Source organism: Neovison vison, chromosome 2 (assembly GCF_020171115.1).
Source record: "Neovison vison isolate M4711 chromosome 2, ASM_NN_V1, whole genome shotgun sequence".
Classification (NCBI taxonomy): domain Eukaryota; kingdom Metazoa; phylum Chordata; class Mammalia; order Carnivora; family Mustelidae; genus Neogale; species Neogale vison.
Window position 1 is genome coordinate 5,550,994 of NC_058092.1, and position 143,271 is coordinate 5,694,264.

At 45.2% G+C, this 143,271-nt stretch overlaps 2 protein-coding genes, 1 long non-coding RNA gene and 2 pseudogenes across 10 annotated transcripts; 3 read left to right on the forward strand and 2 right to left on the reverse strand.

Annotated features, from left to right (window-relative positions):
- The first annotated feature begins 9,257 nt into the window (after positions 1 to 9,257).
- PARK7 (Parkinsonism associated deglycase) lies at positions 9,258 to 25,401 on the forward strand. Of its 4 annotated transcripts, none has more exons than XM_044237086.1 (7): positions 9,258 to 9,359; positions 10,396 to 10,509; positions 11,915 to 12,016; positions 13,928 to 13,987; positions 14,811 to 14,880; positions 18,237 to 18,323; positions 24,815 to 25,401. In XM_044237086.1, the coding sequence occupies exons 2-7, from the start codon at positions 10,420 to 10,422 to the stop codon at positions 24,973 to 24,975; spliced, it is 570 nt and encodes a 189-aa protein (XP_044093021.1). In that variant the 5' UTR covers positions 9,258 to 9,359; positions 10,396 to 10,419; the 3' UTR covers positions 24,976 to 25,401. The 4 variants fall into 4 exon arrangements, with proteins under 4 accessions (XP_044093021.1, XP_044093022.1, XP_044093020.1 ...); XM_044237087.1 differs by having other exon boundaries at positions 9,259 to 9,347; XM_044237085.1 differs by having other exon boundaries at positions 9,272 to 9,453.
- Positions 25,402 to 37,695: 12,294 nt separating this feature from the next.
- Positions 37,696 to 37,796, forward strand: LOC122901562 (annotated as a pseudogene).
- Positions 37,797 to 50,934: 13,138 nt separating this feature from the next.
- ERRFI1 (ERBB receptor feedback inhibitor 1) lies at positions 50,935 to 65,919 on the reverse strand. 4 transcript variants are annotated; one of them, XM_044237089.1, is made up of 4 exons: positions 65,857 to 65,919; positions 54,720 to 54,911; positions 54,534 to 54,610; positions 50,935 to 53,628 (listed from the first exon to the last, which is right to left on the reverse strand). In XM_044237089.1, the coding sequence occupies exons 2-4, from the start codon at positions 54,839 to 54,841 to the stop codon at positions 52,469 to 52,471; spliced, it is 1,359 nt and encodes a 452-aa protein (XP_044093024.1). In that variant the 5' UTR covers positions 54,842 to 54,911; positions 65,857 to 65,919; the 3' UTR covers positions 50,935 to 52,468. The 4 variants fall into 4 exon arrangements, with proteins under 4 accessions (XP_044093024.1, XP_044093023.1, XP_044093025.1 ...); XM_044237088.1 differs by lacking the exon at positions 65,857 to 65,919 and adding an exon at positions 64,883 to 65,003; XM_044237090.1 differs by lacking the exon at positions 65,857 to 65,919 and adding an exon at positions 62,383 to 64,341.
- A 1,993-nt stretch (positions 65,920 to 67,912) lies between these two features.
- LOC122899415 lies at positions 67,913 to 112,757 on the forward strand. 2 transcript variants are annotated; one of them, XR_006383108.1, is made up of 3 exons: positions 67,913 to 68,028; positions 111,642 to 111,725; positions 112,670 to 112,757. It is a non-coding gene; the product is annotated as an uncharacterized LOC122899415 (long non-coding RNA). The 2 variants fall into 2 exon arrangements; XR_006383107.1 differs by lacking the exon at positions 67,913 to 68,028 and adding an exon at positions 72,268 to 72,424.
- Positions 68,812 to 68,983, reverse strand: LOC122901419 (annotated as a pseudogene).
- Positions 112,758 to 143,271: the final 30,514 nt, after the last annotated feature.

Consider the following 143,271-nt stretch of genomic DNA (forward strand, 5'->3'; position numbering starts at 1 on the left):
TCGTCATTAACACATACCTGTCACAATTTCAGATTAACCATGAGTCATAATTTCAAAATTAATCATGAGTGTAAATGATATTTTGGATATCTGCAATAACTGTAACGTGATATGAAAATAACTGATTTCCACTGGTGTGATATCATAGATACCATGCCTCTGGCTATGCTCTGTTGATTTTTAAATTCAAGATTGAAGGAAATGCTAGATTTCTGCTAGAAGTTAGTGAAAATAAAAGACATAATTTTTCCCATCCAAGTTCACAGACCCCTGAGTTTTATCAGTGCCCCTTGGTCTTCCGCAGACCCCAGGATCACACGCCCCTACCTAGCCTCCTTGCAGCCTTTCATATCTTGTGTTGAGAGGGATATACTCAATGCTTAGTTCTAGATCTGGGAACCTGCTAGTCTTCAGTTAATTCTTCTTTTGAATCCTTACGTGGATCTTGTCACCGCAACTTAAGGCAAGAGCTCATTGATCTATGCAACTTGTATCCCTCATCATCCCCATCAAGATTGCATGTTTTTACGGTCTATCGCTTTCTCTGTTCCTCTCCTATGGGCCCTTCCCCAATGAATTTAAACAGATTGTGATCATGACAAATGTTTTCTAGTACTTGATAATAGCCAACATTTACGGTTGCTTCCTGCATTTCAGACGTTGCACTTGGCATACTATTCAGCCTCTTAGCAATTCTACAAGGCAAGAACTACTATTACTCTTCCAGTGTTGAAGCTGGAAGAAATTCAGGTGACCAAGCCAAGTGTCAATGGAAGCCTTAGAGTGTCCACTACGGGCCACTGTTCTAACTTCATCTCTGTTAATGCCTTTCACCCTCAGAATAACCCTGTGAAGTAATCCCCATTGTATAGGTGGGGGACGAGGCATGAGGGTCCGTGGATCTGTTCAGGATCATCCAGCTAGCACGGGGCAGAGCTGGGCTTAGACACTGACAGGCTGGAATCAGGACAGCGTATCTACTCGGCACACCAACAGCCGCAGTTAGGCAAGGAAGCCAGGGCCGGAACCCCAGCTGTTCTCACTCCGACATTGGAGTCATGACTAACTCAGGAGCTACTCATTCCTGTGAATGAATAAAAAAGCTCTGTTGACTCAGCAGCGGAGCCTGAGACTGCCGATGTCGTGGTTTGAGAGCTGAGTCGGAAACCACCTTTGAGCTCATCTATGTGAATGATTGCCAATAAACTGACAGTCGATTTCAACTTTGAGAAAGGTGATGAAGAATGCAATCAGTAGTAGCCACTTTCTGGAGGAAGCTAGATTGACTTCTAAAAATCTAAGAGCATGTAACCAAAAATTATTAAGTACACAAGTGTTCTATATTTAAAATCCCACTGAAGATCCCTGCCACAGGCCACTTAGGGGGAAATGTTCTTTGGGCTGCAAGTGACAACTGTGATCAAAGAAAAATCATCCCAACAAGCAAAGTTATCTTGAAGCTTATGACATTCTGCTGAAAACCAGCTTCTGCCTGTGGCCACTCTCCCTAGCATTCACCTTAGCCCTGGGGAAGGATAGAGGGTTTTTTTGTTTGTTTGTTTTGTTCTGTTTTTTAAAGGATAGTGTTTTTATAATGAACAAATACACAAATATATCCAATTATTTCACAAACTCAACTAACATATAAGTTTTCTTTTTCTTCCAAATCAAAAGCAAGACATCAGAAGACAGATTTTGTTTCCTGAACCTTTTTTCTTTTAAGATTTTATTTATTTATTTATTGGACAGAGAGAGAGCGCACAAGTAGGCAGAATAGCAGGCAGAAGTAGAGGGAGAAGCAGGCTCCCCGATGAGCAGAGAGCCTGACCCCAGGACCCTGGGATCATAATACAAGCCGAAGGCAGACACTCAACCAACTGAGGCACCCAGGCATCCCCTCCATCTGAACTTTTCAATGGTGATTGCTATTCTCTACCAAGTAACTCCAGTCACATGTCAATCCATTTCATCCTTTAAAATCTGTATCCTTTTCTTCCAGATTTCCATTACAGTGGCAGAATGCTGCATAAACCATCGGTTTTCATTGAGATATTATTTCAGTTAAATGCCACCGCACTAAGAGTTCTAACGGACACACATGTAAGTTGCGAACACCAGTATGTGCCTAGGAGGTCTATTCCACTCTAGCAATTTCCAAGTCTTGATGTTACTAACATTACATTATTCTCTACCCCTTATCAAATCAATAAATTCGATTCATGAGCATTTACTGAATGTCTGATGCAAGCGTACACAGGATTTGACCTGTCACTTCTCCCACTTTGCGTCCTTCCACTCCCCTCAAGGGTGCCTGCCCTGCTGTTCTTTGATGGAGGGAACACACACCGGCTTCAGGGCCCTTCTCTGCTGCTCTCTCTCCTAAAATCTCTTCTCACTTTCTAGATGACTTGTCCCCTCGTCTCACTCAGGTTTCCTCCTCTCCCTGTACCTCTCCATCTCCTTTCATCCCTCTACTTTCCTTGATTGTACATATCACCACATGACACACAGTTATCGCCACATTCGCTTATTGTTTTCTCCTACTCTCAGGGAGGTGAGCTCGGTCGGAGAGGACGGGGTTTTTCACTGTTTCCCCAGCTCCCTGGGCCACGCTGGGCACATGACAGGCACTCAAAGCTTCTTGAATGAGTTCTGCTGTCTTGTGAGGTGTAGCTAGGTAAGGCCCTATGCCAACACCCTTCACACCCTAGAGAGGGAGGAAGTTCGCACAAATAACTATGATAAGGCTGCCCAGCCTTACAGGTACTGTAACAGAACAAAGTACTACAGGAATACTTTATATGGTCTCCTGGATCGCTCTGCACTGCAACTGGGTTTTGCAAAATGGAAAATACCCTGAAAGGCTTGTAGGGACGCAGATGCGTTCCAGTTAGAGGGAACTGCTTTGTGCCAGAGCACGGAGGAGACAAAGCACAGGGTACCTTCTGTACCAGGAACAAAAAGAAAATGAGTGAGGGAGAGTAAGAGATTAAGAATGTGGAAGATAGGGGCGCCTGGGTGGCTCAGTGGTTTAAGCCGCTGCCTTCGGCTTGGGTCATGATCTCAGGGTCCTGGGATCGAGCCCCACATCGGGCTCTCTGCTCAGCGGGGAGCCTGCTTCCCCCTCTCTCTCTCTGCCTGCCTCTCTGCCTACTTGTGATCTCTATCGAATTAAAAAAAAAAAAAAAAAGAATGTGCAAGATAAGGAACCCCAGTGTGGAGGGAGAGGGACTGGAACATCGCTGCATACCTTGACTACAATCCCTTGCTTAGGCAGGCGCTGCCAAAGCGGGCAGGTCCACAGCAGCCACGCCAAAGGTTGCCGGGAACAGTTTTCACCGTGGGTGCAGCTCCAGCTTAACACTACGTGCGGTAAGGGGGATACAGGCTACAGTCAAAGGGCAGCAGCAAGGACTCAGAAAGTTCTGCTAGATTAGGACGTCACGACGACCTCACCAAACTGCGGGCATTACTATTCACACTTCACAAATGAAAGGTGTTTTTTAACGCTTCTGACAACCCTATATCGAAATCCCTATCAGATCCTAATCCGTCAGGATGGCAGTGAACAGCAGAGCAGGCCGCGGTGCTCCACAAAGAGCCAGGGAGAGAAGAGAGCGGACGGGACCCACGGCACGGCCGCGTTTCCGACGCGGGGCTCCGCAGGCTCTCCAGAAAGCCGCCGTTGGGCGACCGGCCACCCGCACGCAGCAGCGCTCCCGGGCGCCGGAACCTCCGCGCAAGTCAGCGCCAGCCACCGAACCCAATCTGGGATGCGGGGGAGGGAAGGGCCGACTTCCTGCCCCGCCTACGCTAGCCGCAACCTCGCCCGGAAGTTCGGGGGGTCGCCGAGGAGTGACGGCGACCTCGCCGCGGCCGGGAGGCCGTTGGGATACTTCCGGCCGGCAGGGCCGACCGAGGCGGGCCGCCACAGGCTCGAGCGCGCCGCACGGGTGGCTGGGAACGCGCGCTGCCCCGCCCCCTGCGGCGCGGCTCGGCCAATCCCGGGCGCCGCCGGCGACCGCCGGCCCCGGCCGCCGGAAGCGGGCCTGACGTCACTGCGGGTCGGCCGCCGGCTTCTGGCCCTCGGCCGGCCATGGGAGTGGTGCCGGCTGGTCCACGCTCGGGGAGCTTTCACACAGTTTGGGTGCAGAGGCGAAGCCACTCCCCCGGGCCCCTCACACACCTCGGTGTCAGAATTTCCCCCTTGCGCCAGCGCTGCCTCAAATGTCAGGGCTCGCCCACTCTTCTCCTGTCTCGCCGACCTAACCTTTTGGGGGCTCGGAGGGGAAATTCGCCGTTTCTGCCGGACCTCTCCGAGGCTTGCCCGCGCCAGCTTTAGTGACAGTCGAAAAGTACCCTCTCTCACTGCGGCAGAGGCCTAACAGAAACTGCAGTTCAGCCTCTCGCCCTTTTCAGTGAGCCTGGGAAAGGATGAAAATAGAGGAACCCTATTCGCTGCACATAAAATTTCCCACTCGGTGTCCGGAGAAATGAATTTAATGTGGAAAAGAAGATAAAGTAGGAATGAGAAATTGGTTGGAGCCCCATTGTAAACTGTAGTGTTCTACAAATGTAAACCGTTGATGCATAGCGATAGTCAAAGGAAGGAACATCTTTAGGGTGAAACTAAGACACGGCTTAGCAAGTATTTACTGAGCACCTGCTATGTGCCAGGGGCTGTAGCAGATGACAGGGATTCAGCAGTGACCAAGACAGGAAGGTCCTACTGAATTCACAGGATTAGAGGGAAACAGATAAGTAAACAGAAGACAAAATGCTAAATAAGTACTATCAATGAGGAAAAAGATACATTTCACATTCATAGAAAATGAGTATTTCGTGAGATGAGATGTGAAATGTTAAGTGATGAGCAGGAAAGTAATAAGTAACCCGGCAGCAGTTTCTTTGCTATTAATTGTGATCAGGCTACTTTGGGGGAGGGTTGTTTTTGGAAGCAGGATCAGAATGGCCAGGGGTGGCTGTTGTTAATGTAGGGCAGGCAAAAACTGTACTTCTATTTCCTTAGGGTCTCTGGCAAAGTCTGAGAATTAAATGAATATAAAAAGGTTAACAGAACAAAAGCATACAAGTTATTTAAGTTTTAGGAGACCCAGGAGCCTTCATAAGAAAATGAAGACCCAAAGAGGTGGCGAAAGGTAAACGTTTACATACAGAGTTGAGCAAAGAGTGGCAACTATGGAAAAGTAGCTAAAGTAAAACGGAGACTGAAGGAAGATAAGGGTTATTGTAACATGGTCTCCATGTGCAAATTCTTCCAGACTCAAGTGCTTCTCTGGTGGTGGTTCTTTCCTCTTGGCACTGAGAGGGCAGCTATCACCTGAGAGTTTCCTCTTCTGCTTTCAGGATGAAAAAAAAGGGGGGGGGGAATCTGAGTGCCTTTCTTGCACCTCTTGTTTTAAAAAATGCCTTTAACTAAAAATAATACGGCAAGGTGACATTTGGAGGTAGCATGTCCTGAACTCCTTCACTCACATTATCAGTATCATTTCTCCGTTGCTGGATGAGGAGCTCATCAAGGCAGAACAGTATCTTTAAATGTTTCAAGCCCTTCAATAAAAAGATTTTAGGCTATCTGAGACCAGCCAGAGACTTTTAGTTTGCATGTCCTGCAATGCATAAAGACTTACCAAATGTAGAATTGAATAGTGAATAGGATAAGGTTTTCCTGCCTGGAAATCAGGAACTGAATTAGAAGGTGTCTTCACTGACAGTAATAAAGCTACATTTTTTGGTGAATGGTTGAATTTTTTGTTTCATTCTGCAAATGTGTGATGAGAAATAACTATGAGCTAGAAAGTTAAGATGGGTGTCATGGGTGTTATGGACTTATTAAGAAATACTGACAGAGTTTATGGTGGCTAGAGTGTGAATTTGGGTATCAGAATATCTGAATTTGACCAAGACTCTGTAGGTCCTTTTAGTCATTTCACCCCTCCAGACCCCAGCCTCTGCAGCTGTGAAATGAAATGTATGTTTTCCAGGAAGTTAATATACAATGTCTAAAACCAATAAGGAAAAATTACAGTATAGAATATTGTTTAAAAATACACTTGACTCTTGAACAATGTAGGGCCAGCAAACACTCCCCCACCCCGCAGCCTGTGCAGTCATAAATTTGCATATAACTTTGACTCCCCCCACAATTATTTAAAAAAGTAATAGTTCACTGCTGACCGGAAAGCATTTCAATAAGTCAATTAACACACACTTTGTTATATTTTATATATACTGTTCTTATAATAAAATAACCCAGGGAATAGAAAATGTTAAGAAAATCATAAGGGACACCTGGGTGACTCGGTTGGTTGGGTGTCTGCCTTTGGAGCAGGTCACAATCCCAGAGTCCCAGGATTGAGCCCCATGTTGGATTTCCTACTCAGTGGGAAGTCTGCTTCTCCCTCTGCCTCTCTGCCCGCTCATGCTCACTCTCTCTTTCTCAAATAAATAAAATCCTAAAAAAAAAAAAATCCCAAGTAAGAGAAAATACATTGAGAGTACTGAACTGTGTTCATTGAAAAATATGTGCGGACCCATGTAGTTCAAGCCTATGCTGTTCAAGGGTCAACTATTGAGACAATTACAAGAACTAATTTTAAAGAGCTGAAAATATTTGCCTCTGGAAAGCAGGGTTGACACGTAGGAAGGACTGAGTCAGAAGACTGCTGTTTTTCATTATGAGCCTTTTAATGCCGTATCACTGAGCTGTTATGTCATATCAAAATCTGAGTACTAAAGTCTGCCATTTGGCTGTGGTGACTGCCTTGGGCACAGATACAGGTTGGCCGAGGGAGCACGTGTTCATTCTGAAACCCAGGTTGAATGGGCAGCAGTAGCAGCCCTGAAGGACAGTCCTTTATATGACAGTGCAAATGTACAACAAAGCAAGCCTGGTCATCAGGTCAATGCTTCTCAAGCCTTCAATCAGGTCTCATCTGTTAACATTCTTAGCTAAAACAAGGCCAGACCGGGGGCGCCTGGGTGGCTCAGTTGGCTAAGTGACAGGCTTCAGCTGAGATCATGATCCCGGAGTCCTGGGATTGAGCCCCACATCAGGCTCCCTGCTTAGTGGGGAGTCTGCTCTTCCCTCTGCCCCTCCTCCATCTCAAGTAAATAAAATAAAAATCTTTTAAAAAAATAAATAAAACAAGGTCAAACCCAAAGTCAAGGGGCAGGAAATATCCTCCACTCATGCAGATGAAAGAGGAAAGAGTGGATATTTCTAAAAGATAATCTACCATAAGCAATACTTGAGTTGTAAACACTATGTGCAATGTATTCATTTGATAAAAATCGATGCTGACCCAGGTCCATTTCAGATCTTGATGGTGATGTAGATGTCTCAGGAGTGTTAAGTCAGGTTCATTCTCTCTATCCCTTTCACCACCAAGACCAGCTGTCTTGCCATTGTTGTTCTATGCTGGCTACCTCATGCTGCAGCAAGTCACCAGCACGGCTGTCTCCTTTTACAAGAGTTTACTGTGGGGCACTGGAACACAACAGCCCATCTTTGCTTGGTCTTCCTTCATCTACCTAAATTCCTCCTTGGTTTCTGAAACACATGTCTGACCACTTGCCTATTTCCCACCATACTTCAAAACTGAAAGGGGGTGGCTTTTTCCTGCTTCCTCTGTAAACAGCTGAAGATAAAGTCATTCCAGAACTCCCAAAATGCTTTCTTAAAATGCCAAATGATTATTTAAAGATACTTGGGAATTTTGCATAGTGCAGTGTTGCAATTTATAAATCTATGTACAATTCTTAGCAAAAACCACTCTCACCACCATTGTAAGGATCTCATGAAATATATTAAAGCACTTTGTAAACCAACAAAGGCATGCAAGTTATTTCTTGAAAATACATGTTTTTAATAGCTAAACTGAAACTTCAAAAACACCCAGTGTATTTAAAATACTATTTGAGCTCACATATTACTGGCGAGTGATAAGTGACTTAACTTGTATGGAGTTGATGGATGTATCCACCACTCCTGGGAATTTACTCCCCAGTTTTGCCTATACAAGTAGGACACATGAATAAGGTGATTCAGCGGTTGAGCATCTGACTGTTGATAGCATCTCAGGTGTTCTTCATCTCAGGGTCGAGAGTTCAAGCTGCAGGGGCTTGGCTCCATGCCGGGCAGGGAGCCTACTTTAGGGAAAAAAAAAAAAAAAGTTGGAAATAACCTAAATGTTTATCAGTAGGGCACTGATAAACTCTGAGACATGTCACAGTGGCATATTATCTGAAAAGAAGGAAGTTCCTTTTGAGAAGGAAAGGTCTCCAACCTAATGTGGTGGTGGCAGGGAGAGAAGGGCCGAACAATACAGTCTGCTACATTTCTGTAAGAAAGAAGTAAAACTGGATTTGTTTGTGATTGCACAAGGAAATCCTGGAAAGATGCTCAGGAAACTAATACAACGTTACCCGCAGGGAGCCTGCGAGCGGGGACGAACTGCATGGGGACAAGGATAGGAGTCCATCTGTTCAATGTAACGCTTATCACCTTGGTTTCTGAAATAGGTCCAAGTATCAATATTCAGTTCAAACTTTTAACAAAATTTGAGTTTCTAACTTAAGTAAGTGTCACCGATCAGGTCCATGTACTCAGCAGGGCTCGAATCCTGAGGCTGCAGCAGCAGCACCGGGATCTTGGGGGAAAAAACAACTCTGAGAACTAACACACGCGAAATGCTAAGAGTCGCCCAGGACCGGGGGACGGGTGGCCCACCGTGGGGACACGAGCGGGAACAGGTCGGAGGGGACATGGAAGGCGCTCCAGGAAAGGGACCTCGAGCGCGCAGAAGAAGCGTGAAGACTCCACTCCGCTCCATGAAAACGCCTCTCCACGGCAAACTGCCAGAGCTCCCGAAGGGAGCGCGCGCCTCAGGGCTGCGGCGCCCAGCTAAGGGTTAACTTCGTGAGGACGCAGGAACCAGCGGGATTCTCGTGATGCTGGCGGTGCCATATGGAAACATCCCTGGACTCACAGGAACGACTCGGAAAGGCCGGCGATGCCCCGCGCCTGCTCTAGGCGGGTCCTACCGGATGTGACGGAAGCAAGCGAGCGGCGCCGACCTGTGCCCCGCAGGAGGTGAGGCCTGGGCGGCGTGCGTCTGCGCAGTACTGGGGAGGACGGGCCGAATGAGAAGCCGAGGGGGCGAGCGTCTGCGCAGTGCAGGGCCGGGGCGGGGTGGCGAGAGGAGACCACGGAGGGGTCAGCGCGGCACACGTCTGCGCAGTACCGAGGGGCGGGGCAGAACGAGAAGCCTGGCGGCGTGCGTCTGCGCAGTTTGCGTCTGAGGGTTCGAGTTCGGTCGACGTGCGTACGTGCTCGTGTGCGTGCGCGTTTAGTCCGCTTGTGGTTTGGTCGTCCCCGGCGGGGAACTGCTGCGGAAGGGGTCGAGGTTCGGGAGTGTGGGCCGGGTCGAGGTTCGGGTTGGGGGTTGGGGAGCGCTGCGGGCGGCGAGGGGGCCGCGGGCGGCGAGGGGGCCGCGGGCAGCCCGGCGCGGGCTTCGGAAGGGGGCGGCGGAGAACGGGGTTCCGCCGCGCGTGCAGGGCGGGCGGCCTTCGGGCAGGAGCAGACGGGACCCCGGCCTCGTATTCTCCGGTCGTGTGCGTGGCCTCCCGGCAGCTGCTGGTCGACGCTGTGTTGGCTGCAGTGCTTTCGTGAGCGCCCGTGTTGCGTGGACCGCAGACTCCACAGAAAGCACAGGCTAAAAACGGCTCCGACCCCCGCTTGGCAGCTGCCGTTTCCAACAAAAGAGCCAAGTGCGAAGAGCGGGTCCAGTTAGGTTGAGTCTAGTGGGGGGAAATTCCCATCTTTCTACATCATTTTTAAAAAATGTGAAATATTTAGCACTGTTAACTTTCCAGAAATTCTTAGTGCACTTATTGGAACTTAAAAGAAAATCCCCTCCAAAAATCTCACCGGCTAATTGCTGAAGACTGTGTCTGTAGCTTTTTGCCCGTGAAATTAAGTTTAGTCGTTTCTCTGAAATAGTATTTCCCAAAAATAAAGCTTTCTCCCCGCATTGTGTGAAATGCAAGACCCATGTATTTGTGTTTTAGAAAATTTTGGTTGCAATAAGTCATTGTATACTGGGTTTTTAAAAAGTGGTAAAAGAGAATCCGAACAGTGCTAACATGTGTTAGCAACCTTACTGTGTTTGCATCTCCAAAAGTACAGCCGTTGAAGTTCTGTGTAAACCAGTATTACCCTAAAGTGCTTCTTTACGTTCTGTTTATTAGCGCCTTTTCCCTAGGAGGCACTTAGTCACTTTGCTTAAAAAATGTTCCAAAATCTGAACTTTTGGACTATTTTAGGGTTGCACTGCCAAGATTTTTGAAATTCTTCTTCTTCTTTTAATTAAGTCTTTTTAAAAATACAACGTAAGAATGGCTTCGAAAAGAGCTCTGGTCATCCTGGCCAAAGGAGCAGAGGAGATGGAGACAGTCATCCCTGTAGATGTCATGAGGCGAGCTGGAGTAAGTCCCCCAGCGTTTTCCACCCTCCCCCTTTTTCAACTTTCTGGGTTTTGAAGTCATTCTTAATAAATAATACTCAGTGTGCTTCATAAGATATTTCAAACACACAAAAATAGAGTGTGTAGTAATTACGTGCTTATTCTCTGTCCACATTTAATGCTTGTTAACATTTTGCCGTATTTCTCATAGACCCACTTCTTGAGGAACAGGTGCATTCAAGAAATAAAGCGTTGCCCAGCCCTCTTTGTATATTTCCCTGGTATTATTCCCCTTCTGGCCCCAGAGATAACTAACTGCTCAGTGATGTGTATCCATCCCATGCATGTCTTCAAAATAGCGTTAGACTGCACTTGCATTTTGCGTGTGTCTGTCTGTCTCTTTCTATATATATATCCATAATGAGCACTTAAATAGCATTTACTGATGCTAGGTGTCATTCTAAGCACTTAATAAACTTGATTAAGCCCTGTAACAACCCTGTGAGTTACTGCCATCCTCTTCATACAGTTGAAGAAACCGAGGCACAGAGAGACTAGCTAAGGTGTCCATGTTGTAGACTTAGTGAGGATAAGAGCCAGTACTTCGATCCTACCAGTCTGACCCCAAAGTCTGTTAACCCTTCATTTCTCTGGTTCTCATGAATGAAGACACAACCAGATCCGGTTTGTTTATTGAAAATTGCTGCTTATTTTTATGTTCTAGGAATATGCGCCGGTCTACCCATTCTTCTGTTACGCTGCTTCAGGACATTATAATACTTTAATAGTCTTGTACAGGTTTCCTTATGCAAACGTGTGGAAGTTTTTCCTGATTTTATTCCTGAAAGTGGAATTGCTTGGCCAAAGAACAGCCCACAAGTGGCATTACCAGATTTTGGCACATGGTTCCCCAAAGTACCAACATGTGGGCCCACCAGCAGTATAGGGAAATTCCCATTTTCCCCAGTACCAGCTCTTGGTTTTATTAGCTTCGTAAATTTTTGCAAGCTAAAGTAATATTTCATTATTTTAACTTGTCTATCTTTAGGAAACACCGTGATACTTAAATAGCAACAATATCTTTGTAATTGTTTTTTTTGTAATTTTAATCTTTGTAATTGTAATTTTTGTAATCTTTGTAACAACATCTTTGTAAGATGGATTATTAACATGATGATCGCCCAAATCAGAACAGTTGTGGGAGAAAGGACACTAACCAGGCAGGGTACCAGGACAGCATCTGTAAATCAAGACTGTCCCAGGCAAATGGGGAGAAACCTAGTTATTATAGTTAGCTAACTTACTAGCTTAAAGTCAGCATGGTTTTGTTGCCGTATTTCCTGCCAAGTTATTTTAAAACAGCAGCTATGAAAATGTTACTCTGAATTTATGTTTGAGTGTTTTATCTGATGACCTCTTTCTCTTAGATTAAAGTCACCATCGCGGGTCTGTCTGGGACAGACCCAGTACAGTGTAGCCGAGACGTCGTCATTTGTCCTGATGCCAGCCTGGAAGATGCAAAAAAAGAGGTTTGTTCTCCATACCTGGTGTTACTCCTCCTGTGCCTTCCTTATCAGGTTCTTCATATGTCTTTTGATTACATCTCAGGCTGTTAGTACTGGCTTATTTTTAAAAAGTTACTTTGGTTGGATGTCTTCCCCACTGTGATAAGCCCTGGGAAGTTGAGGACTCTGCCATATTTCGCTCTGTATCCGTGGAAGTTGGCAGTTCCGTGCTGCCTGTGCTCAGTGAGTGGTACACTGTCATCAGTGTTCCTCTGGCCTTGAAGGCCGCTTTGCCTCCTGATACATCCGATTCATCACCTGATACAAGGAGTCACCTGCCACATTTCCTGTTTCTTATTTATTCAAAAGCTGCTTTTTGCCTTTCCATTTTCAGTGATACGGACATAATTGTGTGATTCATTTTACGTGGGACAGCTCATAGTTGATTAGTGGTGGGATTAAGGGAGGAGTAAGAATTCTAGTTAAATTGTGAAACTTTATCGACACCTAACACTTGGGAATCTTTGAAGAGCTAAGGTCCCTTTTCTCAAAAGCAAGGTCACCCAAACATGCACAGGCGCTTTGGCCCACCCTTCCTTGTGGTTCACTGCTTAATGGCCATGTGATAGGGCTGTGGGCCATATGCTAATGGAGCATCTACATGGCAGGAAAACCGGCAGAGGCAGCTCGTCGATGGCCATTCATGCCCTGCCGAGGAGCCCAGAGTGTGATTCCTGTGCTTGGCTCTCCTCAGAGAATGGTTTATTCCTATCTGATAAGTTCACATATTTCAATGCCAGATTGTAGAGGATGGGAATATTGGTATATATATAGAAGGTGTTGAGAGGTTTTAAAGAGCATGTTCAAAGTGGCTGACTAGAGGTAGGTACTCCCTGTTAACTGTTCTGTTTCATCTTGTGTCTGGGTGTCTTAGAATAGTGGTCACCTTTTGTATCTGTTTATTCAGATTCTAAAAGGAGTGAAAGAAGTTCTGTACTGAACACACTTTCTGTTTAGTTTGTAGTTTTGCTTGGTTTTAAAGCAACAGTAGAATGTTCTCTGTCTTCAAGAGCAATTCTAAGCAATATGTGTTACCCTAAGGATGTACTAAGTTGTCACTTGGTGATCTGCTGAATGACTACATTTTTAAAAGTCTTTTCACATCTTTAAAGTATATTAAACCAATTTCCGTATCATAAATTCAGCAAGTGTGGACTCAGTAGATTTCTGGGATGTTGGGTGCTTGGACCACGAAAACACTGCCATTGTCTCCGCCCCCCGCCCCAAGTATCACTTTTCATAGTGGTGGAAGCTTTTTTCTGTGCCTTTCACTTAAAATTTGTTTTCTTTTCATTATTTTTATGACTGTGTACATTCTTATTAAAAAAGTAACTCTTATACAGCATAGACCTACAAAAAGTCCCAAGTGTTGAAATGTCCCTTTCTCACTGTCGCCTCGCCACCATCCCGCTCCACACCCCAGTAGCAGCTGGGCTGCCTCTTTGGTCTGTGGGTATCTGCAGACCATACATGTGTATCCCATGTATGTTGGGACTACATACTTAAAAAAAAATGTTTTAAAGTAAGCTCTGCATCCAGTATGGCACCCAAACTCACAGCCGCAGAGAATAGGAGTCACGTGCTCCACAGACTGAGCCAGCCAGACACCCCTTTTTTTTTTCTTTTACAAGAATGAGATCATGTTACACCTGTAATTCTGCAACACGGACATCCTTTTGTGTTAACTGTGTTTAGAGTTCTCACTAGTTAACGACAACACCGCACTGTGGAGAGAGGCCTTCCTTTATATAACTGCTCTTCTGGGAACAGTGTTGTGCTCAGACCCACATTTACAACCGGGCAGTGTTGGTGAGCTACCACTATAGTGCGCATTTCAGATGAAATGTTTTACCATTTTTTTTTTCTTAACTACAGGGACCTTATGACGTGGTGGTTCTGCCAGGAGGCAATCTGGGTGCGCAGAATTTATCTGAGGTAAAAACCACATAGAGGAATTATTTCAGCATCTGCCTGGATTCTGTTGGTTTTGTTGCTAAAGTATTTCAGGAGGGAGACTGGGAATAAAGTAGGAGCAGGTGAAATGAACAGAATGGTGTTCTCGCTTAATTAAGGGAACATCTCTACTAACATTTATCACATGAGTAAACGAAATTGGTGGAACAGTTATCTGTGAACAGATTCTGTGTCTGCGGTAGAAGAATGAATCTAATTTTGTGTTTCATGAAGGTTTAAGCATAAAGGGGCTGGGGCCTGGGAGCTGCAGGGGAGTGAACTGCCAGTGTGGGGTGAAAAATGGCTTCAGAACAGGCCCCTGCTTCTTCACCGAGGTCCTCTGCGCGGAGTCCGCCTGCAGGAATAGCGGGAGAGAAGGGAGGGGCACGGCAGACAGAAGCTTACAAAGCAGGTCGAATCAGACATGTTGACTCTGCTGGACCCTATTCCTTACTCAGCCATCTGGAAACACCCAAAACACCACATACCCTTCCTTTTCCTCCTTTGTCCCAGGAGCACAAAATGGCAAGTGTCCGTTTGCCCAAGGGAAGTTACTTTTCTCATCTCATCTTTAAACATCTTTTTAAAAAGGATGCCCTTCTCTTCTACCAAATGCATTGCTTAGGTCTAGCAATGTAGAGATGGCATGAATTTGGTAATTTTTCTATTAATGATTTAGAAATGTTAGAAGATAGATTGAAGATCTTGCAGTTTAAACTAAAAGCAGATTCTCCCAGGGTTTCCAGCTGGAGATTGAACTTGTGGCTTCATGATAACTTGATGTTTTTGGGCTTTCCTTGAACAGTCTCCTGCTGTGAAGGAGATCCTGAAGGAACAAGAAAAAAGGAAGGGCCTCATCGCTGCCATCTGTGCAGGTAACGTGCAGACCCGTCCTGTGTTAAAATGAGTTGTTGGGTTTTCTTCAAAAATACGTGACGGGTAGTCTTGAATCAGAAGATTTTGTTCCACATACTCGCCCTTCACAAAGCATGAAGGGCATCCGTATTGGCCTATTTAGTTTGGGTGGCATGAAGTTGGTGTCACTTCAGAAATGAGTACAGTTGTTCTGTTTTCTGCCTCTCTGTGCTTTTGGTCTATGTTCCATGAAACTTAATGGTTTCCGTGTTTGGTTGACCTCTGAGGAAAATAATGCCCTCTGGAATTCAGTAAACATCTTGTTACAACAGATCTCTGTGCCAGGAAGTATGTCTGCCAGCACCCAGTCAGCAAGAATTGGTCAGACATAAACGTAACAGCGCTGTCCTGTGCTTGCCCTGTGGATACAAGGCCTCAGGGTGCTTTCTGCCTTATCCTCTGTGTTAAAGTTTAGATCTTAGGCACCGTGTTATCTGTCACGTAGTTTAGAAGGAGGATGTTGGTCCTTCATAGATGTCCCCACATCTTAGAAACTTGGTAATATTTGGTTTTCTGATTCCACTGTAAAATCCAGTCTCAGTGCTTCAGTGTCCTGGCATTCTGCCATCTGCATTTTTTCCATATAACTTTGGCCAGTGCCGCCTTCGTTATTGGTCTTTATGAGGTCTTTGTCAAAAGAATAAATAAATGAATGGATAGTTAGATAAAACGACACGATGTTTTGTTCAATACGAGGGACTTGTTAAAGAAGTTCCAAGCCAGGAATCCTGGGGACTTTGCGTAATTCCAGGAGAGATTCTCGGGAGTTCTTTCAGGGGGGTCATAAGGTGGAAGCAGATATTAAGACATTATTTGCCCTTTCCCTTCCCATTCTCAGAGGAGTGACAGGAGAGTGGGGCGATGCCATCATTTGGGCGTGGCATGGATGCTCAAGTATTGTTGTGTTGTAAACGTTTCCCAGTTTTAATTTCTAACACATGGCAGTTACTGGTTGACGTAACCCATGTAAAAGCTCAGGGTTCCAAAGACCCGTGTGTTTAAGGACCTCAGAGATGACCACCCTAGCAGGGCCTGTCCTTGGGTTCCAGTCAGCGCCAGCCCCTTGACGTGCTTTCGGGCACAGAGCTTTCTCCTCCCTGAAGGACGCTGCAGTCCCTGAGGCCACAGCCTCGTTCTTAGGTTCTCTAACCAAAGGGAGAAAGGAAGTCTGGGGCTATTTATTGCTGAAAGTAAATAGCACATGTCAGTGTGTCCTTCTGTGTCACTGAGGTGGCAGAGTCATTAGCCAAATCTGGCTCACTGTCGGGGGCTCAGGCAGCCTGAGTGCCGTGCTGAGGAGCTCAGGCCGTGTAATCACTTAAATCGACGTTAGCCCTAAGCAGCGCTCTCGCCTTGTGTGTGTGTTGCTGAACACTCTGTACTGCTCCTCTGGGTGCGGCCCAAAATAGGAAGAGTGGTGAAAAATAAGAAGATTCGGAAGTGTTGCAGTTGGGAACTGCCCACTGTACTGGGACAAGGTTCGCTTTGCCCCTGGTATTGAGGGATAATACGGAGTCACTGAGACAAACTGGGAGGGAAACTGTCTTGATGCAAAGACAGGGAAAGGAGCCTGGAGGTGACGGGCCCAGGAGTCCTCAGATGCCTGGTTCTGGGTACCAACTCTGGGACATGGGGGTTGGGTGGGGGGGTGGGCTGACCTGTTCTCTGCACGTCACCACACGGTGGCGCTGTTGGCTTCTGTGTTGTGGTGGCGCAAGGGGCTTCTGCCTGCCCTGCTCTCTGCTCTCCGCTGGCTTGGTCCCTGCTGCAGACTCAGCAACATTTCATTCGCCAGAGTCTCAAGTAATGGCAGGTAAATATCTCTTCTCGAATTCTCCAAATAGGATTTTTAAACCCCCAAAGCAGTAATTTTGGGCTCACCATGATGAGAGAGGCATCACAGAATTCCTACATCCAACCGAAACATGAGTTTATTAACGTTACCAGAGGCAGCGATTTTATCAGCTGAAGGGAGCAGCTGAAAACCCCTGACTCACTGTACGGTCATCTCTCAGGGTCTGCTTTCAAGTACAAGGTCATATAGGGAGTTATTTCTTATCTCTTAAAATCTTAGAAAGAATTCAGGGTAATTGATGAGTCCATTCAAGTAAAATTTGAATGGCAATTATTTAGACTTTACAGACTTAAAATTTGCCACCATACATGGCTGTCCTGTGTGTAGCATAAAAGTAAGGTGGAGAGAGACAGCAAATCTATTTGACGCTTTTGATGTAGGAGATAGAAGTTGGGACTTGGCTTGATGTCAGGCGGAAGGCTTATGTAATTAAGTATTATTTGTTGATCTTCCTGGGAACAGCAGCTGTGATCTAGCCGGTAGGTAGAGTCTATAACTCCCTTTTCCTTGGAACTGTGTTGATAAATGAAAGGTCAGTGAGAGCAGGTGCGTGCATTGGCTGAAGCTGAAGCTCGTGCGCTCAGTCCTCCAGGCTTAGCCACGGCACCTCAGCCCCTTCTGAAGGTTACGTTGCTGTCCCCAAGCATGTCTTTCTAGGTGTGGCATGAGGCTTGGAGAAAAAAAGTTAGAATAACTACTTTTTTTAAAGTTTGAAGGTAACATAAAGTTATAAGATACTTCTGGTTTTGGTCCTTATTTGAGGACCGTTACTTACGAAATATGCTTGTGGTTTTCAATGAAATTGATCGCTTTCAAAAGTGAATACATTTGGATAAAAGTCTCAATTAGCAACTGCATGTTTCAGAGGATCAGAAATGGACATTTGTGCAGGATCTTAAGTGGTTTTTAATAAAGAAATGCTGGTGTCCTTCTGTCTCAGACTTCAGGCGTTTCGCAGGGCTGGACAATGTCCTGTTCCTTGTAATAATCCTGCCACCTGGGATGTTCGGGTGGGTAGATGGAGGAATGAGTGCTCATCTTTCATTTTCAAGTAGAAAAAATTAGTCTGTGAGGTCGCAGTCAAGCCCAGGAGTTGGGAGAGCACCAGCTGCCTTTTATGTGCTCAGAGGAAGCCTTGGTGGTCTCCCCTCCGACCCCTGGGAGCCCTGCCTACAGTTCCTTGAAGGGGGCCACACGCCGTTTATCTGGATGCTTCTCGGTGTGATTGCATTAGATGGGTATTGAAGTATCTTGGGTTCATACTCTTGCCAGATGTGCTCAGCAGATGGTTTCTTACAAACATACTTTACCTCTCATATGAAAAAGTGTTTAACTTCAGAATCATAAGTATATTTGAGGTAAGAGCCTCCTGGTTTTGAAGACTACTTCTGCTGCTGCAGTTTTTAAACCGTTGGTTTTCCTGTGTCCACCCTTAAGTCTTTCTGTTAATCTTCTTTTTAGGTCCTACGGCTCTTTTGGCTCATGAAATAGGTTTTGGAAGCAAAGTTACAACACACCCACTTGCTAAAGACAAAATGATGAAAGGAAGTAAGTATATCCTTCTATTTTAATATCTAGAAAGACCTTCCAGAAAGCTGCCATTTAGCGTTGTTTCCTGCCCGGGTTAGCCCTGTGCAGAGAGGCTGGGGGTTGAGGTGCGGGCTGTTCCTAGCTTGCTTCTCAAGCATTCCAGCTAGAGAGAGGGTAGAGAGAGGGAGCAAGGAGGGGGGCGGAGATGGTGTGTGCCTGTCTCTGTGTGCGCCCTGACGGGGACGCGGGCTACGCAAAGGCCAGCCAGACGCCTGATTGTCCTAGATGGGAATGGTTATGAAATGCCAGGCTTACTAGGATTTTTTACTAAACACTTTGCCAGATGCCTGAGGGTAAACTTTAAACCTTGACAGCAATTTCAGAAAGTGCCCTTTCGCCTGCAGTCCAGAGTAAAGTGAATATCGCTGTCTTCCTGGGTGGTGGGTCTGTTTCCTTGGGTGACTTTTTTTTTTTTTTTGTTCGTTCTCTTAGATTTGTTTGTTTATTTTTAGAGACAGAGAGCATGAGGGGAAGGAGGAGGGACAGAAGGAGGGGAACAAGCAGACTGCCCGCTGAGCAGGGGCCCAATGGAGGGGTCGATCCCAGGACCCTGAGGTCATGACCTGAGCCGAAACCAAGAGTCAGTAAGCTGACTCGGCCACCGAGGTGCTCCCTTGGGTGGCATGTTTCTTTTATAAATAACAGCTAGACAGCTAACTTTTATTAATTTATTTTTATAAAATACAATTTATATTCGTGGTGCAGAGTGTAAACAGTACAAAAGGGTGATGAAGTCAGAACATAGAGATGCCTTTTCTTACTTCCTTGCCCCCTTTCTGCTTTTCAGCAGTAGCTTCTGTTAGAAAGTTCCCTGTGCAACTCTAGAACTTCTCTGCACATATTATCCTTTGTATTTTAATGGTTTGGTGTTTTTTTGGTTCTTTTTTGTTTTGTTTTGTTTAGATTTTTATTTATTTATTTATTTGACAGAGAGAGAGAGAGAGATCACAAGTAGGCAGAGAGGCCTAGAGAGGCAGAGAGAGAGCAGAGAGCCCAATTCAGGGTTCGATCCCAGGACCCTGAGATCATGACCTGAGCCAAAGGCAGCAGCTTAATCCATTGAGCCACCCAAGTGCCCCTGTATTTTAATGCTTTTACTCAAATGAGATCTAGATACATTGTTTTGCTGCTTGCTTTTTAAACCTAAGATTGTATCCTTTGGGCGCTGGGGGGTGGGGGTCATCTCTCAAGCATTTCTTTAACTAGAAGGTGGTGTGTAACTCCCAGCAAAGCAGGGAGACCAAGCACCTGAGGTACGGGTCCGTACTGACGGAGCCTTCCCCGTGACCGCCGCCCTCCCAGCACGAGCTTCAGAACACCAGCCCCGTACTGTGTTCTGTCAGGTGGCATCTTCCTCTGCCATCTGTCCCTGGAGTGCCTGTAGCAGAGACGCAGAGACCTGGGAACTTGCAAAGAGAGAGAAAACTCACACTCGTGTGGGTAATCGCAAGAGCATCTGAAATTTCCAGTTAGAAGCTAGCAGTGGCTTGGCTGGCGCTCAGCCCGCAGGGAGGCGAAGCGGCTGGCTCTGGGTAAAACATCAACCAACCTCATTTCACTGAGCAAACAGCAAGACAACACGGTAACGTTAGCAGCTGATTTCGGGGTTACCTTGTTTCCCCTGCCTCAGGCCTGCTGGAGGCTGATACTGAATTAAGACAAAAAGGAGGGCGGGTAGCATTGCTTTTGTGGTCTTTACAGCCAAGTGGAGCTGTGCATTTTCACGGTATCTTTTCTAATCAGTAGCAGACCTTGCTTTTCAGAGCAGTGTTAGGCGCACAACAAAATGAAGCAGGATGTGCGGCGTTCGCGCGCGCTTCCTGCCTGGGCGCGTGCACCGTCTTCCTAGCCTTCCTCTCCCGCACCGCAGCCGTCTCTGAGTTACGGTCTGTGAACCTGCCCTGACACGGCATTATCGGCCCAAATCCATCATTTATGTTAGGGTTCACTCTTGCTGTTGGACATTCTGAATATTCTTTTTTTTTTTTTTTTTTTTTTAAGATTTTATTTATTTGACAGAGTTCACAAGAAGGCAGAGAGGCCGGCAGAGAGAGAGGAAAGGAAGCAGGGTCACTGCTGAGCAGAGAGCCCGATGCAGGGCTCGATCCCAGGACCCTGAGATCATGACCTGAGCTGAAGGCAGAGGCTTTTTAATCCACTGAGCCACCCAGGTGCCTCTGTTCTGAATATTCTTAAATCTGATCCAAGGTAGTATATTCTTAAAAACTTACAATTTTATTCTAGTTGCTAGAAAGATACTTAGTTGTTGATAAAACCATCCGTGTGGAAAGTGTTTTTTTTTTTTTTAAGGGTCTTGCTGCTGAGCATTTTTAAATGTAGGAATAGAATTTACTTAGGGTGCCTGGGGGGCTCAGTTAAGCGTCTGCCTTTGGCTCAGGTCTTGCTCCCAGGGTCTGGGGATCAAGTTCCACGTTGGGCTCCCTGGTCAGTGGGGAGTCTGCTGCTCACTCTCCCTCTGGCCCAACCCCCTGCTCATGCTTGAGCGCATACTCGCGCTCTCTCTCACTGTTAAATACATAAAATCCTTAAATCTAAAATCTTTAAAAAAAAAAGGATTTCCATGGAGCTACAGGAGAGGTTGGGAGAGTTGGGAAGATCGGGATATCAGGCTTCCTTTAGTCCTTACGACATATTGGGGGAAGGGTCGAGTAGTACGCCACGTTCTTCCTTTATCTGAAGGTGATCTGTTGTGTCTGTCCTCTTGTAATGCCTCAAGAACTCTGAGGTTGCTTAGGAATAGAAGCAGATTAGATTGTTAACTCTTGGAGATTATAAAGTGCATTCATAGACATTATCTCCATGGAGCCTCGCAGGCCCTGGTGCCCAGCGAGGCAGGTACTGACTTCACAAATGAGGAGGCCGGCTCGGAGAGGCCCGGCGACTTGCCCAGAGTCAGGCTGGAACTCAGGCCCGGCCTCTGTCCCAGTGAGGCTCCCACACACGTTTAAGTTACGAGGTATTGAGTTCATCCAGTAAGTCCTACGGTGAAGAGAAAAATGCTGGAAGCATCTGCCCCTTCAGAGGCTCCGAGAGGTGGAGCGCTCATCAGCTCCTGGGTGTCTCCTCTGGTGTGCTCTAGATACGAGTGAAATTTTTGCTCAGATAAGCAATCCAGTGAGAAGACTGACACAGTCTTCCCATTTCTCCGTTTTTAAATGAAGAAATTGTGACTTCAGTAGCCTTTCCAGTTCCTCCCTATGGGTGGAGCTAGCAGGCCCTGTCTGGAAGCTGAGCCCCGAGGAGCTGGGCCCCGGCCAGGCGGTGTGGGCGCGGCTCCCTGCTGGGGCCGGTCTCCTTCCCCCGCCGAGCCTTGGTTTCTCACCTGTCCTCTGGGGATACCGGTGGCCCCTGCTTTGCAGGACTGTTGACAGGGCCCGTGAGTGAGTTACTGTGTGTAACGCCTGCAGAATGTTGCCTGCCACGAGCCCGCGCGGGGGAGGGGAGAGCTGGTAAGTGCCCAGCTCTGGGCCGGGCGCTGGGAGGCCGGCAGCGAACAGGCTGTCCTCACCGGGCCGCCGTGTGTCGTAATGACATCACCCCCTGGTCCTGCACCTCCGCGGGACTGGACTCCCACAGCAGGTCTGGGCGGCTGGTATCCTCCCCATTGTACAGAAGGAAAAGGTGAGGCTCGGAGCAGTCAGCTGACTGCTGAGTGCCAGCCCTGGGATTTGAATCCAGAGCTGCTGCGCTCAGAGGTCAGTGATTTTTTTCCTTCAAGGGCCAGAGCGTAAGTATTTCGGGCTTTCGGGACGTTGGGTGTGGATGGCAACCACTCTGCTGTCCCAGAGCCACTGACCAAGCGAGTGAGACGTGTGCGGGTAAGAGCTGCGGTTCGGTGCCGACCCCTCACGTCCAGCTGCCTTTCCTCTGAAGAGACTTCGGGATTGGGGATGCTTGCTTAAAGTTAAAAAGAAGTTCATAATTAATGCTTCGTGGCGCGGGGGTGGCCATTTGCAGAGTTCCCAAATCCGCATCAGCTGGACTGCGCGCACCACCGGCTCGGGCTTGCGGGTCCTGGCGTGTGCGTGTTGTCCTTGTCCGTCATGGCCGCTAGGTGGAGGTAGTTGGCCAGTGTGGACCGTTGGTTCGTCCTGGTGGAGACTGGGGAAAGAGCTCTGGAGCCTTGGAAGGTCTAGAACCTGTCGAAGCTGTGTTTGTAATAGTTGCCCACGAAGGGGTTGTTCGGTGAGCCGTTCAGAAATCACCTGCCAGCGGTTCATCTGTGAGCTCCGGAAGGTTCGACCCAGCCAATGTTCTGGTTTAGCATCTGACATTGCCTTGGCCCGGTGTGACCGTCAGTAAGTGAGGTTAGAGATGAAAACCTTTTCTCTTCAAACTGGAGATGATCTTTTCTTCTCTGGTAGGATAACTAGGAAACTTGTGCTGTGCTGTAGGCAGTTATTTTCGTGAGTGACTTGATTTCTAATAAGGATGATGGGACATCAACTGCGCCAGGTGTTCTCGATCACTCGCAAAGGACGTGAACATGAGTGTGTGGTTTCTAAAGCCCGAGAATGCAGCGGAAGCTGAGTGGCGTCTGTGTGGCGCCACCAGCAGCCCCGTCGCCCAGGACAGGCAGCGGGGAGTCCTCCTCACTGCCACCCCACGTTCGGTCCTGCGTGTCATCTCTGAGGTTTCTCAGACTTTCATTTCTTTTCTGTCCTCACTGTCCCCACCCAGGTCACCATAAGCTCCCACCAGGATGGCAAGTTCTTCCCCTTTGGTTCCTTTCAGTGCACTCTCGGCGTGGGTCTGACCCAGAGGTGTGCCCACCAAGACGGGGAGTACAGTCACCTTTAGGTGCTGGAGGAAGTTGGCAAAGGCTTCTCCTGGGGGCAGAACCAGATATGCTCTGATGTGCACTTTGGAAGGGTGACCTTTTGTGGTGCTGAGCAGCGAGTGGCGAGAAGGGCGGCCGAAGGGGAGGGCTGGGATGCGCAGATTGTGTGTGAAGGGGCAGATGCGGCGAGGAGGGAACAGGCGTGTTCGTAGGTTCCCCTGACACGTGGGGGCACCCCGGGGTACCATCAGTGTTCTAGGCCACGTGAGGCCGATGGCGGCCCAGCCTTTTGAAGAGCAGGCAGTAAACAAGGAGACTGTTTGTACCAGGTCAGTCCTGGGGGGTGCTGGTGTAGTGACCCGAGCGAGCCGATCTGGGGAGGGATCACGTATACCTCCTCTGAGGGGTGGTGGGAGGAGGTGGGAAGAGCTTTCTGTGCAGTGGAGGCAGGGGCCCGGGGAATGCCCGTGGGAGCCCGGTGGGGACAGGTTGGCGGGGGGCAGGTTGCGGGGGGCACTGCGGCTCCTGAGGAGTTCGGGCCTGGTTAGTCTGTGCACAGGGATGTTTGGTGACTGCTTGTGCGGACGGTGTGGCCTTGGGGAGCTGATGCTGAGGAAGCCCAGCTTTGTGGCTGTGATATGCCCAGATGTCACATTCCCTGAATTCAGATACAGGAGAAGCACATTCTTGGTCTATTGTATTTGCCTCCAAAAAGCTAGTTGGGGAACACAGAAGGGGCCCCGAGAAATGAGTATGGTTTCTCCCACCACTCATCTCCCTCATCCCGCCCCTGGGTGTCATGTCTAGTTTTTGCTTGTTTTTGAGACAGCGCAGTGTGTGTGTGTGTGTGTGTGTGTGTGTGTGTGATACAGGCCGTCTGAGGGGGACTCTGAGTGACAGGGGTCTGCGTGACAGGAGTCAGTAGCCTGTGACACGGCGTCGGCGGGATAGGCAGTGCGCGCGGCAGGCGGTCCCCGACGTGGAGTCTGGCGTGGCGTGTGCGGGGCCGGCAGTCTGTAGAGAAGGGAAGGGAAGGTGGGCCTCTCCGGAGAGAAGAACTGATTTTCAGGAAAGACGACGGGGCCCTTGGGAGAACACATGGGAGGGGTGATGGTTTGGGACAGTCCGGGCGTGGTGTGGGCTTCCGGCCCCCTCTCCTGCGACGCGAGTCCGTCCTCCCGGTTGATGGACTCCCGAGGGGACAGGGCAGCCGAGGAGGACCGGGCTTCAGGCGGGAGCGGGGGGGCCAGAGGAAGCCCCTCCCAGCGCCGGCCGTTCTGCCGGTGGTCGGTGCCCGGGCGGACCCTCGAGCCCCGCGGACGTGCCTGGCCTCCCGCCCCGCCGCCCCACGCTGCCTCACGCGCGAGGGCTTTCGCAGGCGCGCGTGCCCTGCGGGGATTGTGGTGTGTCCCTCCGCGGCCGGTGTCCTCGCCTCCCGGCCGTGGGCAGCCGCCGTGGTGGGTCCGCGTGGTGCGCACCGGAGCCCGGCCCGCCTGCCCGCACCGTCCCGGGACTGGCTCGGTTGGGTTGACGGAGACCGGTCCTGCGCTGCTGGGCGCGGGCTCGCGGAGCGGGGCTCACGGCGCGGGGCTCACGGCTGTCCCGCAGAGCCCGCTGCAGGGTAACCGCTTCCCGTTCGGCTTCGCAGGTCATTACAGCTACTCCGAGAACCGCGTGGAGAGGGACGGCCTGATCCTCACGAGCCGCGGGCCCGGAACCAGCTTCGAGTTCGCGCTCGCCATCGTCGAGGCGCTGAACGGCAAGGACGTGGCTGACCAAGTGAAGGCCCCACTCGTTCTTAAAGATTAGAGCAGAAATCTTTGATCGCGAAGTAGGGAAACGGGCCATTGGTAATCGTTGTCAGCGTGTTCACTCGAAGCAAAATGGGCAATTCCTGCGCAGGGCGGCCTGGTCGCTGCCCCTGAGCGGACCTTCCCCGCCTGCGCCCGGTCCCCACGGTCCTGAACCTCGATGACGGAGTACATGGCATTTAGCAAACTACCGATAGTGACCTTGTCTCTGCTTTCCCCTCGGTTGTGTGTGTGAAACCAAAGTCCCGGTCAGCCTCCCTTGCGTCCGTCCGCTGTCGGTGGAGCTGCGGGCTACGTGAGCGCGGAGCTCACTGGACACAGCGAGGAGGAAAAGTTGAAAAGCCAAGATCTAAGAAGCTTGTGATTTTCTCCCATTTGTCAACTGTGTATTGTTAATGTGCTATTAAAAACACTGATGAAGTCAGCTGTCCTAGCGAATTTTTGTTGACCAGTTTCTTTTTCAGTTGCAGAAAGGGTCCTCAGATGGAAGTGAAAACGTCTCGAGGCTGGCCCAGCCTGTTTTCACTTCTTCGGGTAACAGACATGAGGGGCTGATGTGCACGCAGCCCGGGCCCACCAGCCAGGTACCCCCCCCCCCCCATCCCTGCCCACGTGACCCGGGTGAGACCCACCAGTGCACGCGACTCCAGTCTGGGCCCTTTGCTGTGCGTGCAGCTGCCGTTCTGTCTGCTGAGTGGCCAAGAGGACAGGCAGGGGGCCTGGAGCCGCTGGCAGCCGACCTGTCACTGAGGAGAGCCTGGCCAGGAATGCTGGGAACTGTGCTTGGCCTGGGATCCCGTGGGACTGAACAAGAGCGACTCCTGGTTGTTCACAGAAGCCCGCAGATCCCTGCACTTTTTGACCTCCTGAAGTGACTGCTGCATCTCCAAAGGCATGGGACAGGGTTAAGTCTTCTGAGCACGGCGCTGAGCTACTGAGGAAAACCCTTAGCTGAACGACCTCATCGCGTGATCCCGTTTCTTCCTTGCTCCCATTCCTTTGCCCTTGCCCTCCTCTACCTTTGTAGAAAGGCCAGCTGGTAACTTTTAAACAAGTGGGCCATAAGGTCTCTGGCACAGCTACTCGGGGGGCCTTGTAGCACCAAAGTGGCAGACTAGGCACACGTTAGGCAGTAATCATGGTTGTGTCCCAACAAAATTTGCAAAACCAGGCAGCTGTGGGCATTTGGCCCTTAGGCTGCACTTTGCTGACCCCAGAACTGGGAGGCAAGGCGGATCATTTTTTTTTTTTTTTAAATGCAGACATGTAACCACGTTCTAATAAACTGTGGTGCTATAAAGAGACCGCTAAGGGAGACAGGACGGTTGAGACTATTCTGAGAGGAGAGTAGGGTAAGGACCAGTGATGGGCTCACTGTACCTGATTAGAGAAGGCCTCTCTGGAAAGGGATCTTGGAAACCTGGGACTTGGGTGTGAATGAGGCAGGTCTGGTAGCATTCCAGGAAGGAAAAGCCGGAAGTGCAAAGGGCCTGAGGCAGGAGCACCCAGGGTGTGGAGGGACAGCAAGGGGGCTGGTTGTGGGGGAACTCAGGGAGGTGAAGGTAGGGAGGCAGCTGGAGCCAAGGCTTGGAACTTGAGAGAAGGAGCCATCGGGGGGAACCCAGTCTTACTTGGCTCAAAGACCCTAATGAGAAGGGCCGCTGCAGGCCCCGGGGTGGGAGTTCTGCGGCATCGGGGCGGAAGGCAGTGGTCGGGTGCCTGTGCACGGGTGGCAGAAGCGGCGCTCGGGCGCTTGGCCGCAGCTCTGACTTGAATACAAGGTCAGATGGAGCTTCTGTGTCTGGAGCCGGAGGAAGTGGTTGAGGGTGGGCGGGGTGACTGTGGAGATGAGATAGACAAACGGGGTGTCTGTAAAACACACTTTCACTGAGGAACGAGGAACCAGAAAGTCCCAAATTACTGACCGGAGAACAGTGAGCATTTGTAAACTCTCTGAAGTTCCCTGGGTTTTACCAGCCGCCCCTGGCTCTGACTAGGCTCCCTGGAATTTCAGAGGATCCACAGAAAGGGAACCATCGAGGATGGGGGATCATTTGAATTTTTGTGCCCTTAGGGCAGCCAGAAAAGGTGGTTCCAGAGTGGCCGACAATGCAAGAGCATTTCTGGGAGGATCCTGAATCCGAGCTCAGGAGTTATTGGGGAGGGCGGCCACCTTGCCTGCACCTTGGGCCCCTCTGGCTGGCTCAGGAACCACTGGCTTTAGACACGTCGACAGGCAACAGCTTCCACCCTCTTTAGCTGCAGCTTTTGGTGCTAAGCACACCTGCTGCCCTCTGAGGGAGCTGGGGGGCGGGGAGCAAGCCACACGTGGGAGCATTGGAAAGCACCTGGGGTTGGAGGTTAGGGCTGTGGCCTGTCCAGCTTGACTGGCTGAACCCTCCTAGGCCTGGGGGTCACCGAAGGTCAAAGTTGGAGGGACTTTGGCCCCACTTTGTCCACTCAACCTTGGGGACACTAGCCACAGCTTTGGGAGCTCCCTCGGGCTGCCCACGTGGCCCAGATGGTGAGGGAGGAGAGCGGGTCCAGAAATCCAGCTCCAGCCCAGAGCTCAGTCCTGAGAAAGGAGAAAATGACCTGGAGGGACACAGCCCAGCGCTGGGCAGGAATGGCAACTCTCGAGGGAAGTGATGGCCAGACTGCTCTTCGGGAGGGGAAGTCGGGGACTGTGTTTCTGGTGTGATTTAGGACACTAATGTGAAAGGTTTCATCGGGCGCCCAGGGGCTGGAGACAGGACTGCTTTTGAGCGCCTGCTGTGGACCGGGTGACCCACTTCTTTCACATGCAACCCCATTCTGCCCCTTGTGGGGGCACCGGTTCTGCCGGAGGGATTCGCTGTGCCCCCTTCAACCCAATCCTCTGTGCCCACAGCCTTACAACGAGGCTGGAGTTGCCATCCATCGTGAAAAAGAAAAAAACCCCGTCTCTTGAGAGGTCGAGAACTTGTCTGTCCTGTGCAGTGTAGGATTGCTGCAAGGCTCCAAGGCCACAATAAAAGCGAAGTACCTTCTCTTAAGCTACGAAACATGAAATGTAAAGTACTATTTTCAGTGCGGCCAACTGTCTCATCTCAGAGTCTGCATATGTGTTCTCTGTTCTAGGGTGTTGGTTCCCTAAGGAATAAGGAGAACATTAAATTTTCCTGCAGAATAATCTCAGCTTTTTTTTTTTTCCTTTTAAGGAAATTCCCTATCTTTGCCCTTAGGGGACCTTCCTAAGTCACACCTGCCTGCCGAGTCATCAGGCGGCAGTGAGGTGTGCAGGAAGGGGCCGCAGGAAATCCTGTTTGCTTCGGGCCCGGACACACCCTGTTTGCTCCTAGCTGGGGTCCTTCTGGAGCTGGCCCTTCGCCCTGTGCCAGCTCTGGCCTGAGGCGCCAGGCCCGGGGCTCCTGGAGAAAGGAGAAAGGCTTCACCTGCTCACCGTTCCCACCATCGCTATCGTCTTCATCACCACCGTCCTCTCTGCTTCCTGCAGCCTGAAGGGGCTGTTCCGGGTTCTCGAACCAGTCCTGGGCCAGTGGCCCCGATCAAACCTGATGAGCTCTGCCCACAGGGCCTCATGGCTCTCTGGCTTTATTTTTGCTTTTTCAGTTCTGTGTGTGACCATGTCCTCGAGGCCTCTCTTTCTTGAAAAGTATTCTGTTTTTGAGTTCAGCCTACCCTTGGAAATTCTCGCTTGGCTTAAAAATAGCACAAGAGGAGCGCGCGGCCGGTGCAGTCAGTGCAGTGCGAGAGTCTGATCTTGGGGTCGTGAGTTTGACCCCCACGTCGGGGATACAGATTACTTTAAAAAAAAAAATTCAAATAGAAGTCTTTAAAAAAAATTCGAATGAAAAGTTCTTTGTCTTCAGAAACAAAGACAAGAACAAAACTGCAGGTAATGCCGAAACCACACACAGACGCAGCTCTTGGGTTGGGGACAACAGACTCTGGGAAGCCACCTGGTAAGAGAGCCACAGGATCAGGGCGCTGGGCCTCACTGGACCCACATCTCTGAGTATTTTTTTTAAAAGCTAAACAAAGGTGAGTATGCCATAAAAAGTACGCTTGGCTGAGGTTTCTTCTTTCAAAGGGAGGATAATTTCACCAAGCTGACTGAAGAGAAAGTGGTGCTTTGTTTTTACAACCAAATGGAATGTAGCCAGTGTCAGCCCTGAATTCCTGTGTTCGGAGGATCTGTCCTTCCAGCCCGGATTGGGGGGAGGCCTTGGGCCCTGCCTGCCCTGAGCCCCGGGGCCCCAGCACGGTGTGTGGTCAGTTTCACAAACAGCACAATTCTCTCCAGTCCTGTCGCTGAATGACCAGCCCTGGGGATAGGGGTGGGGGTGGCAGGGGCTGTAAGCCGGCAGCCTTGCGAAGGATGACTTCACCCGCTGAGAGGCAGGTGGAAGATGGTGCGGAAGCTGAGAGCCAGAGACCATCCCTTCGGATTTACTTTACGGGGCGAATCAATGCAGGAATAAAACGTGCCTGTTCACCAGCAGGAATGAGATCACCCTCTTTTCTAATACTTGGTTATGCGTCTACGTCCCTTATCCGAGAATGACAGCCACTCGGCATGCTTAGGGCAGAGCAAATTACCTCCGGACTGTGGATAATACTATGTCATTATTCCGTGAGGCATCTAGCTCAGTGCCACCTGGGTCTTAAAACACTAAAAAAAATTTTAATTACACAATGGTATGGATACGTCAATACCTGCTCCTTGGAAAAGACTCAGATGAAAGGTGAGCACACAAAGTAGGGCTCAGAAGTGTACCTTCCCTCCCTCGCTCCCCCAGCCTTGGCCCGAAGCCCCACGTTGGGGTCTCTCTTCCAGTCCAGTTTCTATGAACTTCCCAACGTCTAATAATACAAACCCACACCCACATACATTCTAATAGGTTGCACATACACATGGATAGGCACATTAGAGTTTTAAAAATTTTTCTGGAATAAATAAAATGGGATCCTATTGTGTACATTGTTTCGCAGATACGATTTTTTTCTAACTTCAGATGTCTTAGAGATCTGCCCCTGCCCTGTCAACCTTGTCTATGTGCCGGTTGAACGGCACAGATGTATGGTAACCAATTCTCTACTGATGGATTTTTCCCCCCAATTTTTAAAATCATCAAAATTTAAAATCATCACATAAACTTTGTCATCTTAGCCATCTTTTAAATGATTGTTTAAACACCAAAGGAAGTCCTGCATCTCGTGTTTCCTCGCCGCCCCCTCTTTTTTTTTGAAGATTTTTTTTTAAGATTTTATTTATTTATTTGACAGAGAGAGATCACAAGTAGGCAGAGAGAGAGAGGAGGAAGCAGGCTCCCTGCTGAGCAGAGAGCCTGATGCGGGACTCGATCCCAGGACCCTGAGATCATGACCTGAGCCGAAGGCAGCGGCTTAACCCACTGAGCCACCCAGGCGCCCAAGGATTTTATTTTTTTAAGTAATCTCCACACCCAACATGGGTCTTGAACCAACTACCCTGAGATTAAGAGTTGTATGTTCCACTGACTGAACCAGCCAGGATCCCCTCACCTTAGCCTTTAAAACTATACTGTTGAGTAGCATTAAGCACATTCATTATTGTGCAAAATTCTGTCTCCAGAACTTATCTTGCCACACTGAAACTCTGTCCCTCTTAAACTTGAACTCCCCACTTCCCTCCCTCTCCCAGCCCCTGGCGACCTTCATTCCATTTTCTCTTTCTATGAATTTGACTATTTTTGGTAACTCATAGGGGTTTAGGAATGATAAAGTGTTTGTCTTTTTTGTGACTGTCTTATGTCATTCAGCATGCAAGGTCCTCAAGTTTCATCCATGTTGTAGCATGTGGCAGAGTTTCCTTCTTTTTTTAAGGTTAGTAATGTTCCATTGTGTGGACGGACTGTTTTATTCATCTATGCGTCTGTGGATGCACGGGCTGCTTCCACATCTTGGCTACTGTGAATAGTGCCACTGTAAACACGGGTGTACAAGGTCTCTTGGAGAGGCTGCTTTCAATTCTTCTGGGTACACACCTGGAAATGGAATTGGTGGATCACATGGTAATTCCATTCCTGATCTTTTGAGAGAGCACTAAGTTGCTTTCCACAGTGTCTGTTCTATTTTTACATTTCCACCAACGATGCACAAGGGTCACAGTGTCTCTGAGTCCTCCCCAACACGTATGCTTTTAGAGAAAATGACAGCAGCCATCCTAACGTGTGTGAGGTGATAGCTCTCTGTGGTTTTGACTCGCACTTCCCTAACGATGTGTTTGTTGAGCACCTGTTCATGTGCTTCTTGGACATATGTATGTCTGCTTTGGAGAAATGTCTAGTCTCTTGCCCATTTTTGAATCCGGTTCTTTAGGTTTTTTTGTTGGTGATATTAAAGGGTTTTTAAGTTGGCTGTTTTGTTTTTTTTTTTTACAGTTATTCAATATTTAAGAAAACATTTTAGGGGACAAATTTTTGGTACATCTTTGTACAAGTGTGACTACTTTTAGAGAGTTTTTAATATCAAAAAGCAGGCATGCTAATTTTGATGGATATGACCAAGTTGTTCTCCAATTTGCTGCTTCCCCCTGTCCTCAACCATGCTTGTTATTAACTACCTTTTTTTCTAAATTATAATTCCAATATATTAACATACAGTGTTATATTACTTCCAGGTGCACAATATAACAAGCCAACAATTCTGTACATTACTCAGTGCTCATCACGACAAGTGTACTCCTTAATACCCTTCATGTGTTTCCCCCCTCCCCCACCCACTTCCCCACCTTTCCTTTGGTGACCATCAGTTTGTTCCTCATAGTCAAGAATCTCTTTTTTGGTTTGTCTCTTTTTTTCTTTGTTTGTTTGTTTTCTTTCTTTCTTTCCTTTTTAATTAAGTAGGTTCCATGCCCAGTGCAAGACTTGAACTCACAATCCCAAGATCAAGAGTCACATGTTCTATTGACTGAGCCAGCCAGATGCCCCTGTTTGTTTTATTTCTTAAATTCCTCTTATCAGTGAAATCATATGGTATTTGTCTTTCTCTGACTGACTCAGCACCATACCCTCTGGATCCATCCGTGTTGTTGTAAATGGCAAGATTCCATTCTTTTTTACAGCTGAATAATAATTCCACTGTATATACATACTACCTCTTCTTTATCCATTCATCTACCAACGGACACATGGGTTGCTTCCATAGCTGTCTTTCTATTTAAAAATATTCATTGTCACCTAGCTTATATACAAAGATTGAATGAAAATGCAGATGTGCATGGGACATCTGGGTGGCTTAGACATTTGGGCTTGATTTCGGCCCAGGTCATGATCTCAGGATCTTGGGATCAAGCCCCATGTTGGGCTCTGCACTGGGCATGGAGCCTGCTTGGGATTCTCTCTCTCTCTCTCTCTCTCTCTCTTTCTCTCTCTTCCTCACCCTCTCAACCCTGCCACTGCTGGCACAGTGGGATCCTGGGATGGAGCCCCACATCAGGCTCTCTGCTCAGCAGGGAGCCTGCTTCCTCCTCTCTCTGCCTACTTGTGATCTCTGTCTGTCAAATAAATAAATAAATAATCTTTAAAAAAAATTAAAAATAGTAAATAAGGAAAAGGCAGATTACAGTTTTAAATGAACGGTTGTTTACACACCACTCAAATTAGGAAAAGGAAATTACCAGTGTTTTATTGGATGATTCTTCCCAGTCATAACCCCCAACCTAAGACCCGAAGGTAACCACTTTCCTGAATTCACTGGGTGAATATTCCACGATTTGTCCATTGTACAATGATGAACATTTGGGTCACTTCCAATGCTGTGCACATGTCTCCTGATATCTACATGCAGGAGCATTTCCAGGGCAAACATTTTGCAGTGGACCGCTCATGCTTTATTGTAAGACTGACAGGGTCTCTTAAGTGCTTTGATTTCAGGGACCCCTTTTGCTCACTAGTGAAGCCATTGGACACTTTCTTAGAACAACATTTAAAAATATATAAATCAAATACATATAGGATTACAAAGAAAACCAATTATATTAGAATGTAATTTTCAAAATATTAAGAAAACAAACTCATGATAAAATATATGTCCTCCTACCATTAAATGGTAATATTTAGTCATCAATCTCATACCTACCCCAATTTTTTTTTTTTAACGTGGTCTCTGCACCTAGTATGGAGCCCAATGCAGGGCTTGAACTCACAACTCTGAGATCAAGACCTGAGCTGAAATTAAGAGTCAGACACTTAAACAACCGAGTCACCGAGGTGCCCCATACCTACCCTAATTTTGAAGTCATGATGAACATAAATGATATTTTGAGGTATCAGCAACAAGTTTAATGTGATAATCTATATTCTTTTGGTGGAATTCACAGGCATGACTAATATTACGTTGGTTTGGTTGCTAATAGAAGAAAATGCCAAGTTTCAGCTAGAAAATTATAAAAAATATGTAGTTTTTCCTTTTTTTCTCAGTGAAGTTTACAGAGCCCCAAGTTCCAGCTGTTGACCCCAGGTTAAGAATCCCCACATTAAGAAATGCAAACCCATCTCCCAGGTGTTTACAGTGCTTTATACTCTGTGCAGGGTGAATGACTGCTGTCTCATGTCCTGAGAGCACTCGCTATGGGCCAGCTTTCAAATCAGTGCCAATATGGTGGGTGGGAAATGGTATCTTCTTGAGACTTCAATTTGCATTTTTCTGATTATTCATGAACCATCTTTCCATGTGTCTTTTTCTTCCGTGTAATGACTGCCTTTTGCTCATTTTCCTGCTGGGTTTTGGTTTCTTCTGATTTGTAGGAATTCCTTATATGAGAAGAAATGGGGAGAAATGGGTGAAGTGTTTTTGCTTTTGTTTCTATAAAGAATAAAGAAGGGAGCCTGGGTGTCTCAGTGGGTTAAGTCTCTGCCTTCAGCTCAGGTCATGATCTCAGGGTCCTGGGATCAAGTCCCATATCGGGCTCTCTGCTCAGCAGGGAGCCTGCTTCCCCCCTCTCTCTCTGCCTGCCTCTTCGCCTACTTGTGATCTTTCTCTGTCAAATAAATAGACAAAATCTTTGAAAAAAATAAAGAATAAATAAAAAACCCAAAAAACCCTATTATTTGTATATGTTGCAAGTATCTTCTTCTGGATTGTGGCTTGCCCTTTTTATCCTTTATGGTATCTGTGATAAATGGAAATTCTTAATTTTAATATAGTAGAATCTATCAGTTTTTGTCTTTATAGTTTGTGGTAAGTTCTTTTCTATCTCAAGATCATGAAGACTTCCAGTTTTGTTTTCTAAATTATTTACAGGTTTGTATTTTACATGTAAGCCAGCTGGAATTAACTTTGTGTATGTTGAGGTAGGGAGCTGATTTCATTATTTTCCCACATGCTTAATTAGTTGTCCCAGCATCGGTTGGTGAATCCATTAAGTCCCCACTAATCTGCAGTTCCAGTTCTGTCTGAAATCAAACTTCCATAAGGGCTTTTTTCTGGGCTCTATCCTGTTTCAACAATCTATTATTCCTTGCTGGCATCAATGCCACACAGCCGAATTTCTTTACCTGGTAGAGGCAAGTCTCCCATTTTCTTTCTTTCTTTTTTTTTTAGATTTTATTTATTTATTTGACAGACACAGATCACAAGTAGGCAGAGAGGCAGGCAGGGAGAGAGAGAGGAGGAAGCAGGCTCCCTGCTGAGCAGAGAACCCAATGCAGAACTCGATCCCAGGACCCTGAGATCATGATCTGAGCTGAAGGCAGAGGCTTAACTCACTGAGCCACCCAGGCACCCCAAGTTCTTCCATTTTCTTAAGGCATACCCTGGCTTATGACAGCCTCAGCTCTTCCAGAGAAATGTTAGAATTGGATTGCTAAATCTCACAAAAAATGGAAGGAAGGAAGGAAGGAAGGAAGGAAGGAAGGAAGGAAGGGAGAAAAAGAAAAGGGATTCTTAACTGGGATCACATTGAATTTGTAGAGCAATCTGAGTAAGTTGACATCCTTTGGTTATTGAGTCTTATCCAAGAAAATAGTCTGCTTTCCACTCATTTAGGTCTTCTTTAACATCCAATGTCTTTTCAATAAAGTTTTGTTAATTTCTTCAGCAAAGGCTTGCACATCTTTTGTTAGATTTATTATTAGTTCTTCCTTTTTCCCAACCTTTCATTTCTTCTTTTCTTATTTCTGATACTATAAAGACCTTTTAAAATTTGTTTTCTGATTGTTGCTGGTATATAGAAATGCAGATATATACTTTCATATATTGATTGTGTATCCAGCCTTTAAAAATTCTCTTATTCTAATACAAGGTAACAATACATTATTTTGAAACTTTCTTATATCTATTCAAAGCATTAGCAAAGAATGACAATTTATTTCTCTCTTTCCAATCCTTAAATGTTTTATTTCTTTTTCTTGACATTCTATCCTGGTTAGGATCATCATATACTACTAGCATTAGTATAATGTTAAATTCAAGTGATCAAAACGGGCAACTTACGTCACATTGGATTTTAAAGGGAATTAAATATGACATTTGTTGTAGAGTTGTTATTTTTGTTATATACCTGTTTCTGTCTTTATTGTTGTTACAAAATACTATGATTTTAGTGGTTTAACAACACAAATATGTTATCTTACAGTCCTGGAGGGTAGATATCTGACAGGGGTCTCACTGGGCAAAAATCAAGGTGTGGACAGGGTTGTTCTTCCTTCCGGAGATACTAGGGAAGTATCCACTTCCTCGATTCCTCCAGCTTCTAGAGTCACCCACATTCCTTGGTTGTGACCCCGCCCTCCAACTTCAAAGTCACTGATGTTGCATCACTGATCCTTCCGTAGCCACATCTCCCTCTGACAGACTGCAGCCAGGAAAGGTGCTCCACATTAAAGGATTCATGGGATCAGATGGGACACCTGCATATCCAAGATAATCTCCCATTTCAAGGTCCTGAACCCTAATCATGTCTTCAGAGTCCTTTTTTGCCATGAATGGCAATGTACAGGTTTTGGAGATAAGAATGGAACATCTCTGGGGATGGGTTCCGGAGAGCATTGTTCCAATCCATGTAGGCTGGCTGGGTCCAAGGACCCAAGTGGAGTCTCACAAAGACCAGCCAAGAAGGTCCCTGGCCTCTCACGGGGTGGAAATCAAATGGGAGCTGAGACAAAGTGGGAGCAGAGTTTGTTGAAGACAGAGAGTGCAGAAATGGACAGAGCATCCGGGAGACTTGGAAAGGAAAGGAGAGTGAGTCTCATCTTTGCTCGGGCTTTGGGGTTTTTATTGAGGATTGTAATCGGTTGATGTGTTTTCTCCAGCACCCAGGAACTGCTTAAAATGAAGGCGAGTGTTTGGGTGTTCTCCGTAAGTCACTTATGCCTTGGAGCCAGGGGTCTTGGTGAGCCAGAGGTCTAAGAAACACTCATGACAACCGCTCCTGGTCACTCCTTGGACGTTATCGATTGTGCTGGAAGCCTGTAAAGAACTGTTAAGTCCTTGACCTCCACAAGGAGGACATACATTATCTGTTCAATAAGGTGTATGTAAGGTGGGGGTGGGTCCCAGCAAGAACCGAAGCAGGAAAGGAGCAAAAAAATCATTTCCATGGGGTCCCTTTAGTTTCCCCATCTAATGACCATCATAATATTATTTATTAGGTTAGGGAAATACACTTCCATTCTTTGATTGTGAAGTTTTTATCATAAGTAGATATTGAAATTTGTTAAATGACTGTCCTAGTTAAGATCCTATGGCTTTTCTTCTTTAATCCATTAATATGATGAATTATATTAGTACATTTTCTAGTGAACTAGTCTTACATGCCTGAGATAAACCAACTTGGTTGTCATGTTTTATCTTTTTTATATGTTACTAAATTCTATTTGGCAAGTATTGAATCTAGGATTTTTTGCATCTCATATGGAAGTTTGAACTTGTATTTCCCTTTCTTGTATGATTTTTGTGTCAAGGTTATGCTAAAGTCATACCTGGAGTGGGAAAGTGTCCTTCTTTCCTACAGAAACATTTGTGAATGATGGAAGTTATATATGTATATAATTTTAATCATAAATATATGTGTGTTTATTTATGTGAATATTTAATACAAATTGCCTCTGAAGCCATCTGGGTCTGGGTGTTTTCTTTGAGGGAGATTTTTGTTTTAATTGAGCTAAAATTCATACAACATAAAATTTTCCACTTTAGGGCATACAATTCAGTGGCATTTAGAAATTCACAGTGGTGTGCAAGCATCACCTACCTCTATCCAATTCCAAAACATTCCAGCATTCCCCAAGGAGACTGTCCCCTTTAGCAGTCACTCCTTCCCCCTCTCTTAGGCCCCAGTAATCTCTCCTCCACATTCTGTCTCTATGGATTTACCTATTCTGGGTATCTCACATAGATGGACTTATGCTGGTGTGACCTTTTGAGTCTGGCTTCTTTCACTTAGCCGAATGTTTCAAGGTTCATCAACATTGCAGCAGGTGTCAGAATTTCATTTTTAAGCTTGAGTGATTTTCTATTGTATGGATCTACCATATTTTGTTCATCCATTCACTTGGGTTGTTTCCACCTTCTGGCAGTTGTGAAAGGTATTGCTGTGAATATTCATGGACAACCATTTGTTTTAAGTACCTATTTTCACTTCTTTTGTGTGCATACCTAAGAGGGGAATCCTAGATCTTATGGTAATTCTATGTTTAACTTTTTGGGACACCACCATTCAAATTCTTCTCAAGTAGTTTTGGCAGCCCATGTCCTAAAACTGGAATGATACGGAGAAGATGAACAGGGCCCCTGCACAAGGATAACACACAAATTCATGCATTCCATATTTAAAAAAAAAAAATCTTTTCCGGTAGTAGGATTATTCAGTTCTTTTGGTAAGTTGTGTTTTTCTCCAGGAAGGTACCTACTACTTTCTTTAAGTTTTCAAATGTATTGGGATAAATGTTGGTATTAACTTTGATAATACTATTTTTTTAAGGGGTAGAGAGGGGTGGGGAGGGGCAGAGGAAAAAGGAGAGACAGTCTTAGCAGTCTCCTTGCCCAGCATGGATGGAGCCCAATGCAGTGCTTGATCCCACCACTCTGAGATCATGACCTGAGCCCAAGTCAAGAGTTGGAAGCTTAACTGGCTGAGCCACCCAGGCACCTGACAATACTCCCTATTTCATGTTTTCCTTGCTTTTCAGAAATTTCTACTATTATTCTTTCCTTTCCAGACTTTTAAATTCTGAAATTGAGTGCTTGGTTCATTTATTTGAGATTTTCTTCTTTTACAACATACATATCCAAGATTAAACATTGTTTCTATATACTGATGTCAGTTTGTGTCAGCATCCAGTTCTGACTACTTCCAAGCATATGCTTTTTCCCCCCAGTTTATCTGGCTATATTTTGTCACTGATTTCTAACTTAATTGTAGTGTGGTCAGAGAGCCTGGTTTGTATGGTACCAATCCTGAGAAATATGTGAAATCCAACCATTGGTCAACTTTTGTAAATATTTCATGTGTGACTGAAGAGAGTGAGTCTTCTCAGGTCCATCAGAATGGCTAAAATGAAGAGGTAGAATACTATCGACCATTGACGAGGTGTGGGACAACTGGAACACTCACATACTGCTCGTGGGAATGTAAATGCTACAACATTTGGAAACCCTCTGGGCAGTGTCTGCAAAGGTTAAACATAAGCTAAACATGCCCAGCAGAAACACGTACACATGATCATCAGAAGACACCTATCAGAATGTTCATCCTGGGACACCCAACTGGCTCCATTGGTAGAGCACATGACTCTTGATGTCAGGGTCATGAGTTCAATCTCCAAATTGGTTGTGGAGATTACTAAAAGAAAAATAATAATAAAGGTTAAAAAAAATGCTCATCCTAGCACCATTTGTGCTACTTGCAAGGAGGCAACAGTCTAAATGTCCATCAACAGAAGAATGGAGGGAGCCTCAGTGGCTCAGCTGGTTAAGTGACTGCCTTCGGCTTAGGTTGTGATCCCACAGTCCTGGGATTGAGTCCTGCATCAGGCTCCCTGCTCAGCGGGGAGTCTGCTTTTCCCAACCCTTCCCTCCCCGGCTCATGATCTCTCTCTATCTCTCTCGGATAAATAAATAAAATCTTCAAACAACAACAACAACAAAAAAAGAATGGATAAATGTGATTTATTCATACAATGAAATAAGAATGAAAAAGATATTTCTACACACATAAATCTCACAAACATAAAACTGAGCAAAAAAGACACAGAAGAGTACTACTCTATGCTGTCATTTATAATAAGTAAATATGGGCAGAATTAATCATTTAAGCATTTGAAGTCAGAGTGGTGGTTTCGTGTAGCATGGACTGTGACTGGGGGTTGTGCAGTTGCAAGAAAAATGGTTTGAGGGTGTCATAAAGTTCTATTTCCTGATCTAATCCAAGTCCTGGATCTGAAGTGTGTCAACTTCATGAGAATTCATTAGGTCATATATTTTTGATTTGCATACTCTTCTCCATATATGTTACTGTTCAATTAAAAAGGTTCAATTAAGGGTCCCATGGTGGCTCAGTTGGTTAAGCACCTGACTCTTGATTTCAGTTCAGGTCATGATCTTGGGGTCCTGGGATGGAGCCCTGAGTCAGGCTCCTCACTCAGTGGGGAGTTCTGGGAGAATCTGCTTGAGGATTCTCTTTCTCTCTCTCCCCTCCTTGTGTGCATGCATGCACACACTCTCTCAAATAAATAAATCTCTAAAAAATTTTTCAGCTAAAAAAAAAGAACGTGTGTTCTTTCATTGCTGGGCACAATACTTATATATTCATTAAACCAAACTTGTTAGAGGTGCCTGCTGTCTCAGTTGGTGGACCTGCAACCCTCAATCTCCAGGTTGTAGGTTCGAGCCCCACGTTGGTTGTAGAGATTATTTTAAAATAAAATAAAAATATTGAGACACCATCTCTACACTGCTGAACAAAGAACAGCAGCCACACACTCCCAAACTTCTACAAGAAAAATAACCCCATTTTGTTAGCTATTGTTAGGTGTTGTTTCTGTTATTCATATTCCAAAGTAGTTCAGACCAACACATAATTTTCTTTCTTTTTTTTTTTAAAGATTTTATTTATTTATTTGACAGAGAGAGATCACAAGTAGACAGAGAGGCAGGCAGAGAGAGAGAGAGAGAGAGAGGGAAGCAGGCTCCCTGCTGAGAAGGGAGCCTGATGCGGGACTCGATTCCAGGACCCTGAGATCATGACCTGAGCCGAAGGCAGCGGCTTAACCCACTGAGCCACCCAGGCACCCCATAACTTTCTTTTTATGTGTGTCTTCTGTAAATAACATATAGATTTTGTTATTGTTATTAACTGAGAATCTCCATATTTTAAAATGGGGATTTAATTCATTCTTCTTTTGTGATTGCTGATATGTTTTGATTTATTCCTGCAAACTTATTTCGCTTACTTTTTACCATCATTCTTTTAAAAATATTTTATATTTAAGTTATCTCTACACCCAGCGTAGGGCTTGAACTCACAACATTGAGATCAAGAGTTGCATGTGCTACTGACTAAGCCAGCCAGGTGCCCCTCCCATGATTTTTTAAATGTTAACTTTCCCCCGTTTTCTTTCCATTTGTTAGATTCATCATTTTTTTTAAGTTTTTATTTTCTTTTCCTTCAAAAGATTTAGAAGTTGTACATCTAATTTCTAGTATCCCAACAGAGACAATTTTCTGATCATTTTTTCTTTTTGTGTTCTGTAGGTTGAATACTCTCTACTCATCTGTCTTTATATTCATGTTATGATTTTTTCTTTTATCCAATCTGCTGTCAATCCTCTAAAACAAAACAAAATTTTTGATATAGCATTTTTCAGGTCTAAGAATTCCATTTGGTTCTTTGTTATATTTCCTATGTTACTTTTAAAAATTCACTATATCTTCACCCATTCTGTCCACTTTTCCTGTGAAATCTTTGTGATAATTATTTTGGCATCTTTGTTGATTCAGCATCAGGTTATCTGTGGGTCTGCTTCTATAGACTGATTTTTCCTCTTTTTTTTTTTTTTTAAAGATTTTATTTATTTATTTGTCAGAGAGAGAGAGAGAGAGAGAGAGAGCGCACGCACAGGCAGACAGAGTGGCAGGCAGACAGAGTGGCAGGCAGAGTCAGAGGGAGAAGCAGGCTCCCTGCGGAGCAAGGAGCCCACTGTGGGACTCTATCCCAGGTCGCTGGGATCATGACCTGAGCCAAAGGCAGCTGCTTAATCAACTGAGCCACCCAGGCGTCCCTGATTTTTCCTCTTGATTATGAAACAGATTCTCCTGCTTCTTTTCATGCTTGTAAGTTTTTATCATATAGTGAATATTGCAGATAATACAGTACAGTACAATGGTTTCTGTCATCTTCCTCTGAAAAGTGATAAATTTTGTTTTAGAAAGCAAATTACCAGCTGATAACCTTGATCCTGGGGTGGTTTGGTTATAGGCTTTGTTAGGGTGTTTATTTCAGTTTTGCCCTCAATCTGGGATGTGGCCCTCACTTCTAAAATATGGCCTTTCTGGGGTTTTATTAGAAAGCCCAATGGGTTTACCAGGCACCCTGAAAACTTGGCTGGACTTGATATCCAAACTCTGTCTCCATAGCTGGGCATAGTTCTGCTGAAATTCCTGCTCAGTTCCTTTGGCCTTCTGGTTGCTGCTTTCCACTAGATCCCTTGGAGATGTGACCTGCTCGTGCAGTTCAGGATTCAGCCAAGGATTTGGGAGATGTTTGTCCACAGATCTGGGGGTGTCCTCCTTTCCAGGATCTGCCCTCCCTCAATTCCCATTTACTCTGCCAGGTAACCCTGAACTCTAACTTCTTTTTAACCCAGTAAAACTGCCACTTTCAGTATGAACTCTATTCCTTGTATGCTGAGAGAATTAAGGAACTGTCTTGGGGGAAAGCTGGTTACACATGGATCTGCACTAGTTTGTTTCCTTTTCTTCTAGGGCACGGGTGGCTCTCCACTACCTTCATATAGTTGTTTTAAAAAATATTTTATCGACTTTATAATTGTCATAGGCAGGTGATTAATCTGATACAAGTTTTTTTTTTTTTGCTACTACCTGAAGTGGAACTTAGCCTCTAAATTTTTTATGTACATTTAATGGTATCCAATAACATCCAGAATTAATCAATGGTATCCTCTCCTCCCAAAGACCCAAATCTTGATAGGTTTTCAGTTTCCTTCTCTTTCTCTTTCTCTTGGGATTAACCTGGGATCTTTATTCTCCATTATTATTTTTTAGTTATGTGTAAAAAATTAGTTAAACTTTTCTGAAAGTTATAATGGCTTTTCTCACCATTGCCACTTGGATACGTCTTCCTCCTCTTTAAGTTCCTTTTGTTTTGCTGTGTTGCAATTCTTGAGAAATTCTTTCAGAAAGCCAATCTGAGAATGACAGACTTTCTGAGGTTTGTATGTCCAAAATATTTCATTCTGACCTTTCACTTGAATGCTAATTTGGCTGAGTATAAGACTGTGGATTCAGAATCACTGTTTCTTAGAACCTTGATAATATGGCTCCATTTTCTTCCAGTATCCTGTGTTGTTGGGCTTATAGAATTTTTGCTCCTTTGTGGGTAACTTCCTGTTTGTTTTGCCCTTTGGAATGTTGTCCACCTCTCCCCTCTTCCTTGGTATTCTGCTGTTTTGGGAAATGTATCTGGGTGTCTCTTATTTTCTTTCTTTTCTCTTCTATCTTTCTTTCTTTCTTTTCTCTTTCTCCTTCTTTCTTTTTAAAGATTTTATTTATTCGAGGCAGGAGAGGCGCAAAGGGAGAAGCAGGCTCCCCATTGAGCAAGGAGCCTAACATGGGGCTCAATCCCAGGATCCCAAGGTCATGACCTGAGCTGAAGGCAGCCATTTAACCTACTGAGCCACCCAGGTGTCCCAGGTGTGTCTTATTTTCAAGTAAATTATTTGGTATGAGAGGGTCCTTTCTGTATGAAGACCCATGTCTTCAGATCTCGGAAATTTTCCCCTATTATTATTTTTTAAATTCTTAATTGATGTATGGTCGACATACAACATTTTGTCACTTTTAGGTGTATAACACAGTGATCTCACGATTACATACATCACAATATACACGTTTTAAGCATTTCTTTTATGCTACTCTTCATTTTTGTCTTCTCAGATACTAAATGGCTCTTAACTTTTCCTCCTATTTTCTGTCCTTTGGCTCTTTTTCACAGTAGGCAGTTTTTGTAGATGTAATATTCTGTCTAATCTCTGAGGATTATTTTACCATCTGTTTGCCTTGTGAAATGCTTGCATGGGTGCTGGTCTCTGTTTATTGACTTGTGTTCTTTTCTCGATGTTAATTTTTCTCAAATGCTTGGTGATTTTTGATTTTATGCTTATATTTGTGTTTGAAAATCACCATGCTCCTGTCTGTAGATCCAGGTTCTGATTGCATGGGCTTGGAAGTGGAGGGGCCATGCTTCCAGACAGACTGTGGGGTCGGGCAGGTGCTTGCCACCTAGACATTTCTGGTTACGCAGGGCCTTGCCGTATCTCTGTCACCAAGGCCCCAGCTTGTAGGCACACACTCCCTGACAAAGCTTCCCACAAGGGGAGAGGGGGAGAAGCTGGCTGGCGAATACTCCAGAAGGGGTTCTCCAGATAAGCACCCTGATGCCCACCCCAGCGCTCTTTCCTGTTCCGCATCCAAAAGGCAGAGTTTTCTCAGAACTCTCGGAGGGGCTGTCACTGACGTCACGTCCTCTGACTATTTTAGTCTTTCTTTTCCTTTGATCTCAATTTTTCTATCATATCACAATCTGCCTGAAATAATCTGGTATGCCAAGAAACAGTTCTGTGTCTTACTTACAGATTGATCCTTGATTTCAGGAGATTTCCGGAGACACTAAGCAGGGCAGCAGGAGGCCCCCATGGGTTTGGCTATCGGTGGACTCTCCTAAACTTTATTACACAGCATTCCTGGTTGTGAGCTATAAAATAGGATACTGGTCTGCATAATTCCTGCAGAATTATGTCTCGGCTGAGGTTTAAACTTAAAAAAAGAGACCCACCAACATCAGGATTTGTAACTGGAAAAGGAGTGGAGAATACATCCTTTAAGATTAGGCTACCAAATTTTAGAAGAAAACCTTTCTGGGAATTTCCCACCTGGAACCAGTAATGGAGAAGTGAGGTGATAAATAATCCCAGAAAAATATAAGTGGCATTCTAAGTCAGCCACAGCTGTGAGTGCACACTGGTGTATAAATAATATGGCCAAGTTTTATATGCAACTCAGGGTGTGGCACATAGGTATGATTCAGAAAGAATAATATGAGTTTTTGTATAGATGGAAATGGGCATTTGGGTGGGGATTAAGCAAGGACAGAATTATAATGCATGCCGGTGGGTGGTAACACCTCTTTTTGCCTATTCTTGTTCTGTATCCAGAAAACTTTTTGTAATTAATGCATACATAGGATCCCTAGGACTATGATTTAAGAGAAAAAAAAAGACATGGTTAGAAGTTGTCTACAGACTCACAGAGAAGGTTTTGGAAAAAAACATTTTAAATGAGCATAACAGTTTGGTGAATCAATTTCTTTAGGAGATCCTCACCAATGACGAGATGACAAATCACGATCTATTTACTGCTATTAAAATGAGGGGATTCTTGCAAAAGGAACAATTGCACGGATTCAGCATCCACTTGGAGCTTGGGAGGAAAAAAAAAATGTGTCTTCAAAAACAAAAAAACAAAAACAGATTGCTGGCTGCGGTCCTCCAGATCCTCCTACACAGCTGATTAACGCAGGATCAGCAACTGTTGTGTTCCACACTCCCACAGCCCAGCTTTCCTCCGAGAGCCACTGCCGGGCCCCGATGACGGTGACTTTCTCCCTTGGCTCTGGACAGGTGTGTTTCCTTTCGAGCCGGGGCTCTGGGTACTAAGGCTGATCCCAGTGGGATCCCAAACTCCGCATCCTCGGCGTGCCCAGCGTGGCACCCGGCACGTGACAAATGTCTGATGACTGGGGGCTGTGCATACTGTTAAGGACGGCTGCCCAGTTAGATCCGCCCGAATGCTGCAACACGAGAGACAGCCCGTTGGCCCGAGCTACGCTGCACGGAGCAGACCATGCGGCCTGGGGACCCGCCGGACACTGGGCTCTCTCGGACATGGATTCTGCTGGGGCGCTAAGTAGCTGTCCCAAGTCAAGGGGCAAGAGGAAGGGTGAAGATGGAACAGCTGAGAAGGTCGATGAGAAGATAAAACCGTGGCGATGCTTTGGGAAGAACGACTGCCCGGTTAGGTGAACTCTTGTTGTCTTTGGAATGCAGTTATTATAATTTGTATTGAAATGACGCACGGGGCTCTGAGGTGCCTCCCCCACCCGGCAGCACAGGCAGTGAGAACCCAGCCCGCGCTATCTTCACAGTTCTGGGATCATGTGAGCCCGGCCACCTGGGCTCCTGCAAGCCCCAGACGTGTAATTAGAGGCTCCCGGGCCGAGATGATGCGCAGACAAGTCTTATCATGCGTCTGGGCTGCTGTGGGTGCGTGAGTTCCCTCTGCAGCTCGGAGCTGGTGAGCCGGGCCCTGGGCTTCCCCGAGCCATGGGGACTGTCTGAGCTTCTGCTCAGCTGAGAACTTTGATCGATCCCCGAACAGAAGCAGTGTAGACAAAGATGAGGGTTCACGCGGACACACCAGGGCGGCTGGCGATGGGGCGCACACAGTGCTCTGCTTCCTGTGAGCCGTGGTGCCTGAGGCTGCCCGGGGCTCAGGCCAGAAAGACAGACTCATTCCGCCTTACACAAGAGGGGAGGGTACAAAAGTCATGCAGTCCCGGGGGGAGGCACTGGGCTCAACCCTCATGACTTTAAAAATGAAGAAATATGCACGAAGCATGTGGTTAAGATGTTTATTTGACAAGGATCCAAAGTTACTTCCAAGGACTGAAGTGGCTGCCTTTCTCCGTAAGGGCACAAAGTCAAGTTGAGGAACATGATGCACCCCCAAAGACTGGTCCCTGGTTACAACAAACGGCCTCCTCCCCGGGGCCTTTTTACTTAGTGTGTGTGTGTGTGTGTGTGTGTGTGTGTGTGTGTTGGGGAAGCAGATTTATGCATGGTCATGGATGTTGTGTTAGTGAACTTGCTACAGGTTGACCTGCGGAGGGTTCCTGGCAGTTTTCGGGAATCACCGGGCAAGGGCTGGGCGCACTGGGGAGGCACGCGTAAGCCCAACAGCCCGAGAGCAGCTCTCGCTCTAGAAGCTGAAACCAGGACCCAGAGGAGTCCTTTCCGAACATCTCCAGCTCGCTCCCCGGTCTCAAACCCCCTCTGCGGCCTGGCAGCCAGGAACATTGAGGTACGGTTCCCAGGGCCGCTCTGATATGAAGGGTTTCCTCACATACAGAAGGTCAGATACACCAAGTACGTTTGCCACTCTGAGTTCTGGGCAGGTAACATGAAAGCAGGGGTGAGCTTGTTTAAACATGCTCCCCTGACAGATTCTCGGCGGCTTAGGCAGAAGGTTCTTGAAGTTCAATACATTCAAGGGAAAAGCAAGCATGAAAATTCACACCCTCCAATTGCCTTAGACGTGCCTACATCATGTTATTCCGCTCGGTCACAAGGAATGAAAGGCAAAGCTCACCAAGTTCAGCCACATTCGGAGCTTCTTCCCTGTTCTCCCCCTCTCCCCTCTCTGCTTTCCCCTAAATAAGACCCAAAAATGTCTCTTGAAAGGTGTATAATTCGCATGTGGAGGGGAGAAGAACCCAAACCTTTGTTCAAGGGTCTAGTCTGCAAAGAAAACTTGTCTCTGTACTGTCATTTGCCCCAGACTTTTCCAAAGACAAGGTTAGCTCAAAGCTTTAGTACCGGCTTAGAAATTCAGTTTGCCTCTTGCTTTGTTACACATTTCGAAGTTGTGGCACCTCAAGGCTCTGGGAAACCATTCCTGAACCCTCCAGGTTTGAAGGGTTAGCTTTACTAGAGCTCATGCAAATTAGTCTTGCAGAAAATCTTGGCTGATCAAAGGCAACACCCATCAGCTTTATCTCCTCAATTACCATTAGCATAATGTATAAATATTTACATGGCAATGTATTTTTAAAGCTTTATTAACTTTTCATAAAACGCCTAACAGAATGCCAGGATTAATTTCTGAATTAATTTTAAGAAGTGAGACACAAGTCCATTTCGACAGGAGCTCTTTCTGAACAAAATAGCACATCTGGGTATTGGGGCAATGTCCATTTCCTGGTTTTGATGATGCACTATAATTTTGAAAGATGTTATCTTTGGGGGAATCTGGGTAATGGGTCCAGGACATCTTTCTGTGCAAGTTTGAAACTTCTCGGGAGTCTGTAATTTCTACAAAATATAAAAGCAAAGAAACCAGGTATGAAATAACCTCTGCAAGCAGCTTATTTTCAAGAGAAAATCTTCATGTACCTCAAAACTACAAATCAGGTGACGAAATTAGGAACGACAGGAGAGACTAATTGAACTCATATTTGATACTTGAGCTGATGGGCAGAAGGATGCAGTTCTCTCTCCTCTGACTCTGAAATGCTCTGCAAGAATCTGTCGGCCTCTTTTTTTGGAACAGGGCCCCTAGCCACGAAGAGACACCCTCTTAAGGAACGTTCTTTTCATTACATAGTTAAGATATCCCTAGAGACCTAGGGAGAAATAAACAACATGTAAACAAGCACGTGGCATTTTAAAAAAGATAAGGAACTCATGATCGATTATGGCCACATGGGGAGACTTCCCATCTAATATTATCCGCGTTTGGAGTTGACCGACAAACGGGTCCTCTTGACCTTAGCATCTGCTCTCTGCCATGAGACAGTCCCTAATAATAAATCCTTGCGGTTTGTGTGGTATTGGGCCTGCTGGGGCCTCACGTTGAGGGGACAGCGGGGCTCGGGGAAGCTGAGGGACTCCTTCGCATCGGAGGTGGGAGGTTGACCGGAGCCCCCGGTTCCCGACTTTACCGACACACTTTGTTGCTAGATAGCACCTGCCCGTTCACAGTGTGCCCAGCGGCCGCTGCCAGCTCATTGCTCCTGCTGGGCTGTGGCAACAGCTCAGAGCGCAGGCCGGGGCCAGCCGGGGCCGGGAGAACCGCCGGAGCTCGGCTGGCTCGGGCCGCGGCGGGAGGACTGAGCTTCTGCTCTCACCGAGTTTCAGTTGCGCACGCCTTTGGTCGGCCACGGAAAGCAGGGAAAAGCATTCTTGCAAAATCAAGGAAAAACGCGAAGGTTCAGAGGGAAGCAAATGTGGATGCTTGGGGCGCGTGGGTGGCTCAGTCCGCTGAGTGGCCGACTCTTGATTTCGGCTCAGGTCATGGTCTGCGCGTTGTGAGACTGAGCCCCACCTTAGGCTCTGCGCTCGGCAGGGAGTCTGCTCGAGGTTCTCTCTCTCCCTCTCCCACTGCTCCTCCCCTCTCCATGCCCACGCACTCTCTCTACAATAAAATAAATCTTAAAAAAAGAAGAGGGGCGCCTGGGTGGCTCAGTGGGTTAAAGCCTCTGCCTTCGGCTCAGGTCATGATCCCAGGGTCCTGGGATAGAGCCCCGCATCGAGTTCTCTGCTCGGCAGGGAGCCTGCTTCCTCCCCCCTCTCTGCCTGCCTCTCTGCCTACTTGTGATCCATGTCTGTCAAATAAATAAATAAAATCTTTAAAAAAAAAAAAAAAGATGGTCTTGACCACAATACAAGGAAAGGCAATGGAAGGGGGAAGAAAAGAGGCAAAAAATAGGAGATGTCAGCAAAGATCAGTGGGAGTGCTCTATTTACCTCTCCTGGGTCGTCCTGGCACCCCTGGGGGCTGGTGGAGCTCACAGAGGGGGTTAGGTTGGGAGTGGGGGGCTGGGGGCTGGAGCTACACGCCCTGAGCTCATCCCACCCAAGGCTTCAAGCTGCTGCTTCTACCTCAAAGGATCTCTCAAAGCCGGTTTTCTCCATCTCCAGGCCTGACATCTCCCCTGGCCCCTTGTCTCTTCAGGTCCCAACACCTCCCCGTCATGAGCCCCACATTCCCCTTGGCTTCTCTCCAATCTGTTCCCCATACAATAGCCACTGTCATCTTTTTTTTTTTTTTTTTTTAAGATTTTATTTATTTGACAGAGATCACAAGTAGGCAGAGAGGCAGGCAGAGACAGAGAGGGGAGGAAGCAGGCTCCCCACTGAGCAAAGATCCTGATGCCAGGCTCGATACCAGGACCCTGGGATTATGACCTGAGCAGAAGCTTTATTTGACCCACTGAGCCACCCAGGCGCCCCCCACTGTCATCTTCTTAAGAGAAGTCAGATCCCGTCACTCCCTTACCTAGATCTTTAAGTGGTCACTACCTTGCCCAGAGCCCATCCTCCTGTGGCCACAACTTCCGGCTCATGGAAGATGCCAGCCTTTTCTTTCCAGCCTCAGAGGCTCACAGGTGTTTCCTCGGCTTTTCCTCCCTGTTTCCTCCACCTCCTTCGCCTTAGAGTCCGACCCTTCCATTTTATCACATTAGAGTTCAGCCCCTTTGTTACATTCCACACTGTTCACTCCTTGGTGGCGCTCACCGCAAACCATAATTAGGGACTGCTTTAAATTCTAGAAGGCAGGCTTCTAAATTCTAGAAGCCTGGGGGCTCAGTCGGTGAGCATCAGCCTTCAGCTCCGGTCATGATCCCTGCATGGTCCTGGGATCAAGCCCGCATCCAGCTCCCTACTCAGCGGGGAGTCTGCATCTCCCTCTCCCTCTGCCCCTCCCTCCTCTCATGCATGCACTCTCTCTCAAAATCTTTTTTTTTTTTTTTAAGATTTTATTTATGACAGAGAGATATAGCAAGGAGTGGGAGAGGGAAAGCAGGCTTCCTGTCAAACAGGGAGCCTGATGTGGGGCTTGATCCCAGGACCCTGGGATCATGACCCGAGCCACCCAGGTACCCCTCTCTCTCAAACTCTTAAAAAAAAAAAAATTCTAGAGGGCAGAGGATATGCCCACCTCCCAGGACCCAGAATGTGGTTGGGATTTCCTAGCCAATGTCTGTCAAACCAACTCCCTCAGCCCATTTCCTGGTCTGTAAAGTGTCCGAAATGACACCTGTCAGGGCACAGTAACCAATGACCACGAAGGCCATGCACCTACTGGCTGCCAAGGGTTCATACATGGTTGCCACAGATAATTCCCTATCACGGGTATCAGGATGCTAATTTTACCCAAGGACAGAGATGTTAAGAATCTTCCTGACACATAGTTAGGCAGAGGTTGAGGTGGACTCCCAGCCTGGCTCACTGACCTCGGAGCCCCGGTACTCTGGAGGATACCAGCACATGCAGGGGCTTGGTCAAGGTTATGGAGAGCTTCACCATTGCCTAGGAGCCATGGAGGGGTGAGAGTGACTGGGTTTTGGCTACAGGGCCCAGGAGAGGGGAGAGCTGAGCAAAGGGCCCCACGGGGCTGGAGAGGTGCCCTCACACACCCAGTGGCCTAGCTTCCTCCTGTGCAGAGAAGCCGGGAAAAGCATGGCTGTCCTCTCCGAGAGGCCTGGGCAGGCTGGGGTTTCTCTGGTGGTCTCATGTCAGACAGGAAGCAGAGCTTCCCAAAGGGCCCACAATGATCCAGACCTAATCCTGAAACTCATTGTGAGTCACATCAAGTCTATAAGAGGTGACTTCTTCCGTATGTGCCCCGTGATGGGCAGGCCCCTCCCCAGCAGGCCCAGCATCAGCCCAAGCCCCCTCTCTGAACTGTTAAAGGTGAAAACAAACAGCCCGCTTGCACCGTGCGTGTCTCTAAGATTCAATTATCAGTCGCTCAAATTACTTTTATTTTAGGGAATGATGGTAAATTTCAAGCACTTAGGAAGCCATGAAAAAGCTTCCCTTGTGCTTAGAGATGGCAATGCTTGTCAACATACTTGAGACATCAACTTTTATAAGACTTTAGGCAAGAAACATTGTTAACGGTGTCATAAATAGTATTATAACTTTATTAAAATGAAAAGACAATATTCAAAATAATGCAACAGAAATGAATAAAATCCTTTGTCCAACACTGTACACATAATGCAGAAATCAGTGCATTTTTTCTAAAGCATGTCTTAACCTTCATTTAGTTCATACTAAAATATAAGCTTTAAATAGCTCAAATCTTATCATTCAGCAGTTTAAACTGTAAACAGCTTGTTGAACTGTTAAGAGAACATTGTAGTAATGTACCTCTGTTAGTGAGCACCTTCTCTTTTGTGCCTGTCTCTACAAGATCCACACGTCGAAGCGTGTGGAAACCCAGCACACGTGACGGGTCTCACTGAGTCCGGGTGAAGCAGCCAATCGGGACGGTCCCAGAAGCAGGAAGATGCTGATGTGACCTGTGCCATTAAGACATACTGTGCTCTTGGTCACAAGTGTTTCACTCAAAAAGCAAACAATCCCCGGGAAATACTGAATAGGAACCAGCAACACAAGGCCAGCTTGTGCTGTATTTGTGTATTAATACAGTCTTAAAAAAAAAAACAAACAAAACACCAACACAAAACCACAACACATGCTCCCAGTGACTCTCAGTCACACAGCTGTTTCACGATTGCTTAAAACTGACTTCCTGACCATGGGCGAACGGTCTGCTTCTCCACAGGACCTGAACCTGCCCTCCTCCCACAGCTGGGAGGCCCATGCTACGATGGGCCACGCTAGTGGGCAGAACAGAGCAGGAACTGTCAGGAAAAATGATTTATGGATTCTGGTAACTTCTCATTTGTCAAGGTGTGAGACATGTGCACAGGTGAGAACATGGCTGCCAAGCACACTGCCAACCTCCCCTCAACGGAGCAGAAGGCAAACTGGAGGGACCCAGGCCTCGGGACGATTTTTAAACTGGGCAGGTAGGGCCATGGGACAGATGTGGGCCCCGCCCTCAGTGGCACAGACTGTTTGCAGAAATAAAGGAGACAGAACTTCATGGGCCCGAGAGCCAGATCCTTTCAAACTGACTAAGCAAAAATGGTTTTTGGGTTTTTTTGGTTGTTTACTGTTTTTTGTTTTTTTAATGATTCGGATCTAAACAATACTGTGTTTTCTTCCATTTGCTCAATTTTCAGTCAGGAGTCGTCCTCCAGCTTGTTTTAACATTCTGAATACATGTTACTCTAAGGTAGCAACTAATTGGTTATCCCGCGACTACAGCCCGCGGCTGCCACACAGGCTTCTATAGGTCTCTAATGTATACACACATCGAAGGTTCCCCAGCCTTCCCTCCCCGCCGGCACAGCTTTACATTCCAGGCTGGAACAGACTTTCCTGCAATGCCAACAAAATCAGGGCTTCCCAGCCTGAGGGCGCCTGGTGGCTGCTCTGACCCTCTCTCTAAGACGGAGGGTTCAGCTATTCTGCTCTGCGATCTGGAACACTCCCCTGTGAATCTCCACTGAACGGGAGAGTGGCTTGCCAACCATCTGCTCCCAGGAAGCCCCTGCTGAACCATGACCGCAGAGCCTAAGGAGAAACCACATAGGACAAGTGTTTGCGCTTCATGTGGCCACCGAGGTCCAGTTTTGTTTTTGGGTCCGGCTTGTCTGCGGCTGGGATGACACCGCAGTCAGCAGACAGGGGCTGGGGTTGGGGGCCTGTGTGTGTTTCTTCTGCTTCCCGAAAAAACTTTTCATATTTGTCCAGGTACGGGGGTCTCTCAGGTAGTAGGTAATAATGCGTCGAGCTGACCTTCTTCCCATTTTCGATAATGGGCAGAATGCAGGGAACCTTATTGGCAGATCCTTCGCTGTTCTGTCTCTGCAGAGCCTTGCTGCTGACGTACTTGGGGTCGGGGGCGAAGCTCTGCGTGGGAGGCATGACCCCGTTGAGGTAAGACGGGAGGCTCTTGGGGCTGGGTGTGCGCGAGTTACTGCGGGATAAAGGTTCTCTCGGCGGCACTTTGGGAGGCCGGTCTTCGTCACTGTAGGTGCTGGAAGTAACCTCTGCTGACCACCTTCTGTAATCCGGCTTCACGGGCCGGGGAGGTATGGGGACCCTGGGGGGCACCTCGGGTTTGTCTTCGTCTGAGTTGGGAGAAGCTCTGTGTATGTAGCTGGACACCCTTATGGCGGGCTTGTTGAAGGACCCGGCCGGTCCCGAATGCGACCGTCGCAGTCTCCGGTGGCTCTGGGGCGGGGGAGGATTTGAACTCTGCGCCGCGCCGTGCGGCTCGGGCGCCTGGCTGAGGTCGGCCGCGGAGACCGCCGGCGTGTCGAAGTACGCGTAGTTGATCTGTCCGCAGCCGCGGAAGCTGCGCCGGCCGGGGACGTCGTATCTGAAGCCGGAGAGCGCGCAGTCTCGCAGGAGCAGGTCGGTGTCCGAGCTGGTGAGGAACTCCACCTCGCAGTCGGCCTCGTCCAGGGAGAGGTCCTCCGAGATGGGCAGCGGCGGGAGCGGCCGCGAGCCCCGGTCGCAGAGGGCCGCGCAGGGGAAGGGGGACGGGGGGCTCCTCCCGGGGGTGAGCGGAGGGGACGCGCACAGCCCGTTCACCGACAGCCGCCGCAAACCGCACAGCACGCGCTCCTCTCCTCGCTGCGCGCCGTCTTCGCCCGGCGGGATGACGAGGGGGGCCAGGCTGGGCTTCTGAGCGGGGCCGTCCCTCGCCGCAGGCGTCGCCGCGTGCCCTGCAGGCAATGAGACGAGTCTGGAAGGGGCCCGCGCGCGCGCCCTGCTGCCCCACCCCCGGCGCCCCAGGCCGAGCCCCCCCCCCCCCGCCCCCGCGGCCGCCGCTCTCCGCGGAGGCAGCGCATGCGCGACGGTGCGGCCGAGAACACCCCGGGGCCAGCCACGGGCCGACGAGGCGCCAGAAGACGGCGGCCACACGGGAGCTGCTTCAAAGGGCACGTCATCGGGTCCAACTGGCCCGGACGTGCGCGGGGGGCACAGCCACACACCCCGCAGTCCGCGGCAGGTCTGGTGACGCGCGCGAGCCTCGCAGACCACGAGCCGCGCGTCCTTTCCGGAGGACCGCGCCACACCGGCCCGGCTGCGGAAAGAGCGGCGGCGACGCGAGGCGGGCAAGGGCCGCGTCAGGCGACACCGGGGCCGCACCGGCAGCCCAGGGGGACCTGCACGTGCTGTGCTGGGAGCCGCTGACAGCAATCTAAGGCGCGCAGTGTCCGCGTCACAAGTGCCGGGCGGCACGTCACAGTGACACGCTTTCCTCAGTCTCTCGTCCCCACGGACACTATTGCTCGCCCACGGATGCGTGCCCGACGCTCGTGAGGGAGAGGACGCATCTCCTCCGAGGTCTCTGCAGGCTACGTGTGGCCCAGAGCTGGGGCCCCGTCAGCGGCGGTGGAAGGTCCTGCTTCCACAACCGGTCTCGTCGGGGCCCGCCGGCTCAGGAGGAAGGCTGGCGGCTGGAGAGCCGCGTGGCTCTCTTCAGAGCCTGCTGCCGCCAGGGCTCGGGCGGCTTCCTCGCCCCGGCGCGGAGCTGCAGGACCAGCCGGCCCATCCCCAACCCCTCGCCCCCCACCCCAAGCACCCACCGCCCTCGCGCCCCCAGCCGCGTTTCGGGGACATGTACCGAGAGACGCGAGGTGCTCCTGGGCCGTGGAGTTGAGGCTGTAGGCCATCGTGATCGGGTCAATGTTCAAAAAGTGACTGCAAGGAAAGGAAAAACATCTTGGTCACGCACAAGGAGCCGTCCCAGTGTCCAGCTCACCGGAACACCAGGGCTTAGACTTCTCAGGCCGTTCTGTCCTGCGCTTACTTTTCAAACTCACTGCGGCCGCCCCAGCAGGTCCTCACGGTCCTCATGGCTTGGCCATCGTGCAGATATCCAGTTTTTAATGGGACTCTAATCTCCTGAGCAGCAACTCCTGCCGTGGACATGGTGTCTTACTCTGGGAGGTCTCCACGCTTGAGGCTGAGGGATCTGCGGTCAACCAGTAGCCTGCATTCCCTGCATAGGGGCGACGGAGAGGAGCCGGGTGAACAAACAATTCGGAAATACCCAGAGAGAGCTAATATTAGAGAATCCGGGGGCATTTGGGACAGAAAACTGTATAGACGTTCACTCGATCCCGACCTCTTGGCACAAACTCATCCTTACTTCTCATGGTCATGGCACTACTCAAACGTGGTCACTTTGAGCAACTGGGGGGGAGGGGAGGCGGGGATACTAATCAAAGCTCTGCATGCTTTCGGCAAAGTGAGGAATAATTCATGGCGAGCAAAAGCCCATCTCCCACTGCAGCCCAACAGCTGCAGGATAAATCCTGCTCGCTTGCCAAAGCATGAGGAGCTCCCGGTCCCCCAAGCCAACAGGGTCATTTCAGAAATCACTGTATTCAGTCCCGCAGAACCGACATTCACTAAAACCCAAGGCTTCGACTGAACAGGACAGCCTATGGTGGCAGCAGACCTCAGCACGACCTAGCATTTGTTGGATTCTATAGTTCAGGGTTGGCCCCTGGAGGACAAATTCTCCAGTTAACCACCTCTTTGAGAATAAAGAAATTGCTAGATAGGAGGATCCTAATTTCCATTATCCTGTAAAAATCAAGTTCTGCAAGGTTATGGGCTTCAGCAGAGGCCTGGGACAGCTTCCTCCTCCCTTTGAAAGACAAACTTAAAGGCACATTCTTCACATTCTGTACCAAGTACCTTCTGCTTCATGCCTTGCCTCCTGCAAGGCAAGGATGACAGAGGCTAAGTAAGTGCCTTTTCTTAATCTAGCAGTTTCTTAATGTGAGCAGTTCCTCAATGTCCCTCATCAGGCGCGCTGTGTCTAGGGTCAACCAGTAGCTCCCCCCACACCTTCTTGCTGGAGGAGTCTTCTAGCATCTGGCTCTGCTTTCTTGGCATCTTCATGCTTCCTTAGAGTTAAGTTGAGGCTTTTTTTTCTTTGAGACACTAGGATATGATCTGTCAACTCTGTGTAACACTGACCCCTTCTGGGATGAGCACAGACGCTTCATAACGCTCTAGTGCCCCAGAGCATGCGCGTGTAGCTGCCCAGAGCCGGGTGGTATGCCGAGGACTGGGGGCGTTCTGGGGGATGGAGGAGGGGGTTCACATGTCCTCTGTTTCAGGGACAGATCTGTCACCCACTAGACTGGGAGTCCAGGAAAGAGGCTAGGTCGCAATCATCACTCATCACTAAGTGGAACATCAGCAAGTGACTGCTAGCTGCAGTGGAACGACCAGACCCTACCATCTCCTTTTTACCACGGTCAGGGTCAACTGAACGTACAGGGATATGTGGGTTCCTGTACAGGGAATGTACAAGGGTCTTTTTTTTTTTTTTTTTTTTAAGCTACAGATCTAAAAAACACTCTGTAAGTGCTTACTGTTGTTCATGCAAAAAGAAATGGAGAGACAGTAATGTTTTGGAAACAAAGTGAAGATGGGGCGATTACTGATCCTCGGCTTTTTACTCTCCCAAAGCCAGCTGCTCTGATACATGAGGCAGAGACTTAAGTAGCTTTCAAATATTATTTCAAATAGTCAAGCTTTCTTTTCCTGTGATGAGTCTCTCAAAGACATACTGTTAAGAAGAACGGGGGGGAGAACCCACCATTTAAGAAACCCAAGTTATCGGGAGACCTTATTTTTTGTTTTTGGTCTTCAGAGGCTTAAAATGAAAAGCACATTTATTTTACCTGGATTAAGGAGAGCTATAGAAAACTAACAACAACATTTTTTAGAACACACTGCTCGGTCGGTACTCCCTCTGGGCGCCTGGCCTTGTGGCATGTGATGCTTCCCCACCCCCCAGCACCCAACAAGCTCAGGCAAGACCACAGGGAAAGTATCTGTGGTGATGTAAAAATGAAAGGCCAAGATAGGAAGAAGAATATGGTATTTAAGTAGTTTGAAAGCACACGTTTGGAGATCGCTCATCCAGATTACAGGAAAATGCTGCGGGGGTTTCTGGAGGCCCAACCCCCACCTGTCTGCAGGCCAGCAAGTGCTGGTCGTAATTACTGCGTGTCAGCCTCCTAATGCCATCTAAATCTTAGCTTTCAACAGCATGATTGTGTAACTATCGCCTCTGCTGGAATGGCCTCGGAATTCTAAACTCACATTTCGGCAGCCCCTCCGAATTATGTATACGTTCTAGAAAGTTATTTTTTATTCATTGTTTCCATCACCTACTTGTTAGCTTTCTTAAGAAAAAAAATTTTTTAGTATAAAAAGAATTGTGTTCACTAAGCCAGCTCACTTCTGACCACAATAGTGTCTTTGTGTATTCATAGAAGGTGACCTGCCTCTACATTTCAATGGGGAATTGTGAATGGGACGTGTTATGAAACTGTCCGAACTTCCTACTTGCTTGCTTGGGAGAAGCCAGGAGGGAAACATAACTGCATGTTCTCGTTCGGAAAATAACTTCCAACGATAGGCCCAGGAAGGGTGGCCTGCTGTAGGTCTGGAAGCAAATGTTTTTGGCATGTTCCTGGGAATGCCAGCCACCTACAACTCTTCCACGCCTCTCTCAAAGCTCCCAAGTCTGCAGTACATAACCTCCTGGGTTTGGGGGGTGCGGGGGGAGATCAGCCACCTGGCCAAGCTCAAGTTAAAAAGAAACCCACAGGTCCAGTGACATTTCACTAATGCTCAAGTGTTTCAAATTTTGTTTCTGTGTCAACCGTAAAGCCAGCTCTCCCTGACAGCTCAGGAGGCAAGCAACTGTAAGAACAGCCCTAGGTGGGGAAATCAGCATCTCTCAGCACAAGACGGCATTCTGTTATGAAATGCAAACTATGAGAGCGGATGTGAATCCAGGCAGTGCGGTGTCCAACAGGATCGGAATGACCTTGGGCAAAAGAACTTCCCCAAAATTCATCAACTAATCTTTAGCCTTTTCAGTGTGTCAGAAGTGCAGTTAAATACCAATCCCAGATGTGAACTGTTTCCTACTAACCTCACTTTTTTTAAAGTTCAAGACAAAAAGTAGTACCCCCTGAAACCATCTGTTTCTTGCAGCCGTCCTCTGCTTTGCTCTCCCTGCAACTCCCCCCCCCCCACCCCGCTCCTTGAGTTTGTATCTACTTCTACTACGACAAGAAGACAACTCCATCTCCTGAGTCTTGACTGGAGCCCTGACTCAAGCTTCCACTTTGCATTTCCTATTGTCTGGTGATTATCTTTCCACTTGGAGGGCCCTCTGGCATCTGCAACACTACAAACCAAACTCCTGTCACTTACTTCACACCCCCGGCCCCCTTCCCAAACCAGTTCAGGGTCTGCAAGGATGCCGCTTCTCCCACAGGCACCATTTTTCATAACCTGAGCCAGGACCGATGCACATTCGATCACCCAGTTCCACTGCCTGCTTCTGCCCTGCTCCCAAGCCTCCCTTCCGTCCTGGGTCTGAGAATATCTGATCCACCCCACACACCAGAACCAGATCCGTATTCCTGAACTGGAGAGCAAATTCAGATCTTCCAATCTTCAGAGGCTTCTAAAGTAAGGCTCTGCAGGCTGGCGGTAAGGCCTCTCTAACAAGGCAGGCCCTGACCCACCTTTTTCAAGCTCCTGCTCTTTTCCCTCATCTCTGTTAGAATGCACCTTTTCCTTGGAGGCCATTTGTCACACCACCTTGTCCACTACCTGGCTCCCTGCTGAAAAGCCGGCACAGGGTCCCCATGTTCTTGGGTTATTTTGTGTCTTCTTGCCCATCCTCCAAATCTTTGGAGACTTTCCCCACCTCCTGTGTAGATCCTGGTGTCACTCATTTCTGATAAATATTTACTAAACGGATATTGAGAAAAAAAGTCCTCTCACTTCTAAAAAAATAATGACATGACAGACTCATGTTTCCTGTAAATCAATGAAGAACTAAGGGATAAACCTAACATGGGCTCACACCTCCCGATAATGTGACAAATTTAGGTAAGAAGCAGGCAAGGGATTCTCATTTCATTGACATACAAAGTCCGAAGTGGACAGTATACAGACTGGGTGAAAACTCTAAGCTTAAGTGATTAACAATGTAACTTTCTCAGTTGGTTTCTATTACTATACATTCACCTAAGCACCTGGGGGAGAGCTTTCTGAAAATAATGAATTTCACCTTCTCTTCCACACTATTCCTTCTGCATCTACTGTTCTTGTTGCTAAAGTTAAGGTCACTTTCCTTAAACAAAACCAAAAAAGGCTACACCAAAAAGCATACCACAGATGCTTTATTAAAATGAAATCACATGCCTTTACATTGAGGAAAGTCACTTTGAAACTTTTTTTTTTTAAAACCAGGCTACCTTAAGACTATAACCTAGATGTGCTTACCTTCCAGCAGATCTCATTAATAAATCTCAAAAGCAATCCCCAAGAGGAGGAGGGGCACATTTTTGTCATACAACTCACCCAGTTCTGCCCAGTGCTTCCTTATTTAAAAGTGTGATGTAATTTCCTTCTTTCAATCTGGTTTTAGAACCTGATTTCTGATTTCTGTTTATTCAGGGTGATAAATGGTCTTTTCAACCTTATTTAACAACCACCTACACGACAATTTCCTTACCAAAAGAGATAGAAGATAATCCTATTCAGAGCCAAGATTTGTTAAAAAGCAAAAAGCAAAACCAAAAAACCAAAAACTGATTTTGGAACGTGACAAATTCCATGATTTTATTTTTTATTTAAAAAAAAAATGATTTTAGATCCTCCCCACAGAAACCACCACCTGCACATTTACCTTCAGTCTGAAAATGCCTAAAATAATCACCTTTGAGAATATTAAAACAAAACTAAAATCCCATCATTTTTACTGTGATTCATGTCTAAAGCTTTAGCAGCTCAGCTGTTTGACACACTGAACATCTAGTGTGGCTGTTTTACAGAATTTTCACTTTGACTAATAACATGAGAAGACTTACTGATTAAAGGACTCTTCACAATCCAAGCAAGGCCCAAATTCAGGGTTTTTCTTGGATTTCACCCTAACAGACCATGATTTGGGGGAAGGAAGGGGGAGGCAGGCAGAAATTTCCTTCGCGATCCCCTGCTATATTACATTACATCCTCCACATGCATGGCCTTCACATGAAGAGCACAGAGGACTTTCACATCTTTCATGTTAAGTTACGGGAAAAAAGGTCACTGAAATGCTTCTGCATGAATTCAAGGTAAACACGAGGGTTTCAGGACCCAGAGCAACGCCGCTCTGTGGCGTGAGGATGGATATCTCGTCCCTGGCAGCATCCATCTGCCTTCAGTGGGCAAGCATGGAACAGTCCACTTGTAGGTGGTAAAAACTGGGGCAACAAGAAAAATAATTTATCTTCCGACTGTCAAAAGCAAAGCTGAGTGACATAATTTGTGGAATAATTCAGAGTATTTTCTAGCTGAGTATTTTAAGAAACAGCAAACTAACAAAAAACCTATTCGTTCCACGGCCATCGTCATCAATAGCCTTTTGATTCACTTGGTGTCCTACGCGGCCTTCGCGCGGAGGCAGGATACCACGGCAGGGACACAGGCTCTTGTCCTTTGTGCTCTTCCTACAGATGCTATGGTCAGGAGCCACACACGCACGGGATTGCAAAATATTATTCCTTTTAGACATACACATAATAAACATACACATTTCCAAATGGAAAAAATACGTGGGTTCTATTCTAATCTTAACAAGGAGCACAATAATCCAATGATGGGAAGGGAGTCTTTGAAACTTGAAATGTACTTAACGAGCACTGGAGTCACCCAATGGGGTAACACCAGGTTGTTACAAGGAACATAAAACCAGTACAAAAAATAAACTAATTCTTGGGAACTTATCTGGCAGGCATTGTTCTAAGTGAGGTAGAACTTATTTAATCCTCTCAACAACCCTGTGGGGCAGGTTACTATTATGACCCTCATTTACAGCTGAGGAACTGCAGGCACATCAAGTTAAGTAACTCGCTCCAGGTCAACGGTGGGGCCCAGAGACTTAAGCCAGGCTCTTGCTGTGCACACCACCGGCCCCTCCGAGCCCCCTCAGGCTCTTAACTGGGAATAAGATCTGACCCACTACAAGGCCTGCGTTCAGGGTGGCTCAGACAGACTTTTCTGGGGATTTGCTGCTTGGTAATAGTTTTTCTTGGGTAACCCTTAGACTATGAAAGTTCCTATTTTATTTCAGCTCCATCAAATCCTCCTATGAAAGTTGTAAATTGCAGATTTGGCCTGTGTATCCTCTGGAAGGGTGGTCAAGGTATCAATTTTACACTCTGTGACTACTTGGAGCAATTCTTTCCAAGCCCTCAATTTTTGAGGACACACTGATGCCCCAGCACTACACACCCCATTACAACACGATACCTGGTATCACGCAGGCCTGTCTTTACCCAGGTGTCCCTACAGATACCCAAGGGGCCTCCTTTTAACATCCTCTCACAGCATGGATCCCGGTCATGCCATTATAATCAGGCTCCATTTTAGTCTGGAATCTAATGATGGAGTATCTTGTCTTCGCAAAGCACTCTATAAATTACAAAGTACTTTCCGACACATCATCTCACCTGATCCCCACAACATCCCTGTCAGAGGAGGCAGGGATTACACTCTGTGCCTACAGAGGAGGAAGTGAGGCCAAACACCTTCCTGTCAGCAGCAAGGCTAGTGAGGCTCTTCCGCCCTCTAATCCAGCACTCCCCCGCTACAACTTTCACTCCTTTCCTCTCCACAGTCTCTTTATTCTACGCAGAAACCTCAGTTCTTCCTTTTCCTTCTTTCTTTCTTTTTTTTTAATTTAAAGATTTTATTTATTTGAGAGAGAGAGCATGAGTAAGAGGCGGGGCAGAGGAGAGACAGAATCTCAAGCAGACTCCCCGCTGAGTGTGGAGCCCCATGGGAGGGGAGACTTGAGACTGGATCTCACAACCCTGACCCCAAATCAAGAGTCCGATGCTTTGCTGACTGAGGCACCTAGGCACCCCAACCTCACTTCTCTTTCTAATGTTCTCCTTTATCAGTGGGGAAACTGATGCAGAGATGGCTAAGCAAAATGCTCAAGAACATACTATAATATGTTCCCATTTTATAGTATGAGGAATTGGATTAAACTATCAGTGCAAGTCACCCGTTAAGATGGGAGCGGGAGCTCCACGCACGGGATTTCACTCAAATCCTTACAGGGCAAGGATGAGTTATTTCCACAAATGGTTCTCAAGTGCTTATTCTGGAGTAGATGCTATGGTAGTGAAGGAGACGTGGCTGCTGTCTGGGAAAGCTTCAGTCTCTGACGACAAGCAGTCTCAGACTGTGAGAACGTCCTCAGGAGGACAGGGTGGGGAGGCCGGATTGACAAGGGCAGTTAGGGCAGGCCTCCCTAGGTGACTTTTTAAACTGAAATTTAAAGATGAGAAAGAGGCAACCATGAGAAGAATGAGAGGAACATTCCACGAAGAGGATAGAAAATACAGATTATTTTAAATAATCTGTACCTGGCCAGGTTTCATATTCTGTGGGTCTTCAAGGAGAACTTCAATGTCTTCTCATCCTTACCCTCCTACTGCTTCCCCTGAAATGTTGAATCATGGCACTGTGGAGCGGAAAAGGAGTAAAACTCACGTAGCCAGAACCCCATATTTTACAAATATATCCACTGAGGCTTGGAGGATTCAAGTGCCCCATTTTATAGTATGAGGAATTGGATTAAACTATCAACAATGATTCCAAATTACAGAATCCTTCTCCCCTTCTGAAGTCCGAGTCCCACACTAACTTTTCCCTGTCTTAAAGCAAATTTCTCTATTATGCTAGCTAACATTCAGAACCCTGAAACTCACCAGTTTTATCTACCTTTACAGAGCACGCATTTATGCTATGCAAATTATGCCTGAATGCCACAGCTGACCTTGTTTACCCAGTACCCAGGAGGTTATTCGTTAGCTTTTCTGAAGCATGGCCAAACACCAGCATCAAAAGATGCAAAAGGAATTCCGATGATGAGGTACCAATTCAAATTTATTGAGGTTAAAAGCAGAGCTGTTTCTCTGGCAGAGGGAGCTGATGACATTCAAATTCCTGGAATTACCCTTGGCACCACCTTTCCCTCCTCTGCTCACCTTTCTAAAGCAACCTGATGGTATGCAGACATTCAGGTCAGTTTCAAGCATGTTAGATTGTACCTGTAATTTAGGCAACTTGCTTTTAAAAGCTACCATTAGTATTAGCTGAAAGGGAGTATTATCTGGTTCACCTTCTGAGGAGCAGCAGTTAAGAGTCATTTTCACACAAAAACCCAAGTCTACAGTATAATTAAATCTCAGAGCAAGAGTGACCAGTGCCTATTGTGAACTGAAAGGAGGAGACACAATTCATTGAAACAGTAGTTTTATGTATCTGTCGAAAATATGAGTAACTCAGACATTTCATAACAGCCATAAAGAAAGATTTGCTTCCCACCCTTATCAGCGACTGGTCCAATCCTGCTGAGCTTTAAGACGTAAAATATGCTTCCATGCAATTATTTATCAACCATCGACTATGTGCAAGGCTGCGCAAGATAGAAGCTGTACAGAAGAGTTCCTGCCCTGAAGGAGTTCACAATCTAATACATGCCAGGTTAAAATCCTAAGCCCAGGACCTCTAGCCCCTTCTACCACGGAGACAGGCAGCTGAAAATAAGCCTCTGCGTGGAAGGAAGTAGCTGACAAATTGTGTCTGAAGTTCAGGCTAAAAGCTGTATATACTTCTCTTCAAATCTGCTAATAACTGGAAAAGACAGCAGTACCTACTGGTAACCAATCACAGCACAATGAACAAGAAGCCAACTTTTACTTTGCTTAGCAAAATTTGGTCAGTTTCTGAAATGGGTAGGTGGCCTCCTGTCTCTGCTCTGTTTAAGTAAAACTTTGCTGAAAACCGTATTACAGAAATGGGGGGTGGGGGAGGAATTTTAAAAAAAAAGCAAGACTTGGCATGGCGAATGTTTCAGTATCCTCAACAAATGCCATACCCTTCGCATTCTTACAGATTTAGAAAAGCTGAAAAACGTGCAGAATACTGTTCTTCAGGGGGGTAAAAACAAAACAAAACAAAACAAAAAAAACACATTTTAACCTCACCTTTCTTCACCTCTGACAGTTGCTTAGAAACCAGTCCGGCCCTACCTGTGTTGCAGGTGTACCTAAAGTCACCAACACATCTCTTTTAAAGCTACAGTCTATTCTGACTGCACTTAAGTTTATGACTAACAATCTATTCATATATATATATATATTTTATCAGGTAAGAGACTGGTTCCTTTCAAGCAATGACGAAATCCTAATAAAGACTTAGGAAGCACCGATACAGCACCAATCATGGTTAAGAAATCATCTAATTTGTACGAGGCTGTGATATACATATAAATACACACGCACGGACACACGAAAAACACCCAATAAGCAGTCACGTTCCGAACACAGAATTCTGCACTCCCATTCCTTCGGAAACAGTAATTAGGACGCTCCGACCAAAGGATCGCGTTTCTGAGGCAGGAGGAGGTGGGGATCGGAATTACTCAAGGGCCCTGACCGGGGACGACCGTCGTCGCCGAGAGACCGAGCAGAGGGGCCGCGGGCCGGCCACCCCCCAGCACAGCCTTTGGGACGGGGCTGACCGGTACACGGTGCGCGCCGGGGCAGCGCAGCCCCATTGTGGAAGGGGGGACGCCGAGGCCGCCGCCAGCCTCACCGGCGCAGGACCCTGGCCGGCCGCCCTCGAAGCCCGGGCCCCCGCGCAGCGTCCCCGGACCGGCCCCTACCCCTGCCTCCCACCCCCGGCCGTCCGTCTGTCCGTCCGTCTCTGGAGACTCCGCGTCGCGGCGACCCTCTCCGCACCCTGGGGACCCGCCCAGCGTCGGGAGCCGCCCGCAGCCCGCCTCAGGGGCCCGGCAGGGGCGGGGGCGCGGGGCGGCGCCGCCCTCCCCACCCCACCCCCGGCCCGCAGGCCCCTTACCCCCGCGGAGCCGCGGCTGCCCCACGGCGCCCTCCCGCGCATGTCCGTCCCGGCTGGCTCAGCGCCGCGGGCTCAGGGGCCCGGACACCGCGCAGGCGCCTCGCCACTCGCTGGCCGCCGCACCCCACTCGCACTCCCCGCTCGCACTCGTCCGCCGTCGGCGCGGCAGCGGACGCCGCAATATATGCCAGTGGCGGGGCCGTGACGTCGACATCCAGCGCCCCACCTCCCCCGCTCAGCCAATCCCGGCCGCGCGCCGCTTAAAGGGGCGATGCCGCGGCCCAGGCGATGGCGTGGGGTCCACCGGCGTCGCGCGGCCCCGCGGGGATGGCGTCTTTGTCTCCGAGGGGGCCGTTTCTGGGCCGCGGCGGCCTCCGCGCCTCAGCTCTGCGCGAGCCGAGAGCAGCTGCGAGGCCTCAGAATCCTGACGCTGAATGTGTGCGGGCAGCTCGGCCTCGGCCCGCTAAAGGGGTGCCGAGCGTCGCGCGGGGTTTCCCGTTGTTTCCTGGCCCCGGCGGGGCGGGGTTCGGCGCGTGTAACCCGGTCCACGAGCCGTCGCCGCCGCCGGGGTGGCGGAGGACGCCCGGGCCAAGGCCTGTGGAGCCTCTGCGGGCAGCAGGCCCGCGCGCACCGGGAGGCCTGCGGGCCGAGGCTAGGGGGTGCAGCATGGACAGAGTGGAGCATTGACGGACAGTGTGGGAAGCAAGCGACGTCGAGGGACAGAGTTGCCCAGCGTGGGACAGCATAGGGCAGGGTGAGACATTGAGGGGCAGTGAGGCCACCCTGCTGAGGGCCTTTGCTGGGACCGCTGAACGCGGGTCTGCCCAGTCCCCTCTCCTCGGACCACATGCCCGAAAACCGAGGCCAGTCTCTGGTGGCAGTTGACCCGCCCGGGGCAGCCTATGGGCTTCCATAAAAAGCACCCCCAACCCTACCCGGCCTGTCCTTCAGTCTCCAGTCCGGTGTCGACTTACTAGACCCACGCCGCTCTCAGCATCTCTGGGCGTCCGGGTGGCCAGTGATGCCCAAGGACGAAACACCGGAAAGCCTGCGGGAGGAGGCTTCTCCCCGCGACGGTGATGCAATTTAGGCTTACAGTTTAACCGTAAAATAAATAATACAAATGATAACAAACCAAGAGTAACTAAAGTAAGAAAAAAAGCAAACAGACAGAAACCCTCCAGTTTTAACTAGAACAGTCCCCTGAATGGTACTCTCTATTAAGGAGAGGCCACGGACCTCCGGCTGACCTCGTCTGTCTTGCGGAGCCCCTTCTCGGTTTCGGCAGTTGTGCCTGAGAGTCACACATTCAGCACTACCTAATTGGGGTAGTTTAACATATGGAATGAGATTGTGACCTCATTTTCAGGTTAACTATTAACTTACGCACTCCGTGAAATGATTGCCTTTCCTCCCCCACTGTTTACTTACATTCTTTTAAATTTAATTCAAAGGCACAATTTTGAATTCGATGCCTTCTCTCCCTCCCTCCTCTCTCTTTCTCTCACACACACACACACCCCTGAAGGATTCCTTTGCCCTTTTCAGTTGCAAGATAAACAGATGTTTAGCAGAGAGCTCTACTCTTTTGGTCTTTCTGATGGGCTCCTCTGGCCTACAGGGGCTCATGGGCCATTTTCATGCCTGTGCTGCTTATCAACAATTTAATGATTCCATCTATGATGTTCTCAGTGCCCTCCGTTTATTATTATTTTAGGATGATGGAAATTAGTCACAACTCCTTGTTGGTTTTCTTAACCAAATTCGTTTTTTTTTTTTAAAGATTTATTTATTTATTTATTTGACAGAGAGAGATCACAAGTAGGCAGAGAGGCAGGCAGAGAGAGAGAGAGGAGGTACCAGGCTCCCTGCTGAGCAGAGAGCCCGACGTGGGACTCGATCCCAGGACCCTGAGATCATGACCTGAGCCGAAGGCAGCGGCTTAACCCACTGAGCCACCCAGGCGCCCCAAATTCGGTTTTTTGATTCAGAGAAAATCTGCTCGGATTGTTTCCCCCCATTTCACTTTCATTTATGTTTAACACTTACCCATATGCTGTTATCAGTGTACCAAAAGGACCAGCCTGAGAATTTGCCAGAGAACATCTTTTCAGACCTCACAGTGCAGCATTTACTGAATGGGGACCTAGATGAGCTCAAGTTTCATCCAAAAGGAACCCTCGTTACGCTATTTCAAGCCACTACAATACAGTTGTAATTTGTGCTTTGGCCTTATTGGCATGCTTTTACATTCCCCTATTCATTACCAGTGATAATTACCAGAGCAACCACCAAACACACCCCTTCTTTAGAGAGAAGATCAACAGGATACTTGTTATATGGTTGTGAACTGTCTGGTGTGCTGTTTTGGTAAATTATCAAAAATCATAAAAACACGAGTAATATACAATTAATCCATTTTTTCCCCTTCCAATCTATTTTAAACGTGCAGAATCAACAACTTGGTTTATTCATTTTTGGGGGGAAAAACAGAGTTGATTGCTTACTGAATTTTGCTTACAATTATGTTCATGTGATATAGCTTGCTCACCTGTTGCTGAACTGCATGCATAGACTTAACACCCCACAAATCTTTTATCTAATAGTCTATTAGTGATATTTTGTAATAACGTGGTCATGTCAATGATATTGTAGACTATTTTGGGAAGAGTTTACAAGGAAAATGCTAAGCAGTATGAAATAATATTAGCATATTGTGTTCATCAAGTGATCATTCATTGACTTTTAACAGACTAGAACACTAGACTAGAGGTTTAGGGTAAAAATATTCTCTTTGTACAGAACATAACTTGTTTTAAATGGTCTCCAATGAGAAGGTTGAAGTCAGACAATTTTTTTTATATCTCTCACAGTCCATTTAATCTTGATGTACTTCCCAAGGAATTTATATTAGCTGATTGTTTTTTAATCAAAAAAAAAACTAAGCATAACATCTAAAATGTTAGACTTACATCACACTGACCTAAATTGTCTCTGTGCACTTGCCCGTTTTTCAGGGTAAGAAGAAGGTGTCCTTGGAGTAAGAACAAGGAGAGGTTCTGGCTCAGAAATCACAGAGTCACAGACACTGCTTTTCTAAAGACATTGTTCGTTTTCCTCCTGTCTAGCAAGACCACAAGTCGTAGGTAAGCAGGAGCATACTGAACAGGGACCTTACAAGCTTTCCAAATTTATGTTCAAATATTGAATCCTGTGGAAAAGGATACACGTTTTGGTGTTTATTCTTCTTGATTATAGACGGTTTTGTGTTTCTTTGTTGTTTATAAAGAAATACTTTGAAGTGAGACACGTTCTGAATTGCCCTCTTAGTCCTAGACTGTTTACTTTTGTCTGTTCATGATCTAAATGTGACTATGCAGTTTTCTTTTTTTACTAATTTATAGCTAAGTGTGCAGTAAAAAAATACACAACAATGGAAGAATTGAATTTCCTAGGAGTCATTTGTTAGTAGGCCACTTTATGACTTAGGGACATCCGGGCACTGATGTATATTTATATATCCAATAACCTTTGTGTGTTACTGCAAAACCTCCAGACCGGTAAGAGCCGGGATTCCTTCATGAAGGCCACCACAGCCCAGGGAAGTCTCCATGGCGCTTCCAACGGTAGCAGCCAGTTGAAAAATTGAGCAGAAAAAGATTTCTTTACAAATTCCATTTTTTCCTTCTGTGGGTAGGGATACTCCTCTCCCTTCCTAGATTTTTCGCCTAAAAAAGAGAGAGAGAGAGAGAGAGAGACAGAGGCAGAGAAAAGAAAAACATATAAACAGTAAACTCAGTCTTTTTCATAGTATGAATTTTAGAGAGGCTATTTGTATAGTTGCTTATTTTTAAATTGAATCACTTTTCATTGACCTCATACTCCCTTAGGGAGCTTTTGATGCTATTTTGGTGATTATTGTATTTCCAGTTCTAGCCCATTTCTGGAACTTAGAACTATTAAAACATTTTAGTGTCCAATAGGTGCATTAACTGAATATGTGGATTTTTGCAAGACAGTGTTTTTTGGGTTTCTTTTAATTAGCAATAATCGTGCCTCGGATAAACCTCATTGGCTACGATACTGCCACTGCGCAAAGCTTCAGGTTTCTTTTAAACACGAATCTGATTTAACTTCAAACTTCAGCATTACGTTTCCCTCCAAGCAAATGGTGCATTTCCTATTAGCTGGCCAGTAGGGTGCGCTCTAGTCCCTTGCCAGATAAATTAATAAATTAATAGATTTATTAAAAATATTAACATAAACCCTTCATTAGGAGATTTCAGAAATCTGTTTCATCCCTGCACTGCCACCAACACAGAAGAGACATGTAGATATAGACACAAGCAAATCGCCTAGCGTGCACAGCATACATGGAGAGCAAAGCTGTTCCCTCCGGAAAAGAAAAAATTGAGAAGTTACTTCTTTGGATTTAGTTCTGAAATAATTTGCTATTATCTTACCAGATCAAATCCCTCAGTGACAGATATTTTCTTTTATTCTGGGTAGAATGAGAATAAGAAATCTGGGGCAGTGAAGAACCCAGGCTCTCGGCCTACATCCTAACTTTCTCACCAGCCGAGGGATTCAACGGCTTACTTCACTTTTGTAGGACAGTGATAACAGTGGTTCCTACTCTAGAGGGTCCTGGGCCAGAGAAATGAGATTGTACGTGGGAAAGTGTTTAGAACATAGCCTAGAACATCAGTATTCCGTCACAGTATCTGTCTCTATCATTACTGCTATATTCTCATTGTGATTGCTGGTCATTACTCACTGAGTATATCTTTAGAATCTTTGCAAGATTCCAAAATTCTCTATTGCTTATTAGTGTACATGATTTAATTCGTCTGGGAGGTTATTTTGTTAAATTCCAGGAGCATAAACGATTTAGAAGATAAAATGTCTTACTTGATCTGCAGTATTTCCACTTAAGGGGCTGTAAAAGCTTATGCCAAAGAAGAGGGTCTGCCACAGTGAGATTTCAGGCACCAGAAATCCTTGGGGAGATACACTAGGGGCAGGAAGGATCTCAGCATCTCTGAAGGGAAGGTAACAAGTTGCTAAAAATCTATAAGCATCTTCTTATAAACCCATACTCAGAAGCATCCATAGGCATGTGTCTTTTCTTTTTTTCTTTTTAGATTTTTATTTATTAGAGAGCACACATACTAGCAGGGGCCTGAGATCATGACCTGAGCCGAAGACAGATGCTTAACCAAGTGAGCCACCCAGGCACCCCAGCATGTGTCTTTTTGAAAAATATATTTAGTTTGTACATAAACTTAAAATTCCGGGAGAAACGCTTAAACATGAATGGTTTTACCATTTTCTCTGTAATGCAAGGACAAGGGGATATACCCGGTGATTAGGCACAGTAGCATTGTGAGAAGTCAGCAAATGCCAACACTTCTCCGGGTTCTACCTACATTCATTCATTCACCAATTAATATTTATTGAACTCCTACTGTGTGCCTGTCCATGGTAGGTACTGGGCAGTGAGCCAGAAAAACATTCCCAGAGCGTTGGGTGGTGGGGATTTATAGACAGGCACACAGGAAGCTTCACTGATATAAAAGTGCAAAAGAGTTCATAACGAGACTGTAAGATTCTGCCTTCTTCAAAAACTTGGAGACTCGGTATTTTCACTAGTTCTACACTCAGGAAATAATAAAATCATAAAGCTTTCCTCCCAAAGTTGTTTGAGGCAGTGTTGTTCGTAATAGTGAAAACTGGCCTGTTCGTAGGTCTATGTAGGTCTATCGGCACGTAAACTATCGAATATCTATTCAGCTATTAAAATGATGCTTATGCAGATTTTGTAATTAAGAATAATAATAACTAACGACAACTAATGCTTTTATAGCATTTACTAGGAAGTGGGCTCTGTCCTAGGGCTTTTCCTATATGCGTTAATTAAGCCTTCACACACCCTGTGAAGTCCCCGCTGTTACTGCGCCCAGTTTATGACCAGGATGAAGTAATACGCCCAAGGTTACAAAGATGGTCACTGTGGGTTTAAACTGAGGCAGTTACTTTCAAACACCACAGATTCTTCCATAATCACACTTGGTGTAAAAAGTGGAATATGAAGTTGAATATACGGAATACTCGTCCTTGTGGTTTCGGGACTTTTTTTTACAGTGTTAGTGACAGGAAAATCCAAATCAAATTCATTTAAAAAGGGGGGGGCATTCAGTGCTTCAGTCATGGACAAGTCTAAGGGGGCATGTCTGCAGGAACTGCTTTCCTCAGGTGCTCAATGTCAACCCCATCAAGGTTTTCTCTGACTTTTGGCTTTGTCCCATTTTGTGGTGACTTTCTCTTGAGGTTTCTCGGTGACATGGTGGCTGCCAGCAGGTCTGAGGCAAGATGGCTGCCAGCAAACTCTGGGTCTTTTAATTAAAAAAAAAAGAAGAAGAAGAAGAAGAAGGAGAAGCTTTTTTAATGGCTTGAACAAAAACTCTGGGCCTGAGTCTCATTAGTTCAAACCGAGGGGCAAGGAATGCGTGTTCTGTTTGGCCAAGCCTGAGCGCAAGGCCAGCGTCAGAACCACGGGTAGGATCAGCTCACCTGAAGCACGTCCACTAACAGCAGAGGAGGTGGTGATCTCCTCTGGTCAAATTGACAGTGGACCAGGAGGAAAGAGAAATGGGTGTTTTTGGTATGCATTGAGTATCTGCAAAAACAATTTTCTGATCTATAGGATAAACATTTAACACTGTAACTTACAAGTACCTTGAAGTTTTCTTTTCTTTGACCTTGATGACACTATAGTGTCACACACTTTTGGCGTCCCCCTTCAGTCCTCCTCAGTCTTCTAGTCTTTCTAGGATGCTTCCCTGTGGGCATCCAATTTACTACTACTTTTTAGCCCTCTCTTCTTTCCTGACTTTTTTTTTTTCTTTTTTAAGATTTTATTTATTTATTTGACAGAGATTACAAGTAGGCAGAGAGGCAGACAGAGAGAGAGAGGAGGAAGCAGGTTCCCTGCTGAGCAGAGAGCCTGATGTGGGGCTCGATCCCAGGACCCTGGGATCATGACCCGAGCTGAAGGCAGAGGCTTTAACCCACTGAGCCACCCAGGCGCCCCTTCTTTCCTGACTTTTAATTCCACACTTTCAGTTTCTAACAAGTGCTTCCCCCTTGGGTATTTGTTGCAGATTGGTTTCCTTGGGGAGCAGGCTTTGGGATGGAGGGTGATTTATTAGAGTGTGCTTTTGGAATCTCCTGAAGGGAGGAGGAATTTGGGCAGAAGGAGAAGCTGAGCTGTGATGCAGGCCCAAGATAGGCCTTAGCTGATTCTCTGGAAACATTCGGAGCTGGATTGGCCCTCCAGCTTGGGAAAGGGAGCTGTGTCTTTATTTTTTCCACCCCCTTGGCCGGTCATTGGATATGGGTTGCCCTTGGGAGGAAGAGTAATGTTGGGGGCAAAGCAGTTTTTTGTTTTGTTTGTTTTTTTGTTCCAGTTGAGACCTATCTGAAGAGGGTTGACAGCTAAGGTCTATTTTCTGGCCGCAAATATGGGTTCTAATCCTAGAGGTAAGACTTTCTACCCTCAAGGGGTATTTGGGTAGCTCATCATAGTACCTTCCTTTTGTTGTCCCTGGCTGTTTGTCTAATTCCTTCCCTCTATTCCGGTAATTTTGTTGACATTTTTACTTAGATATTTTGAGGCTATGCTATTAGGTGCATACTAGTTTAGAATTGTTACACCTGTCTGGTAAATTGAACATTCTCTTACTATATCTTGAGCCTCTACTAGTAATAACTTTTGCTTTGAAGTTTGCTTTGTTTAGTATTGCCATAGTCACACTGGCTTTCTTTTAGTTTGTACTTTGATGACTTTTTTTTTCCAAATTTTCTTTTTAATCTTTGGGTTTCCTTAAGTTCTAGGTGTGTCTTGTAAAAAGCACAGAGCTAGGTTTTTGTTTTGTTTTGAATTGTCTTCTAACTGGAGAGTTTAGTTCACTTATATCTATTGTGACTACTAGCATATTTACTGATAATTATCATTTATTTTTATCACGCAACTCTGTACCTTCTGTTTATCTTGCTCTAAGGAGTTTCTTTTTTCTTCTTTCTTGTTTTTTTTTTTTTGTAGTTGTTACATTTTTTTCTTATCCCATACCCCAATTTAGAAATTATATTCTTTAGTTCTCCTTTTTAGTCATTATCTAGAAATTATGACATGCATACTTATCATAATAAAGTCTAAAGGTAATATCTTTATCTTCCTAAAAAATACAAGGAACACATTTAAAACACGTTAACTCATATCACTACCTTCCAACTTTTATTTTCTTACCTAGAATTCAAATCTCTCTTTAGCACCACTAATTGGACATTATTTATTATTATATATAATATATTATTATATGTCAATACAATTGACCCTTCAACAACACAGTTTGGAAATATAAGTGCATAGGTCCACTTATACATGACTTTTTTTGATAAATACAGTACTGCAAATATATATTCCTCAAGATTTGTCTTTCTTTTTTTTTTTTTTTAAGATTTTATTTATTTATTTGACAGAGAGAGAGAGAGATCACAAGTAGGCAGAGAGGCAGGCAGAGACAGAGGGGAAGCAGGTTCCCTGCTGAGCAGAGAACCCGATGCGGGGCTCGATCCCAGGACCCTGAGATCATGACCTGAGCCAAAGGCAGCAGCTTAACCCACTGAGCCACCCAGGCGCCCCAAGATTTGTCTTTCTTTTTAAAAAAGATTTTGTCTATCGATTTGAGAGAGAGTGTGAGTGGAAAGAGGAACAGAGGGAGAGAGACAAGCAAAATCCTTGCTGAGTGCAGAGTCCAATGTAGGGTTCAATCCCATGTCCCTAGGATCATGACCTGAACCAAAACCAAGAGCCGGATGCTTAACCAACTGAGCCACCCAGGCCCCCTCTTCCTTATGATTTTCTTAATAACATTTTCTTTTCTCTAGCTTTCTTTATTGTAAGAATACACCATATAATATATATAACATACAAAACATTTGCTAATTGACTATTTACATTACCAGGACGGCTTCCAGTCAACAGTACTATTAGTAGTTAAGTTTTGGGGAGTCAAAAGTTATACACAGAACAACCGCTGTGTTTTTTAAGGGAACTGTATTTACTTAGTCTTGACCATCTTTCATAACTCCTTCTTGTCTTTCAGAAATTATTTTTAGGGTTACTTTTCTATCTTCCTAAATATGTTTGTTTTGAAAGTTCTTTTAGGATTGACACAATGTTTGAAAATTCTATCAGTTTTTATCTGCTTGAAAATGTCTTTTTTTCATCCTCCTTCTTAGAAGATAATTTTGGGTATGTACAGCTTGAAATTGTTGATTTTTATCTCAGAACTTCGAAAGCATTATCCCCCTGTCTTCTATGAAAGACTGATGAAAAACTAGTTGTCAGTCTAACTGTCCATTCTTATAGGTATTATCTTTTCTTTCTATCTTTGAAGACTTTCTCTTTATTTTTAAATATTTTATTTATTTATTTGAGAGAGAGAGAGAGAGGACAAATGGGCAGGGGGTGGGGCAGAAGGAAAGGGAGGGGGAGAAGCAGACTCCCCACAGAGCAGGGCTCAATCCCGGGACCCTGAGATCATGACCTGAACCAAAGACAGATATTTAACTGACTGAGCCACCCAGGCGCCCCTAAAGCCTTTCTTTTTGTTCGTGCATTGCAGTTTACTTATAATTGGTCTGTGGAAGTTCTTTCATTTATATCTGAGGACTGCTGTATTTCATTAGTTCTAGAAAATTGTTGGGTATTATTTCTGTTACCTCTATTGTACGTTCCCTGTTCTTTTTTCACTTTCTATACCTTTGATTAGATGAATAATAGACCTTTCTTCCTTTGTCCTTTGTGTCTCTTAGCTCTTTTTAACTTTCTATTTTTGTCTCTATGTGTTGGATTTTGTGTAATTTTTTCAGATCTATCTTCCAGTTTGTTATTAGTGTCTATCTGTATATGTTACTTTAACATTAATTGACTTTATAATATCAATTATTATATTTATCATTTTCAATGTTCTATTTGGTTGTTCTTAAATATGGTTGGTCATTTTTGATAATCTCTTTTCTTTGGTGGTATCTTATTTCTTATAGTAAATAGTATAGTATAGTAAACATAATATTTTATATTGGCATCTAATAATTCTAATATCTGTTTTGTGGGTCTCATCCTGATGTTTGTTTTTTTCTGCTTTGTTTTACTTCTACTAGTGCATTTACTCATGTATCTTGTGCTTTTTTATTTGAGCTTATATTTTTTGGAACTTCATCTGTGAGAATTCAAAGATTGGTGTTTGTTTAGACACCAAGAGGCACTCCCAAGCCAGGATTACTTGGATAAACCAAATTTTTGGCTAAGAGTTTTTTGGACCCCCATGCAGATATTGTGGGTTCTGACATGTACAAGGATGGGCTAATGGTAAAGAAAAATTTCCCTTCCTTTCTACCATAGCCAAGACAGGCAAGTAAGTATCCTCTCCATCTCTCTCTTCAGAGCAAACATTTTCCTAATCCAGCTACTGGAAGTGTCACCTTTTAGGGTCCCAAATTTTTTTTCATCTTTTCTATGGCATCCCACTCTATGCAGACACCTGGCTTTGTCTCCCAAATCCCACAGGCTCAACCCCTCAAAACTCAAGGCCAGGAGTCAACAAACTCTTTCTTTATCAATATTCCAGGCTTTGCAGGCCATCTGCTCTCTGTTGCAACTACTCATGTCTACCATCGTAGCCGGAAATCGGCCATTGACAGTACACAAAATGAACGGATGTGACTGTGTTCCAATAAAACCTTCTTTACCAAAGCAGGTGGCTAGCTAGATGTGGCCCATGAGCTGTAGTTTACTGACCTCCTGCCCTTGGCCATCAGGAGTTGGCGGATGACAATTCATCCTTTTCTTACCCATTTGGAGTCATGCTTTTTCCTATGTCAGAGAGCTGAGGATTTCACCTACCATTTTGCCAACCCAGTTATGTATTTATAAAGATGTTCTCAAATATTGTGCTTGAGAAGCACGAGAAGAGTTTCTCTGGATAGCTAGTCTACCTTGTTCCCACAGGGAAAGTCAGATTCATCTTGTCGGTACAGATTTTCTCAGATTGTCAGATGAAAGACTGCTCAGAGACCTTTAAGAACCACACTTGCCTAACATATGAAGTCCAGATTTCTCAGATGGGTATTTAAGGCTTTTTGATCTCTGTCTTTAGCCTGTCTTTCCCAGTTCTTAGCTCACCCTACTTCACGCTTTCAGCCAAATTAGAAAACTAATGCTTTCCCGAATAAGCCTGCTGTTTATCATCTCTCCTCCTTGGTCATGCTGGTCCCTACACTATCCTTACATGTCTCATTCCCGGTGTTCCCTGTGGCAATAGAAACTGGTTAAAAGATGACTCTGTTTCATCTTAGACACTGTTCTCTCTGTTGTCATCATAACCGGACGGGCTCCTTCCCTCCTCCTTTCTGCTTTATATCACAGTCATTTGTAAACCTGTTTGGAGCACCCGTGTTAGACTGTAAGCTCACGGAGGACAGAGAGATTCCTTTATCAAACTTGGTAGACTTCTCTCCTTTCCTTGTAGAGCACCTAGCATAATATTTTGAATATGGTGGGTACTTAAATATTCGCAAAATGAATGAATACATAACATTTTTTAAATTTGGGAAAACTCAATATTTTATTGTAAAGTCCATGTCATTTTCCAGAGTTGGGTCCTTAAGCTTATCAATTGCTTACTGCCACCATTGCATCCCTTCAGAAATAGAATCACCCCCGGGCTTATGCCCTACAACCCACGCGGAATCTCTTTCCATGGTGTCTGAGGTTTACTGCCAGCCCAGTAGTGACCCCGCCCAAAGAGAACTACTGTTAACAGTGGATATATTGTTAACATTTCCCACTGTCAGTAAGCACTCTTTCACACGTGATGGTCTCACGGCTACTTAGTAATCTATCATATGGATATAGCATGATTCACCCCTGACCGTTTCCAATTGTTAAGCTTTTTACATAATATTATTACAAATCATGTTATAATCAACTGCCTTGCATGTAAGTTTTCTACCTCTCTGCTTATTTCCTCAGGATAAATGCTACCAAGTAAAGGAATTACTGAATCAAAGGGATTGAACATCATTAGAAACTTTCATGATTCCCAAATTACAACCAGACTATAGGACCAGCTGGGACACCCACCAGCAGTGCCATGCTCATTTAATGATACGCTGTCCAACTTTGGGTTTTTGATTAGTTTTAGGGTTTTTTCTTTATTTGTCTTTGAGGGTCAATTTATTAGGCAGAATTTTATCTTAGGAGAATGTACATTTCTCTTATTGATACTGAAGTTGAGAATATACGTGTGTGTCTGTGTGCACACATATACATGCACTTACATGCATGTTGATTGGCCCTTACACTTCTTTTGTGATTTATTTATTTCTTCATCTTTTCTACTGTGGTATTGCCTTATTCCTATGACTTATACATGGAAGAATTAATTCACTGTCTATCACATATGTTACAAATATTTTCCCTGTTTAGTATGTGTCTCTTTTTGTTGTGGTGGTTTATGGCAATTCTTTGCCTTCGTGTTTTTTTACTTTTTTTTTTTTAAGATTTTATTTATTTATTTGACAGACAGAGATCACAAGCAGGCCAAGAGTCAGGCAGAGAGAGAGGAGGAAGCAGGCTCCCTGCTGAGCAGAGAGCCTGATGTGAGGCCTGATCCCAGGACCCTGGGATCATGACCCGAGCTGAAGGCAGAGGCTTTAACCCACTGAGCCGCCCTGGCGCCCCATGTTTTTTTTTTTTTTTTTTTTTTTTTTTTTTTTTTTTTTTACTTTGACATAGTTTCAGATTTACAGGAAAGTTTCAAGATGAGTATGAAGAATTCTCAGACACTTTCACAAAGAGTCCTCGTACGTGAACATTTTTTACATTTATCTTATTTTCTTCCTGTTTCTTTCTATATGATTTTTATTTGAGCCATTTACAAGTGAGCTGCAGACCCGAAGCTGGCGTTTTAGACAATAGCCATAACGATTTTAAAAACTGACGTTATTTTTTAGGACAGTTTTAGATTTAGAGAAAAATTGAGAAAGCAGTCCATAGTTTGTCTGTACTCTGCCTCCAGTTTCTCCCAGGTGGATATTACTTGTGATTAATGAGACCATATTGATACATTTTGATACATACTGATACATTATCAAAATACAATCTGTATCATGTTGATACCTTATCAGCGAACGTCCACTGTTTATTTGGATTTCCTTAGTATTTTACCTGACGTCCTTTCTCTGTTCCAGGAGACCAGCCACAGCAGCAGGTAACAGCAGCTGTCATGTCTCCTTTCCGCTCCCCTTAACCGTGGCAATGTCAGACTTTTCTTGTTATTGATGACCTTGACAGTTTTGAGGAAGACTGTCTGGTCAGGTGTTTGGTCAAATGTCCCTCTACTGGAATTTATCCAGGGTTTTTCTCATAATGTTATTGGTTTAAAAGAGGAAGACCATATAGAGATAAAGTGCCGTTTTTATCACATCAAGGGTATGTGCTATTAACATGATTTGTCACTGTTGATGTTGACCTTGACCTGAGAAATACAAGAGTTATTTAAGGCCTCTGTAAACATAATCAGTGACATTTAGGTCAGGTCAACGATTCTGAAAAAAATTTGGGATGATCAATTATTTTTGAATCATTGTGAAAACTGTACAATGGACAGAAAGTTCATTGCAATTCATGGAGCTGACTACGTTGATGGGCATTCCCTAACTGTAAGGTTAATTTTATATTTATGGTTTGTTTTGGCAGATACTATGAACTAGGAGTCACTGTTACAACAGAAAGTCTTAACTTTAATTTTTTAAACGTTTAGCATATTTAAACAGCAAAGATTTTTGCATGTGTCCATATGAAGCTAAGAACATCTGTATGTCTGTATCCCAGATATAGCCTTTGATTTTCTAGAACTGTTTTAGCAAAGAAACATGTATTATCTAAAAAAATGATTTAGCTGTCTTGTTTCCACTCTTCTTGGGTTCATTCACTGAATAAACCTTTTGAATACTTGAGCAGTAAAATTCCCCACATCCTACATTTGATCATTTCCAGGAACCAATAAGAGAGTTTAGTAAAGTGAATTTGAATGATTTATTTGTACAGAAAGAATGAATTTCCTTTTAGTTGTACATCCAACACCCACACGATACCTCATCTATGATGCTGGGAAGGAACATTTTCAGAAGAAATTTGATGCCCAATTAGTGTGTTTTAATTTGGTCAGTGGAATTTCCATCTGGCTCTGATGTGTATTCTGGAGGGCAGAGAAGCAAGGGGTTAGACAGTTTATTAGTTTGTGAGATGGGGCCAGGAGGTACAAAGAACATTTCACAGAAGCAGGATTTTATAGATTCTGAGTACCCCCCTCCATCCCCTGGCACTCCCACCCCCAGCTTTTGGTAGCTACAGGATGAATGGGGACAAAGAAAGCACATGCTACTTATTTTGGATTGAATACACAAAAATAGATTGTAGATAAATGTCTTCTCTTCTAAGGAAATCAGAAATTTTCCTATCCAATGATATCTAGTAGAGAGGTAAGCATTTCCTTGTTCTAGGATATAAGGCACGGATCTTTACTTTAGATAAACATGTTTTGCGAGAACAACAGGATGCTTTTACAGTTTTACTGTTCCATTTATGTATGGGCAGGAGGAGCGAGCGAGGGAGAGGACAAACTTACTCACCTTTCACGACTTCCCCATGTTGGATACATTCAGACACGAACACTGACCTTCACAGCTAAACTCAACCACCCCAGAAAAGTCCAAGATAAAACAAGCCTGTTTTAAAAGTAAAGTTTTCTCTGAAGGCTTTGATTCCTATTATACTGGAAAACAGAGGAAATTCCAGACCTAAGGGATCCTGGCCAAAATGCTCTATTTTCTATTTTTTTGGAATGTATCTTTTTTGTCCATGTCAAGCAGGCACAAGGTTGTTTTCTGTCCTATGTTGTTCCATCTTATACACGTGAGAACGCTCTTAGCTGACAGTGGTCACGTTCTTTGCTGCTGTCAGAATTGTGCCCACGTCGTGGGCCTGGTCTCTACAGTGTAGTCACACTGGGGAGCAAGGTTCACACTCATCTCTCAACATGGTCTCCATTCTTTGTTTCGGTAGCAAGTTAGCACTACTTCACGAAGGTGTAATAATACAATCTCAGACTATTGTGGGATGTTAGTTTGAATGGGAAGGTCTAAATGTGTTTCGAATAATAGTTCGTGACTTCAGGTGATTAGAAATTCCTTACCCTTCGGAGAGAGGGCCGACTGTAGGTCCCTAAGACTTAAATCTTGAGTTTTACTAATGCCCAATTCTGACTGTATTTAATCATGACTACTGAGATAGGATCGAACAAGCCCCAGGCAGAGAGGTTTACTGTGAAAACATTCAGTCCTTCCAGGAACAGGACCAGAAATTTCTCCATATGTCTGTAGACTCTGGACCTCAGGATGTCTGTGAACTTTTACTGTGTTCCATTCTCCCCTCAAGTTTGTTTCCCAGCCATGGAAAATGCCCATGAGAAAGAATTGTGCAACGCTAACTGTTAGTCACTTTATATTTCCTGAATATTCCCTATTTAATTTTCCTGGTAGCTGGCAATAACATCTAGGATTTAAATTGCTGAAGGGAATTCGGGAAAACCCACATAAATGTCTAAGATGAGGTTTGGCAAGCTCTGTGTCTTGGTGACATAACAATGTCATAACTAGAGATTTCATCCAACACAAGAGGCAGGAAATCCCTGCTGCTGCCAGACACCCACTTCTTGAGTCTGAGGATCCTCGTTTGTTAAAAATGGATTCTACACAGTTTTTAATTTGATTATCAGGCTGCTGGAAGAAAAATTTGGACCTGGAGTTTAGAGGCAATGAGATTTCTTTAAAAATGGGCATCTTGAAGGGACTTGTGAGAAAGACAAAAGAAAACGTAGTAGATATTTTGTAAGCAGAGGCAACAGCTTCTCCGCAAAAAACCCAGCCTGCTCCCTCCGGGTGGGGTGTGAGCTCCCAGGGTGAGGGGTGGGTAGGGGATTCTGCCAAGACGACCCCGCCGATCAGACTCAGATGGGTGACGTCCTTCGCACACGGTCTTTTCTCACACCCTAGAGCCCAAAGGACATGATTTTTAATTTAAGATGTTATCTTACCAAGTGAGGTATCATATTTATTTCAATCACTGCGAGAAGAATGGTCTGCCAAGTTCTGAATTTTATCCCATCCCCCATGATGTTTCAAGCTCTGTGAAGTTTGGATGACTTCGAGGTACCTTTTCCTTCTGTTCATTTTTTTCTTCTTATTGTGGTTTGGATCCACGGATGTGACCAACATCTGCTCTAAAATTTGATGACATTTGTTTGGAGAGACCTGTCTACTCACAGAGGAAGTTTGTCGTTCTCCTCCTTCCTGTTCCCCGTTTCTATCTGTTAATTCTGTCCCACTGACTCTATCGTTCTGGGCTACTTCCTTGTCTGTTCTTCAATACTTAACTCTGTCACTTTGGTAATTGTTGAGCTCACTGATTACCACTATCTATGTGTATTGGCTGCATTTCATCATTTAAGAAATTTTTATTATATTTATTGGATCATGAATTCTGTGTTATGGTTTTATTGTTTAATGGTCTACCATTACAGAGGATTGTATCTGCTATGGCTGTGGCGTTGATTTAATCCACCAAGATGGTGATCTGCTTGGCTTTCTTAAATTCCTACAGGCGTCTTAGAATGTAGGCCACCTTGTTCTTCCAAAGGCTGGCATCTGCTCATTCCTGTGGATAGCAGATTGTTGGATTTGGCTGTAGAGTGAAGTCTAGCCTCTTTGCTCATCATGTTCTAATTATATCCCCCAATTTATGTTTTTGGCCTCAAAGTCTCCCCTCAACTCCAGAACCTGGATGTCTAAAAGGCATCTATATTTGTTTCCCAGATCTGCCATCAAAGGTATGACAAACCGTGAGGCTTGGAACAACAGAAATCTATTGTCACCCAGCTTTGGAGGCCAGAAGTCCAAAATCAGGGTGTCAGCAGGGCCACACCCCTTCTAAGACCCTAAAGAGAATCCTTCCTTGACTCCTCAAGCTGGTGGTGGTGGCCACCCACCCTTGGCATTCCTGGACACGAAGTTGCATCTCTCCAATCTCTGCTCCATCTGCAAATGACCTTCTTGTAGGGACATGGGTCATATTGGATTCAGTATGTATATGTATACAGTAAGACCCTGCAAGACCCTTTCCGCAAGTAAGAGCACATTGTAAGGTCCTGGGGGTTGGGACTTCAGCATATCTTTTGAGGAGCACACGAAATTTTAATACAGCTTTCACATCATTTTTTAAAAAGATTTTATTTATTTATTTGACAGAGAGATCACAAGTAGGCAGAGAGGCAGGCAGAGAGAGAGAGAAGGAAGCAGGCTTCCTGCTGAGCAGAGAGCCTGATGCAGGGCTCAATCCCAGGACCCTGAGATCATGACTTGAGCTGAAGGCAGAAGCTTAACCCACTGAGCCACCCAGGCGCTCCTCACATCATTTTTTGACAGCATTGTTGACAGCATTGTCTCTTCTTGTGGTTTTTAGAGATAGTTTCTGCCTTGGGACCTTTGCCTTTGTTGTATCTTTGCCCCAGTCTTCTCTTAAGTAGATCATTCTTACGATGCTTATCATTCAGGCCTCTGCTCAAAACTTCTTCAAAGGGGCTTCTTCTTTTTTAATTTAATTTATTTATTTGAGAGGGAATGAGTGAGAGAGAGCATGAGAGAGGAGAACGTCAGAGGGAGAAGCGGACTCCCCAAGGAGCTGGGAGCCCGATGCGGGACTTAATCCTGGAAGTCCAGGATCTATGACCTGAGCCGAAGGCAGTCGCTCAACCAACTGAGCCACCCAGGCGCCCCAAGAGGCCTCTTCTGATCACCCTTTCTCAAATAGAAACTCCCACAAGGGTCACTGTCTGACAAGACACTGTCTGTTTGTCCATTTCCCCAAGTCCAATGGAGGACCTACAAGAGCAAGAGATTCACTTTGCATCTAACCAGATATCCCCAGGGCCTAGAACAGTACCTGGCACACGGATAGCAGTTCACTCAACATGTGTGGAATTAATGTGAGAATAAATCTAGTTCTAGCCTCATCCATTTCCTTATTCCATTATTGGGTAGCGATCTGAATCAGAGTAAATAAGGAGATACATGGGAATGTTTAAGTGGAGCACAGGAAGATAGCACGTGCAAAGGGCCTGAAGCAAGAGCATGCTTGGCACATTCAAGTAACAGCAGGACTGGCCAGTGAGTGAAAGAGAGCAATAGGAGAGGTATCAGAGAAAGGAACCATATCAAGCAGCTCTCCCTTTTCCACCCATGTTCTGGTCACCTTGTGTTTTTTTCCTGGCTATTCTAATAGTAGTCTTCTCATTCTTGGGTTGTGGCTTAAATATCACTTCCCTCTCATTATTCTATTGCCACAGCATCTCATAGCGTTTATCACCAGCAGTAAATCTATTTATTTCTTTATTGTCTTGCCCCACTGCCCCAACTGGCACAGAAGGGCTGTGCAGGTCAAGACCATGTCCATTTGGTCTGTTGTTCTCCTGGGATTCAAGGTGGTGCATGTTCCCGCAAGCAGTGGTTTGTTCAGTTGAGTGCGTGAATGGAGAAGAACTTCTGTTGGTAAATGAGCTCTCCTGAATTGTTTGATTCTGTTTATAAGAAACACATTTCTCTTTTCCTGGGAGGAGAGGAAAAGGAGAAGAAGGAGAAAGGTAGCCATATCTAAATATGTCCCCACCTCCCGTATTTATCACCAAATAATACAGTTATATTCCTGGCATTCTCCTGTGTGACATTTTTCTATTCCCATGACCTTAAAGCATATCCCTAATGAATTCAAGGGCTCTGTTTTCTCTCTTGCCACACGTATCAAGTTTTTACCCAACATATTTTCCCAGTGTTTCTTGGTTTTCTTTTCACATATTCTTCATAACATTAACCTTATAAGGCATAAAAATATTTCTAGTCTGAGTTTAAACAAGAAAAAAAAATGAAGCTAATTGTCTAGAGTTCCTAAGTCCATCAACGAGCTTTTATTAAGTAGTTTGTTTACCGATTCCACATATTTTTATTGTGCTTACTGGCTAGGAGACATTGTGTTAGACTGTGGCGGGGGGGGGGTGTCCCTGAGATAAATTGGGGAGGAGAGATATGAGTCTTATCCTCCGGATCTTATGTTCTGGAATGAAGCAGATACCCAACCTTATTTTCATAAGAAATTATTGAATTACAGTTTACATGTAAGTGACACAAAGGAGGAGTATATGACGCTATGAAAGTATCTTACAGTAGGACCTGAGCTAGTCTTAGGAGTCAGGGAAAGCCTTGCGTGTTGCCCCTCCATTCAACATTCTTCTCCTTTTTGTTATGAACAGAACCCTGATTTTGTCTGGGTTGGTGAAGAAGCCATTTCTGTACTTCTCTTGCAATTAGGGATGGCCGCCTGACACGGCGTTGATTACTCACAGGGTGGGAGTAGACTGGCGGGTGCCTGCCGAGGATAGCTTTCCTGCAGCCCCCACCTCTTCATACTCAGTCTTTCCTTCCGCTTCCTCCTTGATAGGAGCCTGGGGTCCTGAGGATATCCAGGACCTGCTGCACCTGCCCCAGGGTGTCAATCCTGACTCCTCAGGAGGTGCTAACAATGAGCCCTTATTTGATTAAAGGCACAGGAGATGGGCTTCTGCTATGAGCAGCTCCTAATTCATACAGCTTACTTGGGGATGTGGCCTTTGAACTGGGCTTTGAGGGGTACGAGGGGCAACCAACTGAGAAAGGGGCCCAGAAAGGAGCACTTCCCACGGGTTCTGCTTAGACCCAGGGATTTTGACTATCAGGCCCTCACCACCTGCGCTAAAGGATCTCAGACCACAATATCCCATATCCTAAATACCTCTACGTTGGACTTGAGGATGAACATGAACCTACTTACTGGAGGAGAAAAGTCTAATAACAGCAGCTGGCCCTAGCAGCCATGAGAGGCACTGTTCTTTTTTATTTTTTTTATTTGTTTATTTTTTTGAAGATTGATTTATTTATTTGAGAGAGAGCATGAGCAGGTGGGAGAGAAGGAGAGGGAGAGAGAACCTCAAGTGGACTCCATGCTGAGTGCAGAGCCTGATGCGGGGCTCCACCCATGACCCTGAGATCCCAACCCGAGCTGAAATCAAGAGTCAGATGCTTAACCCACCGAGCCACCCCAGGTGGCCCATCGAGGCACTGTTCTAAGGCGTTTACACCTGTGACCTCATTCGGTTCTCCGGACAACCCTTTGAGGGAGGTGTGATTGCTGTCCCCACTTAGACGAGGGAGCCGAAACAAAGTCAGATCAAGCCAGTGGCTCAAGATTGCACAGCTAGTAAATGGAGGAGCCAGGATTTGAAGGCTGGTCGTGTGGCTTGGGAGCCTGAGCCCATTAGCTCCTGACAGGCAGAGCTTGACCCAAGCTTTGGACTCACTCCCGTCTCCTTCCCTTTGATGCCTAAGAGGACTCCTGAGAAGTGTGCCCAAGCAGGAGATGTTGACTGTTCTTACCAAAAAGTGCACTTCTGAATTCTGTTCCTCAATAGCTGATAAGCCAATTAGGCGATGGTTTTAGAATACCTTCAGGAAGCTTCTCTCCTTTACATTGCTTTTGGGACCCCCTCCTGAAGGAACTGTTCCCTCGCATCATGAGATATAGAAGTTCTTGATACCCTTTTCTTAGACCCCAAGTCTACGGATTCATTCCAAGTCGTGATAAAAGTACTCATTCCAAGCACCTGAGGGCTTATTCTAGCTTCCGGGCGCTCCCTTTGTCTGTCCTCCGCTGCTCCTTCTGGGATGCCCCTGGAAAAATGGAAACCCTACCCCATTAGGTCCGGCTCAGGATGACTCAGAAAATGGTCTACAGATTTACCAGTTTAAAGCTGCTTCAAAAACTGTTACGGGTCTGCAGCAAGTCAAGTAGGGAAATGAAGAGACTTCGGGCAATTTGGCATCACCACAATGTCTACGGATGTGGTCCGTGAGTTAGTCTTGGTGACAAGGCATAGCCCCCTCCGGGTGCTATGGAGACTCAGAGGGTGAGCTGGAGGCAGCATGAGCTGTGTTGCAGGCATAGGCAATAGGACCCCTTGTTGGTTCATGATGGGTTGGAAACGAAAACAAGAATGGCTCTTCACCACAGAGAGTTTGAGAATCCCACTAGTGTGACTCACTGTGGCAAGTCAGCGTGTGTCATGGAATCTGGCACTGGAGCTTTTTTTAAAAACTTGATTCTGGCTGTTTCATCTGTGGAGGTCTCACCTCCTTGCTCGTGTTGCCAGACCTAGGATGGCACAGCCTGTCCCTTCCTTTCTGTCGAATCCGCTACAGCACTTAGCAAGATGCCAGCCGCACACAGTAAAAGAACGCAAGTGTTTTGTTTTGTTTTGTTTTTTGCCACGATTCAAATCAGGAGATGTGGTGGGCTGGGTAGGCAGGAGGAGAAGGGCTGACTGCCTCACTTGGTGCAAAAGGGGAAAACAATGTCTCATAACTTATTTTTTAGAAATACAAAGTCATGGAAGAAGCTTCAGGCATGCTACTGTGATAACCATTCATGGGAACCTCTCACATACCAGGCCCTGTGCTAGAGGCTGTGTTTATTTACACGTATTATCTATTTTAATCTCTATGCCAACTCATGAAAGTAGATATCCTTACCACCATTTTGCAGACGAAGGAAATGAGGTACCAGAGAGGTTGAGTAACTTGCCTGAGGTCGCACAGCTACGAAGCGGTGGTGCTCTGTCTGACTTCAGAGCCTGCGCACTTTTCTTATTCCCATTACTACTTAGTGACAGCATTTATTGCTAAGAGGGAATGTTACTGGGTTTAGAAAACACTTCAAATGTACTTTAAGTATCATTTGTCCATAAGAGTTTGTTTGGTCATTGTTGCAATGTTCTCATATTTCCATTAAGCTTTTCCTTTATATACTTTGCTTTTACTTGGGAGGGTGGTGCAGAGGCTATGCTCAGTCCAGGCTCCCAGCAAATGACAATCCCAGCTTTATCTTTGCACCTCCTGGGAGAAGAAAGACAAAGCCTTCTTTTTGGGGTCGAATTCAGCTGTCATTTAGCATCCTAGCCACGGAGGTCGGGGCAAGCAGCTTTCACAGAGATCTGCGTCCTGTCTTTGGGGACAGCAGAGTGGTTTCATGCCTCGGTGGTGTGTCATTCGAACTGTGTCCCGTATGGGCTTTTCAGATTCCACTTTCTGGTTCTTTGCAGGAGAATTGTTTTCTAGTGTGTTTTTAGTAGTTTTCAAAGTCTTTTATTATTTAATTTAAATGGATAATTCTCAGCTCATAATCTAATCGGTCTCTGAAAATAGTTTCAACCACTTGCTCTCCTGAGTTAGACTGAACTGCGGTGTAGACAAGACAAGGGCACGACTGCCGTGGGCTGGGATGCTCAGCCTGGTTAGCTAATTATCCTCCAGGACCTAGGTTTATAACTGTATTCCTTTAGATGTATTTTAGAAAACAGAACTGACTACTTTTGGGGTAAAGTTTGAACGAGGTGAAGTGGAGATTTTTATTGTATTTATTTTTATGGTATTTGAATTTCTAAAGCAGAATCCAGGTCTATACTTTACTAACTTTTTTTTTTTTTAAGATTTTATTTATTTATTTATTTGACAGAGAGAAAGAGAGACAGTTGAGAGCGGGAACACAAGCAGGGGGAGTGGGAGAGGGAGAAGCAGGCTTCCCGCTGAGCAGGGAACCCGACGTGGGGACCGATTCCCGGGACTGCGGGATCATGACCTGAGCCGAAGGGAGACGCTTAGCGACTGAGCCACCCAGGCATCACGTCATCTTGTCTTTGTCTTCTTTGTCTCTGTGTTCTACCCTGTCTTTTTCTCCTTCTTCCTCTTCTTTTTCTCCTCCTCCCTCACCCCCCCCCCGCCTCCTTCCTGTGAGAAATGAAGGATTCTCCATTGTAGATGATATGATCAGGTACATATTTTCGAAAGAGCCACCGCCATGACAGCAAGGCAAAAGTCAGATCGGAGAACGGAAGATCCTGGGGTCAAGGAAGACCCAGTCGAGAAGAAGAGGTAAAGTAGCTGCAGGGCAGCTGGGTTGGAGGGGAAGGCGCAGATTAAGAGCTTCATTTAGCAGATGGGATTCAGGCTTTGATCACCAATTAGATGGGAGGGATTAAAGGAACAGCGATGTGACAGAGATAATTGGGTAAGGAAAAATTACTTAAACCCATACACCTACATTTTAGAGGAACCATGCTGGGTAGATGACTTTTCAGCAGACTACTTGAGTTCTGAAAGGGGGATTTACTTTCTTCCTTCTATCTTCCATCTTTACATTAACATCCTGAATCACCATTATTCCATCTTCCCTTTTAAGGAGCAGATTACCTCAAAAGAAACAAAATATAAACAGAGCTAGTTTCTCAGCCGTCTTTCCATAATCAAATTCCCTTTGAATTCTTTAGGGACAGATGATCTCACATTGAATGAAGACACGTGCTAGTACCCTTGTTCTTTAAAACATAAAAATCGTTTTTAAACTATAGACCTGGGGTTGCCTGGGGGACTCCATCGTTAAGCGTCTGCCTTCAGCTCAGGTCATGATCCCGGGGTCTCTCTGTCAAATAAATAAATAAAATCTTTAAAACAAAAACAAATACTTGTCAAGTTGATGTATAAATAACTGAATAAATAATTTAAAAGAAAGAAAGACAAGATGAAGCACAGAAACCTTCTTCATAATCCTTGCCCACCTTGCCTTCCTCACCCCTGGTATTCTAGCTTCGGGGACAAGCCAGCGACTCTTAGGTTTGTCCTTTGATCCAGAAAATTCTTCAATGACCTGCCTCCTGTCCTCAGGCTCTGTGACAGTTTTGGCATCATCATCTTCTCCACAAGCCTTTTGACAATCTCTTCCTGCTCTCCTCTGCTTCTATTTAATAAAAATCCCAATGCGTTTCCAATATTGATGCGGGTTCCATACATTTTAATCTAATTATTGTATTTTAATACCAGGGTACGTGGTGGTTGAGACCTTGGGTTCTGAATCCTGACCACCTAGATCTGGATTCTAATTCTAACCCTCGTTGGGTTATGTGGGCGAACTACTTAAGCTCTCTCTACTTCGGTTTACTCCTCTGTGAAACAGGGTAGTGACAGCCCCTACTTCTTGGGACTGTAGTGGAGATTCAGTGAATTAATGCATGTCAAGTGCTTGGAGCACAGGCTGGGACAAGCAGAGTGTTTCATTCCATGAAGAAGCTCTTCTGTGAATTGCATAGACTTTATTTCAGAAAATACTTTAAAAACATTTTATTCTTGTTGTTGTGTTTATTTGTAAGATAACTAAGTGGATCATGTTAAAAATCCATTGCAACGTATCGCTTTTTGTTGTTAGAGTTCTTAGAAAAAGGAAAATCTTTGGAAATAAAAGAGTGTCTTATTCCTGGGCTGAGAAGTTTAGGGCAGTTCTTGGGTTTTAGCAATCTTAGTCAGAGCCTCGGCTGTTTGGTAACTTATCTCCGATTTCCTCAGCTCATTTACTCGGATTCTGAAGAATCAAGTGGGAAGATTAAGTGCCTCATTTGGAGTTTCTTTAACCATGCAGCAGAACCGGGAGTAGAAAGTTAAGACGTCTGGTGTTTGTTCCTCGACCACGTGACTCAGGGACCGGCCGTGTGCTTTCTCAGTCCACCATGGGTGACTCCCATCTTTCACCATCACAAATGGTGCTGAAATGAACATCCTTTACCTACCCCAAAACTCTTGCGTGCCTTTAATTATTTCCTTAGAACAAGTTGATCAAAGTAAAATGATTGAGTCAAAGGAAATAATTAAGTCTTTGGATATTAGTGGCCAGCTTGCCTTCCAAACAGTGTTTATTCAGTTGTGCTGCTACCTGCAGTGCTTGGAAATGTCCATTTCCTCCACACTTTTGCCACCACTGAGTATTTATCTTGTTGTTTTAATCTTTCCTACCTTCATTAGCCAAAGGAAAGAAAAGACGAATGAAGAAGGTGTCTTGCTCGTTTAAGGGAGGAAAACTTCACCCTCATTTGTTCCTTATTTTTTTTTTAAGATTTATTTCTTTATTTTAGAGAGAGAGAGAGAGCGACCATATGTGTGCTCAAGCAGGGGTGGGGTGGGGAGAGACTCTCAAGCAGACTCGAGCTGAGCACAGAACGCCACGCCTCAAGTTCCACCTCTCCCTGAGATCATGACCTGAGCCGAAATCAAGAGTTGGGGGCTTCACCAACGGAGCCATCCAGGTGTCCCTCTTCATTCCTTTATAATAAAAGATTGATGCTTCAGATTCCATTAGTTTTCCAGTCACAGGATTTTTAATAATCAAAACTTTTCATATTCACTAAGTTCCTTTTAAATCTTCATAAATTAAATGCAAGAGAACCAAAAACCTGCTAATATTGCCATTGTGTGTATTAAGCATGATTAAGAAGAATCCCAAAGATTTTTAAACTTCAGAATCCAAACATTGACTTTTCAAAAGGACAACAGGAGGGGTGCCTGGGTGGCTCAGTCGTTGAGGATCTGCCTTCAGCTCAGGTCATGATCCCAGGGTCCTGGGATTGAGCCCTGCATCAGGAAGCCTGATTCAGCGGGAAGCCTGCTTCTCTCTTTCCCACTCGCCCTGCCTGTGTTCCCTCTGTCACTGTGTCTCTATTAAATAAATAAAGACAAGAACTTTAAAAAAAATAAAAATAAAATAAAAAGGACAACAGGAATACCAATAATTGGGATCGAAGGAACTCAGCCTGGAATGAGACTGTGTAAAGTTTAATTAAGAATAGTGAGACTTTACACAATTTAAGAGACATCTGGCACATATGGTTTGTGGACCAACTCAAGATCTCTTGGTGACATTGTTTAAAAAATGATCAGAACTGATACTTTCATTCTCTTTTTTATCCAAAAATGTATATGAATTAGAAAGATTGATACATACCTTTGTGATGATTGGTGGTACTATTTATTACCTCGTACAGTTTTCTTGTTAGGTGCTGTGTGGAATCATTATGTGTATATAAAGGAATGTTGATGCAAATTTATAGCCCAAAATTAGTTAACACGAAGAATATATCTATATATCTATATACAGATCTCAAATAACTTTCATGATATTTGAAAGTAAAATTCTGGGGATCTGTGGGAGGGAAGGAAGGAGTTAAACATGGCAGGAGGGTGCTGGGACGGGCCTCTGGGCTGACTTCTCATTAGGAAATCTGGTATTTCAGGTTGGACTGGGCTTTGGGAATGGCTGCTCCTTTGTTCAAGAGAAAAATTGCAGTAGATGTGGCTGCAGTCTCAGACTTGTGAAAATGAATTCCAGAACTTTCTAGCATAGGAAAGTAAGGTGGCTCTCCAGTACCCTGAGCAGAATTCACCCAATGAAGCCGAGAGCGTGAGAGGGCAAGAGGGCGTCCCTGATTCCCTGAGGTTATGCAGGGTGACAGCCGTGGTCACAGACCCTGCAGAGCCTGGCACCACGGGACACCCATGGTGGTGATTAACTCTACAGATCCTTGCTCAGAGCCTTGATTCCCTTCCCACATATTTCGAGATTAGCTCTATTAAAAGCGACCTTGACCCTGCATTTCTTTATTTCAGGTGGTTTTGTTTTCCTGTTTTTCATCGTTCGGAGTAAATTCATTTCTGCTTCTCTGATGACCAGTGTCTGCGTGAGAATTCCTTCTTGCGCCATTTTTCCAAAAGTTGCTTCATCGAACCCGTGACTAATTGGTTAAATAAAACCAACACATACTCCTGGAATTCAAGAGTACATTTCGTTCCAGGCCTGATAAAAGGGAGTAAATTGCACTGTTCATTCTTGTCATCCTTTATCTCTCCCTTTCCTGCAAAATTATCATCAAAAGAGATGCTGCAAAGTTCTTCATGAATCTAGAGCGAGGACTTTTATTCGTTGCCCATTATTCTGGAAATGTCCCCCCAGCCCGCTCCTAGGCTCCCTGCATCTTCCTTATCCACGGACGGCTCGTGTAGGGAAGCCACAGGTCGGAGATGAAACCTGTCAGGAAGAAGAGAAAGGGTAGAGAGGTTGGAATGTAAACTAAACGTGAAATTTGTGATTTGGTGGAAAGAGCTACGGACCGGACGTCGAACCCTGGGCTCTAGGCTCAGCTCCATTCCGTGCCATTTCATGGAAACTCTTGTGTCCTCACTTCCCTCACTCGTAGAATGGGAATTCTAACAGCCACGTGGCCCTCTTCCCTAGGATGGGGTGGGAGTCAGGAGAGATCCTGCACATTCCTTAGCCACTCAAGCTCTCTGAGAGCACTAAGCATTAATATTTTGGAAGGAAAACATGAACCAGGCAGGAAAGGGTAGCGTTGTCATTGTCCGTTTACAAGACTGCGAGCTTGAGGAAGTCATGGATTAGGGACCTGGCCTTATCCATCACTGTGTCCACGGAGCCTGGCATTGTGTACCCAGAGTAGACAAGTGTGGAAGTGTTACTCGTGAGCTAAGTCCTGAATGAGACAGTCAATCACACGGGGTCCCGCGTCAAAGGATTCTGCTGGGCACTTGTGCTGGATGGGAACGTCAGTGGATTGAAACCAGGTTTGGGGTCTAAAAGGCGAGGTTTAAGTCCCGGTGCTGTGACTGCTGAGCTATGTTATCACCACGATATCACTGCGACTTCACTAAGTGGGCGATCCCTTCTCAGCTGGGGGAGCGACGGACCCTCTCCCGGTGTCAATGTCCTCACTTGTAAAATTGTGTTAAAACACCTTCAGGCGGTTTCTTCTTCAGCGGTGTCCTTAAAGCAACCTTTTTTGTTGTTGTTGTTCTTTGTTAAGGGCACCTTTAATCTGGCAAATGCTCTGAAATGTTTTGTTTTGATAATTCTTGAAAAAATGGTAACAGTCCACTGCTTGGCAATGCTTCTAAAATAATTGGTGAAATTGTAATAATAGAATTTTTTTTAATCTTGGCTCATCTACAACTCCAGACTTTCTGTTGGTTCAGGTTGTTGGACGATTTTGAATCACAGAGGTTTGAGGGAAGCAGCTCACCTGCATAAGGCTAATGGTTTTATAGGAACCCATCCTTCACTCGTAGGACACGCTTCTCATGTAGCCTCATGCAAGCTCCTATCCACTCTGGCCTCCTGCCGTACCTCCTTGCACCCCTTCCTGCCTGCCTCCAACTCACTTCTCGGGGCACAGACTGCACGTTCGGCGGATGCGGACCTGATCACATCCCTACTGACGCCCAGGGCTGTTTTTCAGTATCCTCCCCCTCTCTCCCTCTCTCTCTCTCTGCCACTGTCCTCTCTTTGAGTTCCTCCAGCCAGCTGGACTCAGTTCTCTCAAACTCAGATCTAGTTCTACCCTTCCCTCGGCCTGGAATATTCTCTTCTCCTGTTGCCTGGCCAGCAACTGTCGCTCGGGTCTCACTGTTACTGTCTCTTCTTGGGGCTGGGCCTTTCCCAAGCCTTGAGACTGGAACAAGCATCCTTGGGACATTCTTCCTGGTCATCTCTGTGCCCAGTTCTTCCTCTGTCCCTGCTCCTCACGTAGGAACGCGCTTGTTATATGTTCATTTTACTAGAAAGGGTAGGGCCACCTGGACAGAGATACACCGTTGGCTTTCCTATGATTATACTCGTTTGTTCAGATGTTGATCCCCTACTCTGTGCTCGGCACGGTTCTGGGGGCAGGGGACACAGCAGCGAACCACATTGCCGTAGGTCCTTGCCATCATGGGATTTACAACCTGGGAGGGAGAAACTGATAATAAAGGAAGTAAAATCCATAGCATGTTAGATGATGGAGAACAAGAAAGCAGAAGAGGAGGGTAGGGCATGCTGGATGAAGTGGTGGGCATGTTTCGGTTGTTAGTAGGTTACTAGGGAAGCTTCACGGAGGTGGCATTTGAGCCAAAGTCTGCAGGAAGTGAGGGAGTGAGCTGGAGGGATATTTGGGGAAGAACATTTCAGGCAGAGGGAAAGCCTGAGCGGGTGTTTTCAAGAACAGCTCGGAGGCCTGGAGGCCAGGAGCATAGCAGTAGGGTATAGTGGGAGCAGGGTGGGAAGGGAGAGAGGACTTTGGACTTTACTCCGCAGGCAAAGGGGGTCTCAGCAGAGGAGGTGGGGGAAATCTGACTTAAGTTTTAAAAGGATCCCTCTAACCTCTGTATAGATAATTGACTCGAGGGAGGCAAGGCGGGAAGCCAGGAGGCTAGTTAAGCTTTGCAAAAACCCAGGCGGAAGGAGAGTGGTGACTTGACTTAGTAGCTATTAGTGGGGGTGGTGAGAAATGGCTAGAGTCTAGATCTGTTTTGAAGGAAGGGCCAAGAGGATTTTCTGATGGGCTGAGTGTGGGATGTGAGGGGAAGCAGGGAGCCCAGGAGGCTGCCCAGGGCTCCGGCCTGGGTAACCAGAGGACAGAGCCGCCAGGAAGAGGACAGGCAGGTGGCTGGTAGAGGTTTCAGGGGACAGAGGAGGACCTCTGTCTCATACTTGAGACATCTATTAGTTCGCCAGCATGTGTTTGAGTTCTAATGAAATGAATCTAAGAGGGCAATTTTCTTTAATCTGTACATGGGAGTAAAGAAATCTCATGCGATGTCCCCAAAGGAAGGGGACTAACCTCGCCCTCTTTTTTTTTTTTTTTAAAGATTTTATCTATCCATTTGACAGACAGAGATCACAAGTAGGCAGAGAGGCAGGCAGAGGGAGAGGGGGAAGCAGGCTCCCCGCTGAGCAGAGAGCCCGACGTGGGGCTCGATCCCAGGACCCCAGGATCATGACCCGAGCCAAAAGCAGAGGCTTTAACCCACTGAGCCACCCAGGCGCCCCTAACATCGCCCTCTTGTACAGGATTCTACACCCAGCCCTTTCCTGGGGTGTGGGGGGGCACACCAGGATTCCATTTCTCTTGGAATGGATGTCAACCCAGATTCTGTTATATTTATTTTTAAAGATTTTATTTATTTATATTAGAGAGAGAGAGTGAGAGAGAGCATGAGAGGGAGAAGCAGACTCCTGGCAGAGCGGGGAGCCCGATGCGGGACTCGATCCCAGGACTCTGGGATCACCACCTGAGCCAAAGGCAGTCGCCCAACCAACTGATCCACCCAGGCGCCCCCAGATCCCGTTTTAGAACCGTCAGAACTGCTGTCCACAGCTGAGGTTTGCTTCATTATATAAATAAACTTATTTTTATAGTAAGCTTGTTGGTAAAAAAAAAATGTAAAACTTACCTCTACGTGTCGCCAGGCCTGAGCAAAACCACACGAAGTACGATTTCTCTAAGGACCGAGGTCCTTGTGTCATCACAGAACAAGCAGCTATCCATCATGCACGCTGAAGGCCTACTGTGTGCTGGTGGCTCTTCAAGTCCATAACCGACAAGTGTGCAAGGACTCTCTAGCGTGTTGGAGTTTTTGCCGCGGCCCTGGCTCATCTACCTTTCCCGCTAGTTTTCCTTGCGTCCGCTCCTCCCCGAGATGATTCAGTGCACCTGCTTTGTCCCTTCTGTTCTTACTGTCAAAATACCTTTTCCTTTCCCTCTCCCTTCTCCTGTCTTTCCTAGCAGAGTCCTAACTAGCTGAAGTTGCCCAGGAAGTGATTCTGGGACAAGTGTGTTCTTACTCATTTTGCATTTTCCCTTCGGCAACTTTAAACTACCCTTTGCATGAGCTCCTGGGGGTCCTTTTAACATACTCCACGCCAAGAAGCCCGAAGGGCCAGGCTGCGGCTGAGAAGCTACTCGTGGATCAGATCTGACCGGATGCAGAGAGTCCGAAGTGTATTCGTTACTGTGTTTATACATAACTAGTTTGTGACCTTCTCCTCAGCTAGAGAGTTTCATATACTCTCCCCAAGAATAGTACTCTTTACACAGGATGCCCCAATTCTTGGTGTTGATAGCCAACACCTGGCAGGAAGAGGCAGGTCGGAGGAAGTGTTCTTGAAACTAAAAGACTGGGAAGGTGCCTGGGTGGCTCAGTCGGTGAGGCGTCCGCCTTCAGCTCAGGTCATGATCCTGGGGTCCTGGGATCGAGTCCTGCGTCAGACTCGTGCTCTGCAGGGAGTCTGCTTCTCTCTCTGCCCCTCCCCCTATCCATTCTCTCAACCTCTCACTCTCTCAAATAATAAATAAATAAAATCTTTAAAAAAAGATACTAAAAGACTGTGTATGCCATGAAAATGAATGTTAATAAAGTAGAATATATTGTGGGGCATGTGGATGTCTCATCAGTTAAGCATCTGACTCTTGGTTTCAGCTCAGGTTATGATCTCGGGGTCATGGGATCAAGCCCTGAGTTGGGCTCTGTGCTCAGTGCATAGTCTGTTTACGATTTTCGCTCTCTCTCTCAAATAAATAAAATCTTTTAAAAAATTAAGCTATGTTGGGGCACCTGGGTGGCTCAGTCGTTAAGTGTCTGCCTTTGGCTCAGGTCATGATCCCAGGGTCCTGGGATTGAACCCCACATCGGGCTCTCTGCTCAGTGGGAAGCCTGTTTCTCCCTCTCCCACTTCTCTGCTGTGTTCCTTCTCTTGCCGTGTGCCTCTCTGTCAAATAAATAAATTCTTAAAAATATTAAAAATTAAGCTATGTTGCTAGATATTTGTATCCAGAAAAATGGATTTATACTGAGTGAACTTAAAGAAAATATCGCCTGGTCAAAAAATTACTTCTAATTCTAAGCATTGAGTGAGAAACCATAGTTCCTAAGATGGATACATTCTTCCAGCAGCGGGTTTAGTCTGATTGTTTGGGTCTTTGCTGGAATCTGAGTTGTTTTTCAAGAGAACTGATTTCTGATGAAGCTGTTCACATGCTTTTGAAGCCAAGAGAGGGGGTGATTAATTTACATTCTCTTAGGGGCGCCGGGGTGGTTCAAGTCGATTAAGTGGGTTAAGCATCTGCTTTTGGCTCAGGTCATGATCTCAGGGTCCCGAGATAGAGAGACACCCCTCCCCTACCCCCCGCCTTCGTCAGGGGGGATTCTGCTCCACCCTCTGGCCCTCTCCCTCTCCCTCCTGTGCTCACTCTCTGACTCTTTCGCAAATAAATAAGGTAACTAAATCTTTTTAAAAATTGCATTGTACAAAAAAAAAAAATCGCATCGTACAGACAAGACTGCATGAAGTTATGAAATTGTCTTGGTAGGATGAGGTAAAATGATGCCCCCAGGTAAGCAAACAAACACTCACATAGCCCATATCCAGAATCTCAAAGTCGCTGAATACACAGTGTTTGAAAGGAGAAAAGAAATAAAAGATTTTTTTTTTTGGAGCTGCTTCTCCAATGATACAGGTTTGCCATCCTTCATGTTATAAAACAGAGTTGAAGCCTAGTATCATTTTTAAGCATGGGACAGAAAGGGATATGTGAGGCTGGGGGAAAGGCAAAAGAAATGAACTTGACGGACCAAAAAAATCACACATCCTTCGAAGACCTCCCCTGTCTCAAGGACAGAAAATGCCTTGGCAGTAGCGATTTCTTCTGCAGTCAGAAGGGAATTGGTTTCCCAGCTGTTCTGGTGTATTTTCCTTATTAGTCTTTGCTCCCACGGTCTAAAAGCAAAGACCGGATCTTAGCACCTACAGTACTGGTCCAGAACTGCAGCTTCCCTCACGGGTGACTCACAGGCGGGAGCAAACCACCTACTGTAACAGCTGGACACAGACCGTGGCGGATGCAGCTCGGCAGCTGCTTGGCCTGACCCCCGCACCGTGCCGTTGGCCGAAGCTCTCACCTTAGTGAAATAGCGAAGGTGGGGTTTAGATGCGTGGCTACTGTTACTCATTTCTCCTAAATTGTATTTCTCCATTGCTACTCTAAGATCTTGGAGGTCATCTTGAAGTCTCAACTCAACTTAGGATGGCTAGGACGCCAGCCATCATTCAACATCCCACCGCACGAGGAGTGCCTGGATGGCTCAGTCGCTTGCGTGTCTGGCTTTGGCTCAGGCTGTGACCCCAGAATCCTGGGATCAAGCCCCACTTCAGGCTCCCTGCTTAGCAAGGAGTCTGCTTCTCCCTCTCCCTCTGCCCTGTCACTTGCTTGTGTACTTTCTCTCTTTCTTTAAAATCTTAAAAAAAAAAAAAAATTCCACACAAGTGCTCTGGTGCATAAGTGACCACTGTCTTGAAGAATAAAGTTATGCTTCGTTTGAAATTTGGTTAGTCTTTGCTATAATTACGATCAGTGTGAAGTGAGCCAGCTTTATAGGAACTCGTTTCTTAAACAGGATGACCTCTTGCTGCATCTCCTCTGCTCTCTGGTATACTGCTCCCCTACCCGGAGGCCAGTTCTCGAGGCTTCACTAGAGACAGAGTAGGCACCTGCCCTCAGAAAGCCTCCAAGTCAGCTAGGGCTACAGATTAAAGCGTGAGAATCCTAGATTCACCAGGGAGTGCAAATAAGATGCCATTACAGAGAAGGTGAGAGTATTTTGGGGGTCAGTCTATACCCCAAAGCCTGTGTCTTCCAGCCTCCCATTTTATTTTCCATTAGCATTGTTTTGCAGAAATTGTTCTGCCGAGTATCTCCTCCCTTATTCTAGTACATTCTGGCCCTCATGTGGTACACAGCACTTTATGCACAACGCCTGCCGAGTCAGTGTTTGCTGACATAATTGAATGGGGGAAGACTTTGTGGAAAGGCAGAGCTTGGGCACAGCTTGAGATGAGGGGGGCTGGAGGGTGCGATGACATACTGCCCATATATGAGTCATTTGTTCTGGGCCTTAAGGAAGGGCTTGCAAAGTCAAAACAGAGCAGAGACAGATGCCAGGTTGAGGAATGAGCTACAGCGGAGCGGAGTGTTAGGTTGATGAAATATGGGGTCAGGGAGGAGGCCAACCAAGACGTTGTTCTGGATGGGGTGTTAGTGTGGCCAGCTCTAAGAGCAGGGCCCTCCAGAGGTGGGTGGATGCGCCCACGCATGAGCCTGTCTTTCCCCCTTTCGTGCTGGGGACATGCTCTTCATTTGTGTTAGTGCGTGTGTTATATTCTTGGTGGGGGGGGCGGGCGGGGTGTGTTTGGAGGAGTTCGTAGTTCCTTTCTTTATGTTTTATTTTTAATTAGTTTCCTCTGGAATTGGGTGGTTTTCAGGAAAGAGGTTGAATGCATTTAGCAAAACTATTTGAAAACTGGAATGGGAAAATGAAAGTTTCTCTTTTTTTTTGGTTCTCTTTTCATTTTTCCCTGGTCCCCTGGTTGACTTTAGAGAGAGAGGCCACAGATGAAGAAAGGGAATTCTGTAGAACCAGAAAGGTATCTAGCTGGGGCAACTGCTGGAGACAGGGGAAGCAGGAAGAAAGAGCAGGTTTGGGGAAATAAGTGAGTTTCTGTGTTGGCCCTCAAGGAAGAGCTGGAAATTGCCATTTGGAATCAGGACTCGAGCTCAAAAGAAGTCAGAGCTGGAAAGAGATTTAGCTGCAAAGATGGTAGTTAGAAGTGAGGGGACAGTGCCCGGGGAGAGCAGGTGGAATGGGGTCCTTTCTTTTTTTTTTTTTAAGATTTTATTTTATGTATTTGTCAGAGAGAGAGAGTGAGACAGAGCACAAGCAGAGGGGAGGCAGAGGCAGAGGGAGAAGCAGGCTCCCTTCTGAGCAAGAAGCCCGATGTGGGTCTCGATCCCAGGATCCTGGGATCATGACCTGAGCTGAAGGCAGACACCTAACGCCTGAGGTATCCCTGGAAGGGGGTTCTTAGCTGGGGTCCATGGTGAGTCCAGTGATTGAAGTTTAAGGCTCTATAGCCACCGGAAATTGTGAGCAATATTTTCTGTGAGTTTCCGCCTGGCATGCTGGGATGGAGTGTGTCTGTAACTTTGGTCAGGTTCTTAGAGGTATCCAAAGGTTAAGAAATCGCTGCTGTAGAATGGGAAGATGAGTCCAAGAAGGTCAGAGCCCTGAGGAGAAATCAGCATGGAAAGAGTTAGCAGAGAGAAGCCATGGAAAGAGGCCAAAGAGACGAGGAAGGCAGAAATCTATCCCGGAAGTCAGGAGGACGTGGAAGGCAATGGAACGCGTGGGAGTGTGGACCGCAAGGTTCAATGGTATCTTAAAGTCAGATAGAATTAAAAGAACAGGTTCAATAGACTGCTGGGAAGTCACTGGTGACTTTCCAGAGAGCAGTGTGAATGGAAAGCACATTGTGATAAGCGGAGAACGGGATTCAGGAAGAGGGAGTAAGTCTAGCTTTCTCTTTCTGGAAGGTTAACATTTGACAAGAGTGAATATTTACTGTGTTCCTGAGAAGGGCTGGAACTCATGCCATTCACTGTAGACATAAATGTGAGCAAGGTGACGTGGGCTTTTGTTCTCATGGATCTTAGGGTCTCTTGGGAGAGATAGGCACTAATCAAATAACGACACAAAGTAAGTGTATCATCACAAACCGGGTCAGGGCTTTGATGGGAAAAAACATGGTGCCCAGCACTGAAACCCAATCTGGGGTCCAAGAAGGACCCCTGAGGACATGATCATTGAGCTCAGACCTGATCAGCTCCCAAGGGGGACCAGGAGTGAAATGGCTGGGCAAGGGAGCAGAGAGCAAAACATTCTAGGCAATGAGGGAAGTCAAAGCAAAGTGTAGAGAAAGGAAGGCCAGTGATAGGAGGCTGGGCTGGGTCTTTTAAATGACAATAAAGATCTGAGTTTAAGAACTTTGAGGAAGCTGCCAACTTGTGGAGGGTCAAACACAGTTTTGTATTTTGAAATAACTTAGAGGAATCCAGGGGAGAAACGATGGTAGCTTGGACCAGCTTCCTGGCAATGAAGGCGAAGAGAAGAGGAGGGATTGAGGAATCATGCAGGAGCTCACACAGCCCCAGAAGGCAGGAGACAGAACACCGAGACTTAGGGAGGACGGGCAAAAGGTTAAGTTTTTCTTTAGGGGCTGAACACTGAAGCTCATTTGTAGGCAAAGAGAAAGAGCAGAGGAGAGAGAGAACTTGAAGAAATACTAACCAGTGGAGGAGATACAGGTCTTCAAATCAGAAATACTGCTCTCTAGATTGAGAAGACAGGGCTGGTGAATTTGCAGGTGTGGTTACAGGTAGAAAGGAGGCAAATTGAGGCTTGAAGACTTGATCCACAAAAGGGGGCTTGTATGTGTTTTGGGGTGAGGCTGCAGCCTCCCAAATAATAAGGTAGTCCTGGGCTGTGGAGGATGAACAGCAAGAAGCTCCGAGATGATTCACAGAGGGGACATGGTTGCCATCTGCGTATGTGTACAAACACTGCCTGATCCTTCTATCACCAAATCAGTCCCTGGGTTTTATAATTGGAAACAGAGTCAGGGGACTTTAATATGTCCAAAGTGGCTCTCTTGAGCTGTACTAAGAAATTCTTTTTTCCTCCAAATCCATGAGGTGGTTTGTTCAACAGCTGGGATTGGGATTGGGGTTGGGTGGGTGGGCGTGGTACAGTGAGGAAGAGCTCATATCCCAGACAGTCGAGTTATTCCTCAGGAGAACTGGATCATTGTGTTACAGACGAGACAGCCGCACAAGTCTGAATTTCCAAAGGCACGTTCATTTGTGTTTCCTACTACCAATTAAGTCCAGCTGTAGGGACACCAGTGGACTCAATCCATCTTTAAAAATCAACGCTGATTTTCAGTGTACTAAGACAGATGCAGTGAGAAGTCATGTGTCTCATGTCTCCAAACATATGTGCTTAGTTAATATCCTAGCTCAGAAAGAGAATTAGAGTTTTCAGTTGACTTCTAAAAAAATTATGAAGGATTAATGTGCATCTCCTCCCCCCCACTTTTTTTTGATACAGTTGTGGGAAAGTTGGACTCTTTTCAACACAACGGATCTTTGTTGCAGAATCTCTGAGTGGATCTATGCATTTGTGGGGACTCGTAGTCTTTTCCTGGGTCCATGAGCACAGCTTTGTCACAAAAATGGCTTTTCACTCTAAGATGTATCTTCTCTGAAGGTCAGAGGGAGATGCATGGTATGAAGGCGCCATGTTGGATTAGAAATGAGCAGTGCAGAACCGGCTACAGCAGTGGGCCTGCTTGGCAATCTTGAAATAAATGCAGCTGGGATAATTTCAATTTTTGATTCAACCCTTGGCAAGCCTTTAGTGTACACAGCCCTTCCCTCCCACCCCCAAACCTGTGGAGGAGGCTCAAAGGCTGGTTGTACTCAGCGGTCGTTATTCTGTCTCTTGGAATTGCCAGTAAACACTAGGTCAGCTCTGCGTCCTGCCCAGGTTCAGTTAGCACTCGGGGAAGAACTTCCTCTTCCTATGAGAGTTAATACATCTAATTGTTGAGCATAGCACTTTGTTGTGTTTGATGAATATTAGCTATTATTTCAAAACATGATGATTATTTGGGGTTATTCCCTTCCTAGGACTCGATGTGTACCCCCAAAGGGTCATGATTATGGAGCATATTTCCTTCTCTATGCATATGGTCTCTTGGTTCTAGCCTGACATACCCAGGTTTTATACCGCATGAGTTCCAAGGAGACCATTCACCGCTGGGAAAGTGCTTTTCAGTTGCACGCGGCTCTGAAACGGGCTTCTGTGTTACAAGGTTTCAAGTGCTCACAGCTCACAATTCGCTGGTAGAACCAGATAAGTTTAGCAGCCGACAGTCTCTCCCCCCTTCTCGGTCGATTCCTTTCTGAGTTCCCAGGAGAACTAGGTTTTGGAATTTTCCCTAAATGTCTATCCTCCTAGGGCTGAATCGAACCTTTGGCGTTTCCTGTTCTATACTGGGAACCAGAAGCTTTCTGAATTATCTCATAGGACATTTCCTGATCTATGAATCTTGAGAGCATGAAGATCATGTTTTCCCCTCATCATCTCCTGATCTCAGTCTCCAAGGAGCATGTGTGTGTTTCATTACAATTCCACCGGTTCCCGCGTTCAGTGATAAATATGTGGGTTACAGTGTGTACATTCATATACAACACCAAAGGTTACCAGTATGGATTTATTGCTTGTTACATCATTTTACTGTGGGGCTGATTCACTCGATCAGTTTATTTAGCAATGAGGGAATATTAAATAAGGCAACTGTACCAACTTACACCAGCCCTAGCTTCGCTGGGTCCACCACCTCTGCCCTCTCCTAATCAGTGGCTTGATAAGGTCAGTCATGCTCACGGAGATGGGCCTGTCACGGAGACAGCTGTCTCTACTCAGGGACTTCCAGAACAAGAGGACACCATGCGTCTGAAAACAAAGGTGGTCTTCTCATTGATGATTTCATTTTCACTTTAAAGGTCTGAGTATTCTCCTCTTGCTATTGTTTACTTGGTCCTTTGTTGTTTGGATGACATTGTTCTGAATGCTAACTCCAGAACGAGGTTCTCCTGTCCTGTGTCATCCTGATCAGAGTTATTTTATTCCACTCCACTGACCTCAAATCACTGGTCCCAAAACCCTTGATGTTCAATTAGGAATAAGTAAGTTATCACTTATCACAGGATCAAAGTTAAGCCATGTTTATTAAAAATTGGGTGTTTCTGGGTGGGGGGGGATGAGGGACATAGGGGATGGGGATTAAAGACTGCACTTGTAATGATGAGCACTGAGTAATGTATAGAATTGTGGAAACACTATATCATACATCTGAAACTGATAGAACACTGTACATTACACTGGAATTAAAATTTTGACAACTTTATAAAAAAAGGGATGTGTCCATCATTTTATTTTTAAAAGCTTCCCACATGCAGAAATGTTGAAAGAACTGTAGAGTGAACACCCTTGTACCCATCGGTCAGTGTCGACAGTTGTCATTTTCATATGTGCATTTACTATACAACCATATATCCATCCATTCATCCATTGTATCTTTTTAGTTTTTGAAATGTTGAAATAATTTTAGATTTCCAGAAAAGTTCCATGAATAATACATACAGTTCCCAAATACCCTTCATCACCTTCCCCTAAGATTATCATGTTACAAAACCATAATACAATGACCAAATCAATATTAGAATTAATCAACACAAAATTAACATTATGACACTATTTTAAAAAATCTTTTAATAGTGATTTTTTATTTTTTAAGGATTTTATTTATTTATTTGAGAGAGAGAAAGAGAAGAAGAAGAAAGAGAGGAGGTAGAGGGTCAAGAAGACTCCATACCGACCTTGGAGCTGGAAGTGGGGCTCAATCCCATGGTCTTGAAGATCATGACCTGAGCTGAAACCAAGAGTTGGATACTTAACTGACTGTGCCACAGAGGTGCCCCATGAGTTTTTTTTTTTTTTTTTAATTTAAAAAATTGTTTTTCCGACTGGAATTTACATAAAAACTTGGGAAAAAAATACTATAACACTATTAAACGAATCTACAGATCTTATTCAAAGTGCCTCAGTTTTCCCATGAAGGTCCTTTCTCTGGTGCAGAATGCAATCCTGGACCCCACCCTCCATGTAGTTGCTGTGTGTCCTTAGCCTACGTTCAATGAAAGCCCCTCTGTCTTTGTTTATCTTTTTTTTTTTTTTAAGATTTTATTTATTTATTTGACAGAGAGAGATTACAAGTAGGCAGAGAGGCAGGCAGAGAGAGAGAGGAGGAAGCAGGCTCCCTGCAGAGCAGAGAGCCCGATGCGGGACTTGATCCCAGGACCCTGAGATCATGACCTGAGCCGAAGGCAGCGGCTTAACCCACTGAGCCACCCAGGCGCCCTGTCTTTGTTTATCTTACCCTTGACCCTTTTGATGTGTACTAGCCACTTACTTTGTTGAAGGTTCTTCCGATTTGGGTTTCTCTGAAGTTTTCTTGTGATTAAATTGAGACTATGCATTTTTTTGCAAGAAGACCACAGAAATGAGATTATGCCCTTCTCTGTTTATCACATGGTGGGGGTAGGCATTTTGGCACTCTGTATAATTGTCACAGATATATCTTTCATCCCTTGGTTAAGGAGTTCTGTGTCAGTCTTTTCCATTATAAATTTATGATTTTTCACTTTGTAAATAAAAAGTGTTTTGGAGGAGATACTTCAAGACTACACAAATATTCTGCTTCTCCTTAAATTTCACCTACTGATTTTAACAGGTATTGGTGGGGTTTTGCCTATGCTCTCTAATGGTGATTTCCTATGTCCCTCATTCTTTCTACATTGATTGGCTGGGATTATACCTTAAGGAAAAGGTGTCCCTCTTATTTATATATATATATATATTTATTTATCTAATTCATCTTTCTATCTGTTCCATTATTTATTTATATCAAGATGGAGTCAAGGATCATTCTTTCACTTTTGGGTATAATCCAGTATTATCTCAATTTATTTTGTTGCTCCAATTGTTCGTTGGGTCATTGGAAGCTCCCTTCAGTTGAACTTCTGCATCCTTTTGACCTGTTCTGACATTTTTGGAGCACTTTCTTACTTTCTGGCAACATAAGATATTGAAGGTTTATTTTGTATTTTCCCTATTTTTTTTGAGGAGCCCTGGGTTGTTTTATGAGAGAATGGTGCTTAGAAACCAAGATCTGGGCACTAAGTGTGCTTAAGGCTATGGGAGTCCCATCATCCTCCCCATGGATGCAGATAAGAAGTGTGTGTGTTATTAATGTGTACCACCTGTATTTCTGTATTTATCCATCTGTGTGTGTGAGTAGATGTGTGTACATATATATTTACAGATTCCTATTCACATATAATAGACCAACTTTTAGCTCTGCAGGGGAAAACATGGTTCTCATTATCCACAGTGTATTAACTTATTTGTCCAATCCCCAAACACACATCAAGTAGTTTCAGAATTGCTAATTCATAGTCTCTGCCAGAGAGACAAATTTGCTAACCAGAGCCCAATATTTGTACACTAGCCTTTTTGTCTTTAGCTCTATGGTTTGTAGCCAAAAGTTGTTTAGCTTAGTTCCTTTCTTCCCTACCCTCTTCACAGTTGTGTTATTCATTTGTAATACAGTCAAGTTCACTTGTTATTGCTTGTGTTCTGCTTTGGATTTCTTCCACATCTTGGTTGCTTCAAAATATTTATACTTACTTTTTTGATGTGTGGGGGACCAACATTGCTGAAATTCTAAAGTTGGAGTAATACAGAATGTCCAGCCAGGGAAGTGTTGCCTTTCCCCTATTCTTCCCTCCACATTCCCATTTACTCCTTGCAGGGGATCGATCTCATTTGTGTCTGGATTATCCTTCCTACACTTCTTTTGCACACAGTAGTAGATTCACAAACTGCTCCTTTTCTCTATTTTGTGAATCCATCTTATTTATGATGTGTTTCACAGTAAGTGGCAGCTGTCAGTATGTGTTCACACTAAACACTTCGGCATACCTGTCATTAGCTAAACTCCAATTTGTAGGCATTTCCCCCCTTTTTACTTCTTTTAAGGTAAAAGTCACATGCTGTAAAACTCATGAATCTCAAGTGTACCACCGGATACATTTTCACAAATGTATACACTTAAATGAGGCAAATCCCTAAGAAAACATGAGGGGGTTACCATGACCTCGTAAGGTTCCATTGTCCTCCTTCCCAGCTACTTCCTGCTCTAGCTCTGAGACAGCCGGTATCCTATTTCTTTTTTCTGCCATTGATTGCTTTGGCCTGTTCTACACTCTGTATACATGAAATTATACAATGTGTACTCTTGTGTGAAGCTTCTTTCACTTGGCCTGTCTTTGGAATATATCCATGTCTTGGTGTGGATCCCTAGTTCACTCCTTCTACTGCATTAATACACAACTGTAAACATACCAGTGTACACAGGATGAACGGGGAAGGCGTTCCCTTTCTAGGGAGTGAGACTTTCTCCATCTGATGGTTCAGAATCTCTTGGTGGTGGTGTGTTGCAGTGCCGTGCTTCATATATTTTAAGTTATTATAAATAATTTAACTTTAAACACATTGCCTTGTGCATATATGCATAGTGCTTTTCTTTTCCTTTCTTTTTAAAGATTTTATTTATTTATTTGAGAAAGAGAGCAAGGGGAAAGGCAGAGGGAGAGGGAGAAGCAGGCTCCCTGCCCAGCAGGGAGCCCAGTGCAGGGCTCGATCCCAGGATCCTGGAATCATGAGCTCAACTGATCGAGCTACCCAGGTGCCTCACATAGTGCTTTTCATTCAAAAGCTCAGTGTTAAAACACAAGTAGAGGCTTTCTGTATAGACAGAGAAATGTCCTTTAAGACTTTTAACATTAAAAAAAAAGAGATTTAATATTGAAAAATTCATCCCACAAAAGCCTTAATTCAGTACCTATTTATTGAATATTTATTACATGCAAGTTATTGCATTAGATGCTTGGGAACACAGGCATGAAGGAGACAGGCCTGGCTGTGGGTGTTTTCGGGCATTCAAGGAACACTGGGACACTATCAGAGAGGGGATTTCCTATGAAGAACCCCAATCATCATCCCATTTGTTTGCTCCAAATCATATGAGAAATGCAGCAATCTTCAAAACCAGTAGTCCTTGGAGAGAAGCTGACCGTGGTTTTTGCAGCTGTCGTGTGGGCTCAGGGTCATGGAGAGGGATCAGGGAATATGTGAGAAGACAATGGGAGCTACCGCAGGCCCGGAGCTCTGCTGCCAAATGGGGGATGGCATCAGGAAGTGTGTCTCACCTCTGGCAGCAGCCCCTGAAACACAGGTGGGAGCAGGGCACCTCGCTGACCCGGGCCACCGAGCATGACACAGGCCTCCATCCCTCCACCCCACAGTGAGACGGGTGGAGGGGGCACCTGCAGTCAGCATTTACAAAAGGCCACAGGAACCCTTCACCCCTTCTCATGCACAAAATAAGGCAAAGTGTGGCTCAATAACTTGCTTCAGGACACACCTTGGAAGGCGCTTGACGAACGCTAATTTAGTTGAAAAGATGCGTCTATTTAAAATCTCTCTAGGGGCGCCTGGGTGGCTCAGTGGGTTGGGCGTCTGCCTTCCGCTCAGGTCATGATCCCAGGGTCCTGGGATCAAGTCCTGCATCGGGTTTCCTGCTCAGCGGAGAGCCTGCTTCTCCCTCTTCTTCTGTCTGCTTCTCTGCCTACTTGTGCTCTCTCTCTCTCTTTCTCTGTCAAATAAATAAAATCTTTGGAAAAAAAAAAAATCTCTCTCACGCACTCCCACAAATAAAAAATAAATAAATACTAAAAACCAAAATCTCTCTCTCTCGCTCTCTTTTTAAAGTCTTACTGAGTAACCTGTAAAAAAACTTGTTGGTGTAAATTCAGTAACTTCTAGGCTTAGACATGATAAATGCTTTTTTATTTTTAAAACAAAAATATGAACTGGAATGGAAACGACTTTCTTCCAAAACACTTTAAAGAAACAAATGATCATGTGGAATCTCATTTTGAGTGAATCAGAGTACAGTAAATCTCAAAATATCCCCCGAACTGCCCACTGTGGTTTGCTAAACAGGAAAATGACTTCAGCAGGATGGTCTTTTTCCCCTAGATTCACAGCAAGCAGCCCTTTGTGCTTCTCCAAAAACATCTTAATTCTTCCCCAAGTACCATGTTTCTTGGAATTGTTCACCGGAAATTAATAGTATTCTGAGTTTTAAAGTAATTCAAACCACCAGTGACTTTGTCGTAGTGTTTCACAGTAGCATACGCAGGCAAGCCAGCCAATTAGGACAGCCTTAGTCACCATTGCACACAATATCCCTCACACAAAGACATGTGTTTCCGTCCCAACTGTGTCCACCAGGCTGCCCTACTGGGTAACGACAACAAACAAGATCCATGAGTAAAATATGTTGGATAATGTCAAGGATGAAGGGGGAAAAACGTTGGGCAAAGGCAGATCTTGAACCTGCTAGGGTAGAGGAAGAAAAGAGGCTGAAATGATAGATTGGGTAGCCAGGGAAGGCGTTGCTGGGGAGGTGATATTTGTGTAAAGCCCTCAATGGTAGCGTGTTCCAGGCAAAGGGAAGAGCATGTGCAAAGGCCCTGAGGCAGGAGTGTGTCTGGGGAACAGGAGGGCATGGCTGGAATGTAGTGAATGAGGGGGAGAGGAGTGAAGAATGAGGACAGAGAGGGAACAGGGGCCACATCATGAAAGGCCTCAGAGGAAGGACTTTGGCTTTTACTCTGAAGGATGGGGAAATCGTTGGAAGGTTTTGAACTGAGAAGAAAACTGACCTCAATGGCGTCCCCACACCCAAAGCAGAAAGGGCAGTTGAGAGGCTCTGTTAAACCAGGGACTGTAGCACAGAAACTCTCGTGAAGAAGGGAAAGCCCATTTTCAGTGTTTAAAGACAGGTTAGGTCTCCCCAGACAAGGAAAAATAAGAGAGCAGCGCATTAGTTCACATAACTGAGCAGTTGGGGACTAAATGTGTGATGTTATTTTTAGAAGATAGCATTTTTTTTTTTAATGCCCTGTTCCTGGTTTCTTGTATCTTTTAGAGAACACATGGGGTAAAGATAAGGAAGCACAACCTTCCAAGTATAGCACCGAATTAGGAGGCCTTGTTTCTAGTTCGGGTCCTGACTTTGACCTTGTAATATCCTAGGGTTGGTTACGTAAATCTTGAGCTTTAGTTTCCTCCGTGGGGAGCGTAATTGTTAATTACTTTATGGAATTATTTTGTCAATTAATAACATGTTAGTAGTGTGACAGTCATAAAATACTCGGAGTGTCTTTGAAATAGGCATGACACAGAACCACACTGGTGACCTATTAGTGTCGCTATTATAGGAAACACATGGCATTTTAGCCCCGAAAAGGCTCATGGACAGGAAAAACTGTGGGCGATGGGGAGTGACTAGGAGTGACTGATGGGGACTGAAGCTGGAAGGAGATGAGTGGTGTGGAGAATGACATTTAACGTCAGGACCTTTTGATGTTTTCGGGCCGGGATTTTGCAATGCTGCTTTTTAAAAAGGGACGGTTTCTGAGCAGGATGTGGGACCGAGAGGGTGCGTGTTAAGGTGAATCGCCTCCCGGGCCCGGAATCTGGCCCCAGGGCCCGTGTTACCTCTCTACCTTATTCATACTCGCTGGTGCCTTTGACTTGAATAATGTGTGGTTTTGAGCCGTGTATTCAAAAGGCTGGCAGGGTTGACCTCTAGCAGAGATGCCATGGCTCATCGTAGGTATATAGAGGTACGAGATACTTATTTTCTTCATTACATATTAATTTTTCAAACAAAACTCTGCAATCCCCAATAAGTTGGCACAACTCTTGATGAAAACGAGGCAGACTCTGGTGGATCTTCCTTAAAGATACAGGAGGGTTAGTTCAGATGTCGCCTGGAAGACGGGACTAGAGGACCTCTGTCAATTAGGGTCAAGGTGTCTGTTGCTCTGATAAGATCCTTTAAATGCTTTCTTAATTCATTCAACAGATATCTTTTGATAATATACTGTGTTGGGTGCTCCAGAGTCTTAAAGGATGAGTAAGACACGGTGCCTGTCACCAACGAGCTTATAACCGAACAGAGAAAGAACTATAAAACCAGGCAGTAAGTGTCATGGGTCATGAGCAGTCATGAGGGGGGCTGTGGAGGTGACAGTGGGGAGAATCCTCTGGCTCAGAGACCAGGAATGCTTTGTGGAGGAGCCGATGACTTGGGGTGGATGAGTGTGAGGGAGGGCTGTGGTGCATTCAAGTAGAGGAGATAAAAAAGCCAAGCGATGGCTGGATAAGGCTTCTCAGAGGGGGTACATCTGCCAGCGAGGGCTTCGCGGGCACAAGGGAGGCAAGAGGAGGACATTACAGGGCCAAGTGCCCACCTGAAACCCACTGGGTCTGTTAGAGAAGGGTGGCCACCAGTTAGGACAAGGGTAGGGGGGCGCGCTCTGGGAGAACACGCTGGGGAAGTAGACTTGGGCCAGATGTTATACTTGAAAGTCAGGTTAGATGTTTGCGGCTAGTGGAGGGGAGATCTCTGTCCCAGCTGAGCTGGGACCTTTGCAAAGGGCATTCTAGGGCCACAGATCTGCCGTGAGGTAGAGGATGAACTGAAGGGCGGGGGGAGTTAGAGGGGAGGAGAGGGGATCAGCGGGAACAGGAAGTAACAAGAGAGATGGGCAAGAATGAGACCTTACAGGGAAAAGACTAAAATGACTTGAGGACCAGGGACCGGGGATCATGAAAAGGAATCCCAAGATCAGGGACTATGGAAGGGAAGGAGAAGAGGCAAAGATTCCTCTAAAGGGCTGGTTGTGCAGAAACCTGGAAGACGGTGGCACGGTATAGGGAAGTTCAAGGTGCCGTGTCAGTCTGGAGGACGATTATCAACCCAAGCCCGCAGAGTGGCAGAGACCAGCCATCGTCAGTTGGGCACCTTGACCTCTGAAGGTGTGTGATTAATGGACGCGTGGTATTTCTCAATGCCTCATCCGCTCAGCACCATCTAATCTCCTGGAACGTGATCAGATGTCGGGCTCCTGCTGTTTGAATTTATTTCCATTGGTTGTCTGTGTCAGCATGGAAGCGGACGTTTGTGCAGCTTTGGTGGAGAATAAAGGTCATGTACATACGTGCTTATTTCTAAATGAGCTGTAATTATATGCACAACTCAGGACTCCATGACTCACCTCTGCCCTCATTAACTCCACCCCATGAACTGCCTCTTTATTTCAAACATGAAGTCACTTCAACGACTTCACTTTTTAAGTCTTGGCAGAGATTTAATGACTTTCTTTTTTTTCCTCTCTCTCTCTTAAAGGAACCCAAAAGTTTGGATGCCACACTGTCGTGAGAGCCACCAAGGACTTGGAGAGAGACACATTGGTTCCCCAAGAGTGGGCGGGTCTGTATTCCTCACTGAGATGGGACCTCGCTTCCCGCACTGTCCACTGGAGGGGAGATAGTGTCCTATAGTGCACGGTGTCCGTAGCTAGTGAGAATCTTTTCCCGCATTCCCCTTGCACCAAAGATCAAAAAGCATGCTGGACATTTTGGTTTCTTAATCCAAGTTGATTTAAATGCCCGGTGAGGGGAGAGAAGTAAGACAAATAGGAGTGTAACATCCTGCTTTTAGCTTTGAGAGAAGCAGTTCACAGGAAGAGGCTATAAATCAGGAGAGGTTGGTGGCTGGACCTGTGGCTCAGCACCAGGGATGCTTTCCACAGGGCAGTGAACTGGAGGGTAGAAGAAAACACTGGAATCCCTTCAAATCCCTGCATACACTTATCTCAGCACGTGTTTGTTGAGTAGTGGCTATGGTTAGAAGATTGTTTTCAGCACAAAAGAGAGTTTCTGCTCTTTGCTATGATAAATATATCTATTGATATAGAGTAATTTCTAAGGTCGTGAGAGGGATTTGCAGGACAGAACTTAGAATCCTCTGTAGGTGTGCGATGCAGCCTTCACAAACGCAGTCTTGGAAACCAGTATCCTTAGTTGATAATGACGCTGAAAGTATCCCTCCTACCCCTAGCTCCCAAAACTGTGATTCTTAAAATACTTTTAACCAGGAAATACTACAAACATAAAAGAAGGACTCGCATGAGCTTTAAGATTTATTCAGGCTGAACCTTCATGGGGTGCCCACAACATGCAGTTGAATATCTTACGGAATTCGGGGGCCACAACAACTGTATGAGGCCGTTTTATCAGCCCCATTTTAGAGATGAGGACACTGAGGCTCCAACAGATTGAGCAACTTCCCCAGCTTCGTACTAGTGAGTGTAGAATGGGGACTGAAGCCTAGGTGCTCAGGTTGTAAATTCTCCTCTCTTCTACACTACCAAGGCTGCCCCACGAGAAAAGACACCAGAAACGGATTCATCTGGGCCTATGGAAACAAAGTACCTATACCCTGAAGTGAACAGAATTAAAAATCCTCTTGATAAACAGACCTCAGAGTGCTGGGCTGTTTGGTTTCAGAATCTCTTGTCACCTACCCACCCTCTCCATTTTGGGGTTTAATGTTCAACGAGGTTATCACATGGAAATCCAGCAAGCAAATCTTAGGAGATTTTCAGGCCAAATTGTAAAACCCATAATGTTTACATGGTCTAGATAAAATTTTATTGTCTATTTATATTTCAATTTCCTAAATGCCGATAGCAAAACTGCTCTTATATAAACACGAGAAGAAATTCCCAGTACTCAAATACTACTTTTATCTACCTTCCCTATCTTGAAGCTTCTAGAAAGCTGCATCTGGAAAGCATCTAGAAAGATCTAGATGCATCTAGAAAGATGACATCTTTTCCAACCACCATCCTCCTGCACCTGCTCCTGTCACTGGACGTAAGTCTAAGGTTCCTCTAAAGTTAATGATTAAAATATTCGAGTGGACATTATTCATCATTTCTTGGGAACATTCTTGGGTCATCCATTAATGTGCAGTTCTGAAACAGCATAAGGTAGATTCTTAAATGGCGCAGTATGGATTCTGACCTGGAGAGAATTTCACCTATTATGAATGGTTTTTATATAAAGAACCACCCGTAGATCTCCACTTTTGAACATTTCCCCTCTTCACTGGTAGTCAGGATTGTCAAGGCCACTTCCTCTTTGATCAGGTTGTTATTCAACCAGAGTCTTTTTTCAAGGGAACAGCCCTTCTGGAGAAAGGTTCAGAAACCTAAAGATTCCCTACCAAAAGAAATTCCTATATTCTTATCCAGTGCCTGTTTCAAATACGTGTCTCTAAACATAATTCCTTTTATCATCCAGACTCTTATGATTCATTCGAAAGAAATTCAGAGCCAAATCAAGGTTTTTAAACAAATATTTCTAAGGAGTGTGTTGTACAAGTTTGACCTACTTTAGCTTCCCCAGGAGGTTATTTCAGGTCGATGAATAAGGATATGTTCATGAAGAGCAGAGACTACATTTGTTGATTCTTAAAAGAAAACTCAGATTTGGTGAGACTTGAAGTTTTTCTTTGGTGATTCATAATCAGTTTTGCAACTTGAAAGCAGTTGATGAATCATTCAGTTTACGAATCTGCTGTCACTTCCTTAGAGAGAAGGGCTCCCTTTTCCTTATGGTTTTCTGAAGTTTGATTCAGTTATCTGAAAGCTATCAAGGTAGCCTCATGTCTCCTACCTCGCAGAGAAAGAGGATGTTATATGCCAACATCAACTTTATTGCCAGGTAAGAGGCTGGGGACTAGTGGTGTAAATTGTGTGAGATGTCACTGCTCTGGGCTTCTGGGTCCCTGCAGAATGGAGGTTGCATCAGAAAAAAAACAAAGAAACAAACAAACGCTATAGAAATACCAGTCCTGGTTTTCTAAGTTCTACATAGGAAGTCTCTTTTCAGCCATCTTGTTTCTTCTTTCCAGTGCAGTAAACTTGAGCCACCTGGACGACTGCTGGGCCATATGACCTTTCACTAGGATGGAATGGCAGCTTTAACTGTAAAAACAAGACAAAATACCTTCAGCTAGTTGAGACATAAATGTGGCATATTTATACTGATGAGGCTTTTGGGAAGAGAAAAGTGGCTTCTTTCAGGCCCAGAGAGATCATATACTGCGTTTCTGGATTCCTTCTTTTGATCAGGAAATCCGATCAATATCCTTATAGGGAAAGGTTCTAGTGGGTCACAGGTGGGGCGCTTTACTTAAAGTGTCTGCTTCTTAGTCCATATTAGGCAACAGGAAGTGCCTGAAAGTCATTTATTTTTCATTCTGTGTCATTCAACCATAAATGACTCAGTTCTGATATTATTTACCAAGTTCCACTGGACTCCTAGGAGAGGCAACCCGAGAACACATGTAATGCTAATCTTATACACTCAGCAGGGAAGGCAAATGAGTGAGTAGTAAAAGGGATGCTTTTTCCTTAAGATCATAATTAGTTTAATAGCTGACTCACATCCCAGGGACTTGACCAAGTCCTCAAAATGCTTCATTTCTAAAAGAATACAACTAAATCTAAGTTATTTTACTGTCAAATGGTCAAGCTTATTAAAGCTTAAGGAGGATCCTTAAAAGTCATACTTGAAACCTTACGGGATTCGAGAATCTAATCTAGCAACGGTCACAAAGGTGAAAATAATTATGAAACATTAATCAAATATTCAGCCTGTCAGAAGACCTTATGACAACTTTATTTATTTATTTATTTATCAATTTTTAGGTTTTTTTCAGTGTTCCAAGATTCAATGTTTATGCACCACACCCAGTGCTCCATGCAATACGTGCCCTTATGATACTACTTTAAAAAATAGAATTTATTTTTACTTTAGAACAGTTTTAGGTTCGCAGTAACGCTGAGTAGAAAGTACAGAGTTCCCCTGCCCCCTGTCCCCCAACACATGCACACAGCCTCCTCCACTATCAAAGTCCCTCACCAGAGTGGTACCTTTGTCACAATCAATGAACCCACACTGACACATCATAATGACCCAAAGTCCATAGTTTAAACTAGGGTTCACTCCTGACATTGTACATTCTATGGGTTTTGATGAATGGATAAGGACATGTATCTGCCAGTGTAGTAGCTTACAGGTTGGTTTCACTGCCCTAAAAACCTCTGTGCTCTGCTTATTCAGACATTTTATTTTTTAGTTTCCAATTAAGTGATCCAAATATAGGTGAAATTTCAGAAGTTTAAAAAAGTACAAGAACGGGGCGCCTGGGTGGCTCAGTGGGTTAAGCCGCTGCCTTCGGCTCAGGTCATGATCTCAGGGTCCTGGGATCGAGTCCCGCATCGGGCTCTCTGCTCAGCAGGGAGCCTGCTTCCTCCTCTCTCTCTGCCTGCCTCTCTGCCTACTTGTGACCTCTCTCTGTCAAATAAATAAAATCTTAAAAAAAAAAAAAGAAGAAGCACTTCTGAGGAATTAAAAAAAAAAAGTACAAGAACCCAGTGTTTAGCTTAAAATTAATGGTTGTTTAAAATCATGAATGTTTTTTGCTTAAAGTACATAGTATCAAATACTAAATGTCAACATTAAGATTTCATTATTTCAGAACATGTGTCTGAAATTTACCTCTTCAGGTGCCTTGGGAAAAAAAACTGTTGACTAAGTAAATTAAACAGTTTAAGGGTCTGAGAAGCTTCAGCCAAGCAACACCACCAACTTTCACCAATCCCCTGTCACCTGGGACTTGGCTAAAATTAAAGACTTAAACAACAAAGGACAGAAAAGTCTCTATAAAGTCTCCAAATAATTAGGAAAATAAACAACCCCTTTCTAAATAACCCATGAGTCTAAGAAGAAATTACAGTGGAAATTAGAAAATATTTTGAACTAAAGGAAGGTGGAAACACACTATATAAAAATTTGTGACATTTAGCTAAAGCAGAGCTCAAGGGGGAAGTTTATAGAATTAAGTACATATATTGGGGGGAAAGGCATCTAAAATGAATAATCTAAGTTTTTAACTTATGAAGCTAAATAGAAAAAAAAAGGCAAATTAAACCAAACATTTGCATAAGTAAAAATAAAAGCGGAAACTAATGAACTAGAAATCACAGAGAAGTATCAATGGAAGCAAGAGTCAAGGCTTCAAAAAGATCAATAAAAGTGATACAACTCTAGCCAGAATCATCAAGGAGAACAGAGAGAAAGCACAAATTATCAATATCAGGAATGGAAGAATGGCATCACCATAAACCCTACAGATATTAAAAAGGATTATGAAGGAACATTTTGAACAATTAATGCCAACAAATCCGACAACTTGAATGAGACAAATTCTTTGAAATATTCAAATACTGAAAATGACTCAAGAAGAAATAGAAACTCTTAATAGGCTTATGTCTATTAAAGATATTAAATTTGTAATTTAAAAACGGCTGACAAAGATGACACCAGGCCCAGATGACTCCATTGAAGAATGCTACCATGTATTTAATAAAGAATTAATAGTATTCTTACACAAACTTTCAGAAAATAGGAGAGATAACACTTTCCCCTCTCATTTCATGAGGCTCACTTACTCTGAGACCTGAGCCAGACAAAATTATTATAAATTAGGCAAATTATAGGCCAATATCCCTTATTAATAAGAGGCAAATTCCTTAACAACATATTAGCAAATCAAATCTAATTTTATATCCAGGAATTCAAGATTGGCTAAATTTTCAAATTCAATTAATGTAATTGACAGAACCAAGAAGAAAAACAATGTATTTGTGTAGGTGATCCCCGACCCACCTTCAGATTCTGTGATTTTTGAGGACTTACAGTATTCAGCATATAGTTATACTCGTGGATGAGATTTATCACAGTGACAGGATGTAAAGCAAAATCAGCAATGAGATGAAGTCTGGAAAATAATAGGTTTAGCCTTCCAGGTGTCCTCTCTGTGCTTAATTCTTCCAGCAACATGTTATGACAGCACCTGTGAGTTTCTGTCCTCCAAGGAAGAACATTAGAGACTCTGCCCAGGTTTTTCTTGGTGGCTGGTCACATAGGCACTGTGTGGCATATACCAAGATTCCAGATCCAAGGAAGAATGCGGGTGTTTAGCATAAACCACATTGCTTGTACAACTAGTTCAGGCACAGCAAGCCAACCTTACCAGCTCTGGGAATGGTGAGAACCTGCCTGAAATCTAAGTCCCTAGAAGGCAGCTAAAGCAAGCAGGACTTCCAAAGTGTAGCAGGCTCAGACCTGCTATGTTAACTCTCTTCTGTGCATTATCTCCACTGATGTATTCCCTTCCCACATAAGCAAAACAAAACAACAACAACAACAAAAAAAAAAAACTGTTGGCAAAAATGCCTATTTATAAACTGCTGACAAGTTAGGAATAGAAAAGACCTATCTCACCCCGATAAAGGATGTCAACAATCTTAGCACCGACAATGTCCTTAATGGCAAAACACTGAATATTTTTCCGCTAAGACTAGGAACCAAAGAAAGATGTCCATTTTCATTTTTCCTATTCAACATTGGGCTGGAAGACCTAATCTGTGCAATAAGTCAAGAAAAAGGAAATAAAAGATATACAAATCGGAAAGATGTAAAACAACATTTATCCATAGACAACATGATCTATATGTAGAAAACCCTAAGGATCTACAAAAATTTTATTAGGTATAGTTGAGTCTAATAAGGTTCTAGGATATAGGGTCAATATATAAAAATCAATTGAATTTCCATATATTAACAATGAACAACTGAAAATTCAAATAAAAATACCATTTATGATGGTTTCTAAAATCATAAAGTACTCAGGGATAAACTTAACAAAGCATATATAAAACCTGTACACAGAAAATTCCAAAATATTGCTGAGAGAAATTTTAAAAGATACAAAGTAATAGGCCATGTTCATGGATGGGAAGACTCAATTATTTTTTAAAAAATATTAATTATCTTCAAATTGATCTGTAGATTCAATACGATCCCAATAAACTTCCAGTAGTGTTTTTGCAGAAATTGGCAAAATGATCCTAAAATTTATATGGAAAGGCAAAGAACCTACAAAAAGTAAAAGTGATTTGAAAATGAAGAACAAAATTGGAAGACTCACATTATCTGATTTCAGCATTTACTATTCAGCTACAGTAATCAAGACAGTGTGTGGGGTTATTCCTAGAAAGTATATTGTAAGCCCTAAGGGGTGACTGTGGAAGCAGCTGAAGCAGCAGCAACATTCCTCTTCTCCGGCTGTTAAATGCAATGGCCCGGAAAGAACAGGATCCCATCACCTCCTGGGGAGGGACATAGATAAGGAGCTATGAAAGAAACCCTCAATTCTCCTTCCTGCCTTAGGCAATTGCTAGCATGAACATCCTGTTCCTACCTTATCCTGTAACTCACTCCCTGCGCGCCTGAGCATAGGGGAGGATACAGGCCTGCTTTCTGGGTCTTTAACTTTCATCTCTTTGTATGCCTTCCCCATGCTTTGGTACATCTGTCCTTGCTTTGCTGATAAAATACAAAGTAAAAGCTATGTGCAGAATTCAGCTGCTGCTGCTCTCCCTTACGGAAGTAGCCCTGCACGGCTGCTCAGATTGGTGTCTGAGAACTTTATTTCAGTGCATGACGACATAGTGTAGTATTGGTATAAAGATAGACTTAGAGATCAGTGAAACAGTTTAGAAGGTACTAGAAATAGATCTATGTATAGATAGTCAGTTGATTTTTGACAAAGTGTCCAGGGGGAAAGGAAAGGTTCTTCAACAAATTTGTAGTAAAAACTGGATATCCACATGAAAAATAGGAAACTTGATTTTACCTTATATCCCATACAAAATTAATTTGAAATTGATCATACCTTATAATATAAACTAAAGACACAAAAATTATGAACCGTAAAAAATTGAAAAATGGACTTCATCAAAGTGAAAAACTTTTGCTCTTGGCAAGACACTGTTAAGAAAAGAAAAGGCAAGTCACAGACTGGAAGACAGTATTTACTATACAATAAGCACATGAGCATCAACATCATTAGGCAAATGCAAACTAAATCCACACTTACCCACTTGAATGGCTAAAATTTAAAAACATGACAATACCAAGTGTTGGTAAGAACATGGAACAACTGGAATTCTCATACATTACTGGTAGAAATATAAGATGGTATAATCACTTTGAAAAAACAGTTTGGTGGTGTCTTATAAAGCTATATACATGATTCAATTCCACTGCTAGGAATTTACCCAAGATAAATGAAAATATATGTCTACATAATAACTTGAGCACAAATGTTCATGGTATCTTTATTCATAATTGCCAAAGAACTAGAAACAACCAAAATGTCCATCCACAGGGAATGGATAAATAAATCATGATACATCCATGCAATGAAACATTATTTTGCCATACAAAGGACCAACTGATGATTCACAGGGATAAATTCTAAAAACATGTTGACTGACAGAAACCAGATACAAAAGAGTATGTACTGTAAGAATTCAAATCTCCAGAGTTCCTTTCATCTTGCCAAACTGAAACTCAGCACCCATTAAACATCTTCCCATTCTCCCCTTCCCTTGGCCCTGGAAATTGCTATTCTAACTCTTTTTTTTTTTTTAAGATTTTATTTATTTATTTGACAGAGAGAGACCACAAGTAGGCAGAGAGGCAGGCAGAGAGAAAGGGAAGCAGGCTCCCCACTGAGCAGAAAGCCCGATGAGGGGCTTGATCCCAGGTGCCTGAGATCATGACCTGAGCCAAAGGCAGAGGCCTAACCCACTGAGCCACCCAGGTGCCCCAAAATTGCCGTTCTACTTTCTGTCTCTTTGAACTTGGCTCTTCTAGGTACTTGATGGAAGTGGAATCATACAGTATTTCTCTTTTTGTGACAGGCTCATTTTGCTTCGCATAATGTCCTCAAGGTTCATCCATTCAAATACAATTTTTGAGGAGCCATTACAGTGATCTCCTATAGTGTGTAGTAGCCTTCCTCTTTGCCCCATCGCCCTCTCACCCGACATGGCCCAGTTTCTGCACTGACTCACTCTTTGTGGTACCTGCTATCACTCCTGTTATTTCTTGCTTTTCGCCATCAAAACTCTACCATCTTGCAGTGAGCATGTTTTCTCAACACCCACCACCCCACGGGTTTTAAAACTGATTGCAGGGGGCACCTGGATGGCTCAGTGGGTTAAAGCCTCTGCCTTTGGCTCAGGTCATGATCCCAGAGTCCTGGGATCGAGCCCTGCATCAGGCTCTCTGCTTGGCAGGGAGCGTGCTTCCCTCCCCCTCTCTCTGCCTGCCTTTCTGCCTGCTTGTGATCTCTGTCTGTCAAATAAATAAATAAAATCTTAAAAAAAAAAACAACTGATCGCAGAATAATGAAGTGTAAGAGCAGGAAGGAAGGAAGAGATTAGGTAAAGAGAATTTCTATTAGACAGAAAGGAGAAGTGAAAGTCCTTTCATTAGCGGAAGAGAGTAAGTCAAAGGGAAGGAGACTATGATCAGGATCAGGACACTGCCTGAGGCCCCAGGGACACTGACTTCCTGTGCCAGACGATTTGCCTTTACAGACAAACCTTGATAAGCCTGAATTCACAGCTTGACTTGCAGCTAAGACACATGTTCCAAATCATCCAATTTCATACTGTCATTGGCACATAGATATCATAGCAGCAAGTAATTACAGTTTGTATTAGAATATATTGAGGTACAAAGACCAATGCCTAGTTAACTTTGTGAAGTCAGTGATTATCAAAGATGGAATCTGTTATTATTTCAATGTTTATTGAGGACCCTAATGTGATAAACACTTATTATGATTACCAAATAAAGGTACAGCATAAAGACACCATGTGGCCACAGCTACTTAAAATTTCAAGGTAATGGAGAGGAGATGAGTTGCATGGGCAGCGTGAGTGATTGGACAAACAGTAGATGAGCACCATGTGGATAAGTATGTAGTACATATGTTTAAGGAAATATAACCTAAACTATATTTAGGAGGAAGATGCAGTTCAAGGTGTTGATTATAGCCCAGGAAGGAGATCTATAAATCATAGTCATTGAGTCAAACAGAATGCTGGGGGTCATTTGTAGGGATGTTGGAGACAAACAGATTATATTATCATGCCATTAAATGAAGACATAATGAATGGATGGATGAATTAATTAATGAATGAACAAAATTAATGAATTACTTGTCTTCCTGGCTCTCAGGACAAACCTCAAAAGAACTTTTCTACTTAAAATGTATACCTTCTCTTATTCCTTGAACCAAGATTCTTGGGCATGTTGAGTCTGTCTTTTAAATTTTGGTTTCCAGTGTGAAGCCTCTTAATTGGAAGGCCATAATTGACTAATAAATGGATTATTTAGTCCAGCAGTGAGAACCCATTTTGTGTGAGGTCAGGGAAGGGAAGAGGAAAATGTTCTGGGGGGATTTTCTCCAATTTAAAATGAAAATAAACTTAAGAGCCATAGAATATATGTAGACTTTATAATTTAGATTATCTTCTTAATATTAAGTAGTACTTAGTATTACTTACTAATACTTAGTGTTTAGTAATACATTTATTCAGTCATTGTAAAAAAAAATGGAATTGTATCATTAAGATCCAGAGTTGGTATGTAGTAAAATGAAAGATTTTTCTAGTCTTTTATCCAGAAGTTAGATCTGAGCCCATGAGGTGACAAGAATTGGTCACTGATATGGTCCTTTGTGGCTTAGGTTATTGGCTTTGACCATCACCAGGGAGATGTGCCAATCCTACCTCCCTCCTACCTTCTGCCCAAACAGCAGTGTACCTTAATGACTGGTACAAGATATAATAATACATTAGCCATATTGTATATAACATAGCTAATCATAATGTATATAACATGCTATAATAGGAGAATTATTCATTATTTGTTCCAAGCACTGTACATGCCCTGTGCCAAGCACACAACCCAATAAAATTGATGAAGGCAAATAAACAGTACCAAGAATGGATAAGGACACATAAATACAGATGGGGCAAAGGATATTATAAACATCTTTAAGGACTACAAACTGATCAGTTCCTAGGAAGATATAACTTATCAACAGTGACTCAGGAAGAAATAGAAAGCCTGACTGGTTGTAAACTCATTAAAGAAATTGAAACACAACTGGGACGCCTGGGTGGCTCAGTTGATTAAGCATCTGCCTTAGGCTCAGGTCATGATCGCAGGGTCCTGCGGTCAAGTCCCACATTGGGTTCCTTGCTCAGTAGGGAGTCTGCTTCTCCGAACTCTGCCTGCTGCTCCCCCTGCTTGTACTCTCTCTCTCTCTGACAAATAAATAAATAAAATCTCATAAGAGAAAGAAAGAAAGAGAGGGAAACATAAGTTAAAACCTTCTTTTGAGGAACTGTCAAGCCCAGGTGATTCTGCAGATAAGTTTTATCAAACATTCAAGGAAGAAATAATTCCAACATTGCACAAACTATTTCAATAGGGATGAAGAGAACACATCATAACTAATTGATTGAAACTCAAATCCATTTGTATAACCATGACACCAAAACCAGCAAGAATCGTACAAGGAAGGAGAATTCCTAACTAGCTTCTCTCATCATCATAGCTGTAAGTATTCTAAACCAAATATTAACAAACAAAATCAAGGAAGGTAGGAGGAAGATGAAGTCGAGTCTGGGAAAATCTATTGTAATTTGTCCTCTCAGTTTGATTAAAGAATGAAAATTATGGATTGCCTCAATCAATGCAGAGAAGCAAACTATAATATTTAACATTCATCTATAACAAAAACAAAACAAAAGTTAGCAGACTACAAGTAGGTGAGAATATCCTTAACATAATAAAGATGGTTTAAACAAAAAAACTATAACAAACCTCAAACTTAATGTTGGAACACTAAAAACATTCTCTTTAAAATTCAGAACAACTCAAAGACACCAAGTCCCAGCTCTGCTCGTCCACATTCCCCATGGTGATAGAGGTGCTCGTCAGCGCGGGAAGACGAAGAGGAAAAGGAACATTAGAATTGAAAAGGAAAAAGTAAAACAGAAACTGTTTGGGATGTATTTGGCTTCTTAGAAAAATCCTATAGAAAGATCCCGAGGTATATTTGGCTTCTTAGAAAAATCCTATAGAGTGTACACATACATTAATAGAGGGTTTGGAAAGCTTGCTGGAAGGGTGTCTGGGTGACTCAGTAGGTTAAGCCTCCAATTCTTGGCTTCTGCTTAGGTCGTGATCTCATGGTTCATGAGATAGAGCCCTGCATTGGTCCCCCTGCTCAGTGGGGACTCTCCTTGAAGATTCTCTCCTTCTACCCCTCCCCCCACAACTCATGTTCTCTCTGTCTCTTTCTCTCTCTAAAATCAATCACTTAATCTTTAGGGGGGGGGAAAAAAGAAAGGTTGCTGCAAAATCAAAATACAAAAATCCATTACATTTCTACAGGGTTGCTAAACCAACAACAATCAGTGAAAAATAGATAATAAAAATTATACCATTTGCAATAGTGCTTTGGGATAAGCATAATGATAGTGAGCGAGACTTTTCGAGAGGAGATTATAAAATTTTCCAGACAGATATTTAAGACCTAAGTAAATGGAGAGTTACCTCATTGAAGACACAACCTCTTTTACACTCCCTAACTTTGTGGAGATATACGTGACCTCTGATATTATGTAACTTTCAACTGAACAGTGTTGATTTGCTACACTTACATCTTGTAATATGATTACCACCTTAGTGTTAGCAAACACTTTCATCACATCACACAATTACCATTTATTCTTTGTGGCGAGAACATTTAAGATCTCCTCTCTTGGCAACTTACCAGCCTGCCTTGCCCAGTATTGTTATCTGTAATCACAGTGCTGTTGTTAGAGCCCCAGACCTTGTTTACTTTTTTAACTGGAAGTTCGTACTCTTTGACCAACATCTTCCCATCTCCCCCATCCCTCGGCAACCCCCATTTTCTGTCTCTATGAGTTTGGCTTTTTTAGGTTCCATTGTATAAGTGATACCATACAGTTTTTGTCTTTGACTTATTTCCATAACCTCCTAAACCTGTCAATTGTCTTCTATCTGATTTATTGGTTCATTGTTATTCCAGTGAAAATGTCAACAAATTGTTTGTGTTTTGTTGGAACCTGGCAAGCTGAATCTTTAATTCGCTGGTTATAAAATACTATATACAATAAGATTTCATTTTGTAAAAAGAAAATATGCACATCCACCACATGCATTAATACTCTGAGAAAAAAATGTGGCTGGAAGGATTATTTTCTATTGCTATGTAACAAATTAGCACAAACGTAGCAGTTTCAAACAACACCTGTTTATTAGCTCACAGTTTTGTAGGTCAGAAGTTGAGTATGGGGTAGCTGAGTTTTCTGTTCAGAACATCACAAGGCTGAAATCAACGTACGGACTGAGTTTCAGCAGGAAAATCTGCTTCTAAGTTCATTGCTGTTGGTGAAATTCAGCCCTGGGGTTGGAGGACTGAAGTCCTGTCTCCTTGCTGGCTGTCAGCCAGGGACTGGTCTCAACACATAGAAGCTGCCCGTGTTCCTTCCAATGTGGTCTGCTTTATCTTTAAGCCAGCACTCACGTGATGAAACCCCCAAACCCTGGACTCACTCTTTTTCTGTGACCAGAGTAAACTGCTCTCAGAGGCTTACATGGGTTGGGGGGCACCTGGCTGTCTCAGTGGGTAGAGCATGTGACTCTTGAGCTCCATGTTGGGTAAAGAGAGAATACTTAAAAGGGTGGGGAGGGGCTTTGTGATGAGATCAGGTCTGACTTAATCTTTTCCCTAATTTAGGCTGATTTGCTACCTTAATTAATCTGCAAATCCTCTGCAGGGTAATACCTAGATTAGTGCTTAATTGAATAAAGGGAAGAAGGTGCTACTGCACCAGGGGTCTGGAGCTTTTGTGGACTGCTTCTTAGAATTCTGCCAACCACAGTGAGATTATGGGTGTGTGTGTGTGTGTGTGTGTGTACTCATCTGTATTTCACAATTGTTCTTTTATAACTGTCTTCACAGTTGTTCTTACAATTGACCTTTTTTGTATCTAAAATTCTTTATCTTAAGCATAATATTTATTTTATATTCTTGGTGTAGAGCTGCACTAAATAAATGCTGACCTTTATCCGAAGTTTTCTCTGTGTCTATTAAAATAATATTATTTTTCTCTATTAAATCATCAATGTGGTGAATTACATTTGTGGATTTTCTGATGTTAATCCACTGGTACATTTATGGAACACAGTGTTTTAATGCATAACTATTATTGAAATTATTTAAAATTAAATAAAATTGAAATATTCTCTCAGTTTATCGGACTGGTAGTGAATCTCCTTCTATAATTCGCATATCCAGCTTCACTGCCAAATTTTTCATCTCTGTTTATAAGTGAAATTGGCCTGGTTTTTGTTTTTTCTTTTAATGTTTTTGTCCAGTCTGCCGTTTGGGAATCAGAGTTATATTTTTCTTATTAAACCAGTTGGGCAATTTTTCCCACAATTTTTCTTGTTCCCTTCTTTCCTTCTTTCTTCCTCTTTCTCTCTTTTCCTTCCTTCCTTCCTTCCTTCCTTCCTTCCTTCCTTCCTTCCTCCTCTCTCTCTCTCTCTCTTTCTTTCTACTGAAACAATCTGCACAAGAGGGACTTTCTGTCATTAGATGTTTGTTAAAAACTCATCCATGGTGCTGTCTGGAATAGAAGCTTGGGCTGGAGGTGGGAGGAGGCACACTGACTTTAGGGGAGAGAGTCAAAAAAATATTAAGAAGAAGTTGTCAAAGAGAGATGTGCAGATCACTCTTGAGGACATGACCTTGTCAGAGGGAGAAGGTCATGAAGGAGGGCGTAGGGCCCAGGACATCTTGTTGGGTTGTTTGCTCCTCATCTTCTTGTTGGAGGATGGAGAAGGCTGGAGTGCTGACAACTAGGATCCCACAGAGAGGAAGAGTTTGAAGAAAAAAACAGAAGAGAGATGGAATAATTAAAAACCAGAGGAAGAACACATCTAGGCAGACACGTGGGAGGAGGGGCACGGCAGGGAGGAAAGAGAACCTTGATGGGAGAGGCTTTGTGGATCTGGTGGTGCCTGGGAGGAAATCCCTTCACCGCCCCTACTCCTGAAACGGGAGACCAGCTCAGACGGCATGGTCCATAAGGATGATGCGTTGGAGGGATGTCATGGAATTCTCCGCAATGATTGAAGTTTTGAAGGAAGGCAGTCTGTCCCCTGTATTAGAACACGGGGGAAAAAAAAAAGAGAAAATAGATATGTGTAGATTTTATAAGTCCAAAACATATGGTTTAAAAGTGCACAGAAAGAATGCAAAATGGTACCACCACTTTGGATGACGCTTTGGCAGTTTTTTCCCCCAAACCAAACATACTCTTCATTCACGATCCAGCACCCATACTCCTTGGCATCTACCCAAATGAGTTGAAAACTTATGTCCACACAAAATCCCACTGGATGCTCACAGTAGCTCCATCGTAATTGCCAGAACTCGGAAGCAACCAAGACGTTCCTCAGTGGGCCAATGAATAAACAAACTGGTATACTTATACAATGGAATTTTCTTAAAAAAAGAAATGAGCCGTCAAACCAGCAAAAGACATGGAGGAATTTCAAATGCATGTTGTTAAGTGAAGGAGACCAGTCTGAAGAGTGTATGTACCAGATGACTTCTAACTCTATGACATTCTGGAGAAGGCAAAACGATGGAGACTGTAAAGAGTTCAATGGTTGCCAGGATCCTGGGGGTGGAAGGGAGGAGTACAAGGGCTTTTAGGGCACTGAAACTATTCTGTGTGAGGCCCGAATGGAGGTGCATGCATTATGTGCCCATGGTATGTACAACGCCAGAAGTGACCCCTAATGTAAATGGGTTTTAGCTAAAAACAATGTGCCTGCATTGACTCAACAACTACAATAAATACACACTAACAGAGACATTAATAAGAGGGTAAATTGGAAGAGCCAGGGGGGGGACATGGGAACTCCAGACTTTTCACATGATTTCTTCTGTAAACCTAAAACTGCTCAAAAAAAATAAGGTCTATTCATTGAAAAATAAATAAATACAAAATTAAAAATAAAAGCCCCACAGAAACTGTAAATAGTGGTATACATTTTAGACCACTGCTGGGCCCTGAGGTAATTCAGGGAGGCGATCTTCATTCCTCGGCGTGTGTAACATATCCCAGAGCCTGACTGAAGGCTGCATGGCCTGGGCGGGTGAGCCAAGGCTGGGAAAGAGAAGGAAGGCAAGAGGTGCAGACAGGGACCAAGGACAGCTGTGTCTTCATGTTTTTCATGTAACCCAAATGTGGGGAGTTTGCTGTCCTGTGACATCATCCTTTCTTTAATGATGGAATTACAGTCAGCCTCGTTCATGACCTACCTGACTGTAGGAGATTATTGGTTATGGGGTCCTCCTCCTCAGGCTACATACTCCTCCTTGCTTCTCCTCAGGCTGCTTACTCAACTACAAATTCACTTGAGCGAGCCATTGTCCCGATTCCAGACTCCACAGAAAAGACGGACTAGTCAAAAACCAGGGGAAGACCACGTCTAGGTAGACACCATGCCATGGTTGGATGTCTACATCAGCTGCCTTTTTAACTTTCTAGGGTGAGCAAAGATGATTACTTAAAAACAAAAACAAAAACCAGAACCAAACACACACGCACACACTCACACACACACCCCTTGCTGAAGCTTTGGTAGAACAGAAAATGACCCCAAGAGCTTCAAACCGGATGTCAGATGCACTGACTTACAAAGCCCAAAGCCAGAGCTTGTGATTTGGGTGCTTTCGGGTGTTTTCCAAGACAGACCACCAACTCTCTGATTCTCTGACACCAACTGGGCGTTCAACAGTTCAATTAAATTCAGACACTAACTGCCTCGAATTAGTGCAGATCCCGCCGGTAAACGCTCAGTCCCAGCCTGTCCCCACCCAGATGCCGGTCGCAAGTCCTGGGCCACCTGCACTTCTCATGGACTGGCTCTAGAGTGGGTGTTCCCAAGACCCCTTGCTAAGGGTCCATCATTTGCTAACATGGCTCATAGGACTCCTAGGGAGGCTCATACGTTTACCAGTTAAGCATAAAGGACACAAGTTAGGAACGGGGGATGGAAGAAAGGCATAGGGCACGGTCTGGGGGAGTGGTGGGTTGCTGGGAGCTTCCATGCCCTCTCTAGATACACTATTGGCAACTCTAAGTGCTCATGCATTGGGAAGCACATCAACTCTTGTTCAAGGGTTTTATGGCGCTTACTCCACAGCTCCTCCTTCTTCCCAGAGGTCAGTGGATAGGGCTGAAAGTTCCAGCCCTCTAATCTCTTGGTCGTTCTGGGGACCAGCACAACAGAAGCCATGTAGGGGCCCCAGCCTGCCACCTCATTAGCATAAACTCAGGTGTGATCAAAGGGGACTCCTTATGAATAACGAGACACTCCCATCACTCAAGAAATTCCATGGGTTTGAGGAGCTATGCATTCCAGGAACAGGAGAGAAGACCAAAGAGTTCACATTAGTCCACAGGTGCCTTCTGGTGTCTTTGCTTCCTCCATGGCCAGCCCCATGGGGATAAGGCAGATGACTCCCAGGCGGGGTACCAAAGCATTCTTGGAAGATACTTTGTATTTGAGATTCAGGAAAAGTAACTAAGGAGTCCTCATGAGAAGAGCAGAACTCTGTTGGTCAACACACTCTTTCTGTGTTGGCTCCCTGGCCTTTTAAATTTTAATTAGCTGGCAATATTGAAAACCTGGAGATTTCTGATTTCTCTTTAAAAATCAGAAGGGACTGCCAAAATGATGCATTGCCAGCAAGTGTCTGGAGGTGAGCAGGACTGTCTTTTGGGGCAGACATGTCCTCTCCAGCTCACCGAGGTCCCCTCCAAACCCAGAGCCTTACCGACACCATGAGGCTGACGCCATTGACACATGGTCTGCACACCTCGAGTTTCATCGAATGTTCTCTAGACTGAGGAGGGTGGACGGCAAAAGCAAGTTCAAGTTCCCACCTTTTGCCACACATGGAACTACTTCTATCCCAGATGCCTCAGGCTTCCCTTATCCCATGAAGATCCATTTAAGGACCCCTTCCCAAGCATGTGGAGGGCTTGGGGACCAGCAGAAGGGTTAGGAATCTCATTTTGAGCACAAGCCACAGATTATCTCCAGGGTATATGTGCAAGTGACAAATTGGGTTGTTTACATATTTTTAATACATGACATTCTGCCTTCTTGCCATCTTTGTGTGTCATTAATCAGTTCCATTTTCAGGGTATCGGGTGTTTCCAATGTAGCAGGCCACGCCAGTGGCCAGAAACGTTTCTCAGGCGCACGGAGTGTGTCTGAGTTCTTCCCATGTGTATGGGAACATATGGATAAAAGCAACTCCTACCTTCTGATTATCTAGACTCTTCTGTGCCCTTTTTTGCCTGAGGGTCTTAGAGTGTGAAACTCTTTTGTGAACGGCCATAAAAATACAGCGTTGAAACTTTTCACCATCAATAACATGCACATAGCGATTTAAAAAAAAAGGTGTCTTTACTGCAGATGTTTCAGAGTTAACAACAACAACAAAATTCTAATTCCTTAGAGAATTGGTTGCGTTGAAATATTTACAGAAGGTCAAGGAGTTTCCCCTCCCGCCTGGAGTAGAGAAGCAGAGCTGTGGAGAGTGGTTAAGCAAGGCCAGCCTTTCAAGCCTTGTTTATTCTGGAAATAACTCTGGAAAATGCCTCATATGGTTCCCCAGAGACCTGGAGGTGAGCCTGTGTCAGTATATGATGAATGAAAACAAACCGTTCCTTTGCAGCACTGAGCAAAATCTTTAAAAAAGGTCTTTCTTAGAACTTCCAGACGGACCTGAGGGACCAGAAATGAACTTGAAACTGTGAGGAAGTCAAAGTGCAGGGTGAGACGAAAAAAAGAATATTTCACCCAACTTTATAACTGATTTAGATAGTGGAAATGACATAAACATGAAGTCCACGGAACTCACAGTTTGAGGCCCATCTGAAACACAGCTTGCTTTCATCAATTCCCAATTTAGTCATGAAGTCATTCCCCGAGGACCGGGTTAGCAGCTCCCTGGCTCTTGAGATGCACCCCTGGGGAGAGCAGGGCTTGGTCGGTGTTTCTTCTGCCCAGTGCTCGTCTGGGGCCCCGTGGGCATGAACAAAAGGTTATGTCCTGTGAGCCTCTCCGTGAATGATGAATGGATGGATGGTCGTGAAGTGTCCCTAGGAGAGCCGAATCTGTGGTGTAGACCACGTGATTTCCAGCTGGAAAGTCCATATAATCCACAGGCACTCTGATCCATAAAGCACTTACGAAAGTGGGCCTGGTGTCCTCGGAGAATCAGGGGAATCCGACGGTTTTGTTTGCCTCCCTCTCTGCCATTATATTGATTCTTCTATCTCCCTCCTCGGTCCACCCACCTCTCCCCCAGGGACCAGTTCTGGGATCTGGTGTAGGTTCTCGATGACCCAAAGGACACCAATCAGAGTTCTTCCTTGAGAGTCTTCAAGCTGGATCCGGGAGAAAGGAGACCCATGCTCTCCATGTTCCCGGAGTCATCAGGGTACGGCACTGGGAGCTGCCTCTGGTCAGGGCTCCTGCATGTGGTGGTGGGGGGGGCAGGGGGGACTGTCTCCAGACGGATGACATTTCAGCGGCATCAGACCCAGGCAGTCCGAGTAACACCAGCTGCGGTCCTCAGCAGATGAGAGCGAGGGGACACGGGTCTCATCTACCTCCTGATTCCAACTCTGCCCTTGTCTTTCCTGCAGTGTATTTCTTTGGGCCCGCCCACACTCTAACTCTTCTTGCTAGTTTGAGTTCATTTTCAATGGAAAGAGACTTAAAAATACAAGGCAGACACCATCAGGAAGGCAAAAGTGAATTCTCCACTGTCTGAAAAATCAGATAGAGCTTTCATGTTCGTAAGAAGTTATTTGAGATTTGAAAGTGCGAGTCTTTGCTTGGTGTGCAGAACTGTTCATTTTAGTTTCAGTCTTTTTTACGTAAACACATTCTTTATCAAATAGAAAATTCTCAAAAACGTCATAGCAATACAATAAGGATGAGTATCAGCATTTCTTGGGTGTTTGCTACATGCTGGTTACTTAACATGTACTTACGTTTTTCATCCTCACAAAAACCGATGAAAGTCATCTTCTCATTCCTCCTTCCCCATTTTATAGATGTGGAAACTGAGGCACAGGGAAGTTAAGTGATTTCTCCCGGGTTGCACAACCAGGAAGTGAGAGAGACAGGATCTGAACCCCAACCTTCCAAGCTCAGAGACTGAGATTTGAATCTAGAAATAGACCAAAGTATTGAAAAACCACAGGTTTCTAGTTATGACAATCTCGTTTGAGACAGAATTATGAATTTTTAATTTTTTTGAAATAACTTTCGCTGTCTTTCAAGACAATGAAAAAGTTGTGCGTGCCCTCAAAGGTATTCTGCCGTAGGCTTGAACCTGCGTGCGAGCCATGGTCAGCCCAGAGATGTTTCGCTCTGCCTTTCAGGGGCAGAGCCGGTGCCCACATCCCCATCTCCGATGCCCATTCTGGCTGGACCATTCTGGAAACGCTTCTTGAAGGAAACGCTGACGCCCCCAGAAGCCACGCGGGGTGGCAGCCTGGCCTGGAAGGAGCGCACGGGCGGCAGAGGGCTGAGCGCTGTGAAACCTCAGAGCACGAGCTCTGCCCAACCTTTGATCCATGGGTGGCGTCCAATAGACCAAACAGAAAGATGGTTAAAATGCTCAGTCCTGCCCTCTCAAGGTCCCTGAGGCACATGCAAAGTAGGAGAACATGGACCAAGGCTCGTTTAGATGTCATTCCTGGGAAGCGTTTCAAGCAATAGCCGGAGAATCGGGTTGAAACCCAAAGTCATGACCAGAGTCTTCGGCCAAGTGCTAACTTCCTACCTGTTAACGTTTCCTTTTGGAGCAATCAGAGAAACAACCCGCCTCCTTTGTTCTGGACCAGAGGGGACAAGGAGAATCAGAATGACTGGGCCCCTCACTTCCTGTGAGGTTGTGAAACAAAAGGTAAACATTTCCCGGGCCGTGGCAGCTCTGAACAATTGCCCCTATTGTGGGGAGAGCACGGGCTTCTCTTCCTCTTCACCCCTAGGCTCTCAGGTGGAGAGGCTGAGCAGAAGAGAACTAGCCAGCCCTGTCTCCGAGGGCCGGCCAGGCTCCCCGGACCTGCAAGGAGAAAACACAGGGACATTTGCTCTGTGGGCAGCTTGTAGCCATTTTCAAGGTTTAGGCAGAAATGTCTGTCCTTGGGTTATTCGGCGGAGTTTTTCTTTAAAGAGACTCATTCTGCATGTTTCCGAAGGCCCGCCACGATTTGGTGGTTTGGGTGGGGAGAGAGGGCTTGTAGCCTTGATAACCGTATTTATTAAGAGTCCGGAACTTGGGCTGGAGCCCTTGACTCTGCTCAGGAGCTTTGGTGATGCTCTGATTTTCTTCCTTTTTAGGTTTCCCCACGGTGAGCCCTCCAGAGAACAAGGTCACGTTGATCTACGGCAGTGACTCACACCAGGCTTTGCCCAGTCTCCTCTGCAAAGACTCAAGAGCCAAGAGTAAAATCTCATAATGGTTCCGTGACGGAAGGCAAAGGGCCCCTCGGTGCTGAGGAACGTGCTGATCATTCAGCTGGATCCCTTGGTCTTTGCCTTTTAATTCTCAAATGAAAAATATTCTAAAACGACAGGAAAGACTTCTTGGGGATCCGTGGGGACTCTTCCTCCCTTCATTCAGCAACGAAAAAATACCTGTGGGGCGTACTAAGAAACAGACTTGTGTATCTCTGCCCTGGGTTCTAATATTTGGTCTTTGACCCCAGTTCCTGACACAGATTTCCTAAAACCCATGTAATTTCCTGGGTGATTGGAGTGTCTTCTGTTCTGATGAGGACACTCCTGGATGGCTCCTGGATGGTGGCTGGTCATCAAAAAGGCCGAGCCGTGTTTAGAAGCTGGGAACTTTCAGCATTGCCCCCTGCCCCGCCCCATTCTTGAGAGAAGGGGCTAGACATGGAGTTAAATGGATGATCATGCCTATGGGATGAAGCCTCCCTAAAATTCCTGAAAGTACAGGGTTTGGAGAGTGTCTAGATTGGTGAACACATCCATAGGCCCTGGGACACAAGCTGCGGCACTGGAGACCCTTCCCACACTCTGCTCTATACACCTCCTCATTTGGCTTTTCATCTGTTTCCTCTATTAGATAATATTATTATTAGATAATATCAGATAATAAACTTCCAACTGAGTGTTGTCCTGAGTTCTGTGGGCTGTTCTAGGGTGTGATGGAACCTGAGGAGGCTTTATGGCCCGTCTCTCAGAAGTACAGGGGAGAACCTGGACAGGCAGTTGGCCTGTGACGTGGGCTCAGTCTTGTGGGACTGAACTCTTCCCCCATGATATCTGATGCTCCCTCCGGGTTGATAGGGTCAGAGATGGTAGGAGGCCCAGTTAGTGTCTGCAGGAGGGTTGAAGAATTATTTGGTGTGGGAAGCCCCTTCCCCACATCTGGGGTGAGAAGTGACGTATTGAGAAGAGAAAGAATGTGGTTTTCCTAGACAACCTACAAATTGTGCTGATCTTAAGGAATACAGTGGTGAGCAAGTCGATGTCTCTAATCTCGTGGAATTTATAGGCAAACGGGCAGTTACAATTACAGTATGATAAATACTGTGATGGGCAAAGTCGAGGGTCAGGCAAAAACTGCTGAGGGTTTCTGCCTGGACTTTGAGTCAGGAAAGGGGAAATGGAGGGAATGATTCATCCAGACCCAGGGAGGTCTCCCTCTGACTGTCTGGCTCCTTCAAGGCTGACTTCTGTGAGGTTGTGAATGATTCTCTTCAAGACATGCATCTAAAAAACAAAACAAAACAAAACATGATGACTTATTTATTTAATTTTTTGTTATATTTTTACTAACCCCACCAATCTACAGAAAAGCTGCAATTACACTACAAAAAACTTTTTTTCTCCCCCAGAACCAAGGCGATGGCCCATCAAATCAAGACTTCAGTGTGCATTCTCTGCAAACGAGGACATTCTCCTGCGTAACTGACACATGACTATCAGCTTCGGGAGACTGGCTGTGACCCATTCATACCCCTGAATCCTTGGATCCCACTCAAGTTTTGCCAGTCGTCCCAAGAATGGCCTTCATGGAGAAAAGATCCAGTTCATGGTCAACATGGACTTTTCCTTGACTCTGGTGAACACGCGATTTTTGGAGAGAATTGGACAGTTGCTTTGTAGAGCGTCCCTCCGTTGTCATTTGTCTGAGGCTCCCTCGCGATCGGATTTCAGTGCACACTTGTAGCAGGAGCAGCTCAAGTGGGGGGTGGGGGGTTCTCCCTGCCTCCTCACATGGGGGCAGGATTTCAACCTCTCTCATGACCAATCATCTCACTAGGTTGCATCCGCTAGTCTTCCTCACCGTGAAGTTACTCTTTGTCCTCAGTAATTAATGTATATTTTGAGGGAGGTGCTGGGAAACATCCCACTTCTCTTTGGACTCTTGATTCGGTATGATCTCATGATTTCCTACTTTATCCACTGGGTTGTAATCTGTCACCCTCTTTTCTTTGATACCCAAAACATCCTATGTTTGGTAGCCCTGATAGGTGGCCAACCCCCACAGGCTGACTTCTGTGTCCTTTTTGCATGTTCCAGTCACCTTCCCGGCATTCACATTTTATTTCTCCCACAGATGGATGTTCCAGACTAGTCATCTACGCTCTCCGTACTGGCCCTGGCATCAGCGACTTCTCCAAGGAGCTTCTCGTGGCAAGTGGTATTTGGAAACCAAGATCTGGACATCAGATGTGCTCACTGCTATTGAGCTCTTATTGTTCTAAGGGCCCCCTCACAGAGTGAGCTAGAAATATAACGACACACACATCTGTTTCCATATTTTTACTGAAATCCTTGACCTTATACCAATATCTTAAGCTCTGACCCCAAACCACAGGGTTCGTTCTGGTTTTCTCCCTTTCCACACTTGTAACTTCTTTCTCCAACAGTGAGAGGCCCAGCTCCTGTTCTTCTAAGCATACACACTTCTTTGATCAAGCCCCTGCGTGGAACCAGTCTCTGCCCGCTCCCCCCACCCACCATGCGGACCCCTCCTCATACCTGCCCTGCTCTGCCGGCCCAGCCTGCCCCCCACACAGAGGCCTTCCCTGCCCCTTCTGGGCTCTGAGTCCTCACAGACAAAAACCTTGCTCTACCACCCTTGGGGACTTTAGGGCAGAATTGCTGAGGAAAGGAATAAGAAAAGGAAAGCAGAAGGAGAGAAGGGGGAGGGGGGAAGGAAAGTGGAGAGGAACATGAAGGAGAACAGGAAGGGCCAATTACTTTTTTTTTTTTTTTAAGCTTCCGTTTTCTTGCCTTCAGAGCACTAAATGATACGTGGTTGTCTCAGAACTTATGCTTATGTGGCACAGATGTCCTGATTTAGCCATCTCTGTGCCCCTCCCTCGACCTCTCTTTTTGTATCTGAAGACCCATCTGTCCTGGGCTCAGCCATCTTGGAATCCGCTCCCGGTGTGTAGTTCCGGAAGATCCGGTTTGTCAGCTTTGCAGAGGAGCCTTTCATGTCAGAAAAGCATGAAGAATTTTAACATCCCTCCAGAAGAACACAAAGGACAGAGGCACGGGACATCTGATATCTCCAAGGCAATTTCATGCAATTATGAGATCATATCTCTGAGAGGAAAAAAAGTACAGATAAGTGTATCTTTTTAAAGGTTTTGTCCGTTTTTAAAAATGAGAATTAGCACCATTGTTTCTCTTTTAATTCAGATGGTTTCATCAGGTTTTCATCCCCTGAGTATTGGATCCATTTAACTTTCTTAAAACTGATTAAGAATGCCAGAAAAATGCTAAAGATAATACTAAAAATTTTTAGATACCTTATGGGTTAAGGGTATGCCCCTTCCTTTTAAGTGTAACATTGCAAAAGGAAGCTTGGGCCAGTATTGTCTGGTTCCATTAGAATTTTTTTTAACCAAAAAGCTCTTGGAATGATTGGATCCATAACATATTTCCGTTGAAATTTGAATTTTACATTACACGGACCTCCTTCCTAAAAATATCCGTTTGGGAAGTGGCACATTTTAGGAAATTTTTTTGAAATAGAAGCAAGACCAGGACAACCACAGAAAATTCTACTATAAACATTCAGATCCTTGTGTGGATTACAACGTCTCATTCCCCAGTTTTTATTCCAGACCAAGTGTATGAGCAGCTCAGAGATCAAAGGCACCTTATTCATGAGATGCATTTTTGCTGGGATTACACCAAAAAGACAACACTGACATTGTGGTGTTTTTCTCAAGTAAAATCAAAACGCCATTTTTAGTAACATCAGCATTCTATTAAAAACCTTTCAAATTTATGTAATCGTGGCACTAGATCAAACCTAGCCTCCATAAAGACATTACATCTCCCAGAGTCTGGCTTACCCTGGCTTTGCTGTCTCCTTCCCACCCAGAACCTTCCTCAGGGCACCTTCAGAGCCCCATGAGCTCACAGAGTAACCACTGCCCTTGTGGGACAGGGCAAGGGGGTTTTGTGGGAGGTTCAGGAGGTAAGTGGTGATGACAGCTGGGAGGGTTTGGGGTGAGGGTGTCAGGCTTGGGAGGGGGTTGGGAGGGACCAGGGGAAAGGGATAAGAGAGAGCCAGAAGTCTAAGCAAATTGTCTATGAACATCTTAAACAATGGTTTTATACCCACAAACATATTGCTATTTTGGTACCTAACAATGCTATGGTATCAAAAGGACATGAGAAAACTTTTAGGCCCTGACAGGTACATTTACTCTCTCTCTTTTTTTTTTTTAAGCAGGCTCCAGCATGGAGCCCAACAAGGAGCTTGAACTCACAATCCTGAGATCAAGGCCTGAGCTGAGATCAAGAGTCGGAGTCTTGACCCACTGAGCCACCCAGAGACTCCTGTATGTTCCCTATCTTGATTGTGGTGATGGTTTCTGGGTGTATCCATATGTCGAAACTTCTCTAACTGTACACTTTTAAATGTGCAGTTTATTTTGTTTGTTTTATTGTATGCCTCAATAAAGCTGTTTCTCAAAAAAATTATGGTGCCAATATGCTCAAATGAGTACTATTGTTGTTGGCTGTTTCAAAATCCAAACAGGTCAACCTAGTATCAAATTTTCTTTTCTTTTTTTCTTTCTTTCTTTCTTCCCTTTTAAAAAAATATTTTATTAATTTATTTGAGAAGAAAGAGCACAGAGAGAGAGAGAGAGAGAGAAAACAGACTCCCAGCTGAGCAGAAGGCCTGGCACAGGGCTTAATCCCAGGACCCGAGATCGTGATCTGAGTGGAAGGCAGATGCCTAACTGACTGAGCCACCTGGGCACCCAGTATCAAACTTTCTGTTTGGACTTGGAAAGGGCTTGGGCCGCTATTTCTACCTGCTGTCAGGAGGACATGGGTGGCCTCGAGGACCTTAATTACCTTAGATGAATTGTTTTCATGGGGACTGGTAATTAACCCAGTGGTCTCCATTTTGTGTGTTTAACGAGTTTGCATACATTTGTCAAAGAACAATATTTTTCCTCTACCCTCTTTGGTTCAGTCCTGAGGGCCTGCAAGTTAAATTAAAACAAAACAAAACAACAGTTTAACAGGAGGAAGGCACACAATTCTTATTAACATTTCTGTACATAGAGTTCACGGGAGGGGGGGGGAGTGAAATTCTAAGAAGCAGTTGACTTGGGGACTTCTGTACCATTTTAACAAAGGAAAGAGAGTTTGGGTTTTAGAAGATGATGAGCCGCGAGGAGGAAACTAGAAAATGCATATACGGGAGGAAGAATGAAAGATCGGGCTTCTTGTAGTCAAGTCTGTTTCTGCAAACTTGTTTGTCTCCGTCTCTGGTGATAAGAGTTCTCTCCTCTTCCTGGTACGGGTGGGAGGGAGTGGAGGGGTGGGGGCGGGATGGAATTTGGCCAGTTTGGAGCAGGGGAGACCGGGAGACACCTTTGCAAAGGGAAATTTGTGCCCTGCTTTTAGGCAGTTGACCAGAGAGCAGAGAACTCTCTCCGCCCTGTTGATTCTTAACTGCTTTCAATTCAAAATAATACTTTATGCGAAGGAGGCAAGTTTGGGAGTGGTGTCTTGTGATCCCCTTTCACAGGGAAAACCATCAGCAATTAAACCTTTTAGAAGACTTGGTATCCGGGCTCTGCACGGGACTGACTGCCCTCCGGAAGTTAGAGCCCCCGAGGACTGACCCGGCCGTGCTCCCACGCCTGGCCTTCCGCACCCTCAGTCTCTCCTCCTTCTGTCTGCGAGCCGCCACGCACCTCCCTCTTTTGCCTTGGGGACCCCACCTGCCGTCCACTTTTCCCACCTCCTATCCTGAGATAGGGCCCTCAGAATAACTCTTTTAAAACTTGATGTGGTAGTTTTCCTCTGACTTTGTTTCCATGGGGTTCACGTTTTGTCTGAATTCACGGACCTTACCCAGGGGATGCGCACCCGTCACTTATTTTCCCAACACAAAATACTCCCTTCTGCTTCATCCTCTCCCTCTAACATTCCTCTAGGTGAATAATCCCCATTTAGAAAGCAGTTCCTTTTTTATTTTTTTAAGATTTTATTTATTTATTTGACAGAGAGAGATCACAAGTAGGCAGAGAGGCAGGCAGAGAGAGAGGAGGAAGCAGGCTCCCTGCTGAGCAGAGAGCCCGATGCGGGGCTCGATCCCAGAACCCTGAGATGAAAAGCAGTTCCCATTCTAATGCTCACTGTTCCAAAAGAAGGAGTTTGGCTCAGAAGCCGGAGGATGCCGTGAGATCCTCACCAGCTGAGATCTTAAACTGACCCAAAAGTGGAGCCTAGCGAAGGTGGGGGGATGGGGTGGGGGGCAGTTGTAGTATAAAAGAAATCCCTTTCCGAGAAGCTGAGCCTGTGCAGAGGGCGGGCCCCTCGCCCTCTTCCCCGCTGCTGGCAGGGCCAGGCCTGCACCATCCTCTTCTGCCCTCACCAGAACAATGCCCGCGAGATAGAGGATTTCTGCATTATTTTCTGGAAGAAAAAAAAAAAAAGGCAAAAAAAGCTTCTGTCTCTGAATTAAATATGCAAAAAGCTCAATTTCGAAGGTATCTTTTAAAAAGTGCATCTTTTGGTCTAAAACCCAGCCCTCCAAACATCATTTTTAGAAAACTCAGTAGCCTGAGCTCGTGTCAGGATCCCAAGGTCCCAGATTCTTTCCCCTCCTGTGGAAGAACCACAAGACCAGCTCACACACGTTCAGATGTATCATTCCGGGTTGAAAACAGCCGTGAGGCTTTGTTGGTTCTCTTTTCCCTTCTGGGTGGGAGCGTGTTAATCTGCCTCCTGCCTCCTCTAGATCTTCCTTCCCACTTTTAACCCACGTGCTCAAGGAGCCTGGAAGGATTTTCCAGTCCCCCTCTTATCTCACACTTGGGCCAATCGTGCAAGTTTGCTCTCTGGGGTAGGGGTTTCTTCAGGGGACGTTGAGGATCTTTTGCATTTCTTCCACACCCTCCTGCCTCCCCGTTTTCCCCGGCGAACGCACAGAAACAAGCAGATGGCGGGGCAGCGAGGGCAGCAGTCCCCCGACCCTGCCAGCCCCCCAGCTGCCCCAGTCTTACCCATCGCTCCGTGTGGGCTGTGCGTGGTGAAAACCCAACCTTTCTTCTTGTTTCCCAGTGCCATTTTCCAGTTGATTCTATGTGGGACATAATCTTACCGCTAAGTACTTCAGTATGTGCCTGGAACAGATGAGGACTTTCTCTTTCTTCCAACGCGAGTGCGATGCCATTATCAACCTAAGCAATTCACAAGAATCCTTTCATACTGACTAGTTGGGCCCCAGTGGACCGCAGCCAAGCAGCTGGAAACTGGCTCCGGCCCGGGACGGTCAGCAGAGCTGGTGGTCAGGGACAAGGGCTGGGTGGGGACACAGGAGAGGGAGGGCAAGCTGCAATTCAGTGACCCCTTTGGGTCTGTCTGTCCTGCATCAGATCATAACAGTCTTGGAGAGTAATGGCAGTTCTCCCCTCCCCCACCAAGTCCCATGGGACTTCCTCTTCTGGCCGCTGCCAGCTTCGAGTGACTAGGAAAGGGGCTCAGCACATCTAGGTCCAGCTTCGCCAAGATGACACACTATACACCATGCGATCATCTAATTCCATGCCGGTGTTCAAATGCCCCCCTGTGCCTCAATAATCGGTTTTTACAGTTGATTTGTTCACACGGGGGTCCCCAAAACACCCACAGGTTGCCTTTGACTGTTCCTTCTCTTACGTGTCTTTGATTTATGAGTCTCTGTCTCTCTCTCTCTCACACACATACACACAGTTTTTAATAAATAAATAACATGTATAAATCAATTTTTAAAAACATTTTATATCAAATAAAACTTATAAATCAATAATAAAAACAATCACATTATAATTTTTAAAAATTATTTTTTCCCACGACAGAGAAACCTGGCTGTGGGTCTGGTAGAAAATTCCCCACGTTCTGAATCTGGCCCATTCTATCTTCCTGGTATGATGGAAATGACCTCTAGAGGCTTGATAAGATTCAGGGTTTTGTTGTTGTTGTTGTTGTCGTTTGGCAAGAATGCCTGCGGTTCCTTCCCTCTCAGCTCCCTTGTGGCTGCTAACCTATCCACCCGTCTTGGGCTGATGGGGTTGGGAGAAGCCAGGAAACAGCCCTCGGGCTATGCTACCCCCACGACAGCTGTCCTCATCATGGAGCCTGAAGGTTCCAGGCAGGAAAACCAGATGAATCCACTGGTATAACTCCTTCCCGATCCTTGGCCTCACACCGAGGGCTGGCCCGTCTCTCCCGGCAACATTCACTTCGCTGCGTCTTTCCTCAGCTTCTTAACTACTGTGAGCACGGTGGTACCAGCTGTAGTAAGTCGCGTGAATCAATGTCCAGTAGGAAGAGACCACTAATCCCTGTAGATTAAATTCCCTATTTATTTCAGCACGGGTACTGAAGCTCCTAGAAGCACGAAGAAGCTCGCTCCCCGGGGACCAGCCCTGGAGGCCCCCCTGGTTTCCCCAATGGGGGCGAATCATCATTATCCATGAGTACTGCGATACCCTTGAACTTCTATGCGCTGCGCTTACTATCACAATTCAAGGAGAATTTGCTCTAGCAATTGTTGGCTGTTGTTGAAGACAAGGTTGACCCAGCATTGCGCTCTTCTGTTTCTCCAACCAAAGTCAGCTTCAGCAAGGGCAATGCCTTGGGGGGAAGAGACACTGGAAATCTGGGCTTCTCCAAGCCCCGTCGCTGCCTCCAGATCCCTACTGTTCTGGAAAGTCAGTGTCCCAGCAGTTGTCCCTGCAACTCTGTGTCAGAACCGTTTAATGTGAATGTTTGAGCCGGAGTGCTGGGGAGCGACATCAACCCAGCAGAAGAGGACTGTTTTGATCCTTTGAAGGTTTTCATAGAAAAGCAAATCTGTAAAATATTTTTGTAAAGATCTCACTGGGGGCACCTGGGTGGCTCAGTGTGTTAAGCATCTGCCTTTGGCCCAGGTCATGACCTTGGGGTCCTGGGATCAAGCCCAGCGTGGGTCTACCTGCCCGGCAGGGAGTCTGCTTCTCCCTTTCCTTCTGCCCCTTACGTCCCCACCTCCCCGCTGTGCTTTCTGCTCTCTCTCTCAAATAAATAAAAATATAAACTTGAAACAACTAAAAAAGACCTTGTGGATTCTTGAGAATGCATCGATGGGCCTGAGTTCCACCAAGTCTGAGAAACTTTGGTCTGTGTCTAATACAGGCATTTTGACTGAAGAACATACATTTGAGATAGAATGAGGTTCTGCCCAGGAAGCTGGTTCAGAGCAAATAGGGGTGAACTCCTAGGATAGACACCAGGATTCTAGAGTCTAGTTTAAGCAAAAGGGACTGTATTGGAAGGGTCTCAGGACCTCTAGGATGGGACGTGAGGTGGAGGTGGGGGGCTTGGAAGTGGAAACAATCTGGTTCTGGAGAGCTGGGAGGACCGCCTCCTTCCACACCCTCAGTGGGAGCAGTGTGCTGGGATTTTCATTCCATCAGATTGCCCCAAAGGGAAGAAGCTATCCCATAAAAGGAAATCTAGGTGCTATCAGCACGGAAGACCGGTTAAGGGACGGCTGAAACCCAACACTGATCTGCAGTCCCTTGACCTCAGGGAAGAGAAGAATCCTCTTACGCAAAAATTTACAGTTTCTGGCTTAAAAAAAAAAAAAAGTCCTAAAACCTCCAACCTAAAGGAACTCATTTTCTAAAATCTATCTCCAGGAACAATACTGGGAAAAGCCAGAAGGAAGGTTATCTGCTTGGGGTATTTGTGTTAAATTCCTCAATTTACCACATTCCAAGAGCAGGATTCACAGTCATTGGTAGGGAATGTTTCAGAGAACACCCGAGGTCAGGGAAATGTGGTCATCTGCATTTTGAAACACAGAACCGTATGTTTCTACAGCTGCTGACTTACCAGGTCCCTGGGGACCGCAGGCTGAGTTCATCCTGACCGGGGGCCAGCACAGCGGGATGCTTCTCTCTGGCTGGAAGGGATGGCTTTCGTTGTTCGCCATGTCTGACCAGCATTGGCTGTAGAGGGAGGCTCCTCAAGTTGGGACTAGTAAACAGAGATTTGGGGCAGAATGAAGTTTGTCAAAGTGGGCCCCAAGAGGATTATATCCTTGAAGGTACAAAAATGTTCCAGATTCTATTTTTCAAACAACTATTAGAGTTCTTTCAACCTTCAAGGGGCAGGAGCAGTCAGTGGTGCTGACCCATCAGGCCCTCCAGCTGGGCCTTGAGCCAGCCCTCAGGGCGCCTAGCAGACACCAGGAAACCATTTCCGTTGTGAAAATGGCACCCATTAAAAGCAGACGTGAGGAACGTGATGCTGGAAATGAGGGCTGGCGAAGAGAACAGAAT

What these genes read in the sequence shown, in the direction of transcription:
- ERRFI1 (XM_044237089.1), bottom strand. Translation starts at nt 54,841, where the DNA reads ATGTCCACGGCAGGAGTTGCTGCTCAGGAGATTAGAGTCCCATTAAAA. An exon ending in GGCCGCAGTGAGTTTGAAAA is followed by an intron (nt 54,611 to 54,719) that starts GTAAGCGCAGGA and finishes CTTTCCTTGCAG; the next exon opens with TCACTTTTTGAACATTGACC. An exon ending in GGAGCACCTCGCGTCTCTCG is followed by an intron (nt 53,629 to 54,533) that starts GTACATGTCCCC and finishes CATTGCCTGCAG; the next exon opens with GGCACGCGGCGACGCCTGCG.
- PARK7 (XM_044237086.1), top strand. Translation starts at nt 10,420, where the DNA reads ATGGCTTCGAAAAGAGCTCTGGTCATCCTGGCCAAAGGAGCAGAGGAG. An exon ending in CATCGCTGCCATCTGTGCAG is followed by an intron (nt 14,881 to 18,236) that starts GTAACGTGCAGA and finishes TCTTCTTTTTAG; the next exon opens with GTCCTACGGCTCTTTTGGCT. An exon ending in AGACAAAATGATGAAAGGAA is followed by an intron (nt 18,324 to 24,814) that starts GTAAGTATATCC and finishes TCGGCTTCGCAG; the next exon opens with GTCATTACAGCTACTCCGAG.